Genomic DNA, 133,525 nt, shown 5'->3' on the forward strand with positions numbered 1-133,525 from the left:
TTCCATGCAGACAATGTGGTCAGAATTACCCCAACTCATATCAATACGTGCATATTTACAGATCCAAGTGTTCGAATTTCACTTCAATCTAGTCCAAAGGGAAAAAAAGCTCTAAGAGACATTCCTAGGAGACCTAATGACATCTGTCTACCCACCGTGGCGGAGATAATTTCAAGGTTAAATTCCTGGTTACTGGATTGTGGTTACATTCTCATTCTTAGGAAATACGTGCTGAAGTATCGAGACAAAAGGGCTCGACGTCTGCACAGTATTCTTAATCAGCTCAGAAACAGTAACACACACGTGTGTGGACACGCATGGGGGATGCGACGAAGCAAATGGGACAAGATGAAGTTGTTGGGTCTGGCAGAGGATCCGGAGCCCCCACACTCTGCCTAGAGCGATTCCACGGGTCGGAAATGACACCATCGACGTACAAAGTCACAGGCACAAACCCCCGGCCACCAGGGGGCGTCAGGGACCGCAAACCCCATTCTCTGGGCTCCGTCTGCACCTGGAAGTTTCTACCTGGAAGACAAGCTCCCTGCGCCAGGCGGCCGGAGTCTGGCCCGAGAGGCACTGACCCTGAGCAAGCCGGGAGCCTTGCACCACATACAACCTTATGCGCAATGAGGAGTGAGCCCAGAGCGCCGCGCTGCCTGAATTCAGGGTGCCACCCCGTGCGCCCTATCCTCCCAACCCCAACACTGAAAGGCCTATACGATCTCATGCAATGTTATTTTTTTTCTGATGGTACAATTCGTATCAATAATGGAGGAGAGAATTCCTACATAGAAGCAGTTATAAACCAGAAAATAAAAATCCCCTTTCCGTCACACATGGCCCCATCACGAGAAGAGCTTTTATTGGGACAGGTGAGTTACTGCAAACTCCAGAGTTTACACTGGGCTCTAACACCCTTCCTTAAATGGTTTTGGGGATGTAAATTTAAGCGAGAATGACAGACTGACTTTTTAAAAGATTTTATTTATTCATTTGAGAGAGACACAGAGAGAAAATGAGCCAGGGGGTGGGCAGAGGGAGAGGGAGCAGCAGACCCCTGCTGAGCTGGGAGCCCAACATGGGCTCAATCCCAGGACCTCGGGATCATGACCCGAAAGCAAGGCAGATGCTTAACCAGCTGAGCCACCCAGGTGCCCCCAGACTGATTTTTCTTTTTTTTTTTAAGTTCTCGTTCAGTTAGAATAGAATTGTGAGAAAGCCGTCAGAGATCACACGGCTCATATGCTATATAACAAGAAGACGCAAAGGCGGAGGTAATAGTAAAAGTCGTTGACCAGAGCACCAACCAATCAAAACCAATCAGAACTGATTTAGCTGTAAGCCCTGCAACTAGCAGACCCTGACCCTTAAGTTCCTGGACTGTTGGGAATTCCAGAGCACAGGGAAGGCGCCACTGCTCAGTCTGGCACGCGGTTACTGAATGCCAGCTCTGTGCGTGAAGGAGTATCAGCTCTAGTCATTGCGGTCTGTCCCCATCCCCATGGGAGCCATGCCAACCCCAGGTGCATAGCTGGTCTATACTCGGAGGGTAAGTGACTTCACTCTTCCCAGAGATCCGGATGGAGTCAAGACCCTGGCGTAATCGGAGTATAGCTCGAAGATGTCAACGACTCACCCACTTCTCAAGAGCTCCTGGGCCAAACACAACAGATTTGGGAGTGGGAGACAGAGACGGGAGACACTGTGGGCATTGTTCACACTCACTAATAAGTAGCCCCTCTTGCTTATAGAGATTTCAGGGCAAAACAAATACTTTCGGGGACACTCAAATGAGTCATAGGCTGAGAATAGAAAGGAGCAGCATTGTAACCATCTGCAAAAGCTTCCCGCAAGTGTACTTATCAGAGGAGTGGGTGACAAACTACTCCAAGAAACAGTTCAATTTTAGAAACCAATTTGTGATTTCATGCACGGAACTTTTAAAGAAGTAAGGGGTATGTTCCGTTATGTTCCCACGCTGCGAGAACACTGAGGTGGTTACTGTACTGGGAAATGACCGCTGCTCCTCTGAGCTGTAAAAGGCATGAGGGTCAAGACCTAGTCTTCGCTTCCTCTTGTTTTGCCTTGTTCTGTTTTGTTTTACAAAGTGCCTGGTTCAAGACTGTAAGTAATTAACTGCCTGCTTGATAAATGCTTTTTGGCGGTGAGGTAGAGAATGCTGAGGAGATGACTTTGCCCATTTAGGTCATAGGATAGTTTTTTTTTTTACGCTATAGCAATTACTGTACTTACTGTGAGAGAGCTGTGTTTTCCCGCAGGTGAACGTGAGAGCAGACCTCGCCTGGCCTGTACTTACTTCTCCTGTACGGGTGCCTGGGGCAGTGTGTTCAGCGGGGCACCCCCCCAACCCTTCCCTACACCCCCCAGGGGTCACCACCCTACTAGTACCAGTCAGCGCCACTCACCCGCGGCATTGATAAGCCATTGTCCCTTCAACCAACCAAGCGAAAACCAACACAATGAAAATGTGAGTGTAGGAAGATAGAAGAAAATGAATTCGAACCTTAGTTCTAAATTCTTTTCTTGCCTCAGTTCGTTTCCAAGTCCATTGGTACTGGGGGTCTCCCCCCCCTTTGAAGGGCAATCTCAGGAAACTTCCACAGGACCCCGCTAACCCCGTCAGCGTCAGAGTCAGATACGCCGATGGAGAGGAATGACGAGCCTCGAGGCATCCAGTAACCGCCACAGAGGAGGCACTGATGCCTGCGGGTTCAAGTCCGGAAGGTTTCACACAAGGGCCGCCCCACAGCCCTGCTCCCAACATCTTCTGAGTCTGCAGCTCTTTAAAGCTGGTTTTCCAAAATCTCTGGCCCGAAGCTATGGCTTTATCTCCTTGATCCCCTAGTTAGCAATGTCCCTGACCCTGAGGGTCAGAGGGCTCTTTCTAGGTTGTTTGAGCAAATGCAAACGTAAGTGACTTTGAAATGCTCTTTTTAAAATTTTTAAATTTTAAAAATTTTTTAAATTTTAAATTTAAAAATTTAAAAATTCAAAGCAAGAGAATGGAAATCTGGACATGACTTCATCACCGACGTTCTGCGTCACGGGAGAGACGAGAAGGTGACCAACAAAGAAAGCTGTCTGGACAGGTGTTCACCGTGGGAGACCTTGGTTAAAAAACGTTTGAAGTCAATCGTTTACCATATTCTTTTTAATTCAGTTCTTCCAAAGGGGATCTAGCAAACCTCTCCTGCCCCACCTCAGCCTGTAAAAATCCCGGAGAGCAACACAGAGTTCTGTAAGCTCCGCAGGGAGGTCAGGGTGACTCCCAGATGGAATGTGCCGAGGGGAGCGTAGACTTCTAGGGACCGAGAAAGGCTTCTTGTTCCACACTCCTTCCCGCAAATCACATGGGAAGTTGTCTAACAGGGAAAACATTTTTTAAGTTCAAGAATAACAGTGGGGCGCCTGGGTGGCTCAGTCGGCTAAGTGTCTGCCTACAGCTCGGGTCATGATCCTGGGGGCCGGGACAGAGTCCTGCTTTGGGGGGGGGGTCCCTGCTCAGCGGGGAGCCTGCTTCCCCCCTGCCTCTGCCGCTCCTCCTGCTGTGCTCTCTCCCTCTCTCTGACAGATAAATAAAATCTTAAAAAAAAAAAAAAAAGAATAAAATCTACCTTCCCTTAGAAAGAAAGGCCACACAGCGATTAAACGCATTCGTTCATTTACTCCTTCATCCACTCACGCAGCACCGGTGTGTTTGGCAGGGCTGTGTGCCGGGTCCTGGGGGAGGCAGGAGCGCCACAGCAGAGTGCAGAGCCTCGGGGAAAACCAAGCATTTACAACTCGCTCTAAGGGCAGTAGGATTTGAGAAAAGTTAACGTGATGGAAAGTAGTGGGGGGAGAAGGCGCTACGATATGAAACCAGCAGCTTTTCAGGGAATGGCGGTGATACCAAAGAGGGAAGGTCGTGACAGGGAGTGAAGGAGGCCCCTGGGGTAGAGGTGTTGGCTGCCCACAGCCGGCCATCTTCTTCCTTTGAGCAGAGCCTGGGTTTTGTCTGCCTCTTCACCTCCCACTCCTTCCACCCCACCACGTGTGGCTGAGTGGCCAAACTTGACCAATCCTTTGGCAAGGACTGGTTTAACAAGGCACTTGGGACGGAATCCTGCAAGTGAGACTGGAGAAGACATAAGCTATGAGGGGCCCAGGAAACATTTTCTCTCTGATGAGACATCAGGAAGGGACATCCTCTCTCTTCTTCTGAAGGACACTGCTGTAACTTCCCTGTGCTGCCTGGCGCTCTGGCAGCCATCCTGTAACCACGAGGAAAACTACAGTGGACAGGGCCCCCAAGGCAGAAATAAAACCCGCTGAGCACGGGGCGCCCTACCTCGGGACTGGTTATTGGTTGGAATTAGAAAATCTCCTTATCATTTAAGCCACTTAAAGCGTAGTATTGTGCTATCTGTGGCCAGAAGCGACCTGATACAATTTACTTCATAATTTTGTGGAAGACAGCCCTCCCCGGAGGCCTCCTCACCTCTACCAGTCCACCTGTTGAACAGACAAGCTGAATCCCAAGGGCTGTGCCCAGAGCCTTCCCGTTGTTTTCCCCAGCTCTACTCATGAAAATATAATTAATTTTCTAGCCCATGAATTAAGCATTGCTGCTACAGCTGGAAGATTTCAGCAACAGCCTTTTGTTGGCAAGAGAAGCAGGATCCCAACATGCTCTACAGAAGGCAGAAGGGGAGGAGGGGAGGCGAAGGCGAGGAGGCCGATGAAAGAAAGAAGGAAGGACTGCAGATCCCACTCGTGCCCGGCCTCTCTGAACCGCCAGCCTGTGCCCGGGCTAACAGGACGCTTCTGGGACCGTAGCGTGCGGGTGAGTCACTCACAGACCTTATTAAAATGCAGGTCCTGATTCGACAGGTCCAGGGCAGGGCCGGACATCTTTATTTCTAGCAAGCTCCCAGGGACGCTGACGCCGGGCTCCGCGGACCGCAGCCTGCCCGGACCCAGAGCCCGCTAAGCCGTCCCGGGAAGCCGCAGAAACGGAACCAGGACGCAGGAAGGAGGACTCGCGTGCCCGCAGCGAGGGCTGGGGACAACCGGCCGTGTGAACTGAGGCTCGAGGGAGCAAGTGAGATAAGGACAAGACCCTCACACATGTACCTTTTAGAAACAAGGAAGCGTAAAGAACAGGGGGAAAGGCCTGAGGGAGATGCCCCTTCCCCGCTGGCCACGACGCCAGGTGCGTGCCCCGGCACCTTTCCTGGAAAACTTCGGGCTCACTCGTCCCACCAAAGTGTCTGCTCTAAGAACTTTGCTCCAGACCGTTCCATCAGAGCAGGAATTGTTGGTGTGTGGGACGGGCTGAGAGCAGAAGGGGAGAGTCAGGCAGGGGCGGAAGGGCAGCCTTTCCGCAAGCCCCGTCTCCTGGCCCTGTGGCTCGGGAACAATCCTCCTCGCCCTGGATCTGGCCCCTGACCCCCTCCAGCCTCACTGGACCATCAGGTCCTCGAACCACCCTGCTCTGTCTTTCCTCCCCTCACAGCTCTGCCCCCACTCTCGCCTGTGGCCACAGGGCTATTTCGTCCAAACCCCAGGGCTGCCGGCCAGCCAGCCAGCCAGCCACAGACCTCCTCCTCAACTCCCCCAGACCAGGGGCTCTGTAAGTAAGACTGCCTTGCTCTCATGACTCGTGCGCCTGTCTGTCCCTCCAACTGGCCGCTAAGTGCCACCAAGTCCAAGACCGCAGCAGTGCCTGGCAGGGAGTGGCTGAGGGGCAAATGTTACTGAACAAGGGAATCAAATAATGGTTCTCAGCCCAGTTGTGCATCAGAAATATGTGAATGGTAAAAAACAGAAAAACCCAACAAACAAAAGAAGAAACAGAAGAGGAAGCCAGAGCATCACCCTGAGACTGCGATTCAGCAGGCCTAGGTGAGGGTCTTGCTTCCAAAAACTGTAAAGGATCCCCAAGGGGTTCTGATGTGCAGCTGGTCTTGACAATCACTGGAATGGAAAAAATGAATGAATTCGTGAATGGATGAATCCACGACTGCTTGTGCAACTGTGAGGCCCTCCCGCACGGCCCCTCATGCCCCTAATGAACAAAGGAGGGGCACTCATGAGGGAGGTCGGCCACTGCTGGAGCCACCATCCCACTGCCGGAGAAATAAACTCAGAGCAGAAGGCCTTGACCCTGAGACCAGTGCTTTCTGACAATGAGCAGGCTGGACGAGGCTCGGCCTCCAAAGCTGAGCTCAACAGAGGGAAAGAGAGAAGGAAGTGTTCCAGGAAAGTGTGCAGGGCCCGGAGCTCACATTTGTGTGACTTCCAGGCCAAGTTCTTCTTTTTCTTTTCTTCTTCTTTTTTTTTAATTCCAGTAGAGCGAACATACCGTGTCATATTGGTCTCAGGTGTATAATACAGTGATTCATCGCGTCCACATGTCACCCCGCGCTCATCACAGTCAGGCCAAGTTCTTTACCGTTTCATTTCACTCCTGCCACAACCTGATGGCCTACTGCGGGGCTCGCACTTAACCTCACTGTGCACTTGGGGACACTAAGGTCAGCGGGGTGAGTGATCAGCCCAAGGCTGAACTTGCTGGGGGTGGAACTGGGTGCTGATCCCAGACCCTCACTCCAAAGCCCACCCGCTTAACCTCGGGGCTAGCAAAACTATGCATCCCCGCGGCCACAGGCAGGCTGCATGCCAGAAACTGCCGCACGTCAAAACAAACACTCGGCGAGAAGAACGTCACCCAAAGACGGTGCTGTGTTTTACAGAACCCTAAGGAGCCACCACGGCTGTTCGCCTTTTGTAAATGGATCAGCGGCTCTTCCAGGCAATTGTTTTAATTGTGTACCGTCCACGGGGCGCCTGGGTGGCTCAGTGGGTTAAGCTGCTGCCTTCGGCTCAGGTCATGATCTCGGAGTCCTGGGATCGAGTCCCGCATCGGGCTCTCTGCTCGGCAGGGAGCCTGCTTCCTCCTGTCTCTCTGCCTGCCTCTCTGCCTGCTTGTGATCTCTCTCTGTCAAATAAATAAATAAAAATCTTAAAAAAAAAAAATTGTGTACCGTCCGCAAAACGGGGCAAGGCAAGAACAAAAATGCTACGGCGAGGTCATGGTTGGACGTCTGGATTTAAAGGCTGCGTCTTTTGTGCGAGCCACAAGTGCTCCAAGCCCCAGACAGAGGACGATGCCAGGGCCGGCCCCCTATCCTGGGGGGCGATGCCAGTCAATAGCACTGAGTGTCTACTCTCTGGCAGGCACTTTCATAGGCCCCCCAGGTCTTCAAACAACTTTCAGCGCAGTGTTCCTGTCCCCCTTCCACGGACAGATGGGGACAGGGCTCCCAAGCTGGAAGGGGACATGTATGAAGTTGAACCAGCGGGCGGTGCCGGGCTTCGGGCCCAGGTTTCTACTCCGCAGCATAAGGTCACAGTACAGTCTGCAGTGACCTTGACCAGTCTTAGAAAAAACTGAGTTAATAATGTTAACCTCAAACCTATACTTATTCTTGTTAGGGCTGTGGCGTCAGCCAAGTGCACTCTATTCTCCAGTTTTGCCGGATGCCAGCCCTGAGTGAGGAAGCGCTTAGCGTCTGCCCATTCATTAAAAATGCAGGAGTTACAACAATGGACTGGGGTTACAGGGTTTAATTTTTGTTTTTTGGTTTTTTAGTAGTTTAACTGGGTATTAAGATGGTTTGTTTGTTTGTTTGTTTGTTTAAACATGACTCAAGATACGGATGGAAGGAAAAACCAAGTAAAAACTAAGACCCTAAGAGATTTCGAGAAATACGTGGGCCCTGTTTCTACAGCCATTGTAACTGGTTGTGCTCAAGAAAACATTAAGGACCAAGCAAGTTGTCAGCTAGACAAAAGATGCTTATCTATGAAATAGTGACCTTTTAGAGGAAAAAGAGGGAAGATAGAAAATCTAAGGGAAGGAAAGGGCAGGGATGGAGGATGGGGAGAGGCAGGGGGAGGAAGGACTAGGAGAGACTTGTGTTCATTTCTCTTTGGAAACTTTAAGAAAGAAACTTTGTTTCCAAAGCCAAAGCAATCTTTTCCAGGCAAGAGAAGCAACAAAGCCAAGTTCTGTGCCAATGCAGAGTTCCTTGTGCTGCGAGAGGGTATTTTCCCCTTCTACTGAAGAAAACGAACCAACATCAGGACCAATAACGACAGCAGCTAATAATCAGGGAGCACCAACCAAGGGCCAGGTACTGTGCTGAGATTTACACGAAATCTCAAATTAAACTCTCACAAACCGGTAAGCAAGAGGTACAGACACACCCATTTTACAGGCAAGAAAGCTGAAGTTTAGAGATGTTCATTTGTCCCAGGTCATGTAGAAGGTGAGTGGGAGAGCAGGGGTTCATGTGCAGACAGGTCTTTCTCCCGAGCCATCACCCTAGAAAACGGGGAGGCAAGGCAGAAGTCTGAGGCCAATACTTTCTTGAGCTCCCCAACAACTTCAGAGACTCGACAGGAAAAGCAGCACAACCCACAAAGACATCCAGACCACCCCAAGTCATGGAGGCACGTCAACTCCAAGACAGAAGGGAACCCCTGACAGAAGACAGGTCCTCCTCAGGCACCTCTCAGAACAGCACAGGCTTCGGCGGACCAGCCTCTCTGGAGACCCCCAGCCCCCAGACTGCTTCCTCCCCAGAGCCTAAACCCCACTGGAGAGTCCAGCCAGCACCGGGGAATTCCTGTAAGGTCTCATTGATGGCCATGTCTGCCCCCAGGCAGGATGGAAGAAGGGAGCAGGGCCAATCCCGGCTCTTCACGCCTTAGACCTGCACAGTCCAAAGAGGGAAAAAAAAGCCATGACGTCACCACGGGACACATTTAGGGGACTCAGATGACACTTAGAGAGAAACCAGAAAAGTCCCTGACATTTCTGGAAACCGATAGCCAGAATGCCCGGAGACAGGCGAGGCTGAGGTCTCCTGGATGGACCGGGGCGGAGGTGGTGACAGGGGGCAACAGGGCGGCTCAGGGCGCCAGGGCTGCCCCTGAAAATAACCCTGCAGAGCCCTGGACTCAGCACAGCCGCCCCCGCCCGTCTCTGCCTCTGGCCGGCACAGAACAGTCTTCTGACCAGCACGTGTCTAAGGCAACATTTTGGACTTCGAAAGCCAACAGCCCCACTGCTCTTTTTCTTTCCTTTTCTTCTCCTCCCTCCCTTTCTCCCTCCCTCTCCTGCTGACGCCGGGAAGCACAGGGAGAGCCGAGCTCGGGAGAGCGGCACTGATGGAGGAGCCGGGCAGGAGACCGCAGGCCCCAAGAGACCGGGCTCTGGCTGCGTGGCCGCCGTGGGAAGCCGCAGTCCTGCTCCAGGAGAGCAGAAGGCCTCCGGGGTGAGGGAGGTGTCCGCTGGCGACGGTCTTCCAGAAAAAAGATTCTGTCTTCACCCCAGAGAACAGCCTGGAAAGGACCGGGGCCACTTGGCAAACCTGGAGAGGAGGCCCTGTCTGAGCGGCTCCTGGTGGGGCGCCAGGGTCCGCAGCGTCTGGGGGCTGCACGGAGTGGAGCCCGTGGGGCGTCCTGGGGGGACAAACACAGACATGTTCCGAGCACTCACGGCTCCACGTGCTCGCTCTGACCCTGCCCTCGGGAAGGCCAAGCCTGGGTTCGCAGGGCCAGGTGGGCCGGCAGCGTTCCAGGCCTGGAAAGGGAGGGAGGGGCTCCCTGGAGGCTGGGGGGCAGCGCTGAGGGCTTTAGGTGGCCTTGCGGGGGCCTGTCCATGAAGCAGTGGCTGAACATCTTACAGTCTAGTCATGTGGAGATAAGAGACGCGGAAGACAGAGAATGAAGCCAAGACACAATCACAGAGACGCTGGTGAGGAGGGCACAGAACCGAGGAGGTGCGCTCCGTGGGGGAGGCGCGAGCAGAGGGCTGCCAGGAGCTTTTAGGGGACTTGAAAAGGCTTCAGGGGCAGGCACCCGGCTGCCTCGGTCTAGGGATGAGCAAGTGGCTCTAGATAAAGGGGTTCTGAACCAGCCCCGGGGCTGCACATGGAGCTCACATGAAGGGGGAAAAGATTTCCATGGATTCTCCAAGACTCCTGACCCTCTCGCCATCCGACGGTGCACTGTCCCTCTGTCAGCCCCACCCCCTAAGAGTTAAGGGGCTCTGGAGATTTGCTCCAAGGGCAGGGCCTGCAGGGTCAGGAGGGAAGGCTGAGAGCACAGTGGCCCTTTCTCAACCGACCGGCGAAGCTGGCACTATTCCAAATAAGCTTTGCAGAAAGTCGTCTCCGTATTTTCTTCCTTTTTCCCTCTGGAAATAAAAGTAGTTTCTGTCTCTTCCTTGAGATCCCCCAGTCGGCATCTGAAAGGGCTTCCTGGATTACCTCATCACCTTCTCAGGCCCCAGTATCGCTGCTCGGGCTTCTGCCCCGGCTACCGCCACAGGTGACTGAAGCCCAGTCCAGTCACTGGCACCAGGGGGACCTGCTAGGACAGCGACTTAGGGCAGGCGCCACGCCCCTGGAGCGCACGGAATGGGGGAGCGGCGGCGCGGCCCAGCCCTGAGCTCCCCCTCCCCCGCCCCGCCAGCACCGGGGGGGGGGGAGGTGGGACGCGGGGGGGTGGGTGGGACGAGGGGGTGGGACGAGGGGGTGGGACAGCAGCCACAGGTGCGGCCACAGCCCCGCCCGGGCCGGAGAAGGACGAGCCTGGAGGCGGCTCTGCGGCCCCGGGTCCCGCTCTGTGCTGGGGCGGAGCAATGTCGCGGGGCCACCTCTGGGGCCACCTCTGGGGCACCGACACCGCAGGCTGGGGCGCGGGAGCCTGGGGCGCGGGAGGCGAACCCCGTCACGCGTGGAAATCAAGGCCGTTTCCGCGCCCGGCGTGTCCACCCTCCGCCGCTGTCACCTCCTTCACCCGGTCCCAGGTCCGCGGCCCGCGAGGAGCCTGAGGACGCGCGCGGGCGACAGCGGCGTCTCCCCTCCGCCCCCGGCCCAGCGGCGCTCCGGGGCACACAGCGCGGCCGCGGGGCTCCGGTCCCTTCCGCTGTCGCCGCGGAGCCGGCCGCGCGCCCACCCCGCCGGCCCCGGGCGAGGCACCGCAGCGACCCCCGGACGCAGACCCGGCCCGCCCCGCCCCTTCCCTGCTTCCTCCGCGCAGCCTCGGGCTTCCCGCGCGGACCGAGGATGCGGGCCCGGCGCCGGCGTCTGTCGCGGGCGGGTCACCGCAGCGCCGCGGGCCGGGCTGGGCGGGACGGAGAGGAAGCGGGAGGAGCGGGGGCGGGGAGGGTCCGCGCCGCTCCGGCCCGTCCGCACCCCGCGTTCCCGGAGGAAGACGCTCTCCGGCCCCGCCGCCCGGGGCTGCCCCGACCCCGCGCCCCGGTGCGTCCGCGGCTCCTGCGCCTCCGGGGGCCGCGCCGAGCCGCCGCGTGTGCCGTCCGCGCGGGGGTGCGTCCGGGGCCGGCGGGGCCGCTGTGGCAACGCGAAGGGCACCGGCCGCGCCTCCAGCCTGGAAGCAGGGAAAGGCCTCGGAACTGGACGTCGGGGCGACCCCGCCGGGCCCTCCGGACGCAGGTTCCTTTCCCGGGAGCGGAGCTACTTCGTGAGTTTGAAGGAGCCTCACTGTGTCCACTAATAACCGCCTACGCCACCGTTGTGCCCACGAGTAACCATATATGTAACCGCTGTGTCCACGTATAAAGCTGACGTTTAGGTCGCCCCTTGTTAGCAGTCCCGTCCCAGAGTCTGGGAAAGGGCCGCAGATGACTGACGGCCCGAAAGGGCAGAACTCCAGCGTCTGAGTCACCCCCGAGCCCGTCCGATCAGCCACACACGGAGATGTCCGCTTTACAAGGGAGCAGGTGTTGCTCTGGCCTCGGGGCCACTGGGGCACCGTTACGGTGGCGCTTCAGATGGAGCTGAAGTCCCCGAACGGAAGGAAATTTCCTGGTGACCAGCCGCGCTCTGTTGGCACCAAACAATGACATTGTGACAAACAGAGCATGAAACTAGAGGGTGTCGGTGTCATTGGCCACTCAACCTGGGCTTTCTGATGAACCACTTTTCCCCCACATGAGTCCCCTCCTTCCCAGCCCACCCACCCACGTTCTTGGGGAGGCCGAGAAAATTAAGGTCATCCCACCTCAAGTTTAGCTGATGTGGGAAACAGAGGGAGAAGAAAATCATTAAAATTCCTCACCTATTGACAAGCCCTTGAAACAGACAGAGGGTCTCTCCCCTGGGGACTTAACTGCCCTCACCTTGAGATTTTGCTAAGGACAATCCTAGCCTGACCGACCCCTACCCCGACAGGTCCGACCAGAATCCTGTAAGTCTACTCTAACAATTCCTTTAGAAAACTTTATCTCTAAACCTCCAAGATAGTGTCGAGAATCATTCCCAAGTATATGACCCACTGATACACATCTAAAGGGAATCACAAGAAGATTTTTATTGTAGGTAATGAATAAGCTTTTCCTCAGACAACAGCTAGCCCCTCAAGGTCCTGGAGACCTCACTTCCAGAATTCCTTAGAGACTTACGTCATCCATAACCCCCTTTGTCCTCACCCACCACCGAGTCCACCCCTACTCTGCCTTTAAAAACTCTGGCTGTAATCTGGCTCGGGGTCCAAGTCCCTACTCCGCTGTGTTGGGTATACTTGGGCCCAAGCTTAAGCTTGTCAAATAAACCCTCATGTGATTGCATCGGTGCTTGGCTCCTTGGTGGTCTCTCAGACGCAAAAACTCGGGCACAACAGTTCTACCTGCGGGTCTGTAATCCAGACTGTCCTTTCAGGGGTGGACTAGTGACTTGGCCGAAAATTCTGGGTTATTGTAATGATTCCCCCCACACTCAGTCTAACCATTCAGTCGTTTGGGATATATTGGGCACCTGCTATGTGCCAGGGCCAGTGGACACTGGGGATACAAGGATGAATAAGGTTCAGTCCCTGCCCTGAAGGGGCTCCTCATCTGGGAAGGAGGACAGATCAAACAATTGCAACCTCTTGGCGATGACCGAGGAAGGGCAGGAAGGTCCAGTCCATAATCAGAAGAAAAACAAAATTTGTTAGACATCAAGCATACATACCCAGAGTCCAGGAGAAGCACCGAAATAGTTCTTTACTTGACCCCGGGTACATTATCTATAGGGTAAGCCACTCTGTCTTGAATCTGTCTTGAACGAACCTCTTCCTCTCTTCCCTCCAATGAGTCCGACTGGGTCGGGCCAGTCATGTCAGCAGGTTGAGCTTAGTGTAGAGAGGGGGATGTCGGTATGTGTCGTGGGTCGGGGGCAGAGCTGTTGAGGTCTTTCAGATCCTGCCTACAAAAGGAAGATTGAAGGAAAATGGTTCTTCCAGATCCAATCTCAGAGTGAAAACTCTGCATATATAAGATATACTCTTGCTGATAATGAGTCTAATGACGGTCCCCGGTAGCATATTATGCCATCAAGGCTACTGTCCCTTTTCCCATCTCAGGTCTTCAGAAAAGACTTCAGTATATTTTGTTAGCTTCTGGTCAACATCCCAGAATTGGATGAGTGTTCCTCTCACCCCTTACTGGGGGCAAATGGGACAGTAAGCCTTATCCTGTCAAACAAGTCATCAGCAAGTATGTGATACGTACAAGATGAGATGGAGGCACAAAGGAAGTAATAGTGTAAGGGGAGGGGTAATAGCTGAGTAGGATTTTTTTTTTTAAGAAGTTGCTCTTTTTATTTATTTTTTATTTTTTATTTCTTTTTAAAAAGATTTTATTTATTTACTTGACAGAGATCACAAGCAGGCAGAGAGAGAGGGGGAAGCAGGCTCCCCGCCAAGCAGGGAGCCCGATGCGGGGCTCCATCCCAGGACCCTGGGATCATGACCTGAGGCGAAGACAGAGGCTTTAACCCACTGAGCCACCCAGGTGCCCCCTGAGTAGGATTTTTTAACTTGATTTTTAGTTTTTTTTTTAATTTGTGGTAAAACATGCATAAATCTTAACCATTTTTAAATGCTTGGTTTAGTACTGTCAAATGTATAATAATAAAATAAATATATAAATCTCCAGACCTTTTTCAACTTGCAAAACTAAAACTCTATGCTCATTAAACAACAATACCCTACTTTTCCCTCTCCCTAGCCTGGCAGCCATCGTTGTTCTTCCTGTTTCTATGAGTTGGACTGCGCCGGATATTCCGTGTAAGTGGAATCAGACGGTGTGTGTCTTTCTGTATGGTTGGCTTATCTCACTTAGCACGATGTCATCCAGGTTCATCCAGGTGGTAGCATGTGTCAGACTTTTCCTCCTTTTCAAGCCCAAATAATATCCCATTGTGGTATATACCACATTTTGCCAACCCATTAATCCTACAATGACACTTGGGTTGCTTCTACCTTTTAGCTACTGTGAATAATGCTACTATGAACATAGGGGTACAACTATCTCCTTGAAACTGCCTTCAGTTCTTTTGGATCTATACCCAGAAGTACTATTGATGGATTTTATGGTAATTTTGTTTTTAATTTTGGGGGGAACACCATACTGTTTCCTATAGCAGCAGCAGCAACAATTACATGGTCACCAACAATGTGTGAGAGTTCCAGTTTCCCCACATCTTAATGCTTGTTATTTTTTTAGGGATTTTTGGTTTTGTTTTTTGGATTTTTTTTTTTTAAGATTACAGCCATCCTAATGGGTGTGAGGTAATACCTCACTGTGGTTTTGATTTGTGTTTCCCTAATAGTCAGTGATGTTGAGCATATTTTCATGGGCTTGATGGCCCTTTGTATGTCATCTTTGGAGAAGCATCTATCCTAGTGCTTTGCCCATTTTCTTTTCTTTTTTTTTTTTTTAAAGATTTTATTTATTTGACAGAGAGAGATCACAAGTAGGCAGAGAGACAGGCAGAGAGAGGGGGAAGCAGGCTTCCCGCTGAGCAGAGAGCCTGACCTGGGGCTCAATCCCAGGAGAGACCATGACCTGAGCCGAAGGCAGAGGCTTAACCCACTGAGCCACCCAGGCACCCCTGCCCATTCTCTAATTGAGTTTTTTTTGTTGTTGTTTGGTTATAAGAGCTCTTTATATACTCTGGATATTAGCCCCTTATTAGATTAAATGGTTTGGAAATACGTTCTCCCATTCCAAAGTTTGCCTTTTCACTGTTGATTGTGTCATTTGATGCTTAGAAGTTTTAAATTTTGATATATAAATATATAAATTTTGATATAGTCCAATTTACCCATTTTTACTTTTGTTACCTGAGCTCTTGGTATCGTATCTAAGAAAGCACTGTAAAATCCAATGTCATGAAGCGTTCCCCCTGTTTTTTCGAAGGCTTTTTTAGTTTTAGTTCTGATAGTGAGGTCTTTGATCCATTTGGAGTTAATTTTTGTATCTAGTGTAAGATGAGGGTTTAACTTCATTCTTTTGCATGTAGATATTCAGTTTTCCAAACACCATTTGTTGAAGAGAATCTTCTTTCTTTATTGAATGATCTTGGCACCCTTAGTGGAGAGCATTTGACCGTATACTCGAGGATTTATTTCTAGATTCTCTGTTCTCTTCCTTGGTCTGTATGTCTGTCTCTATGCCAGTGCCACATTGTTTTGTTTACTCTAGTGTTGTAACACATTTTGAAATCAAGAAGTATAAGACCTCCAACTTTGTTCTTTTTTATTTGGCCATTTGGGATCTGTTGAGATCCCATATGAATTTAGGATAGATTTTTCCCTTTCTGCAAAAAATTGCACTAGGATTTTGATAGGGATTGTAATCACTTTGGTTAGTATTGACATCCTAACAATCTTAAATCTCTAATCCATAAATATGGGATGTCTCTCTATGTGTCTTCTTAAATTTTTCTCCGCAGCATTTTGTGGTTTTCAGTGTACAGGTCTTCTGTCTCCTTGGTTAAATTTGCCAAGTGAGAATTTTCAAGGAGCGCAATCTGGTAGAAATATCACGCATACCACAAACTCAAGCCATGTGTATAAAGTTTTCCAGTAGCCACATTAAAAAAGTAGAAAAAATAAATTTAATAGTTTCTTTAACCCAGTCTACCCAAAATATTATATTTTCACTGTGTAATCAATATGAAGTTATTAAGACTTTTACACTTTTTTCCCCCACACTGTATCTTCAACATCCATTGTTTATAGTTACAGCTGAGCACATCTTAAAATTCAGGTTAGCCATGTGTCAAGTGCTTAAGAGCCACGTGTGTCTCCTGGCTGCCATATTGGAGAGAGCACAGTCTGGAAGGATGAGTGGTTTATTAGACAAATATGGCAGACGACATTCCAGGCAGAGAAAGTAGGGCAAGCGAAAGCTTTTTCATTTGGCATCTAGAGAGATGTCTGGAATATCAGAAGTGCAAGCAAGGAGACAGTGGGATGGGAAGCTGAAATGTCATGCTGCGGGCATGCATGAAGGTAGACAGGTCTCGGGAATGTCATGCGGGAAGAGTATGTGGCAGGTGAGGGGCCTTGGAAAGGTCTTATGCAGCATAATAATCTGATCAAATTTGCATTAAGAAAGGCCACTCTGGAGAAAGTGTGGAAAATGACTGGATTGGAGGTAGAGAGAGGAAAGACTGAAGGCAAGAGGCCCAGTTGGGGCATTATTTTCAGAGTCTGATCAAGTGATGGGGAGGATCTGAAGAAAGGCACAGGCACAGATTCCAGAGAAGAGGCAATGGAGAGCAGCGGCAAACCCACAGAGACTGGCATGGAAGGACCAGTAGGACTACATGCATAATTGAACATGAAAGAGAAGGAAAAAAACCAGGGTTCTTTTTGGCTCTCTGGATTTAGGATTCAAGTGAAAGACAGTGTCATTTATTGAGATACTAAATCTGTGCTTGTGAGCATTTTTGTAAAATAGGGATAATAATACGTACTTTATAGCTTTCTCGTGGCAACTAAGGATTAGCACAGAGTCTAGCATGTAGGAGCCCATAAATATTAACCATCATCATCATCGCCATTATCATTCTCATCATTGTTTTGGAGACTGGGACTGAAGAAGCAAGAGTAAGTTAAAAAAAAGAAAAAGAAGGGGCACCAGGGTGGCTCAGTGGGTTAAGCGACTACCTTTGGCTCAGGTCATGATCTCAGGGTCCTGGGATCAAGTCCCGCATCGGGCTCTCTGCTCGGCGGGGAGCCTGCTTCCCCCTCTCTCTCTGCCTGCCTCTCTGCCTACTTGTGATCTCTCTCTGTCAAATAAATAAATAAAATTTAAAAAAGAAAAGAAATAGAAGCCCCTGATGTAGACTGAGAAGATGAAAGAGGTAGGAGAATCAGCAAAATGTGGGAGAGGATTCACAAAACCAAATGTGACAGAGAAGCTGTGGAGGAGGGAGAATGAGGAGCCCACTACATACAAAGGTCATTGCTGACCCCTTGCCAAGGCCTTTTCAGTGAGATGTGGGAACAGAAATTTAAGAATAAGGAGGAGGAGATAAGCATAGCACATAGATATAAATCAATTTTCCAAGAAGCTTGGCAGTGAAGAGAAGGATGGAGAAGCAAAACTGAGTGTGTGTCTGAGTGTTCAGTTAAGAGGGATTTGAGCACACTTGTTGGCTCGTGGAAAGATACTGAAAGGTCAAAGCTTAAAACCACAAGGAATGGGTTGCTCGATGGAGCTGGTTTCCTAGGGTTGGGGAGAGGGTTAAGCAGGTTGGGTTGCACTTTGGGCAGAGAGACAGCTTGTTCTTGGAGACTGGAAGAAAATGAAGACAAGGGCAGATAAAGCTTCTAGAATCAGTCAAGTGAGGGGGGATGCCATTGATGGCCCATTTCTTCTGAAGGGAGGGTTGGATCATCTGCAAGGTACGCATGGTGGGAATTTGGTAGAGAGCTAGAGAAAAGTGATGGAGGCTTCCAGAGCTGCTGAGCAGGACGAAAGAGGAAGCTGACCAAGGACCCTTACAAGGCTGGTGAGCCAAACTGAGGACCCAACTAAGAGTGGATGCTCCGAGCTCGTAATGGCTTCGGTCTGCGCAGTTAGAGTTCAACAACATCACTCGGCAGCCTGGTGGAACATCTGAGGTGAAGTAGGGTAGGGACTTGATGCGGGGGGCAGGAGAGCCAGGTCACGGTGGTGGTGGTGAGAGAGAAGTTTGTGCAAGTCCAGGAGGGGGAACGAGATGTGACCAGAAGGAAGACAAGAGCTCGTGTAGTAGAGGAATCGAAGGCCTCGAGGTCTTGAAAGTAGCCGAAGAGTAGCTTTCTGTTTGTTAGGCGACGAGAATGAAGGAAGCAGCAGGCACTGCACTCCAAGGGCGGGATTTGGGACCAAAGACCAACCGCGGGAGAAGAGTCTCCAATGGTCCATTCCAAAATGTGGCCATGGGGTTACAGAAGTGGCCTTGCTGGGGATGTGGAGGTCAAAGGTGCACGGGTGCTGAGGAGGTTGAGGTCTCCTGGACGGGACCTTCCCAGGAGTTTGAAATCACACAGGATGGGGTCCGGGTTTAGCTGAAGAAGACCGTGAGCTGGTGCCTGGTGGCCAGGGTGGGCTCCTGCACCAGGCGAGTCACCGTCTCGGTCGTTGACGAGCGCGTACAGCACGTCGTGGGTTTGTCATTATTCTCTACTCACCCTAGACAGGTGGACTCGACACGGTCGCGAAACCTGCCCGGCCTGGAAGCCGGGTTGCGTTTGGGAAACCCCAGACTGGGAAAAGCAAGAGAACAGGGTGGGTAGGTTGTTCCAAGAACAACCTGTAGCGGCAGCAGGGAATGTGAAACAGAACCAGCGGCCGGCTTCGTCCGACGCAGTCACTCAAGGCCCCTCCCGGGCCCCAGGAAGAGATGCCCCCTGCAGCCCGCGGGGAAGACCAGGGGGCGGGAGGGGACATTGCCTTTTGGATGTGATGCAGGGAAAACAATTTCAAATGTAAACAATCTTTGTGCACCTCGGTGTGAGAACACCACTCACAGCCTTTCCATTAGTTTCGGGGGAGCATGAAGTTGGGGAGTTCGCCTCCAAGATGACTAGAAGGTTGGTTTTGAGAGATTGGAGCACCGTGGCTTGATAGAAAATTAGCTTCTCAGGGCCCCTGGGGGGCTCAGTTGTTAAGTGTCTGCCTTCCGCTGAGGTCATGGTCTGAGGGTCCAGGGATGGAGCCCCACATCAAGGCTTGCATCGAGCCCTGCATCCTCTGCCCAAGGCCTGCTTCTCCCTCTCCCACTCCCCCTGTTTGTGTTCCCTCTCTATCTCTGTCTCTGTCAAATAAATAAAATCTTAAAAAAAGAGAGAGAGGGCACCTGGGTGGCTCAGTGGGTTAAAGCCTCTGTCTTCAGCTCAGGTCATGATCTCAGGGTCCTGGGATCAAGTCCCGCATCGGGCTCCCTGCTCAGCGGGGAGCCTGCTTCCTCCTCTCTCTCTCTCTGCCGGCCTCTGCCTACTTGTGACCTCGCTTTCTATCAAATAAATAAATAAAATCTTAGGGAAAAAAAGAGAGAGAAAGAAAACTAGTTTTCTCAGTTTGCTCTAGTCACAGAAGGGCTGGCTTCCCCTTTTCTAGATTAAATGGACTGGAAAAATTTCTCATTGAGATTTTATAGCAGTGAAGAGGGGGGCACCTGCTCGTATAAAATGAATGATTCTATTGCTCTGGATGTGATGGATGTGAGGAGTTTTCCTTCAACAAAACCCCCAGCCTTTTTACTTAAGACTTCCCACATTTCCTGAGCACCCTTAACAGAGTGCTACAGTTTGGCAGGAGGACACTAGGCATGGGAGATGGCCAGGCCATCTGAGGGCCTTTACTTCCTAATTCTTAGGTTAAGAGCATATACTTGAAAATGCACTGAGCACTGAGACCGACCCAAGCCTGTCTCTTTTGTTGCCCTTTGCAGCTTTCCAAGTCCCCTTGAATCACAGGACATTCTTCCATTCAATATCTATTCATCGAGCCCCTTCTGGAAGCCAAGCCCTAAGCTCAGCCCCACAGACAGTGTGCGGCTGTGCTCTCGGAGCTCAAGGTCCAGTCGGGAAGCCGGAGGGCGATCAAATACTGGAAGGAGGGACGCCACAGACTTCAGCGAATGCTACGGAGGAGTCACAGGCCCAGCTGCATTAACATTCGTGAATATCTACGCCACATCCCCGCTGACCAACATCTGGCTAAAAACAAGATGCACAAACCAAAGAGAACTCCTCTCCGCTGTGTCTCTCTCCCTGCTGCGAAAGCCCAGCTCTCTGAGGTAAGTGAACGGCCCTATTATTGCCGCAGAAGAAAGACAGTATTGACGAGCTTTTCACCCACGTGTCTTCCAACTCTCCAGTTCCTCTCCCCCCGCCGCAACACCCGCCCCATTTTCTTCTATGATCCTTACTTTGGTTTCCAAGGGCAGATAAACATAGAGAAGCTCTTACTTCCTTCTCAGCATTAGCTGCGTGATTGTTTCTGTTTCAATGACCTCTTTCTCTCCCTGCTGCATCAGTGACCACAGGCTCCTCTTAAAAGGCAAAGGCCCCTGTTGTTCTCAGGCAGGGAGGGGGCATTTGTAAATAGAGTTCAGGAATGTCAAAGGGGTGACCCAGATTTGCCGCACCAGAGAAAAAAACCAAGTTCGTTTGTTGAGTTCCTATGTGGTCGAGCGTGGCCTATTGGCGTGGGAAACAGGTGTGCAGAATGGTTACTTCATGGAACTACAGAGCATTAGAGCAGGGAATTCGCTACTTAAAGACCTCAAGGCCAAGCAAATGTATTTCGTCCAAGTCCTCAAATTAGAAAACCAGTTTTTTTAAATGCCTCCTTACTTATTTCAACCAAGGGACATGCTGCTTTGTTCTTTCTCCTGATTAGCAGTGAAATTAATTCTACAGAAGGAGTAAAACATCCAAATATAAATAGGCCTGAGTTGCTTCCGTCATCTTTCTTCAAAGCTTCGGTGCTTACGCGAATGCTTTCCATTCCTGCTGAGGTCTTGCAGTGAGTATACAAGGACGCTGTGGGAGAGGTAGACGGGTAACGAGTTCCAGAGCTGGAAGTGGAACTAGAAATCATCCAGTCCTACCCCTCATTTTACAAACAGGGCTATGGAGGCAGAAAGCAGTGGCATTTGGCTGACAGGAAGGGGCGGGGAAGACACTGAAACCGTTTCTTGACTCTCAGACCGGTGCCCTGAAAATTTTTACTGTGACCACCAAGGGCTTCCCCTCCGGTATAGGTAAGGGGTTGTTTTGGCTTGTTCTCTACCCTCTCTTCTCTGAATTGCATCTTCCGTTGGCGGAACTAATCCATGGGGTTCTGGTGGGGCTTCAGATCACTGTGTTCACACTAGGGCGGGCACACTGGACTGGCACAGCCAACTCTGGCATCCCGTCCCTCTGGGCACAGAACTCAGGTGGTGAGCGTGAGACCCACATGGAGACAACTGGAGCTGTTGTTGCGAGCCAAAACTCATACCTGGGTATTGTGAGAGGTTTCCTCTCCCCTTGATGGAACACAAGCAGAGGAGAGGCAGGCTTTGGGCTGCCAGGGGCCAACTTCCCCAGCACGTAAAGAGAACCTACCTCAAAAGAAGCCAATACACAACGTTCAGTAAGTTTATCCACTTATCCCAACCACACTCCTTGCTTATGGGTAACGCCAGGTCTCTGCAAACTAATAGGAGGGAAAAGCACGAGATCAGAAAGCAGAATGTGTTTTTGTTGTAGCAGTGGTTACTTTGGGAACAATGTGGTTTTGTGGAAGAATGTGCTCATTAGGCTGTGATCTGGGTTCAAATGTGGCTTCTACTGCTTCCCAGCTGCCCCCAGTAACTGGAATGAAGAGCTTAGCTCCCTGGGCTGAAATGAGGACTGAGAGGGAACGAAGAACCCAGCTCCAGGAAAGGTGAGGACCCTTGAGGGTGTCCAAGCAGCAAGCCCCAGGACAGAACTCTTTGTGGACTTGATCCCTGCCTGTTAAACTGACTTGTTCTCTCCCAAAGACTCTTCAGGCAAAAAAGGGTCATGAAAGTCATGGGTTACTTGGAGACATAGCCAGAGGGAAAGGAAGTTACTTTTAGGTCACTTGTAGGAGATGCTGTTTTCCTTCTTTACTATGGAAGTCTGTTTTGATATTTAATTCCACAGTCTAGTTCTAGAGTGGGGGAGTTCCTTTACTGGACAAAGTACAAGATGAAATGATTTCTCATCATTAACCAAATAAGCCTTAATGGTTCCCTTGAATTATATATTATACTCATTACCCTTTTACTTATCAAAAAAAAAAAAAAGTCTGGAACTTTCCTCTTTTAATCAAATTTGAATCCATTCCATTCCTATGGTAGGCTCCCTACTGGTTCATTTTACATCGCCTACCTGGAAACACACACACACACGTTTGGACAGGATGTCTTCCTGCTGAACTACATGAAGTCCTTACAAATACTTATTGAGGTAAAGAAACCGTCAGTAACAGTGTGAAAACGCTACTCTCTAGAGCTGGGAAGTGCAAATCCCTTTAAAGGTGTAACCCAGATCATGGTAGATGTTTGAGATACAAAGTTCATTAGGATTTACTTCATATAGACAAAAACCCAACGAACTGTTATATATTTTTTGAAGTAGAAAGGTTTCCTCTATTTCACAAGGCTTCTGAAGCCATCCCCCTCCCCCCATGTTTGCACAGCATGAACCCACTGATACCCAAGAGGTGGTTTTAGAAAGGTCACAGGACCAGGAATTGTAAGACACAGCAGTAAAGCAGGCACAGGCCTGCCCGATGAACGACTGCCTTCTAGGTCTGGGACCGTCAGAATTCAGCTTCAAGGGAGAGCACAGCCGCATGAGACCTCAGATATTACTGAGTAATGAGGTCTCTATACAGTCATTCCAGGTGTTTCTGATGAACGGCATTAACACTGTTTGCTAAATAATACTTCAGCCGATCTCTGGAAACATGGATCCAGAATGCAAAAGCCATGTGCCACAGTTCTACCAAAGCCTATTTCCGGGGCGCCTGGGAGTCCATCGGTTGGTGCCCACTCTTGATTTTGGCTCTGGTCATAATCTCAGGATTGTGGATTCGACGCTGGCCCCTTTTGGGGCTCCCGCTCAGCATGGCAGTCTGCTGGAGATTCTCTCTCCCTCCCCCTGGCCCTCCCCTCCGTGCTCTCTCTCAAATAAATAAATAAACAAATCTTTTTTTAAAAGGTCTATTCTCTTTTGCTAGATTTCATTACCTTTTCCAAGATCTACACCACTCACTTTAAACCCGCACATCCCACCACTTCTCCCCGCGGGGCCAGAAGAGCGAACAGCTGGAAACGAAAGGATGGTACAGTCTGAGCCCCGCGAGGCGTAGCCCCGGCCTCCGGGGCTGGAGCAGTGAGAGCCAGTGCGGCTTCTTGTCACCTATCTTGGTTGAGAGATTTGTCCTATTCATCCGTCAGACCCAACAGTTAAGACTTTCTGTGCATAAACAGTCCGTGTCACTGACGCAGTCATTCGAGAGGCCAGCTGGGACACGCTCAGCACGTGACGGACACCCAGAGACCCGCAGGGGCGCTGCCTGGGAACGCCACCACCACGGCAGTGGGATAAAGAGGGACACATGCATCCTTATGCGTGTGCGGACACAGACGTGCGTACACTGCTCGCGGAACCTTCAAGACTCTTCCAAATGACGTCCCCACCATAGCGCGAGAGGCGACAGGTGGCCTTGCGGTCACTCTTAGGCGAACCTAAATTTGGCTCGGGAGACACATGGTTATCAGGAAAGCGTTAGCCAGTCACCACCCCTTCGTCTACCTGTCAGGCAGGTGTTAATCGGGGCACAACTGGTTGCCAGGAACTCTGCTCTTTCTGCCCTCCAGGGCACACGGAGTTTTCTGAATGGGCTGCCAAGTCACGGGTAGAGCAGCGGTGCCGCTTCCCTGCTGCCACGCTGTCCACACGCGCAACCGCCTCCGGCGGATCGTGTCCGATTACATGTAAGATCCTCAGACGCGGCCCGAGAACACATGCACCCCACGAAGGGCCATAAGAGCAGGTGCCATCTGAAGCAGCATCTCCCAGAGGCGACACGTCTCCTGGCCGACAGCCAGCCCCACCTATCAGGTTCCCTCACACGCCTTTCCTTGTTTTAAAATTACATCGGTGAAAGAATTAAAAAGCACTAACATAAGGGCAAAACTGAGCAAATCGGGGATTCAGAAGAATGACCCGTCACGGTGCATGAAATAGTGGCAGGGGTACGGCTGTGATTTCCCCAAACCGAACAGATCGGTGACTTTGCACAAGAATCCCTTCATACAGAGGCGGCCGACCTGCGCAGGTATACAGGGCAATGTCTTTGGAGTCGAAAATGTTAAAAACAGGCTCACTTATGAAATTAAGACCTTTTTTCTCTACTCTTACTAAAAGAAAACTTTTTGAAAGTTGTTCCTCTTTTTGAGAAAACAGACTATGCTCTTTCAACAATCTCCCTTTATCTTCATACTTCGGAGACAACACAGCACGTTGGGTCCGGCTCCTCCTACCACCAGCCATTTACGTGGAACTTCTCCAAGGTTAGAAGCCACGTGGAAGGTCTCCACAGCAGGGGGATAGATCTCAATGCTGTGTTGAAAAAGGAGAGAGAACGGCGGCTCAGCCGTCAGGGACGGTGTGTTTTTCGCTCATCCTCGTAAAACCTTCAGGTTGACCAGGGCTCTGTGCCACCTACTCGTTTGTCATCTTTTGGGAATTTGTTTTTTCATAAAAAGTTGCCAATTATGCCATTATTGTATCAGGGTGAACATAAAACACACCCTAACTATAAGGGCAATAGATGAAAAAGTTGCTAGCAGCCAGCCTGTGGTCTGCATGGGGCCTGGGGTTGACCCCACCGCCCAGCACTCAGCAGCCACTCATTTCAGTGAGTCGCAGAAGTGACTCGGGCGCCTGCAGCCCCGGGGACTGAAGCGGGGGGCTGAAGGCGGGGGCTGGGAGAGCGCGCCCGTCCTGGGGTCCACTGTTCATACATGCTATCATGGTCCTCCTTTTTTAGTTATAAAACAATTCAGAGCTAAACCAGAATGATTCATTTTAAAGAGGGGTTCTATTTGGCAAACAGGCAACCCCCCCAAAAGGAAACGAGAGGTTCTCGCAGACTGTTTCAGTCAGGGGTACAAAGCCTGACGAGCTATGACTGCTCTTCCTCACTCACCGCTCTTACTGGAACCAGGCTAACCCCCGGCAAGCAGCTCCCCGGTAGTTACGATGTTTATCTTCTAGCTGCCCAGCCTACTTACGTCAACTTACATAACGCACCGGTGAAGACTTACTAGTGTCTGATTCTCAAGATTCTCTGGCGACCATCATCATTTGTTTACCACACTGGTTTTTTTTTTTTTTTCCTTAAAGATTATATTTATTGGGGTGCCTGGGTGGCTCAGTGGGTTGGGCCGCTGCCTTCGGCTCGGGTCATGATCCCAGGTCCTGGGTTCAAGCTCCGAGTCGGGCTCTCTGCTCAGCAGGGAGCCTGCTTCCTCCTCTCTCTCTGCCTGCCTCTCTGCCTACTTGTGATTTCTGTCAAATAAATAAATAAAATCTTTAAAAAAAAAAAAGAATTAACAAGTCAGGAAATGACAGAGGCTGGCGAGGATGCGGAGAAAGGGGAACCCTCCTACACTGTTGGTGGGAATGCAAGTTGGTGCAGCCACTCTGGAAAACAGCATGGAGGTTCCTCAAAATGTTGAAAATAGAGCTACCCTATGACCCAGCAATTGCACTGCTGGGTATTTACCCTAAAGATACAAACGTAGTGATCCGAAGGGGCACGTGCACCCGAATGTTTATAGCAGCAATGTCTACAATAGCCAAACTATGCAAAGAACCTAGATGTCCATCTACAGACGAATGGATAAAGAAGATGTGGTTCATATACACAATGGAATACTCTGCAGCCATCAAAAGAAATGACATCTTTCCATTTGCGACGACATGGATGGAACTAGAGGGTATCATGCTTAGCGAAATAAGTCAATCGGAGAAAGACAACTATCCTATGATCTCCCTGACATGAGAGAGAGGAGATGCAACATGGGGGGGTTAAGGAGGTAGGAGAAGAGTAAATGAAACAAGATGGGATTGGGAGGGAGACAAACCATAAGTGACTCTTAATCTCACAAAACAAACTGAGGGTTGATGGGGGAGGAGGGTTGGGAGGGAGGCGTGGGATTATGGACATTGGGGAGGGTAGGTGCTATGATGAGTGCTGTGAAGTGTGTAAACCTGGCGATTCACAGACCTGTACCCCTGGGGATAAAAATATATGTTTATAAAAAATAAAATTAAAAAAAAGAAAAAGAAAAAAGAAAAAAAAAGATATTTATTTCACAGAGAGAAAGACAGCAAGAGAGAGAACACAAACAGGGGTAGTGTAAGGGGAAGCAGCAGGCGTTCCGCTGAGCAGGGAGCCTGATGTAGGATTTTGATCCCAGAACCCTGGGATCATGACCTGAGCCGAAGGCAGATGCTTAACCGACTGAGCCACCCGGGTGCCCCTGCCACACTGCTTGTTCTTAAGACAAACTATCATAAAATCACTTGACATAAAAACTGGATGAAAAATGTCTGCCTTTGATTCAGGAGGTTGACAGAAATTAAATTTTCCTTCTAAATTTACACTTCAGAGCTCTGGGTGACTTTTAAAAAGTGGACAAACAAATTTCTAAATGTAAAATGGAGATAATTCAATCTTAAAACTCAAACAGAATATCGAAAACATTTATTAATACAAAAAAGTCCAATGCATTCCACAGAACAAAAACGCTCATTTTCCCAATAGGTATTTAAAGCTACTGCTCCCACTCTTCATTAATCTTTGCTGAAATCTGGGTAGCGACCTCTAGATTTGGTTATTTGTTCAGAACTCGAGTGAAGCCAAAGACACAAAAAATAGGGATTAAACTAAACTGTGAGCAGCTGTTTTAAAAAGAAAACTACATACACATAGAATAGGGTTACACACTTTAATCTGATTGACATAGAGGAAGCAGGGAGGACGTGAATGAAAGTTAGTTTTGGCTCTGCTTTATGTATAACCAGATGCTCCTTTTCCAAAAAGTATACTGAGGTTTTAAAAACCACATTTAATCAGAATACTTCAGGAAAACACACTATGTGTAATCCAGGAAATACACTATTTGCAGAATAGGAAGATCATCATGGGCAATAAAAGGTTAAAACAAAAGAAAGCACCTGGGTTTTGAGCAGTTCTAAGGTGAGTATATCTGCAGAAATAGTGTAAATGCTCTTGACTGGCTGCTATGGAAACATGCTAATGAGGACTGGTCCATACCTTAACATTTCTTAAAATAGGTTTCTTTGGAAAAATGGCAATATGGGCTGGGAGTAAAGACGTCCTTTTAGACACCCAGCTTATTGGCCTGGGTGAGGACGACTTTGAGAACTGGCATGAAAGCTGAGGTCTCACTGAAGTTGCTGGTGCTGACTATGTGGGTGTGGATGGTCAGGCCTTCTGAGTAGTTGCGCGATTCGATGCTCCTTGCAATGTTGTGCAAACCATTGATGATTGTGGGTGAAAGCTGAAACAAAGGCAGAATCAGGAGAAAGAATTAAATTAAGAAAGACTCTCCCATAAACCCTGATATTTAAAAGGAGATTGAAACAAATATTATAAAAAAGCAAATAAATCATATAGCTTTTCTAGAAATATTTTTGATCAAGCAACTCTTTAAGTTATAAAGCAGAACCATGACAAGATGATTTATATAAGGAAATTATTATGAATTATGAACATATATGAGTCAGTTAACTTTTTTTTTTATAGAAGCCAGCTCTCCTCCCCCAGCTGAAATGCTAACGTCTTTCTCCGCTTAAGAGTGTTAATTCTTCAAATTCTTTAGATACAGGCTCACACCTTTTAAAACTTTCCCATGCATATGAAGGAATTTAAAGGGTTTTTTTGGAATTTGGTTCTTAATCATGCTCTAAGTAAGGACCCAAAGCAGTCAAAAACCATGTCTACAGCAGTGATCTCAAACCTGTGGTCTACCTGCATTCGTAGGCTAACAGCCATCATCATGTACTCAGCTTATCAATTCTTAACTGCTCTTGTAATCTTACCATCTCTTAAAACCATAGTATCTGTAGTTTCCCCATGTCATTACTTAGATTATATGCCCATACTTTTGAGGGAAGAATTTATTTTGGATCAGTCCAGGGACCACAGAACTTTCACTGTTACATCAACTTTCTCTGGTCTGGCTCGCATGACAGGAATGGTTATTATTATTTTTTAAAGATTTTATTTATTTACTTGATAGAGATCACAAGTAGGCAGAGAGAGAAGGGAAGCAGGCTCCCTGCTGAGCAAAGAGCCTGATTTGGGGCTTGATCCCAGGATGCCGGGATCATGACCCAAGCTGAAAGCAGAGGCTTAACCCATTGAGTCACCCAGGCGCCCCAGGAATGGTTATTTTTATCTGATGGGACTGATGTGAGGGATGGAGCAGTGGAATGTTGAAATGCAAAAAATATAGCCACATATAAAACGAACAGAAGGCCAGTTACCTTAGGGCCAATATAAGCCAGATTATATTTCTACTCTTTGTTTTAAGAAGAGTTAAAATTACACTCCTATCTCTCTCTCTCTCTCTCTCACACACACACACACACACACACACACACACACACACACCCCTTCTCCTGTTCTTTCATCCCCAAATTTATTTTTTTTATTTTTTTTTTAAAAGATTTTATTTATTTATTTGACAGACAGAGATCACAAGTAGGCAGAGAGGCAGGCAGAGAGAGAGGAAGGGAAGCAGGTTCCCCGCTGAGCAGAGAGCCCGAGGCGGGGCTCGATCCCAGGACCCTGGGACCATGACCTGAGCGGAAGACAGAGGCTTTAACCCACTGAGCCACCCAGGCGCCCCTAATCCCCAAATTTAAATGACATTTATGATTCAGTTAGCGAAAGCCCATTCCACCACTGTCCTCACAATTTTGCTCCCAAGGACACTCCACACGAATGCTGATGACGTGCTTATTTACTAGCAACTAGGGCTAAATGATTATCATGAATCCTCCTTTTTCCCAACAAACTTACCGTCTGTTCCCTAAGTTTATCATACAGAAACTCCAAGCGTTTGCTGGCATCATCTAGCTTCCTCTTGGTTTGCTGCAGGAGAAAAAAACAGATGGGTTATATTTGAATATTTAACTTTTATCCAAAGACTCTGCCCTGTCTCAGAGTGTAATCCTTACACTCCTGATGCTGACCGGCTTCATGTTATAAAGAAACGGAGGCAGCTATGACTCAGAAACTTCAACTGACCGTTAGGACAGAGTTCAGTAACCTATTCATGGGGGGAGGGTAGGAGGATATGGGGCTGCCTTCCGGGCTGCAAACTGGAGTATTGGTTGGACTGTGGACTGTCTGCTCAGAGAACAAGGCGTGTGCACGTGTAAACGCACTAGCCACGAGCAACACGGAGGGCCGTCTGGAGGCAACAGTGGGCCACTGTGTTGCAGGAGAGAAGATCTAAGGACAGCTACTGTGAATTATGTGTGCTGGCAGCAAGCACAGAGGTGAACTGGAATCTTATTTTAACCTTTCCAATCACTTACATACTTAGTCACATTTGGTTATTTAACCTTGCTTCTTTCTGAGCTTTTCTTCATTTTTTGTTTTTTTAAGTAGGCTTTTTAAAGTAGGCTCCTTGCTCAGTCCAATGTGGGGCTTGAACTCATGACTCCGAGACCAAGACCTGAGCTGAGATCAAGAGTTGGAAACTTAACAGACTAAGTCACCCAAGTGCCCCTCTTTCTGAGCTTTTAAAACACCAAGGGAGAAAAAAAAAAAGAAGAAAATTATGTTCTGTGGCTTAAGATTACTAAGAGGGATATTGTAAAAGGAGTTTTTAAATCAAGGAGGCCTTCCACCTCCCACTCCTCGTACTAGAAGTATAGTGAGAGAAAACCGTTCTAAAACTAAAATTAAAGGTTTCAATTACAATGTGATTAACCTAATGATGTACATTATGCGACAGCCTCAGAACGGACGCTGTTCTTCAGTATTTACCGAGGGTCTACTGTGTGCCATGCTTATGTCTCAGGGACCTCGAATGCCCTTGGTGGAAAAAGACACTAGATAGAAGTATGTTGCAGATGAGATGGTGATGAATGCCAGGAAGCAAGAGTTAACAGAGTGAGGGGCTAGAAGTGCTGGGACTGCGAGGTGGTAAAGAAAGGCCGGACAGCTCCTGGGACATCCGAGAAGCCTGGAGCATGTGTGGCCTGAGTAACGTGGTCACATGGGGGAAGATCCCCGGCAGAAGGAGCAGCAAGTACAAAGCTGTCGATGCTGACGTGCTCCTGGTATGCTGGAAGAAGGAATGTCAATATGTCAGAGGAGGAGAAAGGAAGAGCTCTGAATTTTTGTCCACTGAGATTATGTTGGCTGTGGGTTTTCGTATAAGGCCTTTATTGTGTTGAGGTATGTTTTATGTTCCCTCTAAACCTACTTTGTTGAGGGTTTTATCAAGAATGGATTTTGTATTTGGTCAGATGCAAATTCACAAATGTGCGTGTCATCCTTGTTCAGGGTCCATGCTAATCTTCTCTGTATTGGTCCAATTTTAGTGTATGTGCTGCTGAAGTGAGCGATGACTGATCTATGAACACTGAACCAGCCTTGCATCCTGGGAATAAATCCCACTTGATAGTGGTGGATAATTTTTTTGTTTTTTGGTGAATGACTTTTTAAAAATATTTATTTATTTATTTGAGACCGAGAGCATGGGAGTGGGGGAGGGGCATAGGGAGAGAAAGAGGAGAGAGAATCTCAAAGCAGACTCTGCACTGAGCACAGAGCCTGACGTGGGGCTCAAACTCATGACCCCATGATCATGACCTGAGATGAAATCAGGAGTCGGAAGCTCAACCTACTGAGCCACCCATGTGCCCCTGTGAATGACTTTTTTAATGTACCAACATCCCAACAGCATTTTTCATAGAACTAGAACAAATAATCCTAAAATTTGTATGGAACCACAAAAGACCCCAAATAGCCAAAGCAATCTTGAAAAAGAACCACAAGGCTGAACGCATCAGTGTTCTGGACTTCAAGCTCTATTACAAAGCTGTCATCACCAAGAGAGTATGGTACTGGCACAAAAACAGACACACAGATGACTGGAACAGAAGAGAAAATGCAGAAATAAACTCACAACTATATGGTCAAATAATCTTCAATAAAGGAGGAAGAATACCCAGTGGGAAAAAGACCATCTTTTCAACAAATGGTGTTAGGAAAACTGGACAGCCACATGCCAAAGAATGAACCTGGACCACTTTTCTCACAGCACACACGAACATAAACTCAAAATGGATCAAAGAGCTAAATATAAGACAGGAAACCATAAAAATCCTAGAAGAGAGCACAGGCCATAATTTCTCTGGCATCAGCCATAGCAGTATTTTTCTCCTCCGACAAGGGAAACAAAAGCACAAATAAACTACCGGGACTACTTCTGCACAGTGAAGGAAACAATAAACAAAACTGAAAGGCAACATGCTGAATGGGAGAAGATATCTGCAGAAGACCTATCCAATAAAGGTTTAGATTCCAAATTACACAAAGAACTGATAAGACTCAACACCCCCCCCAAATAATCCAACTAAGAAGTGGGCAGAAGACATGAATTATACTTCTCCGAAGAAGTCATTCAGGCCGCCAGTTGACAGACGAAAAGATGCTCCCATCACTGATTATCAGGGAAATACAAATCAAAACTACAATGAAATATCACCTTACACTGGTCAGAACGGCTGAAGTCAACAACACAGCAAACAACCCAGTGCTGGTGAGGGTGTGGACAAAGGGGACCCTCCTGCGCTGCCTGAAGGAAGGCAAACAGGTACAGCCGCTCTGGAACAGGACGGCTAACAGAAGTCAGAAACACAACTACCCTACGACCCAGCAAGTGCACTACTGAGTTTTTAGTCTTTACCCCCAAATACAAAAACACTAATTCAAAGGGCTACATGCACCCCTATGTTTATCGCAGCATTATTTACAATAGCCAAACTATGGAAGCAACCCAGGTGTCCAGTGACAGATGAATGGATGGAGGCGATGTGGCGTGTACACAACAGAATATCAGTTGGTCGTAAGAAGAATGATAAAGTCTTGCCGTTTGCAACAACATGGACGGAGCCAGAGAGTGTGAGCTGAATAAAATACGTCAATCAGAGAAAGACAAAGGTATGATTTCACCCATATGTGGAATTTAAGAAACAGAATAAACTACCAAAGGAAAAAAAAAAGAGAGAGAGACAAACTAAGAAACAGACTCTAAACTACCAAGAACAATATGATAGTTCCCAGAAGGGAGGTGGATGGGAGGACGGGTGAGACACGTGACATGGACGAGGACACTTGTCACGATGAGCACTCAGCACCATACAAAACTGCTGAAGCACAATGATACACCTCGAATGAATTTTTAAAAAAGAACGAGGAAAAGATGAAGCTATCAGGGATAACGTTACAAACTAAGTCATGTTACAAAACTACTTTGTGGTGTCTGGATACAGCTAACGTGAAAAGACTGTATGACAGCCACATTGTATAAAGGATTCCAGCTAGTGATTAAAAGGATCTGCATGGAGGGGAACCCTGAGAGTCCCTGCTCAAATCTAATCTCATCTCGATACCAGTAGGAGTCTCGCTACCAGGGGCAGAGTCAGCTGGTCGGGATAGGGTATTAGCAACCCCCCACAACTGACTGGTTACAGGAATTACAAGAACAGTTTGTCTTTTGTGGTTCTCTTCTGCCCAGGACTCCTCTGGACCCAGAGGGAAGATGATATGTTGACCTAGAGAAGTTTAAATCAACAAAAATTTATTGAGCTGGGCTGTGTACAATGTGTCATCTCAACTTCTCTATACTGACTCTTGCCTCAAGGAGAGCTGGAGTTCTCTTCATTTTTATCAGGGCTCCTCTGTTTTTGCAGTCAAATGCTCTACCACTGAGCTATACCCCCTGGGCTCCTCTGTTTTTGAATGACTGTGCCCTATTTAGAGGTGCACACAGGGGACAGTGTATGCGGGGCCGTCTGCCTCATCTACTCTCTGTTCCTCTCTGTTTCCATCACTTCCAGAATGCCAGGCACAATGGCTTGGCGCTAACTGATCCCTGCTTCTGATTTGCTGACACATTTAGTACAGGGAATAGCTTTGTAAAACACCAGAAGAAAGCTGCACATATTAATACTCAATGTCTGATGAAACAACAAATTCCAGAAGCTGTTTTTCAAGCAGACAAGTGGCCAGTGACTAAATAAACATATTCAATGTTTGTTGGCAGAAACTTAGAGTTCGTCTAGAACAAGATCGGCTTTGTTGAATTTTTGTTGTTGCCAATACACAGGCATCCTCTCAATGAACTAAGTAAAATCAGTTGCTTTAACTATGAATAGGAGTCTAGAATCTAAAACAATTATTTTTAAGATCTTTGCAAAGTTACATGTAAGATTATCGATCTACTTTTAAAAGCTTTGATCTGAGCTCAGAAAGAAAGCCCCAACCTGAATCTCTTACATGCCACCATTCTGTTCTATTTACATGACAGACATGAGGTCTGCTGCTGAGCGGCAGTGCTGCACAGTGAGTGAGAGCATAAATTCCACACCCAAACTGGGTTTGAATTCTGGCTCTGACCTTAGGTGTTGACTGGTTTTTGCTTACTTTAGTTGTCTGTAAAAAAAAAGATGACAAATTTACCTACCATGGGGTTGCTGGGAGGATTAAATACTTACCTATGAAAGATATTAAATACATTTCTATATGTAAAGCAAAGTATGTAAGTGCTAGTTTTATTACTATTGTACAAACTTCTAAAGTCTATCTTGTAAGGCTTCCTGCGATTACAGAAGAGCTGCCTACGTGCTTATTTTAAATGAGCAAAACATGAGAACAAATACATACAGGATCTGTAGCCGAAGAGAGGCAGCGCTGAATGAGATCCTCGAATGTGGTCTTTAGAATGAGGTGCTCATCTGGAATAGGTTTCTTGGTAATTTTTTCTGTTGGCAAAGACTGCACATGCTGGAAGAAATAATACCATAAAGTGACCAGAAATGACCGGAAATTACCTATACACAAGCCCTGAAACTCTGTGATAAAAAGAAAACCACTTGTTAAAATCAAATGACAAATTAACATGTGAAATCCCTTGGGATAAGTAAAAATGAAAATCAGATATTCAGTAGAAGGAACAGGCTTCTCTACAGCTTTGATTTTCAAAACCAGAACTGGATATAAAGAATTCAGTCAATCATGGCACACATGTTGATCTCTACTGTACGTATCTGGGGCGAGCAGACAGCAGACCTACGCCAGCAGGAAGCAAGCCCGCGAGCGAGGGTGGCTGCTTGCTCTGCTTGTCAGTTCATTGGTTTATCTTGGCATTCTTCTGTTCTTTGGTTTGTTCTTGAAGGTTGGTAATTGGTCTATCATCAAACTGCAAGATTTTTTATTTCAAGATTTTATTTATTTATTTGAGAGAGAAAGTGCACAAGAGAGAGCACAAGCAGGGGGAGGGGCAGAGGTAGAGGGAGAAGCAGGCTCCCCACTGAGCAGGGAGCGCAATGTGAGGCTCGATCCCATGACCTGAGCCAAAGGCAGCCACTTCACCGAGCCACCCAGATACCCCCTCAAACTGCCAAGATTAAGTCAAAAGTTGGCATAGAAGAGACCATGATGTAACTGAATGTACAGATGGAAAGATAAAGAAGGACTGGTTTGTTTTTAAAGTTCTGATTTATTAGTTCATTCACTAAAAAAAAAAAAAAGGGGGGGGGGCCCAGGGACTGACTATGTATTTACAAGCCAATTCAGAAATTATCTCAGCTCTCTGGCAATTTATTAGGCTAAAAGAAGAAAATGAAAGTTTCAAAGTTTCATTAAAAAAAAGTTTACTAACATTTATATCTTAATGAAAGATGTTACTTGAAAAAAGTAAAAAAATAAAATGTCACCAGTACATCTAAGATAGCAGCTGTATTGGTATTTAATTGCTACTAAGCTAACGTTAATGGAACCAACAGATAGTAGAACTAGAATTTAACTGAGGGGCAAGCTCTCTGCAGGAAATTATATCAGAAGGACAAGTAGGAGTCAACGAGTTAAATGAGAAAGGAAAAGCATTCCGGGCAGCGCAAGAACGTGTCCAAAGGAAGGATCATGATACAGGTGACTAAAAGGAGGCCAGTGTAGCTGGGGCAGACAGCAAGGAGGAATATGCAGCTGAGGGCTTCTGGATAATGTGAAATATTTTGGTCTTTATCTTGAGAGAAATGTTTTGAATAAAGATGAGATAAGACCAGATAGATGATCAAAGGCAGACTAATTAGAGGCTCCTGCACTGCTGAAAACTGGGGTGAAGGCAGCATAGACCAGACTGGAAGTGCAGGCCGGAGATCTGAGAGAGATTTTTAAAACAGTAACAACAAGATTTAGGGATAGACTTGAAAGAGGGATTAAAGGAAAAGAGTATAAAGATGATTCCTAGGTTTTCGGCTAGATTAAATAGGAAGGATTATGGTGCCATGCACTGAAGCAGGAAACACCGAGGTTTGAAGACCAGATTCTGAAGATGAGGTTTAGGAGGATGACTATGAATAAGGCTTCAGAAATGTGGAGTGTGAGGTGCCTTGGAGACATCCAGATAGGCAGGCAGCTGGATGTAAAGGCCTGGCTGAACACATACATCCCGCAGCATTCCCTTCCGGCAGTAAATGAGGTTCCGGTCTAGATGAGTACAGCATGAGCAGCCCAGGTCTAAACAAAAGTGAATGCTGGGTAGCTTCCCAAACTAGCGTAGACTTGTAATCATAAAAAAAAAATAACAGTGCATCTTTGTAGTTTAAAGTCCTGCGGAAAGAAGTCAGTTCTCCCACCTCCATCAAAACACTGGTTTTTATAATGGAACGTAGTAAAGCACAGCCTTGTGACAGAGAAACATGTTTATAAATTTGACTTCAATGGGTCAAAGACAAAAACAGAACTAGTTTTATACTTTGGGCAGGGATTTGTTTCACCTTCTTATGTTAACTTTCACCCAAGCTCTTCACTCTTCACGAACAGATCAAAATGTTTACCTTTGTGTGTCTAAGTCAGTTAGTTATATGTGATTTTTTAATCGTCTAGAACCCTTCCAACTAGGTGTTTGTATGTGAAAAGCAGTACAAATTTGTGTCTCCATGTGAAGGTAGGCTGTATAGTGTAAGCTCTTACACATACACAAGGAAAGATACAACTCATTACACTTTATTTTTTACATTAAAGGGGAAAACCTTTGGAAATAACTTCTGCTTAGCAAGCCTGGCTGAAAATATGGATTCAACTGATCTTAAATGGCTACTGGTTAGGTCAAATGAAATACTGCGATTGTCAAGTTAGTGTAAACATACACTAGCAAATACATGAGCGTCTTCCAGGAGGTTTATGGCCACGTAACGGAAAAATATCCCTGCACGATCAGTCTTAAAAACAAGGGTTACTATTTTTTATTTAGGTTGTCTTAATTTAAACCAAATATAGATGTTCACTAATAAAGGTGTAATCATCAAAGTTAACACATTAAAAAACATGAACTGAAACAGAGCCATCTTCCCCTTCCACGGACGCAGATTGACTGTTACCTGGATGGTATTTCCAATAGGAGCCCCTGGCGCGCCTTCAATATTGGGCTTGGAGAAAGAAGGTGGCACGCCTGGTTGACCGAGGGGTTGCGGGATGCCATGGAAGGTCTGGCCACCTGTAAGGTGAGGCTGTGGGAATGAAGCTTGGCTTGACAGAGGTGTGGGGGCTGAAGGCTGCTGTGGCAGCATCTGGGACTGGAGGTCACCCAAAGGGCTCATGATTGGTGACGTGATGGGAACAGGAGGCACAAAGTTTTCAGGCATCTTTTAAAAGACAGAAATAAAAGACAGCAAGCATAAGCCAAAGAGTATCATTTACTTACCCTTAAATAAGGTTAACATTTAAAAAATGTTATTTGTTTGTAGTAGTATTCTACTTTCAAATGAAATTTTATGCAGAATTCTAGAGTAAAACATAAAACTAGAGCTAATCTGGGTAAGAGGGATAGAAAGCTCAAAACTGGACCTCTCAGTTTCCCCTTTGTCTTCCATACATTCTCTCATATGGGGAGCCAAAACAAGGCGTTTTGAAAGAGGATGTCAAAGTCTAGAGAATTATATCTAGCAAATACTGGAATCAAATATGCCAAATGAATGTTTATTAATGTGATCCTGATGTAATGCTCCTTTTCCTAGATCACTAAGTAGATGTTACCTGTCAATCCAACCATATTAAAAGTAGTAGATTTAATTTCTAATTTCTCATTATTACTAACCTAAATTTTGGGGTTTTTTGGCCCATTTAGTGCCTCCCAATTTTATTGTTATGCCCTCTCATTACTATATTTAAGGAAAGGAAATTACCAGAAGTTTAAAAAAAAAAAAAAAAGTAAAAACGTTTGGGAAGGAAGGAGCAGAGAAGAATCTTATCTTGTGCTCCAAAGCGCTCAACAGTTACTGACAGTTAAACACTACTCAGCTAGTGTGTTGTTTCTTCATATTATATGTGATAGACAAAACAGTCCAAAATATAATTACCAAATTCAGGACTACTGTTGGAAACCGAAGACCAAACACACCCGCAAAAGAAAAAAATCATTGGGAAATTTTGTTTCCTACTCTTTGAAAGATACCTGTTGGGAATTTACATCTTGTCTTCCAATGGGAGTTAAATTCACACCACCATACTGGTTTTTTGTTTTGTTTTTAAACTAAACAAAGGATGTAAACTTTTTTTTTTTTTTAAACTAAACAAAGGATGTAAGCTAAAATACACTTGAAACCTGTTGGTCAGTAAACTTTGCTTTTAAAGGTCAGTGAAGGGTGGTGTATTCCAGGTGGCTTTGGGATTAACAGAACACCTGTGGGCAACTAGACCAACTTTTCTAGTACCTTCTTCTTCTTAGGTACTCTGTTCAAAGCTGGAGGGTCATTCCAACCATTCTGAGGACCTAAAAGAGAAAATAAAGGGCATTTTCCTTTAGAATTCGGAAAAGAAGAAAACTCAATTGTATTCATCTTACAATACCTTCAAATTCTGCCTTAACCCCGAGGATAACTCACAAAAGTTTTATCAGCTGAGCTTTGGGGATCACTCTGAAGCCCTGGATTCTCAAATCATTTCCTCAAATATTCACAAAGCCTTGGCTTACTAGGCAAGGTAACTTAGTATTATTTCCATTTACTGTGAAAGAGCTGTACTGTATTTAGGGACAGTGAAGACTTAATGTTATACTGACGTATAACCTTCAAAGATCAGTTAGAAATTCTCTCTTAATAAATAAAAAAATGAATCACCTGAGTCTGCTAAAAAATAAAAAAGCCACTTTTGCTAGCTATATTCAACATGCAGAAAAGAAATCTCCTATTTCCCGAGAGAGCAATTCAACATAAGAAAATCACCCATATGGCAGAAACACTTTAAAAGAAGGTCTCAACTGCACAATACTGCAGATCTATCATCTTTGCCTTAGAAATTGTTTATAAAGTAGAAAGCATTTACGTATACATGATAAGATTTTTTTTTAATGCCACACACAAAATTCAAGGTTGGCAGCAAATACAAAATTAAACTACTGTCAACTTCAGTAAATTTCCCCTAAAAAGCCCCCAAAACCCTTCATCTCAAAGTGAAAAACAGACATCAGTAGCACAATTAAGTACTTTAATGCCAGTATCTTTAAAGAAAACATGTCAGAAATAAAGATAGGATCATTTTAAAATCAAAATGTAATCATTTTACATTTCATTGATTTTTATGTATGTTTACAGTTAAAGCAAAAAGTTCTCTTTCAACAAATCAGACGTTCTTTCAGGATTTTACCTTTTACTTATTTTATCGATACCCATATTAAATCACAACAAAACTGCTTAGCAGACCAAAGAACCTGTGATCCGTACATAATGCCACAGAAATTTTTTAAAAAACAAGATCTTCCAACGGCAGCATGGACTCATTTGCCTTGACTTTTTTAAAGTTTACTTTTTAATTTTTTTTAGTCATCTCCACACCCAACATGTGGCTCAAACTCCCAACCCTGACAGCAAGAGTCACGTGTCTCTCTGAGCCAGCCAGGCATCCTTCCTTTGTCTTGATTTTAAAAAATGGAATTGGGACGCCTGGGTGGCTCAGTGGGTTAAGCCGCTGCCTTGGGCTCAGGTCATGATCCCAGCGTCCTGGGATCGAGTCCCACATCGGGCTCCTTGTTCTGTAGGGAGCCTGCTTCTCCCTCTGCCTCTGCCTGCCACTCTGTCTGCCTGTGCTCTCTCTCTCTCTCTCTGACAAATAAATAAATAAAATCTTTGTAAAAAAAAAAAAAAATGGAATTAATTTTCTACAGGTTTACTAGAAGACAGAATGCCAAACAATCCTCAAAATAACCAAGAGCTAATCACAAAATATTAAACTACATGCTGCTACCTGTTTGACAAATTCTTAAAGTTCTGGTCATACACACAGAATCATTTAAATCAATCTCATCACCTTCTAACTTTACTCCTATCTAAGACAATCTTGATACAGTCATTGTCTTTATGATTATATAAAATAGAAAACTTTAATGATTTAAGCTACTGTGTCACCATGTTAATTCAATCAATTCTAAGATTTGATTTGATTAAGAAGTCAAATTAAAAAATGATACTGATCAGATTTAGAATATCATCAACTTTGAGGTTCACATGCATTATTGTGAATGGTCATTCATTAACTGTATTCAATGACTGAAAATTTCCAAAGATATATTTTATAACCAATTCACCTTCCAGCATAGGTGCCTGGTCTTGCATAAATTGATTTTCTGTAGACAAAATGTAAAAGTCACTTAAACAGCATTAGCATCAAAAAGATTCTAAACTCTACCTCATTTTGTAATTGCTTCTCCCTCCATCAACTCAAAAAAGAACAAACTAATTTTATAAGGGGAAAAAAAAACCTTCTTTTTATCAAGTCACGTAAAATGTCTTCTATCCAATTAAGAAAATAATCAGTTTTTGGGTAAATCAAATTCATTTAGGTTGTGTCAGATCTGATTAACTCTTTAACACCACCTTTTTCTCTTATTGTGCTGCCTGCTTAAGAAAAAATTTTGTTCATGCCTATTTAAAACAATATTTCCCTGTTTGCATGGATTTTTTTCCTATTATTTGATCAATAACATCATGGTGGGGGGAGCACTCAGTATTAGTTAAAGCTGTCATCAAAGTTAGCTGAGGATCTTGTTAAAATGCAGATTCTAATTCACTGCCTATAGGGAAGGGCCTGAGATTCTATTGTTCCAGCTGGATCCCAAGTAATGCCAGTGCCGCTTGCTGGTCAAAGCCCTCTTTTAGTAGGGATTTAAAGAAAAATGGGAGGCACTCTACACTGTCCTACAAACTTCACCCTGTACTTGTTAAAGATAAGAATGTCAGAGAATCGTAGCAAGGTGGTGCCAACTTTACTGCCAGATGTGGGAGGCATCCTGATGAAAATGTAATTTCATATAATTCATGTCACACCATGAATACAAGCATAAATGACAACAGACCCAGTCCACAGGTAACCACTGATGTGGTCTTTTTTGTAAAAATATATGGATTTGCACAGGCCTTCCAGAAACCACTACTTAAGAGAACTGAAGTTTCTGGCAGTGGACCAGAGAAAAAAATGCTGAAAACTAACACAGCAAAACCAAAACGATCAGACATTCAGGGTCAGGCCAGGCCCAGCCTGAAATCAAAAGTATGGCAGTGGAAATAAATTATATGCACATGTAACCTACAGAAATTCAAGGCAACTTCCTCATCAAGAGCTTAACTAAAGAACACAGTGATCAAGGATTTCCTGTTTTTTTATAAGTGATTTCCTATTTTTGCCTTACATAACAATTTTACAACCTAATTCCCCATGCAAGATATAACCTCCTAGCACTACTGTCAGTAAAGTCCTGGGAGTCATTGTGTGTGGGTGATTACAGAGGACTGACCTGAAGCACAACCACCGATGTACTCTCTACCATAAGACTTCTGCTTCCAGATGGGGGGGAGCCTGTATATTGCAAAGCTAAAGTACCAGAAATACCTTGGCCTACACCCTTTCCTTCAGAAGGAGTTTCAACAACATGCCTTCCTCTACTGCCCCATCAGAGGCAGGAAGAGATGACAGCGGGTTCCCCTCTAACTTCTCATGGCATTGACTCAAGACCTGGGTATGAAAGCCTGGGAGGGTACCCCGAGATTTCACAAACTATTAGCACAAAAAGGTTTGTGGAGCAATTTCATAGGACCCTTTGGTAAAATGACTCCAAATTCAAAATGAAATCAAATCAAATTCAAAACTAGGAATGATACTTCATCAGAATTAGAAACAAAAAGACTCGAAACGGGAATGGATAGCCAATGGGCGAGCTCACATATGTTGGGGGTGCAGATGTCCTGTTGAGTAGCAAGTAACAGCTGTACAACAATCAAAGTTCGCCCTCAAAATATATGCCTGACTCTTCCCAACCTCAACTATCTAATGTGTTTATATTTAGAGATATGTTTTATTTCAACCCGGATAATCCTTGTTCAAATCTCTTATCAATTTAGTACCGTTTTGTTTCAGCTATAACTGTAACCCTTTTCAGTCTTTTTGTTTTGTCTTTAAATTGAATGTTTAAATGACTTTTTAAAAACACGAAAAATTGACTTCTATACATTTTAATAGCCACAGAAGGTAAAGCAAGCTACATGAACAACATAAATATCCCTAGAAAACAGTATCATAGATGTGCAAAATGATACTTTTGGTCAACATTTTAAAAAAATCAACACGGGAGGCAGGAGTCAAGATGGCGGAGGAGTAGCGGCTGAGACGACATCAGGTAGCAGGAGATCCACTAGACAGCTTATCAATCCATTGTGAACACCTACAAACCCAACAGGAGATTGAAGAGAAGAAGAGCAACAATTCTAGAAACAGAAAATCGACCACTTTCTGAAAGGTAGGACAGTGGAGAAGTGAACCCAAAGCGACAGGAGGATAGACCACGGGGGGAGGGGCCGGCTCCTGGCAAGCGGCGGAGCAATGGAGCACTAAATCAGAACTTTTTAAAAGTCTGCTCCATGGAGGGACATCGCTCCACAGGCTAAACTGGGGTGAAGCCCATGTGGGGTAAGCGTGGTTCCAGGTCCCGTGGGGTCACAGAAGTATCGGGGGTGTCTGAGTGTTGCAGAGCTTGCAGGTATTAGAGCAGGGAAGCTGGCTACAGAGATGGAGCCAAGGAGTGAGCTCTTAGCTCAGGGTTACCTTATCGTGATCCACGGCACAGGCCACTGCTCTGTGAGCGGGGACCCCACAAGATCCGGGGAGACCCCCCTGGAAGAGCACAGGGATCTGCAGGGTTCAGAGGCTCCAGGCGGGGCTGTGTGCCAGAGACAGAGACGCTCGGTCACAGACCGGGTGAGCTCAGAGCACGGCCGGAGGCCAGGGAGACGGGAGTGACTGAGCGCCTTTCTCCGAGGGCGCACTGAGGAGTGGGGCCCCGAGCTCTGGGCTCCTCTGGGCCAGAGACTGGGCAGCTGCCATTTTCAGGCCCGTCCTCTGGAACTCTATGGAAAGCACTCAGGGAACAAAAGTTCCCGAAAGCGAACCCAAGCAGATTACTTAGCCCGGCCTCTGGTAAGGGCGGGGCAATTCTGTCTCGGCAAAGACACTGGAGAATCACTACAACAGGCCCCTCCCCGAGAAGATCAACAAGAAACCCAGCCAAGACCAAGTTCACTTACCAAGGAGAACAGCGGAACTCCAGAAGAGGAGAAAGCAAAGCATGGAATTCATGGCTTTCTCCCGAAGATTCTTTAGCCTTGCAAAGTTAAATAATTTAATTTTATTTTTTCTTCCGCTAAATTTTTTTAACTTTTACCCTTTCCTCTTTTAACGTTTTTTAACTAGTTTATATTAACAATACCTTTCATTTAAAAAAAAATCTTTTTTGAACCATCATTATTATAGTCATATTTTATCCTTGATTGTATCTAACTTTATTTTTTGTATACACATAGGGTTTTTTCTTCTAAAAAAATCTGGGTTCAACTTCTAATAGATCAAAATATACCTTAAATCTAGCACAGGGCTTTGTTCGAGTCTCCAGCCTGAGCAAATTCACTCTACTTTCTTTTTCTTTATTCTCCCAACCAACTTATCTTATCAACTCCTTTTTTAGAAAATTTTTTCAATTTTTTTTTAGAAAATTTAAAAAAAATTTCATCTTTATAGTCCTATTCCATCCCCTCATCGTGTTTACCCTTATATATGTTTTTCATTCGTTAAAATTTGGGGAGGTAGTATCTTCTAAGAGACCAAAGTACTCCCAAAATTAAGTGGGTGACCCTGTTCTATTCACCAGTCTAATATATACATAATTTTCTCTTTTTTATATTTTTTATTTATTTTTCATTTTTTAATTTTCTCTCTTTTTTTTTTTTTCTGAACTTCTTTTTACCCCCTTTCTTCCCCCCACGATTTGGGGTCTCTTCTGATTTGGTTAAAGCACATTTTCCTGGGGTCTTTGCCACCCTTTTAGTATTTTATTCGCTCCTTCATATATTCTTATCTGGATAAAATGACAAGGCAGAAAAACTCACCACAACAAAAAGAACAAGAGGCAGGACCGAAGGCCAGAGACCTAATCAATACGGACATTGGTAATATGTCAGATCTAGAGTTGAATGACGATTCGCAAGGTGCTAGCTGGGCTTGAAAAAGGCATGGAAGATATTAGAGAAACCCTGTCTGGAGAAATAAAAGCCCATTCTGGAGAAATAGAAGAACTAAAATCTAACCAAGTTGAAATAAAAAAAGCTATTAATAAGGTGCAATCAAAAATTGAGGCTGTTACTGCTAGGATAAATGAGGGAGAAGAGAGAATTAGCGATATAGAAGACCAAATGACCAAGCTGAGCAAAAGAGAGACAAACAACTACTGGACCATGAGGGGAGAATTCGAGATAAGTAATACTGTAAGATGAAGCAACATTAGAATAATTGAGATTCCAGAAGAAGAAGAAAGAGAAAGGGGAGCAGAAGGTATACTGGAGAATTATTGTAGAGAATTTCCCTAATATGGCAAAGGGAACAAGCACCAAAATCCAGGAGGTGCAGAGAACCCCCCTCAAAATCAGTAAAAATGGGTCCAGACCCCGTCATCTCATAGTAAATGTACAAGTCTTAGCGACAAAGAGAAAATCCTGAAAGCAGCCCGGGACAAGAAATCTGTAACATACAATGGTAAAAATATTAGATTGGCAACAGACTTATCCACAGAGACCTGGCAGGCCAGAAAGAGCTGGCATGATATATTCAGAGCATTAAATGAGAAAAACATGCAGCCAAGAATACTATATCCAGCTAGGCTATCACTGAAAATAGGAGGAGAGAGAAAAAGCTTCCAGGACAAACAAAAACTGAAAGAATTTGCAAACACCAAACCAGCTCTACAGAAAATATTGAAAGGGGTCCTCTAAGCAAAGCGAGACCCTAAAAGTAGTAGATCAAAAAAGAACAGAGACAATATACAGTAACAGTCACCTTACAGGTAATACAATGGCACTAAGTTCATATCTCTCAATAGTTACCCTGAATGTTAATGGGCTAAATGCCCCAATCAAAAGATGCAGGGTATCAGAATGGATAAAAAAACAAAACCCATCAATATGCTGTCAACAAGAAACTCATTTTAGACCCAAAGATGCCTCCAGATTTAAAGTGAGGGGGTGGAAAACTATTTACCATGCTAATGGACATCAAAAGAAAGCTGGGGTGGTGATCCTTATATCAGATCAATTAGATTTTAAGCCAAAGACTATAATAAGAGATGAGGAAGGACACTATATCATACTCAAAGGGTCTGTCCAACCAACAAGATCTAACAATTTTAAATATCTATGCCCTTAACATGGGAGCAGCCAACTACATAAACCAATTAATAACAAAATCAAAGAAACACATCGACAATAATACAATAATAGTAGGGGACTTTAACACTCCCCTCACTGAAATGAAAATGGACAGATCATCCAAGCAAAAGATCAACAAGGAAATAAAGGCCTTAAATGACACACTGGGCCAGATGGACATCACAGATATATTCAGAACATTCCATTCCAAAGCAACAGAATACACATTCTTCTCTAGTGTACATGGAACATTCTCCAGAATAGATCACATCCTGGGTCATAAATCAGGTCTCAACTGGTATCAAAAGATTGGGATCATTCCCTGCATATTATCAGACCACAATGCTCTGAAGCTAGAACTCAACCACAAGAGGAAATTTGGAAAGAACCCAAATACATGGAGACTAAACAGCATCCTTCAAAAGAATGAATGGGTCAACCAGGAAATTAAAGAAGAATTGAAAAAATTCATGGAAACAAATGATAATGAAAACACAATGGTTCAAAATCTGTGGGACACAGCAAAGGCAGTCCTGAGAGGAAATATACAGCGATACAAGCCTTTCTCAAGAAACAAGAAAGGTCTCAAATACACAACCTAACCCTACACTTAAAGGAGCTGGAGAAAGAACAACAAAGAAAGCCTAAACCCAGCAGGAGAAGAGAAATAATAAAGATTAGAGCAGAAATCAATGAAATAGAAACCAAAAATAACAACAGAACAAATCAACAAAACTAGAAGCTGGTTTTTTGAAAGAATTAATAAGACTGATAAAACCCTGGCCAGACTTATCAAAAAGAAAAGAGAAAGGACCCAAATAAATAAAATCATGAATGAAAGAGGAGAGATCACAACCAACACCAAAGAAATACAAACAATTATAAGAACATATTATTATGAGCAACTCTAAGCCAGCAAATTTGACAATCTGGAAGAAATGGATGCACTCCTAGAGACATAAAATCTACCACAACTAAGCCAGGAAGAAACAGAAAACCTGAACAAACCCATAACCAGTAAGGAGATTGAAGCAGTTATCAAAAATCTCCCAACAAACAAGAGCCCAGGGCCTGATGGATTCCCAGGGGAATTCTACCAAACATTTAAAGAAGAATTAATTCCTATTCTCCTAAAACTGTTCCAAAAAATAGAAATGGAAGGAAAACTTCCAAACTCATTTTATGAGCCAGCATCACCTTGATCCCAAAACCAGACAAAGATCCCATCAAAAAAGAGAATTACAGACCAATATCCTTGATGAACACAGATGCGAAAATTCTCACCAAAATACTAGCCAATAGCATTCAACAGTACATTAAAAGGATTATTCACCATGACCAAGTGGGATTTATTCCAGGGCTGCAAGGTTGGTTCAACATCCGCAAATCAATCAATGTGATACAACACATTAATAAAAGAAAGAACGAGAACCATATGATCCTCTCAATAGATGCTGAAAAAGCACTTGACAAAGTACAGCATCCCTTCCTGATCAAAACTCTTCCAAGTACAGGGATAGAGGGCACATACCTCAATATCATCAAAGCCATCTATGAAAAACCCACCGCAAATATCATTCTCAATGGAGAAAAACTGAAAGCTTTTCTGCTAAGGTCAGGAACACGGCAGGGATGTCCGTTATCACCACTGCTATTCAACATAGTACTTATTAGAAGTCCTAGCCTCAGCAATCAGACAACAAGAAGAAATTAAAGGCATCCAAATCGGCAAAGAAGAAGTCAAACTATCACTCTTTGCAAATGATATGAAACTGTATGTGGAAAACCGAAAAGACTCCACTCCAAATCTGCTAGAACTTGTACAGGAATTCAGAAAATGTCAGGATATAAAATCAATGCACAGAAATCAGTTGCATTTCTTTACACCAGCAAGACAGAAGAAAGAGAAATTAAGGAGTCAATCCCATTTACAATTGCACCCAAACCGTAAGATACCTAGGAAGAAACCTAACCAAAGAGGCAAAGAATCTATACTCAGAAAAGTACAAAGTACTCGTGAAAGAAATTGAGGAAGACACAAAGAAATGGAAAAATGTTCCATGCTCATGGATTGGAAGAACAAATATTGTGAAAATGTCTATGCTACCTAAAGCAATCTACACATTTAATGCAATCCCTATCAAAATCCCATCCATTTTTTTCAAAGAAATGGAACAAATAATCCTAAAATTTATATAGAACCAGAAAAGACCTCAAATAGCCAAAGGAATATTGAAAAAGAAAGCCAAAGTTGGTGGCATCACAATTCCGGACTTCAAGCTCTATTACAAAGCTGTCATCATCAAGACAGCATGGTACTGGCACAAAAACAGACACATAGATCAATGGAACAGAATAGAGAGCCCAGAAATAGACCTTCAACTCTATGGTCAACTCATCTTCGACAAAGCAGGAAAGAATGTCCAATGGAAAAAGGATAGTCTCTTCAACAAATGGCGCTGGGAAAATTGGACAGCCACATGCAGAAAAATGAAATTGGATCATTTCCTTACACCACACACGAAAGTGGACTCAAAATGGATGAAGAACCTCAATGTGAGAAAGGAATCCATCAAAATCCTTGAGGAGAACACAGGCAGCAACCTCTTCGACCTCAGCTGCAGCAACTTCTTCCTAGGAACATTGCCAAAGGCAAGGGAAGCTACGGCGAAAATGAACTATTGAGATTTCATCAAGATCAAAAGCTTTTGCACAGCAAAGGAAACAGTTAAGAAAACCAAAAGACAACTGACAGAATGGGAGAAGATATTTGCTAACAACATATCAGATAAAGGGCTAGTGTCCAACATCTATAAAGAATTTATCAAGCTCAATACCCAAAGAACAAATGATCCAATCAAGAAATGGACAGAGGACATGAACAGACATTTCTGCAAAGAAGACATCCAGATGGCCAACAGACACATGAAAAAATGCTCCACATCACTCAGCATCAGGGAAATACAAATCAAAACCACAATGAGATATCACCTCACACCAGTCACCTCACACCTCACACCAGAATGGCTAAAATTAACAAGTCAGGAAATGACAGATGCTGGCGAGGATGCGGAGAAAGGGGAACCCTCCTACACTGTTGGTGGGAATGCAAGCTGGTGCAACCACTCTGGAAAACAGCATGGAGGTTCCTCAAAATGTTGAAAACAGAGCTACCCTAAGACCCAGCAATTGCACTACTGGGTATTTACCCTAAAGATACAAACGTAGTGATCCGAAGGGGCATGTGCACCCGAATGTTTATAGCAGCAATGTCCACAACAGCCAAACCTAGATGTCCATCTACAGACGAATGGATAAAGAAGATGTGGTATATATACACAATGGAATACTATGCAGCCATCAAAAGAAACAAAATCTTGCCGTTTGTGATGATGTGGATGGAACTAGAAGGTATTACGCTTAGCAAAATAAGTCAATCGGAGAAAGACAATTATCATATGATCTCCCTGATAGAAGGAAGTGGAGATGCAACGTGGGGGATTTGGGGGTAAGAAAAGAATAAATGAAACAAGGTGGGATCGGGAGGGAGACAAACCATAAGAGACTCTTAATCTCACAAAACAAACTGAGGGTTGCCGGCGGCAGGGCAAGGAGAGGGGGGTGGGTTATGGACACTGGGGAGGGTATGTGCTATGGTGAGTGCTGTGAAGTGTGCAAACCTGGAGATTCACAGAACTGTACCGCTGGCACTAATAATACATTATATGTTAATTTAAAAAATAAATTGGAAAAAAAAATTTACTGAATGAATGTTCTGATGATTGCAATGTTAGTTTTCAGTTTCTCTGAGCCTCAGGCATATAGTTCATGTGGTTCACTAATAGTTACAGGCCTTGCAAGTCCTAATGTCTGCCAGGAATTATCCACTGGATAAATGCAATTTCCAAGTCTTACAGAGAACCATGATATGATCATAAGACACATAAGGGAAAAGATAAAATTTAGAGTCACAATTATTTATATATCATAAATAAAATTTTTAGCAAATAAAAAAATAAAATATGGTCAAGCTATAACTATTAGTTAAAAGACAGGGGACTATTAACACGCAAGAGGGCAACAAAGCATCTGGCTCGGTCCGTGCTGAATACTGAGAAATGCTTCCTGCTTCTTCCTGTTAGTCACTGTTTCTCAGCCAGGTTAGAAGATCCTATTACTCTGTATATATAAGCAAACACTATCCTTAGACCAAATACACTTCTGCTTAAGGAGAAAAAAAATACCCATGCAAATATTTAACTTAGATGCTAAAGTAACAAATGCCTAAAACAGTGCTGCTATATGATTCCTGTAATTCCTACACTGATAACTGACTACTTCTATCACTTTCGTCAGGACTAGACCATCTGGTGAAGAATGAACTCAGGCTTGGAAGACTGAGGGACCTGGACTGGTATCTCAACTCACTCTCACCATGCAACCATGAGTTTAACTCCTAGGAGACCAAGCTTCCTCATGCCAATTAAAAAAATATATATATTTCTGTTTCTCATGGCTCTGAGAATTCAATAAGACAACAGATGGTAAATGAGGGTGTAGATCCAATGTATACTCAATAAATGATAACTCACCTCCCTATTTCCCCGCACCACTTTTAAGCAGGGATTTTCTGAAACTCCAATAGAACTCCTGGATCAGAATGGATACTGTCTTTACTCACTGAGGTTTTAAAAGGTAATTTTTTGACTCTAACTGAATTTCAGCCTCCTAAAATATCCACCTATTTAACTATTTATATTAACAGTTACAGAAATTTTACTTGTGTAGTAATGGGTGATACAAATACTTTGTGTGTCTGTGAGTGATTTCTGGTACTTTGGACTTTATTTTACATATTAGAGAAAAGAGAAGACAGGCATATAATTCTGGACTCATAAGACCTTGTTAGAAAAGAATACTTCCTCAAGAGATCCTATTTATGAAAAGCGTCTTCAGTAATTACAGCTCCTGCTTCAAAGAAAAAAAATATATAGTGGACTACCCAGGAGCAACTTCAGTATTAGGAGCAAAGCAAGATTCATTCATTTCTTTGCCCCTCTATTTCAAAAACATCAGATAATCTAAAAGGGAAATTACCATCAAATACCATCAGGCACAGAGCTCTAATTCTGAGTCAGCTTCTGTGTAATCACAGCAAATTTTACAGTCACTATCCCCAAGTGTCTTAATGTATTAGTGCATTCAATAATCTCCATAAGCTTATGAATAGGTACTATTATTTCTAAGGACACTGGCTTGAGGCAGTTTAAGTAACTTACCCAAGCTACATCATAAAAAGTTAGTGAAGCTGGGATACATATCCAGGGAGTCCAATTTCAAAGCCTGCATTCTTAACCAGTATGATTAATGGTTCTTAACCCTGACTCATCGGTCCCTTTTTATAACACATGATTTTAAGACCCCTATTACTAAACCAAATAAAAATCAGATAATATAACCTACCCATAAAAAATAATGTAATGCTGTAATTATGAGATAAGAACTTATAAAACACATATTTCACCATAGAAATAATTTAAAATTATAATTTTAATTAGAAAATTTTAGGCATGACTACACTATTAGACTATCTACCTATGTATCTACCTAATCCTTGAAATTCCCCAAATGTCTGAGGGTGGTATTGTCCTAATGAGGAATTGCTACTGTCTGCTGACTTTCTACTGTCTCAGACATCCTTTCTGTCAGAGCTGTGTTCTCACACTTTTTTCCTTTAGATAAGCATATTGAGATTGCTCATTTTTGTAAATAAACATTATAAAATTATGTACAATCTCATTACACTATACTGTTTAGTCTCCATGAATGAGTTTAAGGCACAAATAATTTTAAAAACTGAAAACTCACTAAGAACAGAACAAAGTTTTGCTCTAAAGCAACAAGTGTCAATTAAATCTAGTTTCAACCACCACTTATCTTGCCAATTAATTTCTTACCACTTACTTTAAGCTCAGGGGCCAATTATATGCTCTCACCCTTCTGAAGTTCTGAAGCTCTTCTCACTTAGCAACTAAAGCTCATTACGGGACAATCACACTTTTAGAACTAGTTCTAGCATTTGTTCTACAAACTCAGTCAACACCTCGGACTGCTCGGCTCACAAAGAGTCAGACATGATTCCCCTCCATCCAACCCACGTGTTCATGAACAATAGAGGAGGGAGCCAAACCAAAGCCCTTTCAAGCGCAGACCTGTTCTCTGCGACGCAGGCAGCTCGCCGGCAGCAGGCAGTGTACCTGTTGTTCCCGGAGGCAGCACGTAAGCTGAAGAGGATGGCGGAGCTCCTGGTCCGCCATGCTGGAAGGATGCTCCAGAGGAAGGGGGAGGAGGGAAAGCAGCAGCAGAGCTGGAGGCAGGTGGAGAGGCCTGGTGCTGTGCTGCATACAGCGGAGACTGCCCCGAGTAGGAAGAAGCGGGAGATATGTAAGGGGTGTTAGGGTAAGCATTTGAAGCAGAAGGAGCAACAGGCTGCTGAGGCCGGTACACTGCTGACCCCCCTGTTCCGAAGGAATACTGCTGGGCTGGCTGATAAGCTACACCAATGGGAAGAAACAGAAATTTTAATTAGTTATAAGTTTATTCAGATAGCAATAAAAAACCCAAACTTATTTCATTCTATGGAAATTATTTTCATCATTATTCTTTCAACAATGAGCTACAACCATACATTAACACTTCTACATTATGCTTTTGATACCCTGGGTATCCTTAAATGATACTAACAGTTACTGGATCCAATATTTGAAACCTGCCATCTCCAGACTGCTGTTGGCTATGAAAATCTTTGAGGGGTGCCTGGGTCGTTCAGTTACTTGTGCATCTGCTTTTGGCTCAGGTCGTCATCTCAGGGTCCTAGGATGGAGCCCAGCATTGGGCATCCTGCTCAGAGGGGAGTCCGCTTCTCCCACTTACTCTGCCCCACCCCCGCAACTCGTCCTTTCTCTCTCTCACTCTCACTCTCAAATAAGTAAATAACATCTTAAAAAAAAAAATTCTTTGAATCATCAGACCCAAGAACTCTAAGACTGACCCTTTCCCAACCCTGGGGAAAGACTGCAGTTGACACCTACCAGCCACCAGATGGAACCATGCCGGAATTACATGTTCAAAGCACTTCCCCTTACCGTAAATAAGGGGACTTTGGTGGTGGCTCAACATCTCTCCCACTACAAGAATTGTAGGGTGAACACTATTGTTATGAATCAGAAACCTTCTCCAACACCTGGTAATATCATCAGCTACTCAAATTGTGATTTTGAGCCATAGTTTCAGATTAATAGCCAACTCTCCATGGTCCCTAACAAAGCAATTACAATACAGTATTTCATATACTGTGTAGTTGGTTAGTAAGCATCCAGGCACCCAACTAACATTTTGATGCAAAGATCTGAGCCCGGATTAGAGAATACTATCACATTCTTCATGACCAGGGGTTGGTATGGACTCCCACGGAATGAATCTGCTAGAACTGTACCTACTTTATTCGGAAGAGAGCACAAGTGAAAAGTCATGTCAAATCTGTATCCATGTTAAGAACATCCATTTTAGCACAGAACAGGCTTATTAGGATTAGTTCTTAACTAGGCAGTGGTCTCTTGCTTTTGTAATAGTTGTTTAGTCCCATAATTTCCCCCCTGCAGATTTTTATTTTTTTGGTCAATTAAATTTTAAAACAGTGGTGCTATTTTCTAAGTGCAAATGTTTTCTAAAAAACAAAAGCCAATGGTGGGCACATGTCATTATTATACATCTGTCAAAATTCATAGAATGTTCAACACCAAGAGTGTACCCTTAAGTAAGCTACGGACTTTGGGTGGTAATGGCATGTCCGTGTAGGTTCATTAACTGTAACAAATGTACCACTGGGGTAGGGGCTGTTGATAGCGGAGGAGGTTGTGCATAGGGGCAGGGAGGATATTGGAAGCTTCTATACTCTCCACTCAAATGTGCTATCTAAAACTGCTTTAAAATAAAGTCTATTTCTTGGGGCGCCTGGGTGGCTCAGTGGGTTAAAGCCTTTGCCTTTGGCTCAGGTCATGATCTCAGGGTCCTGGGATCGAGCCCCGCATTGGGCTCTCTGCTCAGCAGGGAGCCTGCTTCCTCCTCTCTCTCTCTCTCTCTCTCTCTCTGCCTGCCTCTCTGCCTACTTGTGATCTCTGTCAACTAAATAAAATAAAATCTTTAAAAAAAAAAATAAAGTCTATTTCTTAAAAAAGATGATACAAATGAAAAACAAGAACAAATGTCCTTTGGAACCATTTTTCCAAAGATGGTTTGTGTCATCTTGCTTAAAGGAAAAGAATATGCAACCAAATCCTTTCAAATTCCATTTTTAAAAAAATATCCAAATCATGGGACAATTCACTGTCCTTAGTAGCCGCTCGGGAACTGTTCTGAGCGGATGGACACCAGCCGTGTCCTGGCAAGCTGACTCAGGGTGCTTCCTGGGAAACTATGTTTCTCTCTCTCACGTCCTACAGAGAATGGTTCTCTCTTTGCTTGTTAAAACTGACTTGATGAGTTTGGAGCTCCAAAGCGAATCTTTCAACATTAGAATAAGACACGGGGCTGCACAAGGACTTCGGGGTCGCACTACTTACGCTGTGGCTGTGGATACGGTGGTACCTGGGTGTGCATATGACCCGGAGACGTGGGAAGCTGAGCTGTGGCAGCGTTGGGGATGGCATTTCCATGCATTATGAAACCTGGAGGTGGAGGATTTTCTCCCTAGGGAATGAGAATATGACAAAAAGGAGGGTTACATTTGCGTGTCATCCTTGCGCAGGGGCCATGCTAATCCTCTCTGTCTCGTTCCAATTTTAGTAAATGTACTGCTGAAGCGAGCACAGGAGGATTACATTTGGAACCAAGAATCTTACCAGATGGATTTATAATCTCTGAAATGGAATTGTGTTTTTCTAAAACAAACAAAACAAAAAAAACTTCACTGTGTAAGAAACACTGCATTTTTACATTCTATTTTCTTTAGAACATATTCTCTTAGCAACACATTCTAAGTGGCTTAAAGATTAAACAGGTCCAAAATAATAAATGCAAAGAATGGCGACAGATGCTAATGACTTCGTAAAACAGTGTTAGTGATATTCATAATAAGTCACCAGGATTTCCCATCTCTACTAAATGCCATCCACTACTTCACACTTTGGAAATATAAGCATAAATGCCACAAGGGAACTTTCGCTTCTCTTCAATTTCCGCAACGCTCAAAAAACAAAGAAGAAAGAAAAAAGAAAATCTTCAGTGCAATCAGATTTAAACCACTGTTAGAACTTCAGTTGCTATTTTTCTAGCTGAGGTCAATTTAGGACCACAAAAGAAGGAGAAGGATAAGAAAATAAACAAATTGTCCTAAAACTGCTTCTTGTACCCAAAGCATTAAAAATGCAATAATCAGACAGACGGGGGAGGGGACTTAAGAGAAGGGGCGGTTAGAGAATATTTCACTATATGTATTTGTGGGAGCAGAATTCTGCTCAAAGATGAATAATGAAGGATATACCTGTGTGTCAGAGGGAGAGGCTGCAGGTGGATGGCTGGGAAGGGCGGTAGGAGTTTTGTTACTCCAGGTAGTGACAGTAGGGGCAATTCTAACCTGAATTGAACAAAGAAATACCAATCACAGAAAATAAAAAATAAAAATGTTAAAAGAAGAAAAAAAAAACCCCAAAAGGCATTAATAGCCAGATGCGAAGCAAAAAATCAGAGCAGCAAGACACTACATGTTAGTCAGGCACTGCTTTCAAGGTAGCAGGGACTCTAAAAGAAAAACACACATTCACAACAAAAACAGGGGGAGGGAGGCGGGGGAAAATATGAAAACCTAAATCAAAGCATAAAAATAATGCCATTCAAGTGTCAAGAATAAGGGGAAAAGGCTAGTTCCTGTAAGTAGGTAAGGAAAGAAGACACTGGCGGGGGGAGAAGGTAATTGAGTAAAAAAGTGATTTTGAAGCATTAATCATAGTCATGCTACTATTAGATCTGTAAACATATTGCTATAAGCTCCCCTTTCTGGATTTTATTAGAGCCATAAAAAAATCACATTAGTCCCATATGAGGTTTAGAAACATACAATCAGAGTGTATTAGAGATCATCCAGTCTAATCCCCACCTTCGACCACGGAGAAAGCCAACACTTCATTGAGAAATGAAGGGGCTTGCTGAGGTCCATACAACTAGCTGGTGACATTGCTAGGACCAAATAGGGCCTCCTGATTCCCAGGCCACTGTTTGCTATACTACACCATGCTGCTTACCCTGGAGTCCTGAGGTTTTCAAAAAAAAATTTTAAGCCATCAAAATCTTTTTGTCAAATAAACCTTCACAAAAACTCTTCATTCAGCGTAAGATAAGCTTTAATCAAGAAAATCACTGCTTAATTTAGTACTGAATTTGTTCTTCTTTTCTTAAAGCATGAGACTGCTAGGTCAAAGTATAACCAAAGTCTTCCAATGTTTTTACATCTTAGCAGAAAGACAGATAAACCCAATGACATAAAGAGTAAATACTCTCTTTTCCCAGTGTAAAGGGTGTCACACTTCAGTACCCTGAGAGAGAGTGTGACCGAACTAAAGGCGCTTGGGAGATCCAACACCAGGTCGGCCATTAACTAGCCACATAATGCTAAGAAATCCAAGTTTTAAGTCTTAAAACTCTTGTCTTGTCACTTGACCTCTCTGCCTCTCAGTTTTTCTAGCCACTGCCTGCTTGGTCCTACCTACGTCACAGACATTCTAAAACCACTGCAATCTCCACGAGTGGGAAACTTAATCTGTTTTGTCTACCAATATACCAACAGGTAGAATAAAGATAGGCACTCACAGTAAAGCTCTCAAAAAAATAATTGTCAAATAAAGGAAAAAATAAAACAGTTAAAATCAAATGTATTAATCAAAGGTACAATAGATGGGGTGCCTGGGTGGCTCAGCTGGTTCAGTGACTGCCTTCGGCTCAGGTCGTGATCCCAGAGTCCCAGGATAGAGTCCCACATCAGGTTCCCGGCTCCGCAGGGAGTCTACTTCTTCCTCTCACCTTCTTCCCTCTCATGCTCTCTCTCTCTCTCTCAAATAAATAAATAAAATCTTTAAAAAAAAAATCTTTAATCATCTTAGTAATCCTCATGACCTACAACTTCACATACCTTTGGTCATTCTCTACTATCCAAGTTGTTCCCCCCACCCAAAAGTGTACTCTAGGGGCACCTGGGGGGGCTCAGTCAGTTAAGCATCTGCCTTCAGCTCAGGTCATGATTCTGGGGTTCTGGGACTGAGCCCTGCATCAGGCTCCCGGCTCAGCAAGGAGCCTGCTTCTCCCTCTCTCTTCCCCCACTGGTGTTCGCTCATGCGCTCTCTCTCTCTAATAAATAAATAAAATCTTTAAAAACAAAGAAAGTGTACTCTGAATACTCTTTATTGGGCTGATGCAGAAGACACAGTAAACTTATAATAATGATTTAGAATAGAATACTCAAAAAAAGAGTACTTTTTCTAAGGATATTTTATAATATTAACCAAATCAGCCCCAAAATTATTCCTACTACTTAACTTAGTTTTTTGGATGACTCAAACTGTAGCAGTTTCAAGAACACAGGTACATGTGTAAGGGAAGTTTGAGTGATAAGAAACAAGAAGAAATCTCCCCAGAGAGCTTAAATTAATTTATATTTAAAATATAATCTGTTTGCCCAGATTAAAGTGATCATTAGAAAAACAAAACAAAACAAAACAGGGGCGCCTGGGTGGCTCAGTGCGTTAAAGCTTCTGCCTTCAGCTCAGGTCATGATCTCAGGGTCCTGGGGTTGAGCCCCGCATTGGGCTGAGCCCCGCATTGGGCTCTCTGCTCGGTGGGGAGCCTACTTCTCCCCCCGTCTCTCTCTCTGCCTGCCCCTCTGCCTGCTTGTGATCTCTCTCTGTCAAATAAGTAAGTAAAATCGTAAAAAAAAACCCTAAAAAACAGACCATAAATACCACTTCCAAGAATATAAAAAGAAAAACCATTAAAATAATATGTTGTCTAGTTTCATCAGAGCAGATTACGGTTTCTTATCCACTAAACTAAAACCACCAATTTGAACAGAAATACATGGATGTTCTACTTCATCAGGACCATATCACTCACATGCGGGTAATATTGCTGAGCCGGAACTCTGGGCATCTGCGTGTGGCCAGCCACTGATCCAGGCCTGCCCTTGGGCAGCTGCTGCCTGTCATAAGGAGTTTTAGGTGATTCCTGTCCTGGTACAGGCTGTCCTTGTGCTTTACGAAGTCTGTCGCGAAGCTGCACAATATTCGGCTATAATAAGTAATGGAAAAAAACAAAGCCAGCTGTTAGAATTCACCCAACTATATGACAGCATGTTGCTTTTCCTCAAGTAAGCTTGATTGGGCATACGTTCCTTGTTTATATGCTATTTCCTATATAACAGACCCTGGCACATGAGGGGAGTTTCCCATCATGGGATTCGGAAACTCAAGACTGATACCAAGGTCCAAGATATATAGTGTAACTTGTAATTTAACTGAGGCAGCGTCTGGAATTACACCCACCACGGAGAGTAAGATCAATGTCACTTACATCTCTGCTCTTCTGTGTTTTCTTGTAGTTGAGTAGTCACAAATTATAAAAGTGTTAAAAAAAAAAAAAAAAACCACAACTCTTTTCTTTATAGGGAAAAGGGGCCCCAAAAGAATCAACCGCTAAAGACGCTGATGGGAGAAAATGGTGATCTAAGAGGAAAATTAATAAAAAAGAGATGCTGGAAATAAGTTAAAAGAGTAAGATGTCAGGCGCCTGGGTGGCTCAGTGGGTTAAAGCCTCTGCCTTCAGCTCAGGTCATGGTCTCAGGGTCCTGGGATCAAGCCTCGAATCAGGCTCTCTGCTCGGCAGGGACCCTGCTTCCTCCTCTCTCTCTCTCTGCCTGCCTCTCTGCCTACTTGTGATCTCTGTCTGTCAAATAAATAAATAAAATGTTTAAAAAAAAAAAAAAGAGTAAGATGTCACACTCATAGTAGCTTACACAGATCTATGATTATATAGATCTACAATAAGTGTGAGCTGACCATGTACATGTTCTAGGTATTGACAAGCAACAACAAAAAAGTAATGTTAAAATATTTCAGCAATAACTGATTATTTTTCAAAATCATACATTTCTATAAATTCCTTAAAGGTTTAAAGCTATCATTTAAACTTGAAGATATACTTTATTGCCTATCAGGGAGGAAAACCAGATACTATAATGATATCACAGAGTCTCAGAACATATTCCCCAGAAAATACTTAAGGGTCTACTGAGATACATGGAAGACAGCAACTTTGAAATTATTTATTTTTACATAATGTTCTTTAAAAACCCAAAGAAAACACAAAGAATAAGGTATAGAAAATGTACACAGTTATAAACGGTATTAAAAATAAGGGGTTTAATACTAAGCCTAGAAGATCTAAAGGTTTTATATTAAGTTACTCTTAAAGGGTCTTACAACTTAATAATGGAATCTTATTAAATAAAAAGGCATAAAACTATTACGCCAAAGTCATTATAAAGTCTATGTTTTCTATTCTACCTATATTCTCATAAACAGTTTAGAAAGATATGACGTGTAAGTGTGTTCAAAACCAACTAGTCATACCTCCATAATCTTGGAACACAGATGTTTTTATACTCAATGAAATTACTCAAGGAAATGTATTGATAATTCCATAGAACAGACGAAATACTGAAAATATTTAACTAAAAAAATCCATTAAAAACAAAGTAAAGTTTATAATAAGAAGTACAGAAACAAAATTCTTTAAGGCTCAAAATTATGCTCTGTCAGACACACAATACAGATTATATATAAACATCCTACTTGTGGAAAACTGCCCTCAAATCCCACCCTAATTTCCATCCATGCTCCATTATTAAATTTAGATAGCCCTCTTCCATGCTTCCACAGCCCTGCTACCTCCATCACAGTATGTATCACTTTTGGAATCAGATGTTTACTTGTCTATATTCAGTTTGAATTTGGAACCCCCCCCCCCAGGAAAAGAATCCTAGCAATCATGTCCGTCACTACACAGTCAGTCTCTTACTGAATTCCACTGCATTGAAAAAGCCTATTTTAATGGATACCAAATAAGGACACTAAATTAGAAATGTAATTGTGTTTTGAGTACTTTAAAAATATACTTGTCCTGGGGCGCCTGAGTGGCTCAGCTGGTTAAGCATCTGACTCTTGATTTCAGCTCAAGTCATGATCTCAGGGGTATGGGTTGGAGCCCCATGTCAGACTCCACGCTGGGCATGGAGGCTGCTTGGGATTCTCTCTCTACCTCTCCCTGTGCCTCCCCCCACCCGCCCCCAAAGTCCCCAGAAAATATCAGACTGTAATGGTATATAAAATGAACTTCTTTGCTAGTATCTATGTCTGGGGTGGCATTTTAAAACCACAACCCCACATGTTTGGTTAAGTATTAAATATTCATAGTTCAATCCTGAGTGCTACCTACTGGACTCACCTTATTCACACACTAAAAGAAGAAAAATGGTCAATTCTAATTACCTGGTTGGTGTTTTCAGGAAGAAAAGCCAAGGCTGCAGCAATGCTGCCCTGGGCTGCCAACAAATTCGCATACTGACTCATTTTCTCAGCCAAAAGAACTCCTACGGTATTGGTGTCCATGGCTTGGGTGAGTTGTACAGCTTTTCGCAGAATGACAACCTTCTCAATAAGATCCTAAATGAGAAAAAGAAGGGAGAGAGAGTAGGGATTCCACTTCACCTTACTTTCATTTTCCCGTAACCATGAATATCTTAATCTATTCTCTATTGGTACTGAGGATACCTCCCATTCCTTGCCCACATTGTTTCTTTCCTTGCCCAAGGCAGACAGGCTCAGCAGAGGCAGCAAGAGAGAACCATGAGGAAAAAGAAGTAAACTCTAGGCCTGTTTCCATCCTATCGCCATCTGCTTCCCCCCATTAACTACCCAATTATAACCTTGACTTCACAAACAGTTGTGACCCCATTTTACCTATTCCATCATTTCATACTTTGCCCCTCCAAATATAGCTACAAAGACACATAAATTATCCAGCAAAAGAACTTCTAAAACATAGATAACAAAGGAAAGCAATGAACTTCTGGAACAAATCAATTTCCAGAATATAAGTACAGTGAAAGCACAAGAAAGGAAGCACCTTTGTTCAAAGATACTAACCTGAAGGGACAAAGGATTGCTTCCATCTTGAGCTTTAGTCCAACATGCAACCAGTTTCTCTACATTCCCTGCACAAATATAGCAGAGACATGCTTGAGTCTGCAGGAGACTGTCACCTTCACTTTCAAGCCTGGTTCCCAAAAGATCTAAAGATCAAGCGGAAAACAAAATGAGATTAGGCTCAAAGCAATCTATATATGAAGTTGTAAGAAGACCAATAATATTTTCAGAAGTATGAATTAAACTTCACACAACCAATGAGTAGTAGACAGAAACAAAATTACTATTATGTAAATGCCCAGTAAATATTTATCAGTTAAAAGAATGGAGGTAGGGGTGGCCTGGGTGGCTCAGTGGGTTAAGCCTCTGCCTTCGGCTCAGGTCATGATCTCAGGGTCCTGGGATCGAGTCTCAAGTCCGGCTTCTGCTCAGTGGGGAGGTTGCTTCTCCTTCTCTCTGCCTGCCTTCCTGTCTACTTGTGATCTCTCTGCCAAATAAGCAAATAAAATCTTTTAAAAATTAAAAAAAAGAAGGACGCGTGTGACTAATTGTATATAATAAATGGCTTGACAAGATTCTATATACCTAGCTATAGAATGAATTTCTATTAGTTATATTAAAAAATAATAAATGGGAACAATATTTGAACAGAAAAATCCTAACGAACATTCAACTCCATTTCATCGCATCTCATGTTTGTGTAGATGTAATACTGCACATTTAGAAAGAACATAAATGGTAGGTAGGACCACTATAAATTACTTATGATAATAAAGTTAACACCTTATACTTCATATTCTCATAATGCTTTCAAGGTAGCAAGTGGTTTGTTTTTCTTATACCAGTGGCCTGAAGCTTCCTTTCTTTACAAACAAGGAGTATCATTCCTTAGCCACCAATATAGTCATGGCCTTTAATGGTAATTTGTAATTTCCATTCAAATGCTGTAATTACTAATTTTATCAAGCTAACATTTTCTTTACTTATTTTTAAAGATTTTATTTATTTGACAAGAGAAAAAGAGAGTACAAGTAGGGGGAGCAGCAGAGGGAAAGAGAGAAGCAGAGTCCCCACGGAGCAGGAAGCCTGATCTGGAGCTTGATCCCAGGACCCCAGGATCATGACCCAAGCAGAAGGCAGGCACTTAAACAACTGAGTCACCCAGGCGCCCTCTACCAAGCTAATATTTATTAAGTGAAATCTGATTATATGCAATTTTACAAATAATAGACTAAGGCTTAGAAAGTAATCCTTCCTAGGTCATAGAGCTAATAAGTGGCGGAGGCAAGATTCCAAGTCTAGTCTGCCTAAAACCAAAATCATTAAAAATAATGACTAGGTATGGAGAAATAATATAGTTAATAATTAGAGAAAAGCGTTCAAATGAGAATTTATGTTTACCGAGTGATTAGCTAGTTTACAAAAATTTCTAATACGATCTGTCAATAATTTTATTTAAAATATGCTATGACATATACATGATATAGATATAAATATAAATATATAGATATAAATATAAGGCTCATTTTCTTACCACAAAGCGTTGAAAATTCATCTGGTTTAGCGTAAGTCAATACCGCAGCTAAAGCCTCTCTCCAATTTTTAAGGTCACAAGACTCAACAATTTCTTTCCAGTTCCTCATCACCACTGCAGTAATTAGCTTAAGAAAGGAAAATAAAGGGAGAATTAAAAGTCCTTGGTGTATCAGTAAAAATTGACTCTGGCTAATCAATCATATCATTCAAAACTACTATTCAAAGTATTTCATGCAGAATAAAGCAGCAGCAAAGTGAAGTAAATCCTGAACCAAATGACATAAGATGGTTATTTTTTCTCAAAAAAAAAAAAAAAAAAAAATCAAACAAGCATATTTTATAAATAGGCTGAGAAGGAAAAGTATAGGGTGTAATCAAAACTTTTAACAGCAGGGTGCCTGGGTGGCTTAGTGGGGTAAAGCCTCTGCCTTCGGCTCAGGTGGTGATCCCAGGGTTTTAGGATTGAGCCCCACATTGGGCTCTCTGCTCAACGGGGAGCCTGCTTCCCTTCCTCATTCTCTGCCTACTTGTGATCTCTGTCAAATAAATAGATATAATCTTTTAAAAAAAACCTTTTAACAGGAAAACATGACCTGGTCTGATGGATCAGGAAAAATATTCTGAGTATATGTGAGATATAAAGTCAGAATTAACTTCATCAAGAAGAAAAGAGGTCAGAAAACAGGAAGATGGCAGAGGAGGAGGAGGACCCTAGGCTTGTCCTATGAACACAACTAGATAACTATCCAATTATCCTAAATACCCCAGAAGTTAAAAATGAGTCAAGGAACACACACACACACACACACACACACACACACACACACATACACGGATATAAAATAAAATAACATATGTAAACAATGGGGAAGAGAGGGAAAAAGAATGAGTTCAAACAAACTAACATCAACTTCATACTGCTATATGCAGAAGAGGCTATAGACAGATCTAACAGCAACAACCGGTCAAAACCACTAATTAACATGCAAGGAATAAAGAGAAAGAAATCTAAATATATCACTAAAGAAAAAAAATCAGCAAAATGTGAAAAAGAGAAAAGAGGGATCAGAGAAAAATCTCCAGGAACCACAAAACAAGCAATAAAATGGCAATAAGTACATACCTATCAATAATTACTTTGACTGTAAATGGACTAAACACCTTAGTTAAAAGATACAGGGTGTCAGACTGGATTAAAAAACAAGACCCAACTATACGCTGCACACAAGAGACTCATTTTAGACCTAAAGATACCTGCAGATCAAAAGTGATAGTGGAGAAACATTTGTCACAAAAATGGACATCAAAAGAAAAGCTGGAATAGCAATACTTATATTAGACCAGACTTTAAAACAAAGATTGTAACGAGAGACAAAGGAGGACACTACATAATAATAAAGAGGACAATCCAACAAGAAGATATAACAATTATAAATATTTATGCACCACAATATGGGAGTACCCAAATATATGAAACAATTAATAAAAACATAGAAGAACTAATTGATAATAACACAAAAATAGTAGGGGACTTCAATAACCAATCACACCAATGGACAGGTCTAAACAGAAAATCTGCAAGGAGACAACAGCTCTGAATGACACACTGGATCGGACGGCAGAGGAGTAGGAGGAGATTAACAGATATATTCAGAACATTCCATCCTAAAACAGCAGAATACACATCCTTTTCAAGTGCACATGGAGCATTCTCCAGAAGAGGTCATATATTAATTAGGTCACAAAACAGGCCTCGACAAATTTAAAAAGAATGAAGTCATACTATGCATCTTTTCCAACCACAATGCCATTAAACGGTAAGTCAGCCACAAGAAAAAAATCTGGAAAGATCACAAATCACAAATACAGGGGGTTAAATAACATGCTACCAAACTCCGAATGGGTCAACCAGGAAATGAAAAAATAAAACAAGTATGTGGAAACAAATGAAGATGAGAAAACACAATGGTCCAAGACCTTTGGGATGCAGTGAAATGGTTCTAAGAGGGAAGTATAAAGCAATACAGGCTTACCTCAAGAAGCAAGAAAAAACTCAAATAAGCAACCTAACTTTACACCTGAAGAAACTAGAAAAAGAAGAAATGGAGCCTAAAGCCAGAAGGAAGGAAGGAAATAATAAAGATTAGAGCAGAAATCAATGATATAGAAACTTAAAAAAGCAATAGAACAGATCAATGAAACCAGGAGTTGGTTCTTTGAAAACATGAATAAAACTGATAAACCACTAGTCAGACTTATCAAAAAGAAAAGAGAAAGGACCCAAATAAATAAAATCACAAATGAGAGAGATGAAGTAACAACACCACAGAAATACAAGCACTTATAAGAGAGTATTATGAGGGGGGTGCCTGGGTGGCTCAGTGGTTAAGCCTCTGCCTTCGGCTCAGGTCATGATCCCAGGGTCCTGGGATTGAGCCCTGCACCAGCTCTCTGCTCAGCAAGGATCCTGCTCCCCCCCCCCCCCTCTGCCTGCCTCTCTGCCTGCTTATGATCTCTGTCAAGTAAATAAATAAAATCTTAAAAAAAAAAAAATAGCAAACTGAATTGAACAATACATTAAAAAAGTCATTCATCAGGGCGCCTGGGTGGCTCAGTGGGTTAAGCCGCTGCCTTCAGCTCAGGTCATGATCTCAGGGTCCTGGGATGGAGCCGCACATCGGGCTCTCTGCTCCGCAGGAAGCCTGCCTCCACCTCTCTCTCTGCCTGCCTCTCTGCCTACTTGTGATCTCTGTCTGTCAAATAAATAAATAAAATCTTTAAAAAAAAAAAGTCATTCATCACAGTCAAGTGGGATTTGTTCCTGGTTGCAAGGATGGCTCAATATTCACAAATCAATTAATGTGATGTGTCACATCAGTAAGAGAAAGGATAAGAAGCATATGATCCTTTCCACAGATGCAGAAAAAAGCATTTGAAAAGGTACATCCATTCATGTTAAAAACCCTCAATAAAGTAGGTTTAGAGGGAACATTCCTCAGTAGAATAAAGGCCATATATATGAAAACTCACAAGTAATGTCATCCAAAATGGGGAAAAACTAAAAGCTTTTCCTCTATGGTCAGGAACAAGATAGGGATGTACAACTCACCACTTTTATTCAATACAGTACTGGAAGTCCTAGCCTCAGCAATCAGACAACAAAAAGAAATAAAAGTCATCCAAATTGGCAAGGAAGAAATCAAACTTATACTATTTGCAGATGACATGATACTCTATGCAGAAAACCCAAAGACAGGGTGCCTAGGCGGCTCAGTGGGTTAAAGCTTCTGCCTTCGGCTTGGGTCATGATCCCAGGGTCCTGGGATTGAGCCGCACATCGGGCTCTCCGCTCAGTGGGGAACCTGCTTCCCACCTTCTCTCTGCCTACTTGTGATCTCTGTCAAATAAATAAATAAAATCTTAAAACAAAAAACAAAAAACAAAGACTCCACCAAAAACCTGCTAGAATTGATACAGGAATTTAGTAAAGCCACAGGATACAAAATCAATGTACAGAAATCAGTTGTACTTCGATACACCAATACTGAGGTACTAGAAAGAGAAATTAAGGAATCAATACCATTCACAACTACACCAAAAATAATACAATACATAGGAATAAACCTAACTATAGAGGTAAAAGACCTGTACTCTGAAAACTAAAAAACACTGATGAAAGAAACTGAAGATGACACAAAGAAATGGAGAGATATACCATTCTCATGGATTGGAAGAACAAATATTGTTAAAACGTCTACACTACCCAAAGCAATCCATACATTTAATGTAATCCTTATCAAAATACCAACAGCACTTCCACAGAGCTAGACAACCATCCTAAAATTTGTATGGAACCACAAAAGACCCCAAAGAGCCAAAGCAGTCTTGAAAAGAAAAGCAAAGCTGAAGGTATCACAATTCCAGACTTCAAGGTATATCACAAAGCTATAGTCATCAAGACGTACGGTACTGGCATAAAAAGATATACAGATCAACAGAACAGAAAACCCAGGAATGAACCTATAACTATATGGTCAACTAATCTTCAACAAAGCAGGGAAGAATATCCAATGGCAAAAACAAAAAGTCTCTTCCACAAATGGTGTTGGGAAAACTGGACAGCAAAATGCAAAATAATGAACCTGGGCCACATTTTTACACCACACACAAAAATAAATTCAAAATGGATGAAAGACCTCAATATAAGGCAGGAAACCATAAAAATCCTAAGGAGAACACAAGCTGTAACCCTGTTGACATAGACTGCAGCAACTTCTTTCTACATTTGTCTCCTGAGGCAAGAGAAACAAAAGCAGAAATAAACTACTGGGACTCCACCAAAATAAAAACCTTCTGCACAGCAAAGGACAATCAACAAAACTGAAAGGCAACCTATGGAATAGGAGAAGATACTTGCAAATGACATATCTGATAAAGGGTTCGTACCCAAAATATATAAAGAACTGATATAGCTCACCAACTCCCCCAAAATAATCCAATTAAAAAAAGGGCAGAAGATATGAACAGACGTTTTCCCAAAGAAGACATCCAGATGTCCCACAGACACATGAAAAGATGCTCCACACATCACTCATCACCAGGGAAATACAAATCAAAACCATAGTGAGATCCCACCTCACACCAGTCAGAAGGGCTAAAATTAACAACACAGCAAACAACAGGTGTTGGCGAGGATGCGGAGAAAGGGGACCCTCCACACTGGGCGGGAATGTCCGCTGGTGCAGCTACTCTGGAAACCAGCATGGAGGTTCCTGAGAAAGGTGAAAATAGGGCTACCCTACGACCCGGCAACGGCACTACTGGGTATTTACCCAAAGATACAAAAATTTTGATTTGAAAGGAGAAATGCACCCTGACATTTTAGCAGCATTACCCACAACAGCCAAATCATGGAAAGAGCCCAACTGTCCACTGACGGGTGGTGGGATAAAGAAAGGGTAGACTACACACACAACGGAAGACGACTCAGCCACTCAAACGAATGAAATCTTGCCCGGTGCACTGATGGGGACGGAACTGAGGAGTATTATGTTGTGCAGAACAAGTCAGAGAAAGACAAATACCGCAGGGTTTCACTCATATGTGAAATTTAAGAAACAAAACAAATAAGCAAAGGGGAAGAAAAATGGGGAGGGGTGTCAAACCAAGAGGCTCTCAATGACAGAGAACAAACTGCTGGTCACCAGAAGGCAGGCAGATGGGAGGAATGGGCAAATGGGTGGTGGGGATGATGAAGTGCACCGGGGCTGTGTGGAAGCACCAAGTCCCGAGACTGGTATCGCATCGTATACTAACTACTAGAATTTATAGCAAACAAACAGAAAAAAAAGCAAAGAAAAAAAAACGACATTCCAGGGCAAGGGAACACAAGGTAAAAAGTCCCAAGGGGGAAAGGGGCACATAGGGTGTCCGAGGAAATGAGCGGCAGATGGTGTGGCTGAAGATAAGGGAGGTCGGGACATGAGGTAAGGCAGCAGAGGCTGGCAGCAACCAGTCCTGGCGGGACCGAACACCAGGTGACTGTCACGGAAATACATCCAGCAACATTAAGCAGGGCCTTGAGAATATTCAGATTCTCTGCACTAAAAATTCCTTCCCTAGGACTTACAGCCTCATTCAACAATTAGAAATCACAGAAAATCTCTTTATCTTTGTTATGAGAAACTGCCTAAACAAAGAGAAATAATATATACTTATTAAAAAACATTATAGAGCCATAAAAATTTTTTATAAGAATTTTGAATGACATGGTAAACCATTTACAATGTGAGTGGCAATATCTGCAAGCAAAACTACACACATACACACATATGTGGTCCTGATCCTGTTTTTAAAAATTCTACAAATACATAGAAAGAGGTTCAAAGGATATATACCAATTTGATGGAAGAATCAGAATTTTAAAATTAACATTTTTATCTTTAAATTTTTCTATATTCCAACTTTTCCACAATAAAAAAATGAAAAGTACTTTTCGTTTAAAAAGTTACATACACAAAGTACAAAAAATAAAAACAGTAACAGTGCCAAACTGTCAACAATAACTATTCCTGGTGCAAGGAACTATGAGTGGGTCTTTTTTGCTCTTGACTGTTTTCACTGTTTTCTGCATTTCAGTTATCTTTAGTAAGGCTGTATTGCTTTTATAATTAGGTAAGTGTTATAGTTTATCTACTTTTAAAGTAACATACCCTGGTAATTTTGCTCTGGGATTTTGCGAAGTATTTTTTCTGCGTTTGAGCCAGGAGTTCTTGTCCACCTGCTATAGCCAGTATGATGGCATCGGCCATGCGGTTGTCATGTAAACAAAGGTCAACAGCGCTCTCAAAGTTACCCGTCAGCAATGCCTGAGTAATTAGGCCGTCAATATCTGCAATGAGGAAATAATACACCCAAGTTAAATAAAGTTTTTGTTACAAGAGAAAATCCTACATATATCAGTTTTGGCATGCACACACAAAGGGAGAAAGCTATGCTAATTTCTGAATATTACCAGTGGATTAATTTCTAACAAAAGTTTCTGAGGTCTATGGAAATATACTGAGCTGCATGTAAGTGAAATCAGACTTTTGCGCGGGAGTAATGGAGGCCGCCACACGGTTCTTTCGTCACAGAGCTGTCCGAACGTAGCTCCAAGAGACCGATTACAGACCTAAATACACTAAATAATCTTCTTTTCAACCCTCTACCACTTGGGATAAAACATCTGTAACCTAAACTTAGGGATTACTTGCTTTCAGATTGCTAAAAACCAAAATGGAACAAGTACTTACCCCCACTGAGGCAGATGTTAAATGTTTCTCCTGCTGATGGTAGAAATTCAGATTCTTGTTTTCCCTCTTTAATGCACTGAAGAGATGGCAAGGACAACAATTTAGCCAGAATGAAAGTGGAATAATTTACTGGCCAAACAAGATTTATATATAACTATTCACCTACTGACTAGATGACATGCCAAGTTACTCCAGAAAAGTTCTCAGATCCAAGACTTTCCTAAGGATTAACTCCCACGATACAATCATAAATAAAATACAAGGTCATCAGGAATAATGTTTTAAAAAAAGCCTTAAGGTACGTATCTACTACCGGTAGCTCAGAAATTACTGAAGAAGCTGTTTTCCTAGACACTTCAAGTAAGAATAGCTAGAGACATGCAGAATACATGTTTCTAATTTTACCATATTTAGACTTTAAATGAACCCTGCTGCTATACATCTAAAATTTCCTGTGTGTCTCAAAATTTCTGTCCAATCATTAAGGTTAGTTATAAGGTCTTTTTATGTTAATTGAATCAGTCTTGAAAAAAAAACCACCTGGTGCCCTTGTACAAATGCTATATAAAAGACTATATGGAAAAAAAAAGACTGTATGAATATACTTAAATTCAATTGCAGATTTTGTATTCTCTTAAATTAGTCATACCTGCAACAGCAGGTTGGTGTGGTAAAAAGATACATAGTTCTGTTATAAACTTCTGAGACTACCTGTAAGACTGAATAAAAAGAAATTCTATATTTTCTTTCTTTAGAAGAAAAGAAACATAAGAAAGGCATATTGCTGGCAAACAGTTTAAATGCTTTCTATGTATAAAAATTCATAAGAAGACAAAATTAAAATGTATCAGAGATTATAGAGAAATTTTTAAGAAAAACATAGCTGTCTGGCACGAGATAAAATACCTATCTTCTCTGCTCGTGTTACCTACACATTTGAATGCAAGTGCCTAGTATTCGAAGTCTGGGGCATTTTTGGATTGGGGAATTTTAGTACAGGGCACAGCGTAGCATCATCTGTAAATAATGTTTAATGAACTAATACTATTACAGGGGAATAACCATACCCTTAATTCTTTCCCTAAAGAGAAGCATTCTAGAATTTTAAAGCTTAAATAAAAAAAATTTTAGAGCTGAAGTTATTCACATTAAATTCACAATAAATAAATCAGACACTGATCTGATTATATTCACTAACTTACTAAAAAAACCTTTTCTTTTTTTTTTATTAACCACAATTTTTAAAATTTGTCTTTGAAGAAACAATTAATAAACCCTTATTCATGGACTTCTGAAATACAAGGCTGAGAAAACGGTTTATTACATGCCGAGCATTTTCAATGTATAAACTACTGTGTCTCATAAACAAATAGCATCATCAAGGTAAACAGAATTTTACTCTAAAATACTCTGAAAGTACACACTGGTGACTACCGTTTTGTTAAGTACCTATTATTCTGCTATTAATTTGTAAGTGTATTTCCAAATGGTCCTCTACTTGCTAATACATAGTCTAATTGTACATAGATAAAAGTACATTCCTTGAATGTATCCTACAATTCTGTATGGGTATTACCACAACTGGTTCAAATTTTTATAAAGATTTTACTCATATTCTTTATTCTCAGGTTAAATAAACATTAGATCTATTTCTATGGGAAGTGTTCTTTAATAATTATCTTGTAAAGGTCTAAATTTATTGATGAATTATTCTTATAACTTCGCTAAGGATTGTAAGAAACATCCATAGTCAGGCTATCTCCATATCAGAAAGAAGGAACAAGTCAAAGATGAGATGAGAAACAAGAACTTGTTAATTAATTTTCCAAGATGAAATATAATTAGAAAGCAAGGAAAGTATAAAATTATTTAGTAATGGTTAAAAAAAAAACCCAGAAAAGCAAAAGGAAGAAAAATCAATGATACAACTCTGTGTTCAAGGACTCTTTTTAACTGGTTATAAAAATTGTCAACTATAATTCGTGACACATTTCTCATGACAATCAGTAAATCACGAGAGTTTATTTAGTGAAAAATTCTATACCTGGATTCAAAGTTCAAGACTAATTTAGAAATCTCTGCCACTGATAGCAGGCTGTAAATACGAGGTGTCAAGAAAAGACATCAGCTTTCCATGCAATGAACTGTGGATTTCTGAGCAAGATTTTTCATTCTGATGTGCTGATATCCATTTGAGCAAATTCGGTCAATCTCATGTCAACTCTTAATTTTAAATCACATACTCCAGAAGCTAGGTAAAAGAACTGAGGATTTCATCGACAACCCTTCTCCCAAACAAGTAAATAGGCTCCTACCCCAAAAATCTCTAAGAAAACAATATATTCCAAATTCATTTTGGAACAGTAGTTAAGCAAATTTTCCATATTTCAATGTGAGATAAACAAGCATCACATATTATCCCAGTGTAATGAGAAATGAAAGAAATCAGTACCTTTCCCAAGGGCTGCTCTCTGGCAGCAGGGCTCTCCTCCCCATCACTCTGTGCTACTTGGTCAGAGTCTTTAAGAGCCTTTGGTACACAAAACAATTACAAGGGAAGTTGAAGAATGTAGCATTAAAGGAATATTAGTGACTAAGACAGACAAAAGACCCAACCAACAACATTTAGAGCTAGTTTCATCGTAAGAAGCAACCCTGGGTATATTGACTTAAGAAATACTATTAGAGGAAAAGCAAAGAGCTGCTACTGCTAAGACCTTTCCTTTTTCCCTATCAAATGTCCCCCAGGAACAAAGACCTTAACCTCAAATATCTGAGCAGTCACTGATACTGTTTTTCCTCTTTTGCAAAATTCAAGTATCATCAAGAGAAAGGAATACTCTCTACCAGCTAAACTTACATTATTTTAAAATGAGAATTCACTTATTAAAATACCTACAATCAGCATTTTTTTTACACTGTAAAGCAATAAAACAGGCACATATCTGAAATTACATTTCCTTCTGTGTTATGACCTCAGACAAATTTTTGGAAGTAGCTATTTTTAAAGGCCTTCTTACCGCATCTGGTCCGTCCACGTTGCTCAAGGCCAAAGTGATCTGAAATGAAAACAACAACTCGCCTACTACACGGAATTCTGCTCAAGGCACAGAGCAAATGGTCACCTCCTTCTCCATCTTCACCGGCAAAAATTCGCCAAAGTTCAGATTGGGGTGGTGTGTTTACGGAAAATAGAATCTGCTATTCAACCCAAACCTAACCTCAAAGCAAGCACATTTTCTTCTACTTTCTTTTAAATGACTATAATTAATTTTAAAAACTTCCTTCAAGTACTCACTGCGGAACTGCTATTAGAAGTTTTCTGACAATCAGATTCTATTTCCTCATTTTTGCTGTTAGGCATTTAGTAAAGCTTTCACCCCGACCTCTTACAAACTTGTAAAAGTTAAAGCAACAAGAAGTTCAGACTAATAATAAAGTTAAATACAACAAAATCGAAAGGCATGAGCAAGACACAGCCAATAAGCCGCGGGGCTGTGCGGTGCCACCTTCAGCTCCGAGGACAAAGCAGCCGCACACGGGCACTGCTCCGAGGACAAAGCAGCTGCGCCCCGCCCTGCACGCAGCCACTGGCGACGCTACAGAAAACTCAAGTCGCTTTCCAAGAACAACAAAGGGCTAAGACAAATTACGCAAAGACTCTAAAACACTTCCTTCAAGGTTTCCAGAGGCAGAGTGCTGTCGGGCTGCTCCCGTCAGTACCGTGGAAGGAGTAACAATGCTTCTCCGGGAGAATACGGCTGTGCAACGGGAGGACGACTTTCTCTCTTTTTAAAAGGGAATCTTTTTCTAAGTTAAAATGTTAAGTGACTCAGTTGGGCTTTTGCTTATTCAGGTTCAGTACAGTAATTCACCCTTGTTCCAAAATATTTACTGGCTATCTGTCGGCTGGACAAACCGCACAGAGTCTGCGTTGCAGACTAAAGGCAAGGATGGCGAGAGCCAAAAACTGGGCTCATCTGGACCAGGACTTGACTCTTCACCGCGGAAGCTGTAGTGAACACGGGGTGGTCTCTAACAGCTCCCTTGTTCTCTTCTCCCCCAGGGCCACTGGCTGTGCACCCTCTTAAAAATCTCAGTGTTATGTCCAGTGTTCGAAGTTGACAGCCTCTTCTCTTTCAAGGCCCAATTCTACCTGATACGACACAGCTCTTTAAATCGAATCCGGAGTCCAGGCGGTTCCGGCAGCTTTTAAACCGAGGTACAAGGTGGAATATAATGATATGTACTTGGAACTCTGGCAACCAAACAAATTCTTATTAAATATTTATTGAATGACTTGAGATTACCTGTATAGAAGTTTATAAAAAGAACATTTAGGTTACATAAATATTTTACTTGCCTAAGCACAGCCTTTTAACTTCCCCAGAAATTTACCTTCTTTCCTAGGTCTTCTTTTCTGTATCCTAGAAGTTCAAGGTATTTTCCCCGAGAATCATCCTCAAAGTTTACCTTTAAAGAAGACATAATCTTGAAATAAAGACATGTCTTTAGATTTTTAATTACCCAATCAAATGGCAAGTGGAATTATTAGAAATTATAAAAAATAAAGTCTACTAAAGTCTATTGTTACCAACTAAAGCTTTCTATATCTACTATGTAGAAGGCTCACTGTAAGAAAGATTCCCCCATATAGTTTTCTTTAATAGTAGTATACTAGTTATTAATTACCCTTGTCGAATAAAGCTTACTTTTATTTTACTTTTTAAGGAAGCTCCATGCCTACTGCGGGGTTTGAACTCACGACCCTGAGATCAAGAGTTGAATGCTCTACTGAATAAGCCAGTCAGGCGCCCCAAAGCTTACCCTTAAACTCTAATTTCTGTAAATACAAGCGAACTCACGTCCGATGGTTACAGGAGTGCAAAACGCAATGCTCCACAGAACACTCAATGTCCTAAAACTCCTTCCCAAAATTAATGATTACAAAATATAAAATTCTGTAATTTCAGAATTTAACCTTACTGCATTTAAGATCTCTTTGGAAAATTTAGTATCAAGAAACAGACACTCCAGTGGAGGCAAAATGACCAACCAGAAACTCTATTTCCTCTTGTCATAAATGCAACTCGGTAAAAGGAGTGAGAAATGCCTCCAACCTCTCTCCCCTACGCTTTTCCCTCTTTTCCTATTTTCTATAACTGGATCTACTAAAGAAATTATATATCGTTTTCATTAAACTAAGCTCTGTGTCATAGCTTTAAGATAGGTCTGCGGAATGTTAACTATCTCCCACTTAAATATAACTATCATGTCGTTTTTTACTTCTTAAAAAAGTACTTCATACTAGGCTCTTCAAAGCAGAGAGGGAAGATCTTTTGACATAAAAATATGGTCACGTGCTCTTCAGAAGATTTCTTTAATCTCAAATCAGAAAGCTCCTGAAATCACAAGCCTACAATAATTTCTTTAATTAAGAACAGAATGAGAATATAATTGGGAAGAGTTAAATTTGCAGATAATGAAACTGTTTTAATCTCAACTTTACCTTCAAAAAGGACCACACATTTTTTTCAAACTCAGTCTGAGAAGCCTCGATTTTCTTCTGACAGTAACCGACAAATCCTTGCGACTGCACGACCTGCTGCAGCTGGTCCGACCGGCTGAGGAACTCCTCTTCTGTGACGACCTGACTGACGAACACGTGGTGGTGCTGCTCAGCTCCCTGCTGGGCCTGCACTCTGCCGTTCTCAAAGGTAACCAGTTTGCCTCCGAACTGGAAACGGAACAATGAACAAAGTCAGTCTGGACCACAAGGAGACGGCCAACAAGTGTGCTTACCGAAAAACTTGCTAATGGAAAAGAACTTCGGCCTAAATAGCTCTCACTCTGGATAGAAGCAGCTGATACCGTCTCTTGCACTCCACGATCTGACCCCAGCCTCCAATCACTGTTCTTCTCCACACCACCTGCCTTCTAGAGAAAACGTTCTATTTACTGTGCCTCACAGTTTCTCACCTGTTTGCTTTTACTAACGTGCACATACTCAACTTCCTTTCTCTTCAAGGCCCGGGGAAATGCCACCTCTTCCACCTCAGCTGCTGTCAATATATTACAGATCTTTCTTTCTTTCTTTCTTTTTGAAGATTTTATTTATTTATTTATTTGACAGAGAGATCACAAGTAGGCAGAGAGACAGGCGGGGGTGGGGGGGGGATCAGGCTCCCCGCTGAGCAGGGAGCCCTACTCGGGGCTCAATCCCAGGACCCTGAGATCACGACCTGAGCTGAAGGCAGAGGCCCAACCCACGGAGCCACCCAGGCGCCCCTACTAGAGATCTCTTCCGATTCAACTACTAGCTTATATGTATTTGCCTCACCCTCTGTTCTCGGCTCCAAGCTTTAAAGGGAGGCAGGATATGCCCCTCCAAAATATGCCTCTGGCATGAGGACTAGCCAAGGACTACCTGGAAAACAGCAGGGAAGAAGGGCATCCTGACCTCCTCTTTTCTTCCCAAAAGCTGGAGATAAAACTCCCATGTGACAGCTGCCCTCTCTACACCAGGGGGAAGAAACATTCCCATCACCAGAGGGGGAAAGAAACCTGCACAAACAGACGTTGTTAAATAACATTACCTCCTGTTAGTCTCTCTAAATATTTGAGTTGCTTTTCCACAACGGCCATCCTTTGTCCAACCTAGTACATAAGCACTTAGATTTTGCCACTTGTGTTTTCATTTCCTACGGGAGCCCAGGTGTGCAGAAAGTCTGTATGCTCTTCCCCTGTTAATCTGTCTTGATCAATTTAATTCTCAGGTCCAGGGGAAAACTCTAGGAGGGCAGGTGCAAAGTTCTGCCTCCCCTATACTCACAGGGATGGTGGTTCTGTGTCTACTTCATTCTTGTACCCAATACCTGCCTTGCACATAGCAAGTTAACAGTTACTATCTGAATAGTATCTTCATACCAAAAAATACAAGTAAAGGAGGAAACACAGGACCAAATCTGGCTCTTTATACTCAGTCATTTTGGTACAAGGATTATTGTTTTTCGTAAACTGAAACACCAACAAAGCATTAAGCACTCTCCTTAAGGAATTTAACATGAGAATAAAACTGGATACAACAGGCACTTGTAAGCTCTAAATGAGCAGCAGGTAATACCACACAGGATACAGACTTCACAGAAGGGCAAAACTGCTGAGTTTCCCCACGTTTTAGGGAAGTTGGTGAAAATGTAACCCCCCAGAAGCAAGACCAAAACTGGGTTTCACAGGAGGATTTCACAAGAGGCTTGGCTCACATACTTGGTTCTAGGTAATAATATTACACCATTACATAATCACAATAATGTGAATGCCATGTCAATTAACTGAATTTACACCGAAAAGCATATAAAAAGGAAAAAAGAAAGGAGCATTAAAAAAATAATGTAAGTGCTGCTTGTTAGTCATCATTTTTTCAAATTGACCAAAACAAAACTTAAATATTGGTACTGAACACAATAAAAAATTTTTTAAAGTCTTAACAATATAAAAACAATGTGATTTGCAAAAATTGGCAAAAGTAAAAAATCTGGAAAGGGAAAAAATTGGAAAAACTGGAAGGAAGTCTATAAGTGCACTAATTCATTACTGCACAGAAGAGTTTCAATTCGTACTACATGAAGTTGATAAATCGAGACACGGATGTTCAGGCAAATTATTTACATTCATAAAGATAATCCTAAAGACAACACAAACTTCTAAAACTTCACTGGTAACTGAAAGACACTGGAGGGGCCTCTGACATTCTACCAATCACGTCCACAGAGGGCATTTTCCTTGCTCTCTGTAAGAGGAACTAGCAGAGGAGGAAACCCGCCAGCCTTTCTCTGTCCTTCACGCTGTCCTGGGGGAGGACTGCCTGGCACCCTTTGGGGAAGAGACGCAGCAGGCTTACTCACACCAGCCCCTCGGCACTTCCTTTTACAGCTGTCTCCCCGCCTAGACAACGGTCCCCGTGGATCGGCTGCCTGCACCTTCAAGGGAAGGCCGAGGGTACCGGATTTGCCCGTAACTAGGTTAGTAAGGCCGCCTAATACAGGGGTGAAGCTACAAACACGCTTACGAAATCTGACCCTGGGGACAGAGCGGCAAACAGAAGGCCCAGCTCTCCAGAGGCTACGTTCTAGCTTGTGATGAGGCCGCTGCAGCTGCGCGTCTGAGCTAGAGCCTCCGCACCCGCCTACGGCCGCACTAGAACTGCTGTTCTGGATCTCCGTCTCTCACGTGGTTCTAAACACGTACGGGTAAGAGAGAAGAGTGTTATTTACAGCTTTATAATACTCCAGTACCGGCCAGAGGAGAAGGGTGAATGGGGACGGAAAGACGGTCACTTCTCGCTCATAAGACATTTAAATACAAAGGGAACATCTCTTGTCTGTCAGGGACCAGTTCAGGCACTGGAACGTACCTGAGAAACAGACAGTCTGTCCTCAAGAGGCTTATCTTGGGGCATCTTTTCTGTACCTTTTGGTTTTCTTTTAAACCTTGTTCAACAGTTTTATTTTATAACTTTTTTTTTAAAAAGGCTTTATTTATTTGACACAGAGAGAGAGAGAGAGAGAGAGAGAGAGATCACAAGTAGGGAGAGAGAAAGGGGGAAGCAGGCTCCCCTCTGAGCAGAGAGACTGATGCGGGGCTCGATCCTAGGACCCTGAGATCAGGACCTGAGCCTAAGGCAGAGGCTTAACCCCCTGAGCCACCCAGGTGCCCCTGCACACAGTTTTTTAATAATAATTGTTTTAGTTACTTAGGGAAGGAAGGAACTAACTGGATGAATGGTTAGTATTCAGTAAAAAACAAATGGAAAGTCACAAACAAAAGAAAAGATTCCAAAGCAGGAGTACACAGAGTAAAGTAAACAAGAAGGATGAGAAGATTAATTAATTAAATCCAAAGAATGGATTTATGAGTGATATAATCAAAGGTCTATTTTAGGAAGATCACTCTAGACAGATGTAGTATAGATTGGAGGGGAACAGACAAGTTACAATAACGTAACAGTTCAGTGTGAGAAGACGAAGAATTAGGCAGAGTAACAGCCAAGTAATAGGAAGAATTAAACCCAAGAGATTTATAAGGAGAGCAGTGTCTGACCTGAGGAATGAACAGAAGAAGTCGAAAGAGAACTTCAGAGCCTGATTAATAGAAGAATGATGGCAAGCACTCAACAGTAACTGCAGAGGACATCATTCATTCAGTTTTGAAAAAGGTTTAAATATACACAATTCTACGATGTGTATAAATTCTGTTATGATGACTGGGAAAATGAGTAATATAAGCTTTTAAAATTTTTTATCTTTTTAAGTAATCTACTTAAATCTACCCCCCAGCGTGGGGCTTGAACTCATGACCTTAGTATCAAGAGTTGCACGCTCTACTGACTGAGCCAGCCAGACGCCCCAAATAATGTAAGTTTAGTACCTTTGTTTTAGGCATTACTACCAAGGGACTCACTCTCATCGTTATGTACAATAGGCATCTGATTAGACTGGGAGGGGAAGCGCTCAAATCTTTGTAACTGTAAGATTAGCCAGGTTATTAATTCCTCTGTGCCTTTCTATTACAACATGGGGTAACAGTAGTAGCTATTTTATAGGCAGTTGTGAGAATTTAATGATTTACACTATATGTAAAATGCTTAGGACAGTGGCTGGCACACTAATAAATACCCTTTAGCTACTAATATTAGCACAAATGAAGTTTTCTTGTACCTCTAGGTTGAATGAAGAATGTGACCCAACACTGGACAATAGACTGTTCTAGGCCAGACTTAAAAACAGTAGCGTAATAAGAATATTTAGGAAAGGCCTTTATCTCTTCTTTCTGGTCTGTAAGGACAGCCAGGGTTTTCGAAGCTGAAGTTCGAGGGCATTAATATGGCAATGATGTGGACGTCACACCAAAAGTGCAGGCAACAAAAGCAAAAATTGACAAATGAGGCTTCTGTGCAGCAAAGGAAACAAACAGCGGAGTAAAAAAGATACAGAATGGGAGAAAAATATTTGCAAATCATTTAACTGGTCAAGAGTTAACATTCAGAATATATAACAAACTCCTACACCTCAATAACAAAATTCCCAAACAACCTGATTTAAAAAAAATGGGCAAAAGACTTGAACAGACATTTCTCCAAAGATGACATACAAATGGGCAACGGATACATGAAGAGACGCTCCACATCACTACTTATCAGGAAAATGCAAATCAAACCACAATGAGGTATCATTTCATATCCATTAGGATGACTGTTATCTAAACAAACAGGAAATAACACGTGTTACTGAGGATGTAGAGAAATTAGAGCCCGTGCGCATTGCTGATGGGAGTATAAAATGGTGCAGTAAAATGGGAAACTGTTTGGAGGTTCCCCCCAAAATTAAAAACAGAATTACCATAAGATCCAGTAATCCCACTTCTGTGTATATATCCGAAAGAATCGAAAACAGGGTCTCAAAGACATAACTGCACAAACGTTCTCCGCAGCATTATTCACACTAGCGAGAAGGGGAAGCAACCTTCATGTCCATTGATGGATTAATGCATAAAGAAAATGTAGACTATTACTCAGCCTTTTAGAACTACACGGCAACATGGCTGACCCTTGAGGACCTTATGCTATGTGAGACAAAGCAATCACAAAAAGACAGTTATTACAGGATTCCATTTATATGAGGTATCTAAAGTTGTTAAACTCAGAAACAGAAAGTAGAATGTGATTACCAGGGGCTAGAGAAGGGGAAAAGAGCAGTTGTTTTTAATTGGAAAAGAGTTTCAGTTTTGCAAGATAAAAAAGTTCTGGAGATCTGTTGCACAATAAATGTATGCAGTTAACATACTGTACTGCACACTTAAAAAGGGTTAAAATGGCAAGTTTCTTTTAAAAAAGATTTTATTTATTTGCTTGACAGAAAGAGATCACAAGTAGTCAGGTTGAGGCGGGGGTGGGAAGCAGGCTCCCCGCCGAGCAGAAAGCCTGATGCGGGGCTCAATCCCAGAACCCTGAGATCATGACCTGAGCCGAAGGAAGACGCTTAACGACTGAGCCACCCAGGCGCCTCTAAAATGGCAAATTCTATGATACATGTTTTTTTACTATAAAAAAGAAAAGAAATTGGCAATTAAAAAAAAATTAGAAGGAAGGAATAAAGGAAGGAAGAATACACAGATATATCCTCCTCCAAAGAAAAAAAGAAAAAAAAGATTGAAGTTTAATAAGGGGATGGACAGCATAAAAGTTGCACGAGACCGTAAATGTACTTAATGCCACTGAACTGTGTATTTCTAAATGGTTAACATGGCAAATTTTATGTCGTCTATATCTTACCACAATTTAAAGTAAAAAAAAAAAAAAAAAAAGTTCCCATTTTTTCTGAGAAGCCATTTTGAGTGAGAAAAACTTACAAGCACATCTCAATCCTCTTCCACCTGAGTGACCCTCTAAGAGCACTTTACCAAGAGAAGTCCTCCACGCTGACCGACCGCAGAAACGAACGCACTTACGGAAAAGGAAGCTCCAACAGGCCTTCGGGTCCACTTGGGTGGCTTCTTCAGAGGCAACACTATGTTATGCTGAGCCGTCTGCTGAGGAATTTGTAATGGAGGAAGGGGCTGTCCTGTGCCAAAGGGATCAAGATTCCCAAAGGACGATGAAAGCTAAAAAATATAATTACATGAGAATGTGTAACTTATACGAGATTGTTACATGTTTTCAAGTCATACCCATGAAATATTTTTATCACGAGCATCCAATTAGTCAGTAGCCCTGATTAGTAAAGTCATCTTCAAAACAATTAAACAATAAGATGGTATTTTTCAAGTGTTATAATTGGAAATCTTAACACTTCGTATTACCTTGTCGACTTGTTTCTGCCTTAAGCCATCTGCACTCCCACCCATGATGGAATACACGCTGATCCGCCCATCAAAGGAAGCCGCTGATAAGACAGCAGGGTTTCTGGGACACCACTGAATGTCAAAGCACCACTGTGTGTTGGTGGGAAGTTCATACAACACCTAGGCAATGACAACAAAGGTCAGAAAACAGTATAGCCACTTGACACCCAAAACACCAGAATGAGTATGATCCACGTGCGCAGCTTAACGAAACACTTCCTTTTAGAAAGTTTTTGAACCAGGAAAAACAATCGTAAAAATTCATTTAAAGTACAAAAGGAGTCCACTACGGTAAGCTGTTACGATAAAAATGAATGCTTCTTCAAACTTGTGACCAGATTTAGAATAAGTACATATTAAAAACTAAGGTTTTTCTGTTTTTATTGAGGTGGTAGTAGCAGATGCATCGGAACGACCAGAACAAATCAGAGTCAGCTTGTTAAAAACTCTAAGAGAGAACAGTCTCCTGCCCAACTCCTTCTGCTTGCCAAATCCAGACAATCATATTTAGGCTATCTGAAAACCACAGTTAAAAAATAACCTCAAGAAGGAAGAATTCACTGAGAAATTTGGTTTTTAGTCAAGCAAAACAATGTATACATCATTTATCTTACTGCAGAATGGAAACAGGTTCAGCATAAACAGTTTGGAAGGAGAAAAATATAGAAAAACTGTAAACAAGTGGTTGATATAAAACCTTTACAATGTAATAATTATTGCTAACTCAGTGTGATGGTAACTGATGCTCACAGGAGGATAGGTTTTATGTCTGTTTTTAATGACTTTATTTATTTGAGAGAGAAAAAGGGTACAAGCATGAGCAAGGGGAAGGGCAGAGGGAGAGGGGGAAGCAGACTCCCTGCTGAGCAAGGAGCCTGCCAGACTAGGAGCTAGATTTCAGGATCCTGGGATCATGACCTGAGCTGAAGGCAGATGCTTAACCGACTGAGCCACCCAGGCACCCCGGTTTTATGGTTTTAAGAAGTCAAACTAACTTTGACTTGGTGGGATATTTTAAATGTTCTGTTTTATAAGAAAACAGAATTAAGTAAAAAGGTACCTAGCTTACTCACCTTTAAGGTTTACATTGGTCAGTAAGACTCATTATTCATGTTCTTTAAATCACTGCTCTATTCCTAATTTGCACTTGAATAAAAAAATCTAATAAACTTTTTATTTCCAGCATGTACTAAAAGTTTATGGCTTCAAAGTCCAAGCACACACAACTAATCATAAGCAAAATTCATTTTATCAAATCATAGAACAGATAAAATTAGAACAGTAATTTCCATGTTTTTGAACTCACTTGGAAAGGCACAGTATAAAATGCAAGATTTTATTATTTGGTCCACAAACATATGAGGGAAAACTTACTTTTTTTTCTCCTATCTCCTATCTCCCCTAACTTTAGAAAACTTAAAGCCACAAATCAAATAACAAAAGTGGTTGTTTCTATAGATTAAAACCTATCAAAGAGGGGTGCCTGCTTCTCCCTCTCCTTCTGCCCCCCCCATATGGTGTGTGAGCTCTCCCTAATACATAAAATTCTAAAAAAGTGAAGTAAAAAACAAAACCTAAAAAACAAAAATCTATGGTCTCTTGCCCAATACTAAAAAGATGGAAACCATTCACTCAACTGAGAAAAATAATTTTTAAAATACTTAAAGAGATTTTTTTGCCCATTAATTTAAAGTAATTAAAAGCAATTAAGTTATATTTATATAACATTTATATTGAAAAGAAGTAAATTTCCCACATCTAAATTTCTATGTATAGAACATATGACAAATATCATAAAGTATATTCCTGCTGTATAGTTCGGAAGAGAAATTAAAAATATACAACTACTGATTTCCAAAAACCAGAGAGGCTCTTCAGGAATGGTAAGGTAGGAAAAAGACCCAAACCTTGAACACTCCTGCTTTAAAAACACTGATTTCCAGAAATCACACATTAAATAAATCAAACCAAGTATTTCTGAGTGTGGGTCAACACCTTTTATCAGAAATGGGGGGTAGGGAATGATTACTAATTTCGAATATACTATTTCAATGGCTGACTTTCTTGGATGAAACAGGTGAGGGTTAAATAATATTCCTGATAAAATCTCTCCTAGATTAACATTTCGCACATATCTCTATCTCCATGTCCTTAATTACACTAATGCACTAAAGAATCCATATGGAAAATTTCTTATTCAGCTACCAATAACATATATGATAGTGGGGTGCCTGGGTGGCTCAGTCATTGAGCGGCTGCCTTTGGCTCAGGTCATGATCACGGGGTCCTGGGATGGAGCCTCGCATTGGGCTCCCAGCTCAGTAGGAAGCCTGCTTATCCCATTCCTACTCGCCCTGCTTGTGCTCCCTCTCTCACTGTCTCTCTCGGTCAAATAAATAAATAAAATCTTAAAAAGATGTATTATAGTAGCTATAGTCTGAGAAATGGTTCCTCCTCACACCTCTCCTGTGTTAGGGTTGGAGCAGAGAATCTTAGCATCTTTTCCGCAGCTCAGCAGCAATTCCGGATCTGCCATGCTCCAAGCAATTGCCAAAATCCCCCTATAAAAAACACAAGGTGAAGAGATTTTTAATCTTCAGAAAACCAAGTCTCCAAATGACTCCTGTCTAGGTTCTGGAGACGCATGTTGCTAACAGAAGTAAAATTTCATATAATCTTTATGGAAAGCAATTTAGGAATGTGCACACTCTTTGATCACCAAGAAGATATTCAGTATCTCCTCAGAATCAGGAAAACACTGTATAGGATGAGAACCCAAATTGTTTAAGACTGCCTTTTGTTTCTAATATTTTATTTTATTTTATTTTTTTAAAGATTTTATTTGACAGAGAGAGAGAGAGAGAGACAGTGAGAGAGGGAACACAAGCAGGGGAGTAGGAGAGGGAGAGGGAAAGGTAGAGCAGGCAGCCTGGGATCATGCCTGAGCCGAAGGCAGATGTTCAACAACTGAGCCACCCAGGCGCCCCTCTAATCTTTTATTTTTAAAAAATTAAAATCTTTGTGAAAATTATAAGGACAGTACGATGTACGGCCTTATACTCCTCACTTTGACTCACTGGTTTGGCCACATTGGCCTTCTCTCTCTCTCCATACATACACTGACCATTTGAGAGTTAATTACAGATATTATGACACGTCATCCCCACACTTACCTCTGAGGATAAAATCATTCTTCTGCATAACCATAATACAATTACATACTGAAAATATTTCTAATTTATATGCAGTATTTTAAAACATATAGTCCATATCCAGATTTTCAACTGCATCAATAATATACTTTCTAACTGTTCCCCCTTTAGAATCCAATCATGCATGTCAAGAATTTCAAGCGTGTCAAGAATGCCTTCTAAAGAAATTCATACATATTTAATATCACATTTTAAAGAACATTTATGGGGGCGCCTGGGTGGCTCAGTGGATAAGCCTCTGCCTTCGGCTCAGGTCATGATCTCAGGGTCCTGGGATTGAGCCCCGAGTCAGGCTCACTGCTCAGCGGGGAGCCTGCTCCCCGCCCCCCACACCCCCCCCACCTCTCTGCCTACTTGTGATCTCTGTCAAATAAATAAAATAAAATAAATAAAAAAATAAAATAAATAAAATAATTTTTTTTTTTTTTAAAGATTTTATTTATTTATTTCACAGAGAGAGATCACAAGTAGGCAGAGAGGCAGGCAGAGAGAGAGAGAGAGAGAGAGAGGGAAGCAGGCCCCCCGCTGAGCAGAGAGCCCGATGCGGGACTCGATCCCAGGACCCTGAGATCATGACCTGAGCCGAAGGCAGTGGCTTAACCCACTGAGCCACCCAGGCGCCCATAAAATAAATTCTTAAAAAAAAAAAAAGAACATTATGTTCTTACAAGTATTAAAGAAAAAAAAATCACAGAATTATAGAGCAGAAAAGGACCTTAAATCTCATCTAAGCCACCTCCTGCATGTATTATTAGAAGGAGAAAACTGAGAAATCAGAGTTGATCTGCTCCTGCAGCTCCGTGTGGTCTTCTGTCTTGCTCAATTATGATACACCTAAAACTGGCAGCAGATATAGTGTCAAGAGCACAGATTCTAGGGGTGCCTGGGTGGTTCAGGTGTTAAGCGTCTGCCTTCGGCTCAGGTCATGATCCCAGGGTCCTGGGATCAAGCCCCACATCGGGCTCCCTGCTCAGCAGGGAGTCTGCTTCTCCCTCTCCCACTTTCCCTGCTTGTGTTCCCTCTCTCGAGGTGTCTCTCTCTGTCAAATAAATAAATAAAATCTAAAAAAAAAAAGGAGCACAGATTCCAGGATCAGAATGTTTGCATCAGAAGTCAGCACTTGACTGGTTATGTGATCTACGCCAAGTTTACCTTACTGAGCTTCAATTTCCAATTCGTAAAATGGGCTAATGGCATCTGTACCATCGACTTGTTATGAGGATTAACTGACTTAATATTTACAGTGCTTGTACACTTCATATATTATACAAATGTCAATGTCCTCCCACTATTATGTAAACCTCCCGAGGGTAGGGATTTTTATTTGTTATATCACTGAATCGTAGTACGTGCTTGGCTCGGAGCACATGTTCAAGAAGTACATGTTGAATGAATGAACAAAACCTTATCTAACATGGGAAAAATATTAAAACTTATCCCAATCATCCCTTCTTCACTAAAACGCTGACTGAAGCAATAACATCTAAACAGGACTGCATTTTACTGGACTCTTTTCTCCTTTACATAAAGCTAAGGAGAGGTCAAAAACTTTAAGGCCTCTTAGTGTGCAAATCCACTACCCAGTGGGAAAATAGGATTTAAAGCTTTAGTCTATATATCCTTAAACAAGAAAGAAAGTCCAAAAGTACTCAGAAAATATTATAACATTAAAAGGGATTTGTTTCTTGTTTAAAACTGTTAAACAAATACATATAAATTCCCTGGGCACCTGAATATCAATGTTAGGAAGCATGCTAATTTACAATTAAATTTAATGCTACCAAACCTAACATGAGAAAATTTGCAAATCTTTTAATTTTTTTAATTTTAATTTTTTTAACCATTTAAAAAAAAAAAGTAATTTCTACATCCAATGTGGGGCTTGAACTCATAACCCCAGAGACCACAGTTGCACGCTCTATCAACTGAGCCAACCAGCACCCCACTCATATCTTTTTAGAGAATCTGCACATTTATTACAATTAAAAGCAGGGGCACCCACATGGCACAGTTGGTTAAGGGTTCAACTTTTGATTTCAGCTCAGGCTGTGATCTCAGGATTGTGAGATCAAGCCCCAAGCTGGGCTCTGTGCTCTCTCCTTGAGGTTCTCTCTCCCTCTGCCCCTCCCACTCTCGCTCTCAGGCTCTCGCTCTCTCTTTCTTAAAAATAAATAAATAAATCTTTAAAAAAATGATAAGAAATAGAAAATAAATAAAATTAAATTAACAGCAGAATAACCCAAATTTCTCAAAAATACTTTTAAATTAAAATAGAAGCTTAGAAATAAAACAAACTTTCAAACTGCTGCGTGTCCTTCAATGTTATGGAAGACTATCAGTATTATGATGCTAATAAAGATCAAACTGGATAATGTCAAGAGAGTTGTCCTAAAATGTTGTGGTATACTGGAATTTTAATCTATTCATTATAACTGAAAAAAGGAGTAGAAAACCCTTTATCACATTTTTTATGACTATGATATGAATTGGCTACCATTTTTGAGAACAGAAAATCTGATGACTATTGCTTCAAATACATATAACTTATACTGAATTTTACAAGACAGAGACAAAATAGATTCCTTAATTTAAAAACAATTATCTGGGGCGCCTGGGTGGCTCAGTGGATTAAGCCGCTGCCTTCGGCTCAGGTCATGATCTCAGGGTCCTGGGATCGAGTCCCGCATCGGGCTCTCTGCTCAGCAGGGTGCCTGCTTCCCTCTCTCTCTCTCTCTCTCTGCCTGCCTCTCCGTCTACTTGTGATCTCTCTGTCAAATAAATAAATAAAATCTTTTAAAAAATTAAAAATAAATAAAAATAAATAAAAACAATTATCTGATAATTCAAAAATAATAAGTAAATGTATTTTTAAAAATAAAAGAATCAAGTTCCTTAGAAGAACAGCATGATACCTGGCATGGTTTTCCAAGACACGGAGTGGAGAGGAAGCAAAGCGAAGATCCCACATCTGGACCACCGGTAATCTATCATCCTCAGAGGCAAGGACCATCTGAGTCGCAACATCTGGATGCCACGCCAACCCAGAGCAATGCATCTGCGGAGAATGAAGGCTCACAATGTATCAATCCTATTACTTTATGAAGAGCCAAAATGAGTTTGAGGAACATGCCTTTGTTGAAACAAATAGTAGACAACACCAGGTCAGGCTTAGTTTTTTAAAAAACAACAAGAAAAAACAAAACCTAAAACTATTAAATTTTGAATCCGGACAGCTACCTCCAGAGCCTGCATTTGCAACCTTCAAGCTATGCTATCTCTTTAAAACTATAAAATTTTATTCAACAGCCTTAAACAGTACTCTTAAAAGTAAAAAAAAAAAAAAAATTTAAAGATTTTATTTATTTATTTGACAGAGAGAGAGATCACAAGCAGGCAGAGAGGCAGGCAGAGGGAGATGGGGAAGCAGGCTCCCCGCGGAGCAAAGAGCCCAATGTGGGGCTCTATCCCAGGACCCTGGGATCATGACCTGAGGCGAAGGCAGAGGCTTTAACCCACTGAGCCACCCAGGCGCCCCAAAAGTAAAAAAATTTTAATGTTTTCAGTTCATCCAGCTATTCAATACACAGCACCATTCTGGACCAGAATAATTCTACACCAAAAATGAGTTTAATGGTTAATACTGTAACTGGGGGAAAGTTTTATATAAATTTAAGTACAATTTAATACTTTTGAGAAAAATGAAAACAGGTAAGATTATAGTAACAGTGCATGGGTGGCTCAGTCAGTTAGAAGTCTGACTCTTGGTTTCAGCTCAGGTCATGATCTCAGGGTACAAGGATTGACCCCACATGGGACTCCACACTCAGTGGAGTGTCTGCTTTTCTCCCGTCTCTCCTCCTCTGCCCCTCCCCCATGGAGTGTGCTGTATCTCTCTCACATAAATAAATAAATAAATAAATCTTTTTAAAGGAAGGATTATAACAAAAAAAATTTCATACCTTTCCTCTATTTTGTCAAAAAAATCAAGACCGAATATCTAAAGCAACAGCTACCATTTAAATTTTTACATGGAATAAATTAACAGTATTACTAAGAATTACCTGGACATTCAGATCCTACTAAATGTTCCAAAAGATAATGGAAATGCTTACTGTATAACTTATTCAATTAAAATTTGTTTTAAAATTCCTAATTCAGGGGCGCCTGGGTGGCTCAGTGGGTTAAAGCCTCTGCCTTCGGCTCGGGTCATGATCTCAGGGTCCTGGAATCGAGCCCCGCATCGGGCTCTCTGCTCAGCGGGGAGCCTGCTTCCCCCTCTCTCTCTACCTGCTTGTGATCTCTGTCTCTCTCTCTGTCAAATAAATAAAATATTTAAAAAGATAATAATAAAATTCCTAATTCATTGAAAAACAGTATCCTGAAGAAATATTTTTCTAAACAGTTTTCTGTGGTTATGTTCCCCCCCAACGTGGTTATTGTTAAGTTATGTATGTATTCTCTGATTTAGGCAAACTTGCTTTTAAAATGTCAAACTAAACAATGTAATGAAAAATAAACTAACAAGATAAAGCCATTTAACTATGTCTAAATTATTTAATAGCGCATTATGACACAGTATTAAGTAATCTGTAAGGTCAAAAATTTAATGTGTTATACAGCTACATCTACCGGGCAAATGGGAGATATTAGCTCACTTAAGTAGCGCCTAATCAGAAAAGGTGAAGCCAGGAGTCTGGAAACCACAAGTTCACAGTCATATAATTACTAGCTGGAAAAATTCATATATTCTAGAGAAAGCTAAAGATAAAAAGTTGCTATAATGCTTTGAAACAGCTAGTCAAGGGGCACCTGGGTGGCTCAGCAGGTTAAAGCCGCTGCCTTCGGCTCAGGTCATGATCCCAGGGTCCTAGGATCAAGCCCCACATCGGGCTCTCTGCTCGGCAGGGAGCCTGCTTCCTCTTCTCTCTCTGCCTGCCTCTCTGCCTGCTTGTGATCTCTCTGTCAAATGAATAAATAAAATCTTTAAAAAAAAAAAAAAGAAAGAAAAAGAAAAAGCTAGTCAAGTAAGAACAACCAATATACCATGGAATAAGGTATTTAATTAACTATCTCTCTCTTCATCATTAACAGTATCCAACATGGTTTATCAGAAATTTTATTATCTTCCCCAAGGAAAAACCTCGATCCAACATGATTGGTCCATGAATAGATAGCAACTGACATTACAAAGGCTGATGTGCTGTCAACACTGACAATATAGAAATAGCTACAGCAGGAACACAACATGGTTCTGTATATGACAAGTCAATCACGTACTCACCCTGTTACTATGGTCACTGACTTTGATGATAGGTTCATTTTTTCTAAGATCCCATACAGTGGCCCGGCCACTGGGACTGGCTGATGCTAAAATATGCTGAACTTGTCTGTTCCACGCAATGCAGCTGATATCTTCTGGGGGCTAAAAAGGAAGAAACTACTAAAAACCATTTCTCACTTATGATCCAATTAAGTACAAAATCTGATCCTTCTTTTTAAAAAATGAATTAATTAAAATCTGACCAATTTATTCCACAAATTTTTTACATTCATAAGTTCTCAATAAATATAATACAATTTAAAGCTCAGTATACATGCCAATTCAAGTATTTTACCTCATTTAATATTGTCTCATTCACCATCCGTTTATTAAGCTCCTGCTATAAATCAAGCACTTTTTCTTAATTTGCAACTCCCACAAGGTAGATAATGAACTACAAAATAGACACTGATCAGTATAATGGACAACTAAGCAGAGCAAAAGTTATAGCCTAGGGGTGCCTGGGTAGCTCAATGGGTTAGGTGTCTGACTCTTGATTTCAGCTCAGGTCCTGAGTCTGCTTGGGATTCTCTCTCTCCCTTGCCCTCTGCCTATCACCCCCATGTGTTCCCTCTCTTTCTCTCCCTCAAATAAATAAATAAATAAAATCTTCAAAAAAATAAAAATAAATGGTAGATCACATGCTATCATTATACCACCTCCAAGATAACCGGAATGTTGGAATCCATTTTAATGGCTCCTCAATCTGAGTAATGTACAGACCATAAACTTCACAGAGGCAAACAGAAGACTGTTCTTTCTTAACTTACAGAAATGCACAGAAAAGGGGTTGAGCTGTTTTTTTCTTAAAAAATAAGTTTCCTTTCTAGTCTATGATTTTTATTCCAAGATTAGATATCGTCAAAATACTATACAACATAAAATACTATACTATATAAATTCCTGTATTTAAAAAGTAATCCAAGACTTGTCTCTTTTATTCATCACTGCATGTCGAATACATCAAAGCAGTGTTGGGTGGTTAGCACTGAATAAATACTTGCTGTTGAAGGACTCACTGACACTTCGAAGAACATGTTTACTAACACTTTGCTATACTGAAGGAAAATCAGTAACATCTAAACACTGATTTTAAACAAATATATTTTGTGTGAAAAAAAATGAAATAAAGTGTTAAAGAATCAACTGGTTCTTTTGATTACATCAGAATCAATGCAATACCTGTGTTTTGGCTCCTGGTGTCATTGGCGTTGCAAAGTTGTTGAGATCCCAAATGTAGATTTCAGATTCATTAGCACCAGAGGCTACCAGATTAGTCTGCAATAAGAAATAATTAATAGGGCGCCTGGGTGGCTCAGTGGGTTAAGCCGCTGCCTTCGGCTCAGGTCATGATCTCAGGGTCCTGGGATCGAGGCCCGCATCGGGCTCCCTGCTCAGCAGGGAGCCTGCTTCCCTCTCTCTCTCTCTCTCTCTGCCTGCCTCTCTGTCTACTTGTGATCTCTCTCTGTCAAATAAATAAATAAAATCTTTAAAAAAATAATAATTAATAATGAAACAACATTTAAGAATAATTAAGAGAACTCCGAGTAACTTCAGAGATAGAACGCTCTACCAGTTTTAGGGTATACAACTTTTCTACTTAATTAAAGAACCAAAACTCATGAATTCCTAAACGCAATGGACAATAATCTGAAACTGCGATGGGTTTTCAAAGAAGCACATAGTAAGATTCTATTTTACCAAGAAGACAGTGTGTCGACTGATATTAAAATACAAGAGATTAAAAAATAATTATACGGCTGAATTGTTAAACAATCATGCAACCTTGTGGGGAGTATCATTTGTGCAGGAAGGGGACCTGATTGTGAGAGAGAGACAAAAAACAGGCAAAATCAATTACTGTTTTCAGACAAATAACTGAATCCTAAAATAATGGTATCTATCTCCGGACACCTCAAAGCCAGCTTCTGCTGTCAGACCCATACGGGGCTAGTAAAGTCTCGTCTTAAATCCTCACGTCTTTCTGGTGCATTTACACTCAATCTTGTTCTGGGTGGCAGTACTTCTAGGTTATCTCTGTTGCATACCTTTAGGGTCAAAAAGACCGTAACCCTGTGACACGAAGTACAGGAAGATAATGGGTTTCACATACTGGCTTTCATCTTTTATTATTCACTCTCATAAGTTCTTTCATCAACTGACACATGACTATGAAAACAGAGGAATTCTACGGTTGTAGCCGCCTATAACCTAAGACACCACCCAGCAAGCAGCTGCTGTTTAAACTCATTCACAAAGCACCAAACTATCTCATCTAAAGAGCCGGCACCATAAACTACGGAAATGAAGCTCAGGTTGTATTTCTATACCCTAAGTATTTATTTATAATATAAGAAAAATAACTATTTTAAACTTTCTTAAGATAATATTCATGTTTCGGTTGTTAAGCTCTAATGTTCTATTAACTCAAGATATTTGAAACCTTTACGTTTATATAATTAACATCGAGTTATGCTTATGATGGCAAAAGTAGACTGATTCTGTGCTGCCTGATCCCCTCCATGGAGTTATCATCATTTACCTTGATCCCAACTCTGAAACCTCCATTATTCAAGAAAATACACTCACTCAGCCTGCACGGGCACACATTTTTAGCTTTCAGTTCCAAGACTGAGGCACAGCAGATTCGTATGCCTATTTCAAATAAGCAGTGCATGTCTCAAGAGTTATGAATAAACATCAGAAGTCTAACCTGGAAAATATTCACATCCAAGGCTCTTACTGGGCCGGTATGCTTGTCATTTTGGGCAATCACAACTTCTTTGTCTCCAGCTATAATTTTAGAAGGATTGTAAAGAATAATATTTCCATTTTCACCACCTGCAATCAGAACTCCAGAGACATTCCCTTTGGAATCCATCTTATGAGGGCCCCAAATCAACTTGTGGTACCTTTAAGAGAAAATGAGTAAATAACTGATGTAAGTCAAATGGACAAGAGAAAGCATTCACAATTATGTATTTCATTCCATGTGTTTTCATAAATAATCTAAAACACTGCTGCTCCTCTATTCCTGGTAACCGTGCACGACTTGGTGAAATGGCATTTTAGTTTTTATTTATATTCATATGTGCATATTTGATTTTATAATCCTGGAGAGTAAAAACTTTCTGATAGAGGTAACATAGTGTCAGAAAGTATACTTGATTTGTGTGTCAAAAGATAGGGGATTAAGAATGGTTTTACCATTTAGAAACTGTGAGACCCTAGGCAAGTTACTGAATCTTCCTAAGCTGCTTTTAGTTCATCTGTAAAACAGAGCTCTAATCAATAATTTCCTTTGATATTATTTGAGTACAGAAGTACTCACCGACAAGTAGTCTGTTAAGTAGTAGAAGTGCCAAAGGAGGTATATAAAATTTCCTAAGAAAAGTAATGTATTCCAATGGTGGAAAAGTGACATCAAAATGATATCTATTATGACAAGTATCCCCACTGATGGAGAATAAAGATTATGGTTTGGCTAGGAGATGAAAGATGAAGGTGGCATGGAGGTATACAATGACATGAGTGGTGGTGAGTGGGAAAACTGATAGACAAAAGGTATTTGGAGTTCCCATCATAGTGGGAGAGCTCTGAAAAATATGAGGTCCCAGGAGACGCCATGTGCCAGAGTACAATCTCTTCACCAAAACTGGCCAAACTACTGAGACAATAAAGCATATTTTACTACTCAAATGAAAGTGTCCTTTTCCTGCATTATGATAGGATGTTAAGTACTTCGGAAGATGACCCAGATACCTACTGTATCAGAAATCATATCAATAAAAATCTCTGTGATATGTATTTCTAAATACCGAAAGTACAACGAAAAAAATAACCTACCATTTAGAGATAATCACTTTTAATACCCTCATATTCATCCACCTACCCCTTTTTTAAACCATACCTATCCTTTTTTTGGTAAACAGCTGAGAAAAAGGAGATAAGAGACAGTATGCCTACTGTATCATGAGGAAAAAACGACTAGAAAATTGAGCCTCTCCTTCCCATGCTACACGTCAGTTGTCAATAAAAAAGTCAACAGAACACACACACCCTTCCTTTGCTTCCACAGAAACTCACTCATATGCTTTTTCACAAAATATTTCATGTCATTGATGGTATTCTTGTAGTTTCTAATAACAACGTATTTATAGACAAAGTAGGCATCAACCACAACACAATAACCCAACGATAAATAATGTGAATTTAAAACTCATCAGTTTCATACCTGTGAGAAGAAGAGAAGGTAGCACAAGACTTCATATCCAAGGACGGGTCAGAAAGGTCTAATTCAAATATCTCGAGGGAAGCACTGGTACTAAACGTTGCATCCAACTGCTGAGCAGATGTTCCTATGGAAAATACATTTATGGTAACTACAGTGCAAAAATAAAAGACTCAGAGAAAACCATACAAAACAGAACGTAAATGCACGTTTTCCAATGATCTCACTCATGAGTGCGGTCTTAGTGACTAACATCTCAGGGTGCATGCCGTTGAACATTGCTCCAATTCCTGTGGCAATGAATTCTGACACAAGGCTTGGAGACGATGTTTGTAAGAATGGATAGTGCGGGTAACTCTTTAAACCTATAGATAACTTAAAAACTCTCTGTAAAAATAGTCTCTTGACTTACTCTATCTGCTGATAGTCATAAATGATGTAACTCTATTTTTATATAAAAATGCTAGCATCAAAATTGTTCTTCATCCAAACTGATATTAACTTTTTTTTTAACATGTTATCTCATGTGCTTAATACTGGAGGAATGAAAATGAAAGGTTAATTTTTATGAAGTGAGGAAGACACTCTAAATGTAGCATGATTTTTTTAAGGATTTTATTTATTTATTTTAGAGAGAGAGTGTAAGTGGGGTGGAGGGGCAGAGAGAGAGAGAGAGTGAGACAGAAGCAGACTCCCTGCTGAGCAGGGAACCCCATGTGGGGCTCAATCCCAGGACCGTGGGATCATGACCTGAGCCAAAGGCAGGCACGTAACCGACTGAGCCCCCTGGTGCCAATGTCATGACTAACGCTATGATGAACAAGGTGCTAATAACACAGAGGAAGGTCATTAAACTCAGCTGAAAGGGAGGATGGAGTTATTTCATTAGGGAAGGAGAAGCTTTCTAGAAGAGAGGAGCTCGAAATAAGTTTTGGGTTTTTTTTTTTAAGATTTTATTTATTTATTTGACAGACAGAGATGACAAGTAGGCAGAGAGGCAGGCAGAGAGAGGGGGAAGCAGGCTCCCCACTGAGCAGAGAGCCTGACGTGGGGCTCGATCCCAGGACCCTGGGATCATGACTTGAGCCGAAGGCAGAGGCTTTAACCCACTGAGCCACCCAGGCGCCCCTGAAGTAAGTTTTAAAGGACAGGTATGAGTAAGCCAAATGTGCAAAAGAAGAAATTAAGTGATTTATACTCTTTCCTCTCTGTTGAACTTACCTGTAGCTAGGTAAATGGGATGATTCTGGGCAGGGCTCCAGGCCTGCATGGCCGTACGGTCTACTTCCTTTAACTTCATCCTCCTAAAGAGAATATTTTACACAGAAATATACTGAACATGTAACACAGAACATAAACATTTTTTTAACACAGAAATATACTGAACCAACCACTACTTCATTAGTCCAAATGCCAATAAATCAAACTGGTTTAGATATCATTTGCTGGGAACACTCAGTATTAGAAAGAAGAAAAACTTGTTAAATTATTTTGAGACAACTATAGGGCTTTTTTAATTGTTTACAACTTGTAGTCCTTCAACTGAAGAATCAGTCTGGAAAAAAACAGAAACAATACAGGGTAGTACCTGAGGGAATGATCTTCCCACGCAACACACTTTTCAGGTAAGGACAGGTGACAGCGTGTCAGAGTACAGGAAAGCATGCAATGAACAAGGTACATCTTCCTGGGTCAGAATTACCAAGTGATGAAGAGCAGTTAAAAAATTAATTTTAAAGGCTAATTACAGGGAAGAATATAGTAAGCCTACAGATTTTAAAGATAAATTTAGCAGAAATTTTAAGAAGCTGGTCATTCCAAGCTACAACTGCACACACCAATAGTTTATACATTCTCTTTAAAGTTACTTTGGCCTAAAAATTCAGCAAGTACTGTGCTGTACCTTAAAAAAAAAAACAAACAAACGAACAAAAAAGAACCTTTGTTATTGTACATAAATACATTGACATGGCACAGTATTCCATTGTAAGAGGTACCATCATTTACTTACTTAGTTCACTACTGGTGAACATGTGAGTTCTTTTTTTTTTTTTTTTTAAGATTTTACTTATTTATTTGAGAGAGGGAGAGAGAGAATGAGAGGGGAGAGGTCAGAGGGAGAAGCAGACTCCCCAGTGAGCAGGAAGCCCGATGCAGGACTTGATCCTGAAGCTCCAGGATCATAACCTGAGCCCAAGGCAGTTGCTTAACCGACTGAGCCACCCAGGCGCCCCTGTGTGAGTTGTTTTTAATCTTTTGCTATTTTTACAAAGAATGCTGAAATAAATACCTATATGTACATGTTATTTCATTCGTGGGCCTGGATAGCTATAAATTTCCAGAAGTAAAACTGCTGGGTTAAAGATAAATTCAATTTTAATTCTAACGGTTATTGCCAAGTTGCTCTCCATGATAACTGTACCTTTTCACATTCCCCTCCAGCCTTATCAGAGTAACACTTTTAGATTTTTACCAATGATAGGTGAAAAATGGTTACTCTGAGTACTTAACATTTGAATTTCTCATGCCATAATGTTGAGTATCTTTTTTATATGGTTATAGGTCATTCCTTCTCTGTCCTTTTCTGTCCATTCTTGTCTGTTTTACTTGCCTATTTTTTTATTGGGTTGTCAGACTTTATTTTACTTTGGTTATGGGTTTTTTCTTTTTATGTTTCACAAGATTGCTATTTTTTAAAAATAGATTTTATTTATCAGAGCAGTTTCAGGTTCACAGAAGAACTGGGTGAAAACTACAGAGCACCACCCCCATCCCTACCCCGGCCCCTCCTACCATAAAGCGCCCTGCACCACAGTGCATTTGCTGGAATCCAACCCCAACCGACACATCATTATCAAGCAAAATCCATGGTTTACTTCAGGGTTCTTTGGGTTTTCTATGGGTTTTGACAAATGAATAATGACACATATTCACCCACCCGAATCCATCCATCCAGACTCAGAGTATCATTCAGAAGCAAAAGAGGGAACACGTGTTCCACCTCTATATCCCTCTCCTCTGTTCCTCGTCCTCCCTCCTGGCAACCACTGATCTCTCTACTCTCTCCCGAGTTTTGCCTTTTCCACAATGTTAGTTATAACTATATAGTACACAGCCTTTTCAGATTGGCTTCCTTCACTTAGCAACAGATATTTAAAATTCCTGTCTTTTTGTGACTTGATAGTTCATTTCTTTTTAGCACTGAAAAATATTCCATTGTATAGATGTGCCATCCTTTAATAGTCAAATTCATCACTTTCTAAAAAGTGGTTCCTGAATTTTGACTAGGGAGAAAGGCCGCCTGCATGCCAACATTATGGAAAAATTCACCCATATTTTTCTTCTAAGTAAATTCATTTGTGGCTTTTTTTCATTTGTGTTTTGACTCAGGACCTGGAATACATACTGCTATACAATATATGTTCAGTTGTTATTTTGTTGTTTTTTTACAATGAAAGCATTTATTGTAAAATCTTTTTCCTACAATTTTAAGATACCACTTTTACCAAGTACTAAGTTCCTACATTTAGGTTTATTTCTGGATTTACTATTTATGTTTATATTCCTATACGTATTAGGATGTAGGTTAGGATCTACATTCCCGGATATATTTAGGTGTATTTCTGGATTTCCATTCCAGAAATACACCTAAATATATCCGGGAATGTAGATCCACTTATTTGTTTACATGCTAGACATTCCAGTTTTTTTTTCAAGTTTATTTATTTAAGCAATCGCTATACCAAATGTGGGGCTTGAACTCACGACCCCATGATCATTCCAATTTTAGAATATGTGCTGCCAACACGAGCACAACATGAGATCAGATGCTCTCCTGACTGAGCCAGCCAGGCACCCCAAGCACTCTCCTGTTTTAAATACTTAGGCTTTATAGGAACATGATTCCCATAACCCTTATCCATTGCTTCTCTCCTACACTATTTCCCTTGCTATCACTGGTTATTACATAAACTTTGAACAGTTTTTGTCTAATTCCCCAAAAAAGAGAATGTTAATATTTTTATCAAATATTTTTATCAAATTTTATCAATATTTTTATCAAACATCATTACTATGTTAATTTACAGAGAAACTGACACAATGTTGGATCTTTCCAATGAGAACATATTGTCTTTTAAGCCTTATCTTTCAGTATTACTTTAAATTTTTTGACATAGTGGGTTTGTTTATTCTTAAGTATTTTATCTTTTAGTTCATAAATGTGGCTCACCCCCACCCCACAACGATTACATAGACTGTCTTTCTAGTATTGTTGTACAAAAGTTAATAGCATTTGTACTACCATATTAAGCACTAGTGATAACAGTGAGATTTCTTATCTTGTTCTTTCCTTTAGTGGGAAAGCCTACTGTATCACCATGGGCCAAGACTTCACGTTTTGAAATACACACACATATGCACAAATATAAATGTATATAATGTAAGGAAGTTAGTCATTGATTACTGTTTTATTGAATGCAATTTAAAAGACTGGGTATTGAATTTTGTCAAATGTATTTCATGAGGTAATCAGAATGACCGTGGATTCTTCTTCATAGGTCTATCAATAAAACAGATTATACTAATAGATTTCCTAATATGGACTATCTTTTTCTACCCTGAATAAACTTCTCATGATGTATTATTCTAGTAACGTGCTGCTATATTCCATTTGTTTAACAGAGTTTTGCTTCTGGAGTTGTAAGGAAGATTGCATCTATACTTTTCTTCTTTTATGGAATCTTCGTCAAGTTTTGATATCAATATTATACTCACTTCATTAAAAATATAGTTTTCTTTTTTTTTAAGATTTTATTTATTCGAGAGAGCACGAGCCAAGTGAGAAGCAGAGGGAGAAGCAGACTCCCTACTAAGGGGGGAGCCCGAAGAGGGGCTCGATCCCAGGACCCTGAGATCATGACCTTAGGCGAAGATGGATGCTTAACCATCTAAGCCACCCAGGTGCCCCCAAAATGTAGTTTTCCATCTTCTTCTATGCTCTGCAACAGTTTCAACAGCAGCACTGAAATGATTGGTTCTTCAAAGATTTAGCAGAATTCTCTCATGAAACATCCGGGCCAGATGATTTTTGTAGAGGAGTTTCTCCTCTGCTAATTTTCTCTATTTCTTGTATAGAAATTGATTTGAATTTTTTTTATTCAAGGTCATTTTTCATAAATTACATTTTCCTATGATATTCCTCCAATTTTTTTTACAGAGTTTCTCATTTTTTAGACTTGAACGACACTCACAATTCTTCAAATTTTTGCTATTTATGATTATTAGTCTTTATTTATTACATATATTTGTGTTTTGTTCCCCTTACTCTCCTCTTAAATAATTAATTTAACTAGCGATTTGTCTATTTTCAAACAGCCAATTAATTCTGCTTTGTTTTCTAATTCCTCCCTTCCTTTCCTTCTTTCTTTTTTTAAAGATTTTATTTTATTTACTTGACAGACAGAGACAGCAAAAGAGGGAACACGTGCAGGGGAAGTGGGAGAGGGAAAAGCAGGCTTCCTGACGAGCAGGGATCCCAGTGTGGACTCCATCCCAGGACCCTGGGATCATGACCTGAGCGGAAGGCAGATGCTTAATGACTGAGCCACCCAGGCGCCTCTCTCTTATTTTTATTAATTCCTTCCTTCTACCTTCTTTTCATTTACTTAGATCTTTTTCTGAGTTAATCGTTTAATCTACTCATTTTTATTATTTATTCTTTATTGGTGTAAGTATTTAAAGCTTTGCACTTCTTCTGAGAATTATTTTAGCCAGACTCCATATATTTCTAGTGTTCTCATCACTATGGTCATCAGTATACTGTATAATTTTCATTTGTATTCTCCATTAATCCAAGAGTTGTTTGAACTTAATATGCAAGTGCACTGTGATTTTAATACTATTTCTCCTTTCTAAAATGTATTGAAGTTTTCTTTGGGAACTATAGAGAAGTTTTTGCAAATGAGATCTAAAAAGAATGGGTTCACTGTTTTCAGGGTCAAGTTCCATATATATTTAAATCTACCCCATTGACTAAATTGTTTAGGTCATCTACAGTCTTATTGTTTCTCCATTTAATCTGCCCTGAACCAAGAATAAGGAATTAAAAGTCACTTACTCCTAATGCATTTATGCTTATTTTTCCTGGTACCTCCTGAAAGTTGCTTTTTGAAAGTTACTTTGTATTTAATACATAGTTACTTGGTGGACAGATATTCATAATGTTAAATGTTCACTGTCAAATACACATCTTAACTTTGTATTCTTCTTCATCTTAAGGAAGGCTTTGGGCCTGAATTCCACTTTGTTTCATATTAAGAACAATACCTTAGCTTACTTTTTATGTGCCTTTATGTATATATATTTGCCCTTTTCAACTTTTGAACCACTTTTTCACTGGCTGCCTTAAATACAGCAAAATAAATACATAAACAAATAGAATTAGATTTTGCCTGGTGATCCAATGTGAAAATTTTTTAATATATCAGCTAGTGAGACCACATAGAATTTACCAATATAAAAGTTTCTCGTGATTTGACAGATATGGTTGTTCTTAGTTCTACATTATTTTGCTATTTTATTTGGTTTTATAATTAAAAAACTTTCCCTATTGTCCCTATTTGTGTATTTATAATTTTTCTAATAATTAGTATGACTTGTATTTTTGTTCTAATATGTATTTCTGGTTCTATCTTTATAAATGCAGATAATTTTATTTAGTACCATTAATCCTCTATTTCTTTGCACAGTAATTACTGTAAGCACCAATGAAAGTAGTTCACATAATCTTACTTCCCTTCTTGTACTACACAGTTATAGTCAATAGTATTATCTTTCTAAGTGTTTACCTTTGTACTGTTGAATATGTTTATACTTCTACCAACTGATTTGTCAGCTTTAAAGGATATCCCAGTCATTACAGATGAGGTGATCCATAAAATTATTTTACCACCAATTTTTTTTTACTTCCCACTTCTCTTAATCTTTTATAAAGTTTTATAACCAATTCCTACATTATCAGATATTTAACATACAGATATTATTCTTTCTTCCTTATTCCCACTTTCATTTTAGTCTCAGGTCTATAGTTATATATATATAACGTTCTCCAAAAGTACTTTTCCTGGCTTTCGTACTCATCTCTAGAGATGAAGTTCATGTTCCAATAGTTTCCCTAAGAGGGCCTTAGACTAACAATATGACCTATGCCTTACATGTTCAAATTATTTGTACTTGGAGAGCATTTTACAGATAATAAAAATAAAGGCACAGAAATATTAAATAATTTGTATGTGCTGGCAAGGGGTATAGCCAAGACCTGAACTCAGAAGTTTACTTCCAGGGTCCGCACTCTTACTTGTTACCCCCAACAAATTCAGGTATTCAACTTTAATCACAAAAGACATACTAACATTTAGAAGAAATAATAACAAAGCAGCTAGAATGCATGAGGACATTAAGAGAAGAAATGGCCCCTCTGGGTGGTTCGGTTGGGTAAGCATCTGCTTCCGCTCAGGTCATGATTCTAGGATCCTGGGATGGAGCCTCACCCGCAGGGAGTCTGCTTCTCCCTCTCCCTCTGCCCCTCCTCCTGCTCGTGCTTATCTCTCAAATAAATAAATAAAACCTTCGAAAAAAGAAAAGAGCAGAAGAAACTGTACTAGGTTAGGCAAAGTGGATTGAGGAGGTTGAACCTTGTGGTTAAAAGCAGTAGAGCCTCTGGAGTCAAAGCTCGATCTGAATATTGGGTCTGCTACTTAGAACACCTTGAACACACTGTTTAACCTCCCTGAGCCCCATTTGTAAAAGAGTGACTACCTCATGGGATGTTGTGAAGTTTAAATGAGATAATGTATTTTTGTTTTTTATTCATTTAAGAAAAAAATTTTTTTAAGAGACAGCTAGAGAGAGAATATAAGAAACCAGAGTAGGAGCGGGAGAAGCAGGCCTCCCATTGAGTTGGGAGCCTGATGAGGGCTGAACCCAGGACCCTGGGATCATGACCTGAGTCAAGGCAGATGCTTAATGATTGAACCACACAGGCACCCTGAGATGCTGTATTTTATGTAGGGCCAAACACAGTGCCTAGCACATAGCTTAGCATGGGTTTTAATATGCTAACTACTTTTCAAAATTATTACAATCAAAGATTAATCAAGAAAACTACACATCTAGTTTCCTAAGACTATTCTGAAAAAAGGGGAAAAATCTCAATTTTCTAAGAATGAAAAAGAGGCCTATTTTCTATAAATGAAATGTTCTCTTCCTCTCAGCCAATTGTTAAGTCCCAGCTCCTTCAAGTCCCAGTTCCTTCATGAAAAGTAACCTAATGATTCAATCCACAATGACCAAAATAATCTTTTAACTGTACCACTTCAAGTATTTTATAATAAAGTGTCTTACTCTACCTTAATAAAACTTTATAACATTCTATTACATATTTTCCCGTTGCCTTTTTAACCAAATGTTTTATATGTCATCTTGTTTCATTAACTAGGTAAATAACTTTTTCAATCAAATATTGCCACTTTTATCCTTTTTGGAATCAAAATTGCTTAGTACAGGGTGAGGTACATAAAAAGTTCTGCTTGTTTGATTTTGAATGTTTGTACTTATGGAAATACAAAAAGACGAGCTGGAAAAATTACTTCAAGTAAAACATTTAATTTTTAAATTCTTAAGTGTTTAAAGGGAAAAATGGCTTTAATAACTAACTTTTCTTACTTAAAAAATAGGAGAAAGTATCATTAAAGGAAAAAAGGGATTTTTGGAAGATATTTTAAAATAATTTCTAAAAATGAAAACAGAACAGCTATATATATATATATAAAAAAACCCACGGAACATAACTACAATATGTCTAAGAGCAAAGGTACAACAAGGGTTACCTAATTCATGAACACTTAGTTAATGTGTAACATTTACTGAAAAAGAAAGACATTCACAAGTACATAAAATGGTTAAGTGGGAATTCAAAACATTTATAAAAGTCTATTTCTTGTCTGTGGCACTAGGTGTTCCACTAGATGGGGCCGCATTTATTAACTTGTACTGAATACAAGGTTTCAATACCAGCTATTTTTGTGGGTTGTTTTTTTTTTTTAATCACTACAACAACGGCCTCGAACTGCCTTTTGTGGTCTGAATCTAATTAAAGAGAACCATAATATTATCCATTGCAATCATTCTCAAAACACTAAGAATTCTATGGAAATAGCACCTGCATATTTCCTTCTCTTAAAAATGATTTAGTTGTACCTAATTTTCTTGAAAATCTAAAGAATGCTTAGATTAAACCATGTGTACTTCCCAAGTAGAACATGCTTCCAAAGCTTTGTGTAATTTTTTTCAATATCATATGTGGTTAGAATTCACATTATGCAGACGTATTTCATTCGAGATTATTTTACACAGAACAAAATCATTCTGATAATACAAAAAGAAACTGTGAGGACAGTGGCCTGTTCACATATGTCATCTACAAGACAGTATCAATGGCACAGCAATTTAGGATATGACGCCTGGAGCCATACCCTCAGTTCAAGTTCCAGCTCCGTGTCCAAGCTCTCACATGCTATCTGTGAGTCTTGGCTACACACATGGTAAAATAGGTATAATAAAAGTACGTACAGAAGGGCTGCTGTGAAGGGCGCCTGGGTGGCTCAGTTGGCTGAGTGTCCACTTTCAGCTCTGGTCGGTCATGATCCCAGGGTCCTGGGATCAAGCTCTGAATCAGGCTCCCTGCTCAGCTGGGAGTCTGCTTCTCCCACCTCATGTGTGTGCTCATGCTCTATCACTCTCTTGCTCTCTAGCTCTCACTCTGTCTCAAATAAATAAAGAAAATCTTAAAGAAAAAAAGAAGGGCTGTGAGAATTAAATGAGGCATTACATAGAGAGCTGAGAACAGTGCCTGGCACACAGTAATTACATGCTTGTAACGTCAGCTATTGCAAAAGGCACAATTTAAAATGTTAATCTCAATGAATCTTCAAGAATACATTTACTAGGGGCGCCCGGGTGGCTCAGTGGGTTAAGCCGCTGCCTTCGGCTCAGGTCATGATCCCAGGTCCTGGGTTCGAGCCCCACATCGGACTTTCTGCTCAGCAGGGAGCCTGCTTCCTCCTCTCTCTCTGCCTGCCTCTCTGCTTACTTGTGATTTCTGTCTGTCAAATAAATAAATAAAATCTTTAAAAAAAAAAAAAGAATACATTTACTGAGGGGGCACCTGGGTGGCTCAATCAGTTCAGCCTTCGGCTCTTGGTTTTGGCTCAGGTCTTGATCGCTTGAGATCAAGCCCCACTCGGGCTCCGCGTTGAGTGGGGAATCAGCTTGGGATTCTCTCTCTCCTTCTCTCTCTGCGCCTCCCCCACTGCTCGCACACGCATGTGTGTGTGCACACTCACTCTTTCTCTAATAAATAAATCTTTCAAAGAAAAGAATACATCTACTGAAGAAAATGTATGTCCCAGACTAGAACTCATTTCTTCATCCAAGTTTCTCCCCACAACATGTATGTAGCTAAATGCATGTAATTAAGTGGAAGCTTTTTTCTTTCTTTTCATTTTCTAATTGATAATTCTGTAAAGCAGTACTAAAACCCAACAGTATTACTGTCTAAAAAAATACTAAACTTACACTGCTACATACAGAGACGACTTGTACCTCAGAAAGTAAAAACTGGAAGAGGTTAAAAAAAAAAAATTGGAAACTCTTCCTCTCAAACAATCCCTACCTGGCACTGTGTTTGGTAAAAACACTGTATTTGCCCATCTGTGTGGGCAAATGCCTTATTACGGATGGGCACATCTGTTCTAGAGGATTTACTTAGTGTTATCAACGTTCTAGGCGCATCTCATTCAACCAAACCAAATCAAAGAACTAACTGTCATACTTACCCAGAATCTAATAAATAATCTTTTGAGCTGAAATTAACCTAAGAATGACACATTTCTAAAAACTCTGTAAAAATCGATTTAGTAATATCACTTGATAAGAATTTTTAACTTGGCATCTGTAAACCTCATGAAATTACGTAGAGAATTCTGTGTGCGCGCGCGTTTTTCTAGGAAGGTCGTCCAATGCCTTCAACAGACCCTAAAAGGGGAGTGGAAGTTCATAAAGTTAAGGGGCACTGCTCTTTACAGTTACTAACATCTCTGTTATCACGTTATTCGTTTCCAAGAGAACCTGCTTATCTAAAACCAAGCCGAACCTAAAACTTCGCGTTTCCGAAGTAACTTCTCCTGTAACGCGACTTCACAACTGCAAAACCACGCAGTTCTCTCCAGTTCTTGGGGCCTGCGGACCTCCCCGGGCGGTCCCAGACAGCCCGGGGGAAGCACGGAACCGAGCGGACTTCGGCCCCCACAACCGGTCAGCACAGAAGACCGGGGACGGGTGGTGAAGACCCGGCCCCTCCCTCTCGACCGGACGCAGTTCCGAGCGGCGACAAAGGCCGCCAAGCCGCAGGACCCACGGCGGGAAGAGACGGCCGAGGAGACCGCCGCAGCCCGTCGCCGCCACCGCGGGGACCGACGTCGAACCCGCCGCTGCGCTCCCCGCGAAGTTCGCGGCGCCCACACGCCCCTGCCACCCTCTGGCTCGCTGTACTCCCACCCTGCGGTTGACTCTCTCCTCAGGATAACTGCCGAGGAAGCCCGACACCACTCAGCGGCTTTCCGCGAGGCGCAGGCGGAGACCGGCGACCACCCGTGAGGCGGTCCGGTCCCGGCTCAGTGACAGCCGCCGGCGGTTCGCCACCGCGAGCCTTCAAGCCCGGCAGCACTTCAGCCACGAACGAATCCTCACAAAGTCAACCCAAGTGATCCCGGGGCTCGCTCCCTTCCCTCCCCCTGGGGCCCGCACCTCTCTGTGCCCGAGGGTGTGCGGGCGTCTAACCGCCCCGGCAGGACACCCCGTCGAAGCCCCAGGGGGGAGCCCGCTCCGCAGTGGAAACGCCGGCGGATGTGGATCGCCGCGATCCCCGAGGCAGTCGTGACGCCAGGCGATGTCCCGACGGGCCAGAAACGAGGAGCAGGGGCGCGTCGCCACCACAGACCGGGCCGCAGGCTGGCGGGGACCGGCGGGGACAGACGCCGCGCTCGCCGCCCTCGCCTGTGCTCTACCGCAAGGCCCGAAGGCCGGCGAAGGCCGGGGGTTGGGGAGAGAGACGGACACACCTGGCGGGGACCCTCAGCGACCGGCTCCCGTGTCCGCGCGACGCCCGTCGGACTCTCCCAGCCTTCGCCGCCGCCCCTCCTCCCGCCCCAGGGCCACCTCCACGTTCCGCTCCAACGTGGCAGCCGCAGCCCCTCCCCGCCGCCTGCCGACGCTTCCGGGAGCGACGCCTCGCCCCGCCCACTCCGGCACGCAGCCCGCCGCCGCACTTCCGGGAGCGACGCCTCGCCCCGCCCACTCCGGCGCGCGGCCCGCCGCGTCACTTCCGGGAGCGGCGGCGGGCGGAGGCTGAGTCCGGGTGCGCGTGAGGGTGGCGGGAGCCTGCGGGCCTGGCGACTGGCTGTGAGGGGCGGCGTGCGGGGCGAGGATGCGGTGAGCTGCGGGGAGGAGCCGTCTCTTCGGAGAGCGGCGGAGGCCCGCAGGCAGGCCACGTAGCGTTAGTGCCGGGGAACGAGCGCAGCCCGGCGACACCGCAGCGCCGGCCGAGTCACGCAGAGGTCGGGCTACGGGCCCTCACGGCCGGAACGAGTGTGACTGGCTTTTTAGGATGTCACGGTTGGTTCTGGGTATCGCCTTTGAGACCTTCCTTCAAACCGAACGGCCTGGTCAGAGTCTGCTGTGAGGGCGCCCGCATGGCTCAGGTCGCGGTCCCCGGGGCGGACCCCAGTCAGGCTCGCGGCGCAGCGGGAGTCTGCTGCTCCCTCTGCCTGTGCTTGCTGACGTGACGGACATGCTACCCTGTTACTCCGAAGGGGCGCGGAGGGGTCGGCGGGCCGGTTAGCACCGCACGGTGCCGTTGGAGACGTGAGGTTCGCCGCAGGCCCTGGCACCAGGAGCGTGCCGCCTGCGTGTCGTTTGCCCTTCAGTTGTTTTGCAGCAAAGGCAGTAAAACCAGAAGAAAAGCACTTAGTAGGCGGTCAGAACCCGGACCGAACCAGGTCTGCCAACCGCTGGAGCAGTTGTCTCTGTTACACGGATCCGTCCTCAAGCCTCTAAAGCGCCTCCACTTCTAAGTGCTGGAGAGCAGGGGTTTGCACCCCCCGCGCGCTTTGGAACACCCTTTCAATTTGAAAAGCCGAGTTTTCTTTTTCTAGGACACACACAGATTAAACGGATTACTTAGGTTACAGTAGCTGACTTCTGGTGTTCTACAACGCCAGTTTTGCCCACAGCTGCGTTTATCTAGAGGAGCCTGTAAAAAATTAGACTTAAATAAAAATACGACTTTAAAGGGGGCCCATCATTGGAGTCAACAGGAAATACCAAACTCCCTACTACCTGGAACGGCACACTGGCATGGAGAGAGGGTTCATTTGAACAGCTTTACTAAAACCCAGTGATTCAAGCAGTGGTTACATTCTTTGGTATCATTTAACGTACATGTTCCTGTTGCACAAGTCGAGCTATAAAGCTCCCTGCTCCCCACCCCCTTTTGTAGGCTGTAAGGTACACAAGGCCCTTCATGAAGTAAGTCTCATGACTGGAACATAGCCATGTTCAATGATTCGCGTTTGTCAGTGGTGCTTTTCATGCTACAGAAACCATAAGTCTGCAAAGCCTCAAGTATTTACTGTTTGGCCCTTTACAAGAAAAGTTTGCAACACCTATTCCATTAGAGGATTTTACCTAAAGCAGATCAACATTCAAAATAAAAGTATGAGACATACAGAATTATAAATTTATTTAATAGCCTCAACATAGTAGCATACAAAGGCAGTATGAAAAATGTTGATTATAACTGATAATCATAAAGGTAAAGTACATTTGTTTCTAGGCTTAATCTATTCAATACAGAGTTCCTAGCTCTTTTAAATGCAGGGAGTTCTCCTGTGGACTGCGAAACTAAAACTGCAAAGCAGTCAATCTATAGGATTAATAATCTTGATTGTTCTATAACCTAAGATTTATCCAAACATCATAAACTTTCTTGATGTTGGTTATAAATATAAAAAGTACTGAAAACAAACACTGAAAATTATAGCATTTTATTTATAGGAAAGTCTCAGGAGGAGTCTGAACAGTGCTTGTTTTCTCATGTAATTTACAATATGGAGCATGCATCTTCTCTACACCTTGGCAAACAGTCATACTCTTTTGAGTTTGGATCGGCTTCTAAAATTTAATTCTTTACGCATTCAATGTCATGAAATATCTGAGAGCTCCTTTAATGTGGTTTTTTCACCCACATCACTTGCTCTGAAACGTATTCTTCCTTTACAACACACAAATGCTTTTCTCCTTTATTACGATGTTCACCTTCACTAAATTCTTCCGGTTGGGTATCTAGAACTGCTGCTTGAATGGTAGGAGTGTCAACATTCCCGCAGTCAACTGTATCTTCTAGGAACTCCCTTTATATTACAGCCAAACCCTGTGAAGTTTTCACACAGTAGTCTTTTTTTTTTTTTTTAAACACAGTAGTCTTATACTGGACAAAGGACTGCCTGTGACTCTTGGAATAATGGTGCAAATTTCACAGTAGCAACCTTATCTGAGCTTGCAGCTTCACCAGATAGCAGAAGGTTAATCAATTCATGCCCACTCTGGAAGCAATGGAACCAGCCTGTATGGACAGTAAAATGTTTTTTTCAGTCTCCTTTTAGCTACCATTTTCCTTCAGTGCAGCAACTAACCTCAACACTTTGGCTTGAATGCTAGCCAAAGTGCTTGGGATTGTTTATTAGAGCCCTCAGTTGAAAGTAGAAGTAAACACTCCATTTCGACCATACATGGCTTTCTGTTCCTAGTACAATTTAAGCTAAAACATGTTGAAGCAACTCTACCTAAAAGTTCTTGTTTCACTGAACTGTTAAAAATTGGTTCGTACTACAGGCTCATGTCAGCCCAGGTCTCTTCTTTGCTCTGCTGTCACCATTTTCCAATCTTCTAATGACGTCCAATGTCACTTCCAGTGTTACCAATTTTTGTCTCTTTGCTGCCCTGTCATCTTTGTTGACCAATTCCCTCTTTTGATGATCCATTTTTGTAAAATGTTGGGGAGTTTATCACTGGGAAACAGGCAACACACCTACATGCTTTCGAACTGATAGATGTTCAGTGATCAATGATCACTGACCAACATACTTCTGAAAGAAGTGATTATAAGTGGTTACTGACCATCTTTTATATATATAATCATTTGTGGAATAAAGAGCTTCAGAAAAGCTTATGCAACAATTTGGTTATTTTTGTAGTAACTGAAATTTCAACCATGTTGTAGGGGAAATGGTGTTACTTAACTGTAAAAACTGATCTTCATGTATATTGGAATGGTGCAAAGTAGACGACCTGTATCTAAAAAGAAAAACTTATTAGTTCACAAAATAGTCAACTTTTAAACCAATTTAACTATTAGCCAAACATAACCCTAGATCAAAATAAAAAACTGAAGGTTTTCACAAAGGAATGTTAGTTCCAGACTGAATTACTCACTGGAGCTAGAAAAATGTTTGGAGACAATGTAATATATAAATCTTCATATTAGTGTTTGCAGACAGTCCAAAGACATCCTTTTGAGAATTTAGGCCCCCTCCCTCATTTCAATAATGTTGAAGTTTGCAAAAGAGTAAAGTTCTGGACAAATCTACTGTTGTCCAGACTGTGTAACTTTACAGTCATCATAGGCACCAGACTGTGTGTGTTTACAACTTACTCCGTACCATTCAGCAGACACCATGTTTACTCCTGTAACAGCATCCATCTCATTAAGGTTTTAGTTTTGTTTCTGAATACACTTATTTTGTACATCTTTTCATTAAGGCAAATAAACAAGTTTTTCATCAACTTTTAGGTCTGTAAAAATAAAAAATGCATGTAAATCAACTTTGAGTATTTGCAAACATTCTTCTCCTTTATATCTTTCTATTTCTCGGATTTGAAACACCCCAAGACAACATGCCTGACAGATTAATCTGGTATTAGATTTGAGATTTCCAGCTTTTGACTACCTATCTATTGTTCTTGAATAAAGCTTAAATTACAGGATGGTCATTCATTAGCATATCCAAGAATATTTATAGAACATCCAAAAGTTCAGCAAATTTAAACCCTGCAATATATGATCTCCAAGAATTTCAGGGGCTGGGGCGCCTGGATGGCTCAGTGGGTTAAAACCTCTGCCTTCGGCTCAGGTCATGATCTCAGGGTCCTGGGATCGAACCCCACATCCGGCTCTCTGCTCAGCAGGGAGGCTGCTTCCCTTCCTCTCTCTGCCTGCCTCTCTGCCTACTTGTGATCTATGTATATATGTATGTATGTATAAATAAATAGATAGATAGATAGATAGAAAGAATTTCAGGGGCTGACTTCCATTATTATTTTTGAGAAAAGATGATCATGAAGGTTAAAAGTCCTGATCCCAGTCACCCAATTGCCAATCCTGAATCTAATCTACTGACTAGAAAATTGTATTATTTTTCAAAGATGAAATAAGGAAAAAAATTTGAGTATAATACCCACATTATGCTCAAATATCCACTGTTACCTGATATTTTATTTTGTTTTGTCAAAATTAGCAAATTAATAAACCTCTTACCTTCTATATAAATGTTCACATTTATCAGATGAATCTGACAAAATGATATTAAGAAAAACACCCTTCAATTTCACTCCTAAAAGGGAAAACATTAATAAGTAATTCAACACACAGAAACTACATCCCATCTATACTTTTCTTCCTCCACTACGATTTTCTTTTTCCATTATGTCCTCATCCACATACATTAATCACAACAAATCATGATGTGAACAGCAGTGGAAAAAGTTTAATCATTGGACATTTGTATTTTTTTCCTATTTTCAGCTTAAGCTTTACTCATAAGGTTTTCATGATTTAGCCCCTTTTAAAGAACACATAATAAATGCACATTTCTATAAATTTGAATTCTCATACAGGTTAAGACCTCCAATTTTACTATGATTGGGAAAAAAACTCACACCAAAGATAATTTCAAGGGTGTTATTTACCTACTTTGCATAGATTACCTTATGCTAACTCAGAAATATATTCTCAACATTAAGCTTGCCAAGGAAAGGATAATCATAGCTTAATACAAATACATTCCAAAACTGGTTACATCTTTATATGTAATGCTTTTTGTTATTTGACAATATCTCCAATCATTAGAAGCATGTGAGCTTTAAAGGAAAAGGTGGAGAACTGTCCCTCCTAACAACTTTTAAGCAGTGATAAAGGGAAAAGGCTCAAAAGATTAAAATCTTGAGCCCTAATTAGAATTCCACCAATAATGGGGATTCTGATTGCTTGGTAAAGTCCATATTTTGCTCATTAAGAGGGACAGAAGACCATGGAGGGAGCAGAGCAACAGAAAGAAAGGAAGTATGGGTCGCCTGGGTAGTTCAGTCGGTTTAAGTGTCTGACTCTTGATCTCTCAGCTCAGGTCTTGATCTCAAGGTCCTGGGATCAAGGCCCAGCGTGGAGCCTACTTAGAAAAGAAAGAAAAGCATACTCACCATAGTGGATAAATATCTAGCTTTTGAGGAAAAGGACAAATTGCTTTAAAGCTGCTGTAGCATATTTGTACCTTCATTCCAGCCTATGTCAAATATTTGAATAAGTGCCTTTAAGTATTTGTGGACTACATTCCTTGAAAAACTTGAAACACGAATTTCCACCAAGTCAGTGTGCACCGCAAGCAAAATAGCACAGGTACTTCTATATACAGTCTACCTCCAGCTTCTCCAACCACCTCCACCTAGAAGAACCGGGAAAGGGGAAATGGGTCCAAAAAATATATATGATCAAGGTAGAGTATTCTAGCTATAAAATGAGCTTTCTTATACACTCCCTAGAAAACTTCGAAAAGGACTATAGCATCATTTATGGAACTGATATATTCACCAGCAAGAAACCATGCACCTTAGAAAAGAGAGCGTTCATTTGGATCCAGACTCTCATACTTCTAATTATCTGACCTGAGGGTCAAATACTAAACTCTTGACTCAATAAACTGAAGCAATTAAAAAAAAAAGTCAGGTGTAGCAGTCAACCTCCAGGAGGATCCCCAACATTCCCCAACCCTTGGTATTCACATCCCTGTATGTGCCCACCTACATGTTGTCTTGGCATGTCTCTTAGATCACTGCCTCTGGTGGAAGCCAGCTGACACGTTGTGGGGATACTCAGGCAGCCTATGTTCACACGGTGAAGAACTGAAGTCTTTAGCCAAGAGCCATCAAGGAACCGAGACTTGCCAAATGAGAATCAAGAAACTGACATCTCTCCACTCTCCGCTCTAAGATAAGCATTTGCTGTTGTAAATTACTAAGTTTTGGGTAATTTTTACATAGCAATAAATAATTAATACAGAAGACCACAGTCCATATTCTAAAAGTAAAATGTAGGGGGTACCTGGGTGGCCAACTCTTGATCTGGGCCTGGGTCATGATCTTGGGGTCCTGGGACGGAACCCTGTGTTGGGCTCCCTGCTCAGTTCTTCCTCTCCCTCTGCCTCCCCCACTTCCTGCCACCTGCTCACATGCTTTCTCTCTCAAAAATAAAATCTTTTATTTACTTATTAGAGAAAGAGCACACAGGAGAGAAAAGTGTGAGAAGGAGAGAGAGCAGGAGCAGGGGAAGAGGGAGAAGCAGACTTCCCAGTGAGCAGGTAGCCCAACAAGGGGCTCAATCCCAGAACCCTTGGGGAAAGGATCAGATTTAGAACAGTTTTTTATAGTTGGCCACCAATAATTTCAAAACCCCAAGGCTCTCTGAACTGAAAAGATGAAAAATTCTGCAACAGTGTCCGTTAACTAGAAATACGTTTTAATATATGAGAGCATTAAGGGTTCTAGAACTAGTTAAGAATCTGACAAAAGGGTAGATGTTTAATAAGGAAGATACCAGTCCTAGAAAGCAAAAAGTCTATTTGCTTTCAAGGTACTTAGGTGGTTCAGTTCATTACGCCTTTGCCTTCAGGTTAAGGCCTCTGCCTCCGGCTCAGGTCATGATCCCAGGGTCCTAGGTTCGAGCCCTGCATAAGGTTCCCTGCTCAGCGGGGAGCTTGCTTCCCTGTCTACTTGTGATCACTCTCTCTCTGTCCAGTAAATAAATAAAAAATCTTTAAAAAAATAAATAAAATGAATGTGAACATTTAAAAAAAAAAAAAAAAAAAAAAAAAAAGCCTTTGCCTTCGGGATCTCGGTCCTGGGATTGAGCTCTGCCTCCAGGCTCCTTGCTTAGCAGCGTGTCTGCTTCTCCCTCTGCAGGAGGAATGGGGGCGGTGGGCTTCTCCTTCTACAATCAAGGAGCATTCTCTAGCAGCTCCTCCCCCAAATTTAAAAAAAAAAAAAAAAAAAAAGAGTCTATCTGGTTTCATGTTTGTGAGAAACAGTGTTTATAAAAACCAAAACTGTGTGTATAAAATGCTTAGCACAATGCCTGACATGTAATGGTTCAATAACCATTAGCTGTTATTTTCCCCCCAAGCTACCGAATCAATGAGATTCTGTGACAGAAAATTATATTTTACCAAAGCCCTCATAAAATCTTTCCTTGGACAATCCTCTATTTCCAACTCAGTAGTACTCAGTACTATTGTTCCAGGAACACTTAGTACATTTAAAACAGAAGGGGCGTTTATTTAAAACAGGTAGCAGTCGTTAAGTGTCTGCCTTTAGCTCGGGTTATGATCGAGAGTCCTGGGATCGAGCCCCCTGCATCCCCCTGCGTCGGGCTCCCTGCCCGCTGGGAAGCCTGCTTCTCCCTCTCCCACTCCCCCTGCTTGTATTCCCTCTCTCATTATGTCTCTGTTAAATAAATAAATAAGATCTTAATAAACAAGTAAATAAATAAAACAAAGATACATACCGATATGCTACCTCCCTGTATATATGGAGTAATAATCTTGCAAGGCCCAGGAATGTTTTTCCAACATCTCCAAGAATGTTAATTCCTGAAAAGAAGTATTTTCTTTTAAATTACGTTGCATAAATGGTCAATGCCTTTTGCAGTAACATCTTTAAAACAGCTTACATATCCTCATTTACATATCCAATAATCACAACAGTTCATTATGTGAACAGCAGTGAAAAGGTTTAATCACTGGATATGAAGTTATTGAAGGAAGCAAAGATAATAAAATGATCAAACTGAGAACCTCAATGTCACCAGTAAAATAGCAACAAAAATGTAAAAGTTACAACTAAATATAAAGCACATAAATACAACTCAAGAAGAATTACGCATTTACGAAGGACTGCACATTTCCCTATCCAGAAGAAGTACACTAAGAATACCTAGGGCAGTGACCCCGCATGGTTCCCATAAAGTGAATTTTTTTTTTTTTTAATATTTATTTGACAGAGAGAGCAATCACAAGTAGGCAGAGAGGCAGGCAGAGAGAGAGAGGGGGAAGCGGGCTTCCTGCTGAGCAGAGAGCCCGATGTGGGGCTCGATCCCAGGACCCTGAGATCATAACCCTGGCCGAAGGCAGAGGCTTAACCTGCTGAGCCACCCAGGCACCCCCATAAAGTGAATTTTTAATCAGTCTATACCATTAAAGTAAATCTGTTTTGCAGCACCGTAATTTTCAGTAACTCGTTTGTAATTAATAATTACAAGAATGGCTTCAGAATAACATGAGTGTCACAGTTTTATCTTTCCTAGAACGGCCGCAACATCTGAAATCCAATTAAGCAGAAAGCAAAGCCCTCTTTTCTTCCAGACTGTGATGCTGAACTGGCAGCAGGGGTCCTTCAACTCTAAATTAGTAAAAAATGAGAGCCTCCACCTGCCCTCCGGCGCTCAACAGGTTATACCATCCAGCAGCCCGCTGTAACTCAGAGCTCCACTTCCTTTCTGCAATGTCTAGCATCCACCAGGCTCGTTCTTCTGTTCTAATATAACCTACAGCAGTCTCCACTTAAATTACCTTTGAGGGGACGGGAGGAGGGCACAGGAGCACTTCCCCAGGTACTGATCACTATTTCAGAGATTATCAAATTGCACAGATTTTGAGTAGTCAATGCTAACCTTTTTTCCCTGTAAGTATGGCTTCTTTCAGATGCACGATTTTTCTGAACAGGCGGTATTTTTCACGAACATACACGATGTTATAGAAGAAACACACATTATCTATTTGCGTGTCAGAGACTGTAAAGACAAATTCACCTTAGACATCGTTTCTACACTCAAGGAGCATCGTCTAGCAGGTTCCCTACAAACCCCAAGTCCTTAAAAATTGGGCAACTACCACAATGAAGTACCACTTCACACTCACAAGAACATGGAGGAAATGGAACCCTCATCCACTGCTAGTGGGAATGTAAAATAGTCCAGCCACTTTGGAAAAAGTTTGGCATTTCCCCAAGAGTTAAAACGTAAGTCAGCATATGACCCAGCAATTCCACCCCGAGATATATACTCAGCATGAAGACATATGTCCCAACACCAACTTGTACACTAATGTTCACAGCAGAATTATCCTAACAACCCCCACAACGGAAACCACCCATGTGTTTAAGTGATGAATGGATAAATACAATCACAGCAGCATATCCAAACACTGGAACATCTTTTGGCAATTAAAAAAAACGAAGTACTGTTCAACACGGATGCACCTTAACAACATCCTAAGCAAGAGGCGCCTGGGTGGCTCAGTGGGTTGAGCCTCTGCCTTCAGCTCAGGTCACGATCTCGGGATCCTGGGATCTAGCCCCACAGCGGGCTCTCTGCTCAGCAGGGAGCCTGTCCCCCAACCCCCCCGCTCTGCCTAATTGTGATCTCTGTCAAATAAATGAATAATATCTTTAAACACACACACACACACACACAATCTAAGTGAAAGGAAATCACTCAGACCATATATTAAGTTTCGGATTCCATTCATATGACATCTGCAGTATAGGCAAATCTATACCCAAAAAATCAGTGGTTTCCAATAACTGAGGGTAGGGGAGACAGAGGAAGTGAATGTTAATGAGAACGGGTTTTCTTTTTTGGGGAAGGAGGGTGGTTATAAAAATGTTCTAAAACTGACCATGGTGATGGTTGCTCAACTCATGAATATACTAAACTGTACTGAATTGTACACGTTTTACATAGGTTAATTGTACGGTATATGAGGTTTATCTCAGTAAAAAGGTTACCCAAAAAACGGAGGCAAAATTTTTTTCCTTAAGTAGAAAACTGGGGCCCCTGGGTGGCTCAGTGTTAAAGCCTCTGCCTTTGGCTCAAGTCATGGTCTCAGGGTCCTGGGATCGAGCCCCCCCCCCCCCCCCCCCCGCCCCGGGTCTACTTGTGATCTATCAAATAAATAATTAAAATCTTAAAAAAAAAAAGATAATAGAAAACTGTTATTTATCTCTACTTAGCCTTATTTGGGGTCTTAATTGGTTGAGTACTAGAAAAATTCCTAAGAGTCTAACAAACTGAAGGTGAATTAAATCCAGGTCCTACCCTTTGCACAATTTGGATTTGGATCAATTTTCCCCAAATTCAGAACTATCCTTAGGCCACGTGACTTCAAAACATATATATACAAAAGCCGTTCATTTCGCTCAAACAAGAGAGGAGAATGTTGCAATGGAAAAGCAGATGCGAGTAATACCTTCTTGGCTGGAACCTGGACTAAGCAAAGAAAAGGGGGAAAGGAGCAACCCGGCCTGGAAGTTTGCAACCACTCTCGCCTGCTGCAGAAGGAAATGAAAATAAACTGAATAAAAAGCACAAACATTTCTGTTTCCCTAACGGGACTGAGCGCTCAGCAGGGAGAAGGCACCCAGTAGGCTCAGCCCTCGACCCGACGTGAACCACGCCCCACTTCGGGTCTGGGGTGAGCACCGCAGCCTCACACCCTCCCCACGACGCACGAGACCTCGCTCCAAGGCCTTCGCGCCCCTCGAGCCATGCGCGGTACCCCCCATCCCAGCCGCCGGTCCACGGCCCCCTCCCTCCTGCCCTTCCGTAGTGCGGCCGAGTCCCCACCACACCAGGCCCCAAGGGCCTTACCCGGCTTCCGTCACCCCCCACAGGGGCGAAGGGTCTCCGGAGAAGGGGTCGTTGAAGTGAAGCCGACGTGTCCCCACCGCACTGTCATTCGAGCTCCTCCGGGTCCCCGATCTCGGGCCAGGCACACCCGCAGCTCCTCCACTACCTCCACATCAAGCCACTACCTAACGGATCGCAGGGAGACGCTCCGCCTCTCCGGGGTCGCTGACGTGGGGGCCCGATTCCGTCTCCGCATCTCCAGGGCGCTGCGCTTCTCCCCCTCCTCCTCCGGGCGCTTCTGCGTTCGCGCCCGGGCCCTATCCGTGTGCCCCTGGATTCGCCTCGGTTTCGCCCTCGCCTCTTCGCTCCGCATCTTCACGCTCGGCCTCACAAGAACCCGATGGTATCGGATGTAACCACCGGAACTGACACAGGACGAAAACGAGGCCACAAACACCAAACCCACGAAGCGCCCTCAAGCCCAGAGGGAGGGGCCGTCAAAGGCTCGTCTTAGTGCCCGGCTTTCCCGATTGGCTGCGGCGGCACGACGTGGCCTGTGATTGGTCACGGCGCCCAGCGCAGCGCCGCCGAAGAGGAAGGGTAGGAGTCTTGCGCCGTAAGAGCCCGCCTTTTCCGACAAATAAAGGTCGTAGCCGCCGAGTCCGCGGGCGGAGCCAAATCCGTCGCGATTAATGCGGTCGCGGGAGCATCCAAAGTGGAGCCCCACGTAGCAAGATGACCCGAAGCTGCTCGGCAGTGGGCTGCAGCACCCGGGACACCGTGCTGAGCCGGGAGCGCGGCCTCTCCTTCCACCAGTGCGTGAGAACAGCCTCCGCCTGTCTAACTCCCGGCACGGCCTGGCGGGCAGCGGGCCAGGGTGGGGCGGGGCCGGGCGTGCGCCGCGCCGTTGACGTGACGTGACACGATGCGACGCGCGTAGCGTGGGGGACAGGAATGGGGAAGTTGGAGAGTTCGGGTGCTTCCTGCCCTGCACCCCGTTGCCTGCCGCTTGCCGCAGGGCTTCTGGCGGGGCTTGTTGGGGCGGAGCCGCGCTCCCTGCGGTCGCGTTCACTGCTCAGTTAGGCGCGAAGGGAGGGCGTGTGGGGAGCTGTCGGAGGTGTCCGAGCCCGCGGCAGTGCGGCTGGCTCGGGAGCCGGCGCCGCGCGTCCCTGCCGCGCACTCGGCGTGTTGGCTGCGCCCTGCGGGCCGGCCGAGGGGCTGCCGCCGGCGTGGTGGGGAAGCTGGCTTCGGCTTCGGAGCGGGGCCGCGTTTCCGAGCGCGGTCGTCCGTCGGGGGCCGTGCGCGCGCCACCGGTCCTCGCGGACTGAGGTGCGCCGGGTCCGCCGAGGGCATGGGGGCCGTCGGGGGCTTCGGGAGGAGAGCGGGTGGTGCTGGGGCCGGACCTCGTGCGTCCCCGGGGGCGGGCGTTAGCGCTGCGCTGGGAGCCGCGCGGGAAGACGTGAGGGGAGGGCGCGCGGGGTGAGAGGAGAAGTAGCCGGAGGACGTTGAGAAGAAGGTGCGAGAGTTTCGGCTGCGCGCGGGAGGTCTGTGCTCACTGGTTGGTTGAGTAAGGCTGAGCCCTCCGGCTGCGCTGGTGGCGCCGTCCGCGTCAGTGGTTCGGGTCTCTCTGTCGTGCGCCCTCGGCTCATCGCGGCCTGGGTTCGCGCGGACTCCTGCGTGCGCGGCCGCACCCCTGCCACGCCCTCCCCCGGTGACCGGACTCCTCCGAGCAGGAGCGTCCCCTGTGCCCCTAAGTGCTGTCGACTTGCCGACCTGCTGTAGCCAGGCGTGTGTCGCGGCTGCTCTGATGCACCGACGGGGTCGCCAGCACTGCCAGAGCCCAGTGAGCGCTGGGAAATCCTCCTGCTGACGCCTTTAACCTTTAGTCGTTTCAGCTACTCGATGACGCTCTCCTCTCCATTGGCTTTGTGGACACTCTGTCCCTACTTACCTCCTTATTTCCCTAATTTTTTGCAGCCCTGATTTTCCTGTGCCTTCTTGGGTTCTTTAGATGAGGAAGAGTTCATTTATTGCTTTTATTTTAAATGCTGAGGACCAAAGAAAGGTCAAAGAAAGTGATGTAACTGTTACGGTAGTCTGCTCTGATTCTTCCCGGCTGACTTCTTGCCCATTTATTGCTTTTTCCTGATTCCCGGAAATGATTTTTCTAAAAATGCAAGTTCTGTGCTTGTTCCCAGAAGGCTTTTACTTTGGGCTTTTCAGTGCCTTAAAAGAGTCCAAGCTCCTCTGGGAAGCCTTTCCTCCTCTGCCTCTCTTCCAAACCCGAATTACATCCCCTCCGTATTTCCGTCCCGGTCTACACAGACCTGGATGAAACACGTGTGAATGGGAGTGAGTCAGCTTTGCCTTCCTATACCTAGGACGGTGTAAGGAAGGCAGGGAAAGGACAGGGAGAGGAGTTACAATGCCATGGCATTAGGCTTGGCGACAAGATAGTATGGATGAGAAGTAAGGGTTTAGCAAAAAGGTAGCATGGGAAGGAAAGAGTGTGTCAACTTGCCATTGCCCAAAGATACCATCTTCAAGGTTCTTGATCACGGAGCCCTCCCCAAAAGGAACCTCGAGTACTGCCCCTGATATGTACATGGTGACTTATAAATTACATACATGGAATGATGTATTCCTGCATATTATGAAACAAAAATTAAAGGATGGGGCAAAAAAATTGTGAAAATAAATTCCAATATTTTCTTCAAATCTCAGTAAATGAGTTCATTCTCCTCTGGAGGCCTCTAACCTGCAGGATGGATCCCAGACTTACTGCAGCATACAAGATCTTGTATGATCTGGCCTCTAGCCGTCCCTCCAGCCCATCTGTACTCTCCTTTAACCCTCTTCCTCCTCCAAATTAACTTATTGTTCAATGTTTTATGAACCAGTAAGATGCAAGTAGTTATTTTCTATCTCTGTGGGGTTGCATCTGCGTGGAGCGGCCGCTGTCCGCACGGCAAACTCCTATCGACACTTCAGTTCTTGCTCCAATGGTATCTCTTCTGAAGCCTCCCCCAGCGTCCCCAGAGCATTACCAAGAGTTGTGAAAGATGTTGCAAGGACACAGGCAAGGGGCTGTGTCTGAAAAGCACAAATCAAAGTGACTAAAGGTGTGGAAACTTGTTGTGAGAATACTGGTACTTAGTTAAACATATAAATGTTTAAATATGAGATAGGACTGGCAAGTTTAAAGGAGTGACACTTTGATTCATTCTCTTGTTGTTGGCGTAAAGAAATTAAACAATTTATTTCATAACCAAAGAAATGTATGTATGATAATTTGAAAGCGTTTTTACCTGAATTGTTGTGATGAATTTTTAAACATTTAATTATGAGACACTTCAAACACACTAGCAGGCAAAGAATAATACATAACAAACATCGGTGCACCCACTGCTAGAATTAAGCGGACATTAACAGTTTGCCTTGTTTCAGGTTTTGGTTTGTTTCGTTTTGTTATCCTCTTAAAAGAGAATTAAGTTAACAGATATAGTTAAAGCTTTACCCCTGAATCCCTTCTCTCTCTCCTTAGTGGCAGCCACTGTAGAAAGGATTTTGTTAGTCGCTTTTCTGGAAAATATATGCAGGGAGCCAAAGGTAAATTTCTGCTGGTAGTGTGAAAAAAAGCCTAGTCAACAGGAGAGAGAAAACAGATTCTGCGTTAGTAGAAACCAATTCATTATTGTATTTATTTATTTTTAATGATTTTTATTTATTTATTTGCCAGACAGAGATCACAAGCAGGCAGAGAGGCAGGCAGAGAGAGGGGAGGAAGCAGGCACCCCGCCGAGCAGAGAGCCCGATGCGGGGCTCGATCCTGGGACCCTGGGATTATGACCCGAGCCAAAGGCAGAGGCTTTAACCCACTGAGCCATCCAGGCACCCCCATGTTTGTATTTATGAGATGATGATTGATTGGGGATTTTTCTTTTGCCAGAGGTGGCTTTAGAATAGGGAGATGTGAATTCCAAATTTAGCTACTATTTATGGTAGCTATACTTAGGTCTGGTCTTGGTTTCATCTTCTCGGAAAGGATACAAACCTGTTGTGCAGAATTTTTGTAAGACTGAGTCTAAATTTTCAAAACAGACACATCTGGGTGCCCGGCTGGCCCAGGTGGAAGCATGAGCAGCTCTTGATCTTGGGTCGTGGATTTAAGCCCCACGTTGGATGTGGAGATGACTTAAATTAAAAAAACTTGAATCACACACACACACACACACACACGTTTATGGCACAAGGTGAATGCTTTAAACATATTATTAATCATTATTACCAATTTAATTTTATTCAGAATTCAAATTAGTCATGCTGGTTAGACTACAGTATTTTCCCAACCCTTTCGTTTTGTTTAATACTTTGGGGCAAGCCAACAAAGCTGTTTGGGACTGGCTTGTTACACGTGCTTCAGGGGCTCCAGATGGCTCAGGCCATTCTGTGGGCTAAGGGGATTGCTGGCGGTGGTCAGCAGGCATGCCAGTTGGGAAGCTGTGTTGGAGGATAGGCTAGTAATAGAACTTGGTGGACTAGCCACCTTTTTACTGTCCTTTGTGTGGTTAGAGACTACCACCCAGTCTGGGGGAAAGCTGCCTCACAAACATGTGTCATTAGTTAAGAAAGGAACTCAGTGAAAAGAGATAGGTTTGCCTCGCCTTTATTAGAAAAAGACCTGTGTTTCGATCAAGTAGCATCATCTTCCTGGAATAATGCAGTGAAAGTCCTGAAAGTAGAATTGTTGTTCCTTGAAAGAACAAACTCTGGGTCGTACTTTACCATTTACAAAGGCTTTTGAGTGCATTTGTTGCATCGTGCACCCTTACAACAACCCTGTGAGGAGCTCAAAGGTTGAGAGATGTATCGGATTCCACGTGGCTGGTAAAAGGTCATTGAGGCTTAAATACAGGTTTTCCACTTCGGTGTTCTTTCTCAAGTGATTAGAGAGAATATCTCAGAATTCTGTTACCATACTGCTGTATTATTTCCCTAGCCCTGAGCTGGGGAACTTAAAATTTTCACTAGTCTCAGTTTGTAAGAAGTACACGCTTTAAAATCTAAGCTAAAAGATACAAAAATCACACAGTTCCCGCTGGATCTGTCCCTAGGACCAATCAAGGCAGAGGGTGCAGAAAGAGTAATTTTATGATTTTCATTATATCATTATCATAATTTTTTTCTCACAATTTCTAAACATAGTAATTTGGGCTTAAAAATAGAGAAATACAAGGTAGTTTTTATATTCAAGGCTAGGAAAAAGTGGTACCTTTTGAAAGAAAAAGGGAAAATGGATGATGGGAAGTGGACTTGTTTTCTATTGCTCAGTAACAGATTTTTTTGAAGTGCAATGTGGAAAAATGATCTCCTGTAAATTCCAAGGGCAGGAATTCAGGAGTGGATTAACTCAGTGTTGCAGGGTGTCTCATAAGGTTGCCATAAAATGTTAGCCAATACTAGAATCTTCTGAAGGGTGAGCTTTCAGAAAGACTCACTGACCATGGCTTTTGTCTGGAAGCCTGTTTCTTGCCCAGTGGACCTGTATCTCTATAGGACTGCTTTTGACATGGCAGAGAAGTTCCCTCCAGAGAAAAATCATTCAACAGAGGGAACGAGTGCCTTTTATTACCTAGTCTTTATTATCTAGTCTTACTTAGCCCATTGTCACTCCTGCTCTTTTTGTTTCTTAGAAGCAAATTGTTACCTCTAGCCCATACTCAAGGGGAAGGGAATTAGCCTCCATCCCTTGAAAGGAGGAGAAGCAAAGAATTTGTGGACATTTTTAAAGACACACACACTAAATTTGAGCAGATTCTGTTAAGTGTAGGCAGCGAAGACAAAATGTGGTTGGGCCTTTAATATGAGAATTTCCCTCATACAAATTGAAGCAAATGAGATCACCTAAATATTGAAGTCTTGGAATCAAAAAAATCAAAGAACTAAATGAAATCAGATTGAGTAAGTTAAACTTTAACTGGACTTGATGTTTACGTAAAGCAGTTAAATAATAAATGGGTTTATGTAATAAATACTATTGTAGTATTACTATAATACTTTCATGTTAATGGAACTTTAATATGATTGCTGTAGATTTCCAACCGATACCATACAGCGCTCAAAATGGATCAGGGCTGTTAATCGTGTGGACCCCAGAAGCAAAAAGATTTGGATCCCAGGACCAGGTGCTATTCTATGTTCCAAACATTTTCAAGAAAGTGACTTTGAGTCATATGGTATAAGAAGAAAGCTGAAGAAAGGAGCTGTGCCTTCTGTTTCTCTATACAAGGTACTTAAATCTAGGTGTAAAAAAACTAAATTCTGGGGGCGCCTGGGTGGCTCAGTGGGTTAAGCCGCTGCCTTCGGCTCAGGTCATGATCTCGGGGTCCTGGGATCGAGTCCCACATCGGGCTCTCTGCTCAGCAAGAAGCCTGCTTCCCTCTCTCTCTCTCTCTCTCTCTGCCTGCCTCTCCGTCTACTTGTGATCGTTCTCTGTCAAATAAATAAATAAAATCTTTAAAAAAAAAAAAAAAAAACTAAATTCTGTAGAGCCTTTAAAAGCCGAGGTACCTCATATTACTGCTGAATTTACAGAGATTTAAAAAAAATCCAAAGTCTTAAATCCAATAATAGATTTTAAATGCTTAGAAAACTCGTTTGGGGTTTTTAAAAAAAAAATCTATATGTAGTTTTGGAATTTTTTTTAATTAGGTATATCATTACAAATTGTTGTCCAAGACACACATGAAGATTACTAAACTGATCACAAGAATCACCTAGTAGATCCCTTTGAATTCAGGCTTTTGTTTAAGTGTGAGACAGTTTCCAGAATACTTAGAAATTATGCTTTTTCTGGTCCCTCCCAGTAATGTTACTGAACTTGACCAAAAATGTACCTAATTATTAGCACTGATATAGAGAGGTATATCACTCATGTTGGTGTTACATTCTTACGTTTCTGCTTTTACCAAATGGCTCCTCACTGTCTGCACAACAGGTGGTACTCATCTACCCATTCCATCCTGATGCTGCCCTTCCCTCCTCTTATCCATTGGAGTCTCCTTTTGGTATTGTTTTCTCGTTCCTCCATTCAGAAGAATGCAGTTGGTGTCAAACCCAGACTCCTAAGCTCTAAGAGCTTCCATTTATTTATTTATTAATTAAAGATACTATTCATTTATTTGACAGAGATCACAAGTGGGCGGGCGGGGCGGGGAGAAGGCTCCCCGCAGAGCAGAGAGCCTGATGCGGGCTCAATCCCAGGACTCTGGGGTCATGACCTGAGCCGAAGGCAAGGCTCAACCCACTGAGCCACCCAGGCGCCCCTAAGAGCTTCCTTTTTTTTTTTTTTTTTCTTTTTTTTTAATTTTTTTAAGATTTTATTTATTTGTTTGACAGAGATCACAAGTAGGCAGAGAGACAGGCAGAGAGAGGGGGGGGAAGCAGGCTCCCCACTGAGCAGAGAGCCCAATGTAGGACTCGATCCCAGGACCCTGGGATCATGACCTGAGCCGAAGGCAGCGGCTTAACCCACTGAGCCACCCAGGCGCCCCAAGAGCTTCCTTTTAATTGTGCATTTTTAACTGCTCTGAATTCTCTTTTCAAGCTACTGCGTATGTGATAGATTGACTTGCTTTCATGCTTTCATGTAATATCAGGAGTAGTCACTGTTGTGACCTACAGTAGTCCAGGCCATTGTGCCAGGAGATTTACATAAATTATCTTATTTTATCCTCAGGACAACTCTGTGTTATTAGTCACATTGTACAGGTGAGGAGATGAGGGGTTGTAGAGGTTTAGTGACTGCTAATAAATGAGGGATCGAGGAGTCAAACCCAGATCAGTCTTAATTTCCATGTCCACTATGCCTTCCTTTTTGCACAAATAACTTTCCTATCTCTGTTAAATCATGTATTGCTCCTTTAAAAAACTACTCATTTCCATGAAGCCTTCCCAAATTACCACCTTTCTGTTGTTACCTTAACCGTTCCAGACACTTTCAGAGTCATATTAACTTTTGGCATCAGGTACACGATTTCTGTATAGGTGAGAAAAACGGAAAAACCCTTTTTCTTTCATAATTAACTCTCCACAGCAACCAGGTGAGTGCTTTGCATTTAGTGGTATTTTTACAGACAGTCTTCTGTGTGACAGTTTCAAAAATAACCTGAATTGGATGTTTCTAATGCAGGTTCTTCAGGGTGTACACCTTAAAGGCAAAGCAAGACAGAAAATCCTAAAACAGCCACTTCCCGATAATTCGCAAGAGGTTGCCACCGAGGACCATAACTACAGTTTAAAGAGGCCTCTGACGATAGGCGCAGAGAAGCTGGCTGAGGTGCAACAGATGCTCCAAGTGTCCAAAAAAAGACTGGTCTCTGTGAAAAACTACAGGATGATCAAGAAGAGAAAGGGCTTACGACTGATCGATGCTCTCGTAGACGAGAAACTACTTTCTGAAGAGACAGAGTGTCTGCTCCGAGCACAGTTTTCAGGTATGGTCCCCTTTTCCGAATTACTATTAAGTACTTCCTTTGCTCCTGCCCATCAAAACGTGCTTTTTGCTGAAACATGAAGTCTCAGGGTAAGCAAAGAGAAGGAAAAGTAATTGCCAAAATCTCTTCATGTATTTCCAGCTTTAAAAGTCATGTGTTATAAGAAAAGCAAAGAAATAAATAAGTGATGAAAGTTACACATAATCGTGCTAGCCAGAGGTGAGATCATACGGTTGATACCATATACTGTACTGTTCGTTTTTTATAAAACACTCGTTTTACAGCGAATTCTTTGTGAGCAATTTTAACTGCTACATAATTTATCACTAAAGTGTTTTTGCCATGGAGTCGAACCAGATTACTTGGCCAGTTCCCTTTGAGCTTGAAAATTCTGTGAGTGTCCATACTATTTACTGAAATACTCTATAGGAGGTAGATACGTCCATTGGGAAGACTGCCTCCTCTTCTTTGTGAACCAGATATTTGAAGAGGGACAAAATAAGTGTTGGCAACTTACTCTTTGATGAAAGCAGCAGAGTTTTGGATTTAGGTTCTAGTAAAAAAAAGTATGTTGTTTCTAGAAGAGAGTAGGTATCGCCAGAGGAGGAGAGTAGTTTGTGTGTTCCGGTTGGGAGCAGAGGTAGTAGACAGGAATCCCCACCAGGGAAAGCATCCGAATAGCATCCTCTCCCCAGAAGTCTTTCTTATGTCTCATTTTCACCTCAGATAAATGGTAACCAGGGAACAAAATAAAGCAAATAAAAGTACTCATAATCCAGAGACGTAGTTTTATCCAGTTATTTCCTTCTCTTCCCTGTTCCTCTAAAATTCCCCACTTAGGCTGCCAGTGAATAGTAAAACAGTGACTTAAATGGAAACTTTTCTTCCCTCTTTTGAGTGAAATGATCCGAGATGAACAGGAGTTGGTCAGGGGGTCCTCAGATTGGATGTTAGCCTTTGAACAAACTCAGTGAAACTGTGATTGGGTTTGGGTTTGGGTTCAGATGCCCACTGCATTTATACCCCAATGCTGTGACCTATACCTGAGAATTTTACTGTACACACTCTTCATCACAAAGAATAAATACATTTATTTTGACAGATTTTAAGTGGGAGTTGTATAACTGGAGAGAAACAGCTGAGTACTCCACAGAAATGAAACAGTTTGCATGTACACTCTACTTGTGCAGTAGCAAAGTCTATGATTATGTAAGAAAGATTCTCAAGCTGCCTCATTCTTCCATCCTCAGGACGTAAGTGAATTACTTTTTAGATGTTAAAGAAAATGAGTATTTTATTATTTTATTGCATTTTATGTGTTAAGGCTATTCATACACATACTCTCATTTATTAGTCCATTTTCTGTTTTTTAGAAATTTTTAGGTGGTATTTGCATATTAACATAGCACAGTATTTTCACCCAAAAAATGAAGGCATGTAGTCTGACAGTTGTTTTGCATCCTCCAGATGGCAGAGACACTCTTAGTGATTAAAAAAAAATTTGGTTTCTAATATATTCTAGTAGTTTCGGAATTTCTAAAACATTTCCGTAGTTTTAATATCAGGCTGTCCTGGGAAATCTAGAACAATTCTGATTGACACCATTGGTGTGAGGCCAAGCACAGAAGCCTGCATTTTTGTAAGCACCGCAGTTGATCCTCAGGACAGGTCTTCCCAGGAGGAGATTTTGGTGAATACTTCTGTAGGATTTGTGGTCAGAATACATAGATATATTTATAACTCTTAGTGTTACAGCACTGTGTTATATAAGAAATAACCCAGTTACTTTAAAATAAGGTACTTTTGTGATACCTTATAAAGTACCTGTAAAAGCTACTTTTATAATAAAAGTAATACTCAATTTTTACTACTTTTTTTTAATCACTGGTTTTATGGATGCCTATGTATGTATCTATGCATGTGGCTTAAAAATAACAAATTTTGTCTCACAGTTACAGAGACTAGAAGTCCAAAATCAAGGTGTCATCAGGGTTAGTTCCTTCTGAGGGTTGTAAGGGAGACGGGTCTGTGTCATGCCTCTCTTCTTGACTTGTAGATGGTGGACTTTTCCCCTGTGTCTCCTTACATCATCTTCCATTACGTATGTGTGTTTCTGTGCCCAGTATGAGGGCCAGTCATAGAGGATTAGGATTCATTGGTACCTGGCACACAGTGGCAGAGTGAACTGGAGAGAAATTACCCTTGATGAGTAGGTGTGGAAAGAAGGAACGAAGGAACGCCTGACTGGTCACTTAGCATTTCAAATAGAGGTCGGGAGGAGATTCTCCAGAGCAGCACTCCATTTAATTCCGTCTAATTCAGCCGTTGGGCTCTAGAGGCCAGCGGGAATGCCCTCTGCCCTCTGTCTGGGGAAGCTGCCTCCCGGTTTCTTACTGCTTCAAAGCTTTAGAACAGACCCCGAGGGGCCCTCAGCTCGAGAAGCTTGAGAGATCGTGTCATGAACATAGAACACTGTACTGGTTTGGGGTGTGTAACGATTAGTTGGTATCTGTACGTATAGCAGAGTGATCACCGCACTACGTCTAGTTAGCATTCATCACACACACAGCTAAGATGCTTTTTTCTTGTCATGAGAACTTTCAGGACCTATTCTCTTAGCAACTTTCAAATATACAATATGGCATTATTAACTCTAGTCACCGTGTTGTATATTATATTCTCTTTTTAAGTAATTGTCCTCCATACACTAGTAACATAATACTAATAAAAATTTAGAAATGAGAGAAAAAGAAGGGAAATTCACTAATTCTTCTTCTACGCTATATGTAAATAATTACTATTAACATTTAGGTAATTTTCTTCCAGACTTTTTTCTGTGCTTAGATTTATTAGTTTTTGGGCGCCTGGTGACTCAGTGGGTTGAGCCTCTGCCTTCGGCTCAGGTCATGATCTCAGGGTCCTGGGATCGAGCCCAGTGTCGGCTCTCTGCTCAGCGGGGAGCCTGCTTCTCCCTTCCTCTGCCTGCCTCTCTGCCCACTTGTGATCTCTCTCTGTCAAGTAAAATCCTTAAAAAAAAAAACAACTTACAGATTTATTAGTTTTTTGCACAGTTAGGGTGTTTAACGACAGCATCGCTTCAGGTAGTTGCACCCCTACCTGCCCGGGGCATTCTCCAGCTGTTGGGCATTTATTTTTGTTGATCAAGCCTAAGAAAGAGAGACCATGATTATGGATTCTCAAGGAGTTGTGCTGTGTAAGGAGCACAGATATGGGTCTGTGGGTAGAAGGGAACATAGGTGGCGGGAGGGCGTCTGGTGAGAGAGCAGTTCCATCCTGCTTGCGCGCTCAAGGGAGTGATCTAGTAGGGAAGAAAATTGGTGATGCACAAGGGAAAGGGTACTTGCGAGGGATGACATTGACAGCATTGTGGAGAGATGTCTGGCCTTAATTAGGAGCAGGGACCATTCACTTAAACAGGAAGAAAGGCAGAGATTCAGTAGGTTAACAGATTGATGGTAGGAAAAGGAGTTTTTATTGGATTGCTTCTGTTTTCTCAGTGACAGGGAGATCGAAGCTGAGCGGCGCCTAGGTGGCTCAGTCCATCAAGGGACCGGCTCTTGATCTCTGCTCACATCTTGATCTCGGGGGTGGTGAGTTCAAGCCCCAGATTGGGCTCTGCGCTGGGCGTGGAGCCTTCTTAAAGAGATAATAGCTGAGAGTCGGGGAAGGAGACATACCAAGTTCAGGGAGAAAGGAGAGAATGTGAACACTTGTTTTTCCCCTCTGTTAGGATGGACAAATAGTTATATGGCAAACAATTAGATGATGACAGATCAAGCCAGACTTACATTTTGTAGAAACCTCTGGTTCAGACAAGTCCCTCCCTCACTAATTTCTACTTGTATCTGTCTCTGATTCGTAGCCACTATCAGTCACTTCTGTAGTACTCTGTATACTGATACTGGATCTTTTTCATTTCTCTCTTGAATTCTTTTTGTCCAGAACCTTCCCAGAGCTGTGCTGCTTGTAATTCCAGTTTTTGGGGTCTTGAAGGTTGGTTTTCACATATCTTTTGTAAGAATGTCTTCACATCCTCAGCCTCCCTCATTATAACAGTGATACGTATGGTATGATCTTTTAGATTTTCTCTAATTTTCTACTTAGGTATTCATTGCAATTTAGTAAATTAGCTCCCTCTAATAGGGAAGGGGATGTGAGGGATTCAGAGGCAAACAAGACCATGAGAAGAGCTTACAGTCTTGAAAAACACTTGGCTCTGCCCAGCATTGTGGTACTTCCGTGCCGTATTTTTTCCAGACAGAGTTTTAAACACCCAGTGGACTCCACGTAATCACTCCATAAGTAACCTGCTGTTTAATTTAAAATCTCGTGTTGATGAGAATGGAAATTATTGGTAACACTTCTGTGAAGGGAAATTGGGGAATGTGAATTAATTTAAAATTGATTCACCCAGTTATGTGCACCAGAAGTCCGAAATTCGTTTTTAATTTCTTGCATAAGTTGAATCCAGGGGTGCCTGGGTGGCGCAGTTGGTTGAGCATCTGCCTCCGGTCATGATCCCAGGAATCTGGGATGAAGCCCCACGTCGGGCTCCCTGCTTAGTGGGCAGCCTGCTTCTCCCTCTGCTTCTGCAACTCCGTCTATATCCCCTGCCTGGGCTCTCACGTGCTCTCTCTCTCGGTCTGTCAGAAAACAAACAAACAAACAAACAAACAAAATCTTAGGGGGAAAAAGTAGAATCCATTCATTTCAATGCTGGTGTAAGTAAATTTCTCTCTCTCTCCTACCCCTAGGGGTTGCGTAAGTGACATAAACATTTATATGTGTATGTGTCACCCCCGTACATGGTATGGTGCTGTTTGTATTACCCAAAAAATGGAAACAACCTAATTGTCTTTCCGTATAGATTAGTTAAATTATTTATGGCTTAACTATACTGTGGTATATGCCGTGTACACATTTAAAATGCAGTAGGTCAATAGTTAGGGACACAGAAAAATATTTCTGTAACATTACTATTAAGTAAAAAAGATTCAGTATAAATTTTGAAAATTATATCTTAGTGTATATATGTGAAGAAATCTGGAAGAATGTCTCAAATGTTAAAGAGACTATCACTTTTTGCACTTTGCAGTATTGTTTTACTTAAAAGTATGTCATTTTTTTACAATCAAAAAATTTTTTCATTTTGAGGGGGAAGAAAGCTTTGAGACAGACATCAGTCACTTCTCTATAGTTCTGAGTTACAAACGGTTTGGGTATTTCTACTCTCAGTTATAAAAACTTTTAGAAACATATGTGGCCACATATCTTTTTGCCTGGTATTTAAGACCTCATTCTCATAGCTGTGGGCATTAAGATACCATTTAGATTTCCATTTAAAAATCAAATTCAAAGAACATAAGCTTTCCTAGCCTATTTAAAATAAAAACTTCTACATAGAGGAATGAAGTAGTTTCATTACATAATGATTCCACATGGAACACAGTGAGCATCGGTGGGGTTCATTTGAGAATTCTAATGCAAGAAAAAAAGTTTTAACAGTGAGCATTTGGAGACACATTTGCAAAGGGTATTCACCATACTAGTGGGCTGTAGCATTGCCCTGTTTTGCCATTATCTTACTATTTTAAAATATAAGCAATTGATTAGTATTTAAAATTTTTCTGATTAATACTTTTATTAAATAGGTAAAAAGCAACTTAAAGTATGTTTTTTGCATCCTATAAATGTGTTTTTTAGATTTTTTTTGTTTTTTGTTTTTTGTTTTTTTTAATTTATTTGACAGCATTAGTAGGCAGAGAGACAGGCAGAGAGAGGGGGAAGCAGGCTCCCCGCTGAACAGAGAGCCCAATGTGGGACTCGATCCCAGGACCCCGGGATCACAGCCTGAGCCAAAGGCAGCGGCTTAACCCACCCAGGCGCCCTAAATGTGTTTTTTAAATCCACTAGTACATCTTGAAGTCAATTTAGTGGGTCATGGTTGGCATTATATACACACATGGTATATATGTGTGTGCATGGCATGTAGTGAGGGTAAATTTCATTTATGGAACTTTAGGTTGCTGTACAATGTTTGGAAAGCCCTGTCCTGAAATACTTCGGGAGGTATGTAAGAGTCTCATATAGAGGTCGGCTGTCCCGGAAGAAACCTTGGCAGCTTAGAATATAGCCCAAAAATCAGAAATAGAACACGCCCCGCCCCAGGGTCCCTGGGTGACTCAGTTAAGCGTCTGCCTTTGGCTCAGCTCACGATCACAGGGTCCTGGGACGAAGCGTCACCTCAGGCTCCCTGCTTAGTTGGGAGTCTGCTTCTCCTTCTCCCACTGCCCCTTCCTCTGCTTGTGCTCGCAGCCTGCCTTCTCTCTCTCTCTCTCTCACCTAAATAAATAAAAATCTTGAAAACGTAGGGGAGGCCCTGGGTGTCTCTGTCGGTTAAATGTCTACCTGTAGCTCAGGTCATGATCCTGGGGTCCTGGGATTGAGCCCCACATCGGGCTCCCTGCTCAGCGGGGAGCCTGCTTCTCCCCTCTGTCTGCCTGTCGCTCTGCCTACTTGTGCGTGCGCTCGCCCTCTCGCGCGCGCTCTCTCTCTCTCTCTCTCTCTCTGTGCAATAAATAAATAAATACTTTTTTTTTTTTTCCAACTAAACCTCAGTGAGGATGAACACTCCAGTCTCTAGGGTCCACTTAGTCTTATTTGAGACAGTGATTCAGCTTGGCTGTTGCCTTTCCTGACCCTCCAAATAATTAGAAAATGAGTGAAAAGAATTCTGAAGACAGAGGCTGACGTTGATAGGAAGAGTAATCAGGAGTCTGGGATGGTGAGGAACACCACAGACGAACTAAGGCAGTAACGTAGGTACCTGGTGTAGGGCAGACAGATCCAAGCACCTTAATTGTCCCTGAGGGCATAATTTGGAGGCTGCAAGGAATGGTGGGAAAAGCATGAGCAGGACCTCAGGAAAGCTAGGATTTCCGTTTGTTCAGAACTAGCAGCATGGTAAGAGCCATGTGGTTTAAGCTCTCCCTCTGTCCCAGTTTCCTAATCTGTAAAATGAGGTAGATGTGCTAGATATTCTCAATATTCCCTTCCCCTTAAGCAGTTTTCTTGTTTCATTGAATTTACAGGTAAGACTGGTTTATGGTCTAAATTATAAACACTTCAATGAGAAGAAACTGGGTAATTGATTTGTATACTTTTTTAAAAAGTAAATGAGCAATGAAAATTGATTTGTGCTATGTTTGCATCTTGAAATACTGCTCTGTTTCTGAGTTTCCCTGTCACCTTATGTTACGGTGATTCTATGAATACGCATTGGAAATAACTGTAGATTTGGCTGCTTACATTGGCTTTGTCTATAGGGATTTGAGCTACTTTAGTATTTTTTTTTTTTTTTTTTTAAGGATTTTATTTAGGGGCACCTGGATGGCTCAGTCGGTGAAGTGTCTGCCTTCTGCTCAGGTCGCGATCCTGGGGTCCTGGGATTGAGCCCTGCCTCGGCCCTCTGCTCAACTGGGAGCCTGCTTCTCCCTCTCCACTCCCCCCTGCTTGTGCTCTCTGTCTCTGAAATAAAGAAATAAACTCTTTTTAAAAAAGATAAAGATTTCATTTATTCATTGGAGAGGGAGAGAGGATCTGAAGCAGACCCCACAGTGAGCGCGGAGCCCAACGTGGGGCCTGATCCAGGACGGGGAGATTATGACCTGAACCGAAGCCAAGAGCTGGATCCTCAACTGAATGAGCCAGCCAGACACCCCTACTTTACTGCCATTTAAGGCATTTTTCCTTTTTTTGTCTCTTCATTTGAGTCTTATGCTTCTCATTTTTCATGTTTTACAGATGGTTATCCAAATGCAAACCCAGTCCAGGTTTCAACAGCAACGTTTTTTCTTTTCTTCAACAAAGAGTAGAGAATGGAGACCAGCGGTATCAGTATTGCTCACTGGCCATAAAAGGCGTCTCTCTCAAGCAACAACTTCAGTGGGACCCCAGCAGCCACCATTTGCAAGGGTTTATGGACTTCGGCCTTGGCATACTTGATGCCGATGAAACGCCGCTCGCCTCCGAAACTGTTTTGTTAATGGCAGTGGGTATCTGTGGTCACTGGAGAACACCTCTTGGTTATTTTTTTGTAAACAGGGCGTCTGGATATTTGCAGGCTCAGCTGCTGCGTCTCACCATCGGCAAACTGAGTGACATAGGGATCACGGTTCTGGCCGTCACGTCTGATGCTACCGCTCACAGCGTGCAGATGGCAAAAGCGCTGGGCATCCACATGGACGGAGACGACGTGAAGTGCACCTTCCAGCACCCTTCGTCTTCTGGTCAGCAGATCGCTTACTTCTTTGACTCTTGCCACTTGCTCAGGTTAATACGAAACGCGTTTCAGAACTTGCAGAGCATTCAGTTCATTAATGGCACGGCACATTGGTGGCACCTTGTGGAGTTAGCAGCGCTGGGGGAGCAGGAATTAGCCGGCATGGAAGGGCTGCCAGGAAGACTTGCCAATCTGAAAAACCACGTCCTGAAGATGAACTGTGCCGCCCAGGTGTTCAGTGAGAGCGTGGCCGGGGCGTTGGAGTGCTTGCTGTCATTAGGCCTGCCTCCTTTTCAGAACTGTATTGGTACTATCCATTTTTTACGCTTAATTAACAACCTGTTTGACATTTTTAATAGTAGGAACTGTTATGGAAAAGGACTTAAAGGGCCTCTGC

The 133,525-nt window shown here is 42.4% G+C and overlaps 1 protein-coding gene, 1 long non-coding RNA gene, 1 other non-coding gene and 1 pseudogene across 35 annotated transcripts; all 4 read right to left on the reverse strand.

The window, feature by feature from the left end:
* Window positions 1–26,645: 26,645 nt before the first annotated feature.
* On the reverse strand, window positions 26,646–105,516 carry SEC31A (SEC31 homolog A, COPII coat complex component). Of its 24 annotated transcripts, none has more exons than XM_047719694.1 (29): window positions 105,386–105,516; window positions 94,428–94,510; window positions 93,210–93,333; window positions 91,689–91,887; window positions 90,158–90,253; window positions 88,937–89,077; window positions 86,568–86,710; window positions 82,905–83,004; window positions 80,402–80,563; window positions 80,051–80,203; window positions 74,055–74,282; window positions 72,944–73,018; window positions 71,566–71,604; window positions 70,998–71,075; window positions 68,546–68,621; window positions 67,964–68,142; window positions 61,750–61,876; window positions 60,216–60,361; window positions 59,559–59,732; window positions 57,127–57,300; window positions 54,509–54,601; window positions 53,589–53,715; window positions 51,180–51,521; window positions 39,810–39,848; window positions 37,942–38,000; window positions 36,610–36,873; window positions 33,893–34,012; window positions 29,009–29,080; window positions 26,646–27,482 (listed from the first exon to the last, which is right to left on the reverse strand). In XM_047719694.1, the coding sequence occupies exons 2-29, from the start codon at window positions 94,504–94,506 to the stop codon at window positions 27,303–27,305; spliced, it is 3,789 nt and encodes a 1,262-aa protein (XP_047575650.1). In that variant the 5' UTR covers window positions 94,507–94,510; window positions 105,386–105,516; the 3' UTR covers window positions 26,646–27,302. The 24 variants fall into 24 exon arrangements, with proteins under 24 accessions (XP_047575650.1, XP_047575651.1, XP_047575645.1 ...); XM_047719695.1 differs by lacking the exon at window positions 105,386–105,516 and adding an exon at window positions 102,837–102,860; XM_047719689.1 differs by lacking the exon at window positions 105,386–105,516 and having other exon boundaries at window positions 51,225–51,521.
* On the reverse strand, window positions 30,461–30,567 carry LOC125094557 (U6 spliceosomal RNA). Its single transcript, XR_007125577.1, has one exon. It is a non-coding gene; the product is annotated as a U6 spliceosomal RNA (small nuclear RNA).
* On the reverse strand, window positions 53,736–53,835 carry LOC125094528 (uncharacterized; annotated as a pseudogene).
* A 2,447-nt stretch (window positions 105,517–107,963) lies between the features above and the next one.
* LOC125093931 (uncharacterized) lies at window positions 107,964–116,946 on the reverse strand. Of its 10 annotated transcripts, none has more exons than XR_007125384.1 (6): window positions 116,353–116,946; window positions 115,952–116,033; window positions 113,212–113,296; window positions 111,457–111,635; window positions 109,918–111,097; window positions 107,964–109,175 (listed from the first exon to the last, which is right to left on the reverse strand). It is a non-coding gene; the product is annotated as an uncharacterized LOC125093931 (long non-coding RNA). The 10 variants fall into 10 exon arrangements; XR_007125386.1 differs by having other exon boundaries at window positions 111,453–111,635; XR_007125385.1 differs by having other exon boundaries at window positions 109,918–109,993; window positions 110,856–111,635.
* Window positions 116,947–133,525: the final 16,579 nt, after the last annotated feature.

Source organism: Lutra lutra, chromosome 2 (assembly GCF_902655055.1).
Source record: "Lutra lutra chromosome 2, mLutLut1.2, whole genome shotgun sequence".
Taxonomy (NCBI): Eukaryota; Metazoa; Chordata; class Mammalia; order Carnivora; family Mustelidae; genus Lutra; species Lutra lutra.

Coding starts and splice junctions, on each gene's coding strand:
- SEC31A (XM_047719694.1), bottom strand. CDS start 94,506: ATGAAGTTAAAGGAAGTAGACCGTACGGCCATGCAGGCCTGGAGCCCT. Junction 83,005..86,567: donor GTCTTGGAAAACCATGCCAG/GTATCATGCTGT, acceptor TGTTTTTTATAG/GGGGATTTTGGCAATTGCTT. Junction 68,143..68,545: donor TAACATCTGCCTCAGTGGGG/GTAAGTACTTGT, acceptor TCCTCATTGCAG/ATATTGACGGCCTAATTACT.